At 39.4% G+C, this 135,947-nt stretch overlaps 3 protein-coding genes across 9 annotated transcripts; 1 reads left to right on the top strand and 2 right to left on the bottom strand.

Moving 5' to 3' along the window:
- Window positions 1-18,063: 18,063 nt before the first annotated feature.
- On the bottom strand, window positions 18,064-60,513 carry Plag1 (PLAG1 zinc finger). Of its 4 annotated transcripts, XM_063258480.1 has the most exons (5): window positions 60,313-60,513; window positions 35,065-35,170; window positions 27,608-27,705; window positions 24,747-25,105; window positions 18,064-24,234 (listed from the first exon to the last, which is right to left on the bottom strand). In XM_063258480.1, the coding sequence occupies exons 4-5, from the start codon at window positions 24,986-24,988 to the stop codon at window positions 22,977-22,979; spliced, it is 1,500 nt and encodes a 499-aa protein (XP_063114550.1). In that variant the 5' UTR covers window positions 24,989-25,105; window positions 27,608-27,705; window positions 35,065-35,170; window positions 60,313-60,513; the 3' UTR covers window positions 18,064-22,976. The 4 variants fall into 4 exon arrangements, with proteins under 4 accessions (XP_063114550.1, XP_063114552.1, XP_063114551.1 ...); XM_063258482.1 differs by lacking the exon at window positions 24,747-25,105; XM_063258481.1 differs by lacking the exon at window positions 35,065-35,170.
- A 359-nt stretch (window positions 60,514-60,872) lies between these two features.
- On the top strand, window positions 60,873-70,318 carry Chchd7 (coiled-coil-helix-coiled-coil-helix domain containing 7). The gene is made up of 5 exons (XM_063258478.1): window positions 60,873-61,028; window positions 63,689-63,756; window positions 65,120-65,218; window positions 66,021-66,162; window positions 68,325-70,318. Exons 2-4 carry the CDS (start codon window positions 63,703-63,705, stop codon window positions 66,123-66,125), a joined length of 258 nt encoding a protein of 85 aa, XP_063114548.1. The 5' UTR covers window positions 60,873-61,028; window positions 63,689-63,702; the 3' UTR covers window positions 66,126-66,162; window positions 68,325-70,318.
- Window positions 70,319-116,359: 46,041 nt separating this feature from the next.
- Window positions 116,360-130,432, bottom strand: LOC100734980 (short chain dehydrogenase/reductase family 16C member 5). 4 transcript variants are annotated; one of them, XM_013148474.3, is made up of 8 exons: window positions 130,274-130,432; window positions 129,121-129,335; window positions 128,333-128,679; window positions 126,296-126,427; window positions 124,380-124,479; window positions 121,849-121,993; window positions 120,654-120,779; window positions 116,360-117,729 (listed from the first exon to the last, which is right to left on the bottom strand). In XM_013148474.3, exons 2-8 carry the CDS (start codon window positions 129,260-129,262, stop codon window positions 117,636-117,638), a joined length of 1,086 nt encoding a protein of 361 aa, XP_013003928.1. In that variant the 5' UTR covers window positions 129,263-129,335; window positions 130,274-130,432; the 3' UTR covers window positions 116,360-117,635. The 4 variants fall into 4 exon arrangements, with proteins under 4 accessions (XP_013003928.1, XP_003466025.3, XP_013003929.1 ...); XM_003465977.5 differs by lacking the exon at window positions 130,274-130,432 and adding an exon at window positions 129,683-130,266; XM_013148475.3 differs by lacking the exon at window positions 130,274-130,432 and adding an exon at window positions 129,992-130,266.
- Window positions 130,433-135,947: the final 5,515 nt, after the last annotated feature.

The raw sequence follows: 135,947 nt of genomic DNA, 5'->3' as shown, positions 1-135,947 counted from the left end.
TAATTTAGTACATGGTGATAGGCATGGGTCTAGCTTTAGTTTCTGGCAAATGGAGAGCCAATTTTTCCAGCACAATTTATTAAAGAGACTGTCGTTCTCCCACTGAACCTGCTTGGCTCCTTTATCAAAGATAAGGTGGTTGAGTGTGTTTGTAGTTGTGGTTGTATCTTCTAATCTATTCCATTGATCTTCGTCTCTGTTTTGATTCCAGTACCATGTTGATTTTACTACTGCTGCTTTGTAGTATAACTTCAAGTCAGGGATTGTGATGCCTCCTGCCTTGTCTTTGCTGCTTAGAATTGCTTTTGCTATTCTAGGTCTCTTCTAGTTCCAGATGAATTTTAGGAGTGATTTCTCTAGATTTACAAGGTATGTTGATGGTATTTTTATTGGGATTGCATTGAATCTGTATAACAGTTTTGGGAGAATGGCCATTTTCACAATGTTTGTTCTTCCTATCCATGAGCAAGGGATGTCTTTCCATTTTCTGAGATCATCTTCAATTTCTTTTTCAGTGCATTATAATTTTCCCTGTAGAGGTCTTTCACTTCTTTCGTAAGAGTAATTCCTAAATATTTCATTTTTTTGCTTGCTAGTGTGAAGAGTGTGGCTTCTCTTATTTCCCTCTCTGTGATTTTGTTGTTAGTGTATGGGTGTGCTATTGATTTCTGAGTATTGATTTTGTATCCAGCTACATTACTGAATTTATTATATCTAAGAGTCTTTCGATGGAGTTTAGGGGGTCTTCTGTGTAGAGTATCATGTATCTGCAAACAATGAAATTTAACTTTTTCTTTTCCTAACTTTACCCCTTTTATTTCTCTTTCTTGTCTAATTGCTCTGGCTAGTACTTCCAGTACTATATTAAATAGGAGTGGTGATAAAGGACATCCTTGTCTTGTGCCTGATTTTAAAGTAAAGGCTTTCAATTTTTGGCCATTTAGTATGATGCTGGCTGTTGCTTTGTCATAAATGGCCTTTATTATATTGAGGTAAAGACCATCTATTCCAATTTTCTGTAAAGTTCTTAACATGAATGAATGTTGGACCTTATTGAAGGCTTTTTCTGCATCTATAGAAATGATCATGTGATTCTTACTTTTGGTTTTATTGATATGGTGGATTACATTTATTGATATATGTATGCTGAACCATCCTTGCATTACTGGGATGAATCCCACTTGGTCATGGTGTATAATCTTGATGATTTGCTGCATCCTATTTGCCAATATTTTATTGAGGATTTTTGCATCTGTGTTCATTAGGGACATCGATCTATAGTTCTCTTTTTTAGTTGGGTCTTTCTCAGGTTTTGGTACTAGAGTAATATTTGCTTCCAGGAATGACTTAGGAAGGATTGCTTCCCTTTCAATTTCATTGAATAGTTTGAGGAGTGTCGGCATTAGGTCTTCTTTGTATTTCTTGTAGAATTCTGCAGTGAATCCATCTGGGCTTGGGCTCTTCTTTGTAGGTAAGAACTTAATTACATTTTCAATTTCATTAACAGAGATTGGGTTATTCAGCAGCTTTACATCCTCTTGATCTAGCTTTGGTACTTCATATGTTTCTAAGAATCTGTGTATTTCTTCTGCGTTATCAAACCTTTGAGAGTAGAGGTTTTCGAAATAGGTGTTGATGATCTGTATTTCTGTAGAGTCTGTAGTGATTTCACCTTTTTAATTTCTTATTGCATGAATTTGAGCTTTTTCTTCCCTTTTTAAAATAAGGTTGGCTAGGGGCTTATCAATTTTATTTATTCTTTCAAAGAACCAACTCTTTGATTCGTTGATTCTTTGGATTATTTTCTTAGTCTCTATTCCATTGATTTCTGCTCTGATTTTTATACTTTCCTCTCTTCTTTTGGCTTTGGGCTTGACTTGCTCTTCTTTTTCTAGCTGTTTGAGGTGTAGCATCAGGTTATTTATTTGTATTCGTTCTGTTTTCCTGATGTGGGAACTCAGTGCAATAAATTTTCCTCTGAGGATAGCTTTCATTGCATCCCACAGATTCCGGTAAGTTGTATCTGCGTTTTCATTTTCTTATAGGTATTGTTTAATTTCTTCTTTAATTTCTTCCGTGACCCACTGATTACTCAAAAGTGTGTTATTCAGTTTCCATGTGTTTGCAGGATTTTTGCAGTATCTTTTATCATTAATTTCTAATTTTAGAGTACTATGATCCGATAACATGCAAGGGATGATTTCAACTATTTTGCATTTGTTTAAATATGTTCTGTGAGTTAATATATGGTTTATTTTAGAGAATGATCCATGTACTGCTGAGAAGAATGTGTATTCTGATGTTGTTGGGTGGAACATTCTGTACATGTCTATCAAATCCATTTGTTCACAGGTGTGATTCAGTTCTGTTATTTCTTTGCTCATTTTCTGTCTGGTTTATCTGTCCCTTGGTGTCAATGGTGTATTAAGGTCTCCTATTACAATTGTGTTACTGATAATTTGAGTTTTCATTTCTGTTAATAGTTGTTTTATATAACTGGGTGCTCTGGAGTTTGGTGCATATATATTTAAGATAGTTATCTCTTCCTCTTGGAGTTTTCCCCTAATGAGTATGTAGTGACCTTCTTTGTCCTTTATGGTCATTGTTGGTTTAAAGTTCACATTGTCTGCAAACAGAATGGCTACTTCTGCTTTTTTTTGGATTCCTGCTGCATGAAGTATTATTTTCCATCCTTTGACTTTCAGTCTGTGAGTATCCTTCTGGGTTAGATGGGTTTCCTGTAAACAGCATATGGTTGGATTTTGTTACTTGATCCATTCTGCTAGTCTGCTTCTTTTGATTGGTGCATTGAGACCATTTACATTAATGGTTATAACTGTTAAACGCTGGTTTATTGTTGACATGTTATCTCTCTGCTGTTGCACCTTTATCTTTCTATTCTGTTTAATTATCTGCTTTGCTTAGTGTTTTTTTTTCCTTTGTGTATCTAAACTGTCTTTCAATATTCTTTGCAGGGTTGGCTTGGTGTTCATGAAGTTCTTCAGCTGTTCTTTGTCATGGAAGTATTGTATTTCACCATCAATTTTGAATGATAGTTTTGTAGGGTACATCAGTCTAGGTTGGAAATCATTTTGCTTTAGGATCTGGAATACTTCACTCCATGCTCTTCTTGACTTTATTGTTTGTGCTGAGAAGTCTGCTGTGATTCTGATAGGTTTTCCTTTATATGTGATTTGTCTTTTCTCTCTGACAGCTTTTAATAATCTATTCTTGTGTTGGATTTCTGGGATGGTGATTATTATATGTCTGGGTGTAGTTTTATTTTGGTTGTGACTATTTGGAGTTCTGTATGATTCACTGATCCTGATGTCGGTTTCTGATTTCGTGCTTGGGAAATTTTCAGCTATTACTTCTCTAAATATCCTCTTGACATCCTTTATGTTGTCTCCTTCTTTTTCATTAATCCCTATCAATCTTAGTCTATTTTTCTTTGCATCATCTTGCAGTTGTTGAATTGTTATTTCCTGATTCCTTGTCATTTTTAAAAGATCTTTCCTTTCCTGTTCACTAGCTGCAATCCTGTCTTCAAGGTCTGAAATTCTATCTTCACTTTCATTGAGGCGGTTTTTACAACTTTCAGTGGAGTTTTTTATTTCCTGTATATCTCTGTGCATCTGCATTATGTATTCTGTTTGTTTCTTATATTGCTCATCTAGCGATTCATTTTGTTTAGTTCCTCCAATTTTTTAACTGTGTTTTCTTTAGATATATTCAGAATCTCTTTCATTTCTTTTATCATTTCTTCTTTTACCTGGGAGATTATTTCGAGTTTGAATTCCTTTAAAGCTTCCTGGAGTTGCTTGTTAATTTCAGTAGCTATTATGTCCAATATTTGAGGTGTATGGCATATATTTTCTTCTATATACATCGCTCCTAGGGTTTCTTGAGATGGGCTGGAGGTTTGAGGTTGTAATTTGGTCTTTTGTTTTGTCATTTTCCAATATTTCTGTGTTTCAAGTGTTATTTGAAAGCTTCCTCAGGGTCTGTTGGAAATCCACTTCTATGTTTGCAGCTCCTAGGACTCTGGCACCCAGTTCTCCCAAGCCACTGGGCCTATAGTACCAATGGCCCTCTTCTACCTGTTTAGAACTCCGTAGTTCCAGATAAGCTGGGCTCCAGGGACACTGTGCACCCACCTGCTTGCTGGAAGCTTCACAGTTCTCCAAGTGCAGCCAGAATGGGGAGGTGGATGTAGATGGCTCAAACCCACTTATGCACTTCATTGCACCCAGAAGGCTGGAGGGTCCCGAACCGTCTGGGCTTTGGGCAGAGTGCTCTGAGCACTTACCGCAGGCTGCAGGGCCTCTGGAACTGGTGATGATCGCCTGCTTGCTGAGATATCCACAGTCCTCTAGACACATGGGGAGGCGGATACAGGCGCCCCAGATCCACCCAGCCCTTCCTCTGCACCCAGATGGTGCAGTGCAGGAGTCCCAAATAGGCTGGGCTCCGGGGATAGTGTGTGCCCGCCTACTTGCTGGAAACTCCACAGTTCTCCAAGCGCAGCTGGAATGGGGAGGTGGATGTAGACGCCTCAAACCCACTTATCCACTTCACTGCGGCGGGAAGCCTGGAGGGTCCCGAACAGTTTGGGCTTGGTGCAGAGTGCACTGAGCACTTACCACAGCCCATGGGGCCTCTGGAACCTGGGATGCTTGCCTGCTTGCTGAGATATCCACAATCCTCCAGACACACAGGGTGGCAGATGCAGGCACCCCAGATCCACCCAGCCCTTCCTCTGCACCCAGATGGTGTGGTGCAGGAGTCCCAAATCTACACATTAAATTTTTAAAAGGTTTCTTTTGTTTACTTGTTTGGTTTTTGCTGTATAGACAAAGTGTCCTTTCCTGTGTGCCTCAGAACACTAATTAGAGGATTTTAAAATTTGTTTTCTAGTTCTTACTACCTTTGTTTCATCAGTCCTCTTTTCATTTTAACCATTGTTGTGGTTGTGGGGCTACAATCCATGACCTCAGCATGCCAGGCAATTACCCTCTCATCTAGCTATGTCCACCGTATGCCCACCCTATGCCCAGAAGGGGTGTCTGGTGGTCACTGACAAATATTTCATGTTTAAGAGTGATACATAAAGGATTGCTACAGTGGTACAATACTTTTTTCAGACCTACTTTTCCATAAAAACAACTACAGAGACTGGCGAAAAGTACAAAGAGAAAAAAAATTCCTAAAAACAACATGAATATCAGGTCTCTTCCCTGGTAAGCAGCGGTGGTGTGGCAGGCTGCGTCCCCTCCAGGGGGAGAATCAAGAGCAGCTCCTGAGATCCACATCATGTTGGAATTATGGACCCTGGGAAACCAAGCAAGCAGCCCGCCTCCCTGGTAAGCAGCTGTGGTGTGGCAGGCTGTGGCCCTTCCGGGGGGAGAACCACCAGAGACTTCTCAGATCCATGCCATGTTAAAACTTAGGGCCCTGGGATACCAAGCAAGCAGCTCCCCTCTGGTAAACAGCTGTGGTGTGGCAGGCTGCGGCCCCACCAGGGGGAGAACCACCAGTGTCTCCTGAGATCCACGCCATTTTGGAACTTAGGACACTGGGAAACCAAGCAACCAGCCTGCTTCCCTGCTAAGCAATAGTGAGCCTACTGGTACACGGGCTGAAAGTCAATTATCCCAGTTCCCCATCCCTCTTCTCTTGCCCCCCATTAGCAAGTGGGAACCAGAGATCTGAGCATCTCTTGGGAGGATGACCATAGCAAATAAGGGGAATTTCCTTCTATCATCTCTTTGAAGGCAAATATTTTTATTACTATTTTGCTTTATTCTGATTAATGGTACTGCTCTATTCAATATTCTGTTTTGATAAGTTCTATAATGTTCTGTATTTTATTTTATTTTGATATATGTGATTAAAAGTACAACTATTGAGAAGATAATGTGATACTGTGATACCTATTACTATTATCCGGGTACCCTGCTGTGAAGTTCTGTACCAATTTCACACACACAAAAATAAATAAAATAAGAAAAAAAAAGCAACATGAATGTGACCACACATGTATAATATGTACAGTAGCAACAAAACTATGTATGCACTTACTTTTGGTCCAGCCATGCAATTTCTAGAATTCACTCTCATCTCTATCGGGTGAGATCAGGTCCGTTCAGGGTGATGTGGCCAAAACCCTTATCTGTATCTAACAAGATGAGAGTGTGTGTGCACAACACTTAATTGAAGTATTATTTATAACTGCAAAATATGGGAAATGATGTAAGTACCCATAAGGAGAAGAGCTGTTAAATAAGCTATGCTATATTCATACAGAGTAACAGAGTAATATCTTTAAAATGAATAACAAAGCAGGGTTCTTACTCTGAACTGAAATGAAGTGGTAGCCAAGTGTCTTAGTTACTTTATGATCGTCGCTGTGACAAAAATACCTGATGCCCAAGTTGGGAAAGGAAAGGTTTATTTCTTACAGTTTTTGGAGGTTTCAGTCCACACTCAGTTGGCTCCAAGGCAGGCTGGCATGGCTGGGCTGCAGTTCATGGCGGCGGCAAACAGCAAACAGGAACTAACAAAGAGAAAGACACACCTTCTTCCTGCCATTACATCACATTTTGGCTCCACCCCTATGTGGGTGGAGCACTGACACCATCAATCCAAGCACTATACAATGAACCATCACAAATGAACAATGCAAACTTATGAGGCCTGGGGGACACAAACAAACCATGACACCAAGATACATCATTAAGTGAAAAAATGAAATATATATCAATATGTGTGTGTGTATATATATATATACATATATATATATATATGTATATATATATATCTTACACACCATATATACAAATAGAAGGGAGGTTAAAATGTGTATGTAACAGCTTATTTGTAAGGAAAAGGGGAAAATACAGTTAGAAATACTAGGTAAAAAACTAATGAGATTCTTACTAAAGATAATGGATAAAATCTCGGTAGAAAGCATGAAGGTATGAAAAAAGAAGTGATAAAGGAAGGAAATTTGATAAACTTCATATATTCTGAATTTTTGAACCATATTAATATCTCACATTGCAGCATAAGCAAGTTGACGAGTCAACACAGTCCACAGACTAGCTACCCTTTAAACAGATGATATGACTGTGCGGAAAGATGATGGACAGTAACTGTGAACACAGTGCTTTGACTCCATGTCCCCATATACAGTATAGGACTAAAGACCTGCAATCAGTACTGAGCTCTAGTCAATAGGGGTGGGTGATTATGAAGCTACTTTATGTGTCTTCCATCACTGGGCAAGTATAATGTTGTGGGTGAGAGCCAGATTCTCATTCTTGAAGGACAGAATTAATGTATGAGAGGGGAGAAGTTAGAGTGTATTGTGAACGGTTAGGCAGAACATTTTGAACTGATGGAAACACATACACACTTTTTCTATTATATTCATAAGAAATTTTCAGACCAATATTTCTGATGAACATAGACATAAAATCTCTAACACAATATTAATACATCAAATCAAAGGATAATACCATCCAGGAGTTGCACTGTACTCCAGTAATCCCAGCAACCAGGGACACTGAGATGGGAGGACTGCAAGTTCAAGCCCAACCTGGGCAATTTAGGAATACTTTGCCTCAAAATAAAAATAAAAAGGATAGTGATGCAGCTCAGTACAAAAGCCCCCCATTCAGTATTCTGTACTGGAAAAATAAAATTAAAAATGAAAAGGTAATACCATACCTCACAATCAAAGGATGTTCATGTTAGGAATGCAAGGTTGGTTCAACATTCAAAGTCAATCAATGTAATTCACCATATGAGGTGAAATACCAAATGACGGAAAATACGGAATCAATAATGCATAAAACATTCAGTAGAATTCAACATCTAAGCATGATTTAGAAAATATTCAGACATTCTAGGATAGCATGTTTCCTTAACCTACTACAGAATGGCTGTATAAAAAAGGTTATTTAAAAAGGTACATCTGTTTTAGAAGACAGTATGAAACTCTGCTATAAGGTTAGTCATAGATTAATCATATGACCTAGTCATCATGCAGAATTGTTCAAGGAAAAAGGAATAGTCCTTCATTCATATTGTAGATAAAGGTCATAAACAGTAAACTAAAGAAACACACACAAAAACTAGGAAAATTGCCTAAGATTTAACAGATTTCATAGCTTTTCCAGATGCAGGTAACAAACTAAGGCGAATAAAAATCACTTTCCAATTTACTATGCTCCCGGGGGCAACTAAAACTTAGATAAAACTCTCTTTTACTGATGTGAGAAAACCACATGGCTGCGTATGGAGGGGAAAACAGCTACAAAGTGAATGGAAGAAGTCCCAGAAAGGAGCCAGCCACAGAGCAGGAGGCGGACTCTGCGAATAACACTGTCCAGATTTGTGGCTGACTCCTGACCTACCATTCACTGGACTCCAAATAGCCACACTGAGGTCTAAAGAACCTCTGTGTCAGCTGCCACCCACCATAGTGCAGCCGAGATGAAAACAAACCAACCCTCGCTTTTTGGAGAAACATAACCAAATCACAGAGTTACTAGGAGTGACCAATATGGAACAAGGGCCCGTGAGCCACTAATAAGCACGAAGGTGAGCTGTGAAGGCTCAACTGCTGGAATGAGCAGAAGAGCACTTAAAAACTGCAGAAGGACTTACCAGTAAATGTGTTTGATGAGTGAACAAATACAGAGCTTCAGTAGCGAAAACAAAGTTATGTGAAAAAAGAATTTAAAAATACACGATCAGGATAAAAGTTGATGGCCCCTCAGAGTTAAGCAAAATAATAAGTGCTGAGCGAGGCTAGCCAATTACTGATGCCCTGGCGAGGGTGACGTTGGCGTACAAAAGGGGATGGGAAAAGGACCATTCTGTGAGGCACAGGGCAGGGAAGTAAAAGGGAGGGTCGTATGTTGTGGGGAATGACTCAGTGGGGGAAACAGTTATCCTTTTTTGTCTACAAAGAAAGAGGAGAGTCATTTGTGTTAAAAACTGGGGAAAAGAGGCTGTGGCTATCCGTGGAATGAAGTCATACTAAGGCACACAAAAATAAACAAGGGGAAGAAGTGAAATGATTAGTAATTCTACCAAGTTCACAAAAATAGCTGAAAGAAGAGAAACAACCATCAGAGTAAAAAATAAACAGGAAGGTAGAAGAATAAAATCACAGCAGTCTAAATGTGAGTGGAGTGAATAACCGATTAACAAATAAAGTGGAATATTAAACCACCAGGAAGTTATTACACATAAAATCAAAGTAGGTGAAGAAAGGTTGACATCACAGATACACAGGGCTGTTTTGGTTAGGACGGTGGCAGATACAGGTATCAGTGTAGACACAGAGTGTTCTTAAGAGAACCACAACACGAAAAGCTTGTAGGAAAAGTCGTGAGAATCTACAGGGAATGGATGATGTCTGTGCAATTCCAGCTCCTCAGCTGGGTCCAAGGACAGGAACACGGGAAGGTGCCCAGTAAAGCTGGGAAGGTTGGCAAGTACTGCCCAGCAGTATGGGCACCTTAAACAGCAGCTCCGCTTTGGACAGCAGCCGCAGCTTTGTTAAGGTATTGCTGATCCTTAAGGTCTTAATGCATGGAAGGAACATGAGTTCCCACCCTCCTTCTCCAGTCTGAGGCCAGAATAACTTTAGTGTCCAAGGCTAGTCCATAAAGGAAAAGAGAAACTGCATCCCAATCTTCTATATTCATATAAAGTCCAAGGTTTAAACAAAATATTAGCAAGTGGAACCCAGTAATGCCCTAATGACAGGCAGGGGTTACACGGGCATCCCAAGGTGTTTCCACTTAAGCCGGAAACATTTTTATCAGTCAAATAAAAAGCTCCGCAGGGACGCAGCCTCTGTGCCCGGAAGAGTCTTCCAGGAGTCACGGCCAGACGTGGTCGCCCTTGCACGGACGGAGCTCAGGCTGGCCGGTTCTGCACCGCGGGGAGCTGTCGCGGGCGCCTCGTCCACGGGGCCCCTCCCGGCCTGCAGAGTCCGGCGAGGACCTGGCCAGGTGCTGAGGAGCCCGGCCCTGTGGACCACCGGGCAGAGCCTCCGCCTGCACGCCTGCCCGCCCAAGGCCGCACCAGGGCGGCTGCAGACCTCGGCTCCACCCACCGCGCTCCCGCCAGGCCCCCTGGTCTAAGAGGATGCGCCCTGAGCCTGGTATTGCGGGGGTGATTTTTATTTTTATTATTTTTTCAGACTGTAAATTCCTTCAAAGAAATCGGTGCATAGAAGAGACGTTTAGATTCCTCCTTACTGCCTGCAAACATCTTAAATATGAAAACACTAGAATCATTTCAAGTTAACATCAGTGCCTATGGAGATTATTAATAATTTCTCAGAGATTTTTACACACTGCATTCAAAAAAAATATGAAATGACTAATAAGGATATTTTGAAAATACATAGAAGTATCAGTTTGATGGTGATAGAAATACACATTTAAGTCCAATAGAATGGAGAAAAATCAATTTGAATAATTATGCATATTTGGTTAAGTAAATAGATACAAACGTTCAAACAGATTCACAGCTTTCTTTGTGTTCCAGCACTAAAAATCTAGATGTAACTGGAAAGACAAACATCAAATCACATAGAAAAAAACTGAACAAGGGAGACTGACAGCCAGCTTTAGGAATCTGTAATATTAAAATATGTGAAATGGCCTCGGGTGTTCTTGGATTTAAAATTTTATTCGTATTATGTCACTTGTCTCAAAACTAACATCAAAATATACTGCAATTCCCAATTACGACAGTTATAGGAAAACAGTTTTTGGGGGAGTGTTGAATAAAATACTGTAAAGTTTTAGTTATGAACCAGTGATTATCAGACTAGCAAACAACAACAACAAAAGCTATAAAAAGAACAGCAGAAATTTGCCAGGTTAGTTAACAAAACCTACCCTAATGTCACTTTAAGCACGTGAACTGTATAATATGTTAATAGACAGACAGATCGATAGGACAGGATAGAGAATGTGGAATTATTCTCTGGTTTACCTGAGAGGTCCATACATATAACCAGTGTGGAAGCAGGTGGGGTGGAGGGTCAGAGGGAGGTACTCATAGAATGTTAGTCCCAAAATGCCAGCACAATCACCACTTTTTCTGGAAGAAACTAAAAATTTATCAGCATCTTGACAGCTGATATAAAAGCAGTAGATTGAAGTTTACGTATAAAAATTAAAAAATAAAAATCTAAACTTGGAAGCAAGGGAGATACAGATACCTTTCAGCCAAGAATTCTATTCCTGGGACTCTGTCCCATATAATAAAGCCTGGAAATCCATAGCCATAGAAAAAATGTAATCACAAATGAATATATAAAGTTTAAAACATTAAAAAATGGTGTCTGTGTTACCTTTTCATGCCAAAGGAATGGAAAAACAATGTTGCTTGAAAAAAATGTATAATGCAGAAAAGTTGGTTAATTTTTCTATTAAATAACAAAAAATCTTAGAAATAGACCAGAAACAAATATGAAAATAAACAAATATAAGCCATAGAAAACAAAGCCAAATGGCTGCCAAATAAATATATGAAGATGTTCAATTGTAAGAGTAAGTTAAATGCAAATTAAAGCAACAATAGAAATGGCATTTTTGTCAGAAAGGCAAAAAGTGAAAGGAAACCTAATGTCTGTGACTTACCAGAAGAAGATGGAGGACATTGTTTTTACATATTGCTATAGGAATGTTTCAGATGGGAATTGTTACAGCAACTGAACTGTAATGTTCTTGGAAAGCAGACATCTCTTAAAATTAAAATTTCATAACCTTCAACCCATAAATTCCACTTCTAAGAATGTATCCCAAAGATCAATTTAAAAGGGCCCCTGATCAAAGGTTTTTACTAAGGCACCCTTGTCAGTGGTGAAGAATTGGAAATGAAATGATCACCCATCCCAGCAAATTCTTTTGCATAGATTTGTAGTCAGCGATTAATGTTAATGTATAATATACAGTTGCTTTGTTGAGTTGCCCTAGTAACTTTTTAGGAAAAAAATTTCTGAATTTTTTTAAAGAAAAAACTTTGTAATGCTTGTATCCTGTCTCTCTAAATTCTTGAAACCCTAGTCCAGATGAGATGGCATTGGTGGTGGGGACTTTGGGAGATAATTAGGTCATGATGTGGAACCCTCGTGTACAGGATCAGTGTTTTCATAAAGAGAGGTTGGGGCAGTGGTCACATCTTTCATCCATGTAAGAATGCAGTGAGATTTTTGTAGTCTACAGCCCAGCAGGAAGCCCTCTCCAGAACCTGACTGTGCTGTTTCCTTGGTCCTGGGTTTTAACCTCCAGAACTGTAACCAAAAAAATTTCTTCTGCCCGTTAGTACCCCGTCTATGTACTTTGTTGTAGCAGCACAGGAGTACTAAGATTATACTTTTACGTTACATATTTAGCTGAAAAATTGCATCAATAGTAACACACATTCCTCTTGTGGTTCCAAATTGCTGGGATATTTCAAGATCTTACTAATAAGGAAAGTGATGATACAAATATCCACTTGGAAAAGTACACACATACAAATAGATATTCAGAGACACATAAGTTTGTGTGTTTACCTTTGAAAATTAGGAAGAAAAGCAAAACAATGTACATTGGTGTACTACATCTGGACAGTAATCTGGCAAAGTTTATTAGAACTTAAGAGGATTCAGGATATACTAAGTTCTACCAATATTTTTTGAATTATCCCACTACTTTCTTGGGGGGAGTTTATATTTGGGGTGTGTGTGCATGTGATCTTTTTTTTATCTTATGGAAGTTTCAGAATCAGTTGATACTGAGGAGCTATAATTTCCATTCACATAGCCTTCTGACATTCCACCCCTTGAATGTCTTGAAGGCTTGGCCATCCTGAGTTGGTCCTGGTCTTTCTCAGTGTTACAGTGGCATCAAACAGTTACGAGTTGGAAAACCGATACCCTCCCAAGATCTTTTTGCTTCAGCTTTGGGGGACTCGAGAGTGGAGTGGGGAGGAGGGCAGGTGGACTTCAGATGAGTGGGGTTGTTTTTCCTTTCCTGTTTATGCCCTGGTTTTCATTCATGACGCTGGTTGGCAGCAGCAGTGACCCATCATTAGTCATGAGAGAAAGCAGTGTACTGTGTCACTGGGCTAGGGTGTTCTGGAGGGTAGGTACGGTCAGTGCCGTTTTGGCTTGTACCAAATTCCATTTATAGTGGGTTCATTGGGACATACCCTATCTCAAGTCAGGAAGAATATGTTTTCTGGGAACATTCTTGGCAGGGGCAGGGCAATTCTTACTTTTTTCCTTGGGAACTCATCCCAACAGCATCAGCTCTACTGTATATGACAGAGGATGTTTTGTTCAATACTGTATTCCCTGTACTTGGAGTAAAGTCTGGGACAAAGCAAATTTCTAATAAATATCTGTAGAGTGAATGGCTGGATCTTGTCTGTCAAGAATTCGTATTTGAGCAAGTCCCGAGTCCTTCTGCCACCCTACCCAGTTCCCCAAACCTGAATTGTCTTTTCTAAAACCTGTAGGTGGTTTTTGATGCATACGGGATAGTCATCACTGCCTGCTCCTACTTCCTAACAGGAAGCATTTGGAAACCTCACTAGATTTTTTTAAAACGTTAAATTTCTCTAATACTATTTTTGCACTAAACTGCTTCCTACCCAAATTGAATTTTCTAACAAATTGCACTGGACATTGTTATGTAGATTCATGTGTGTCACCAGAGGTTTAGTGAACCTTCTTTTACCCTTCCTTTTCTGCATTCTGAATATATTTGCAGAATTTTGAGAAATACTGCATTAGGATCTATCTCTTATGAAAATACTCATTGTCTAGAAAATTATTGCTAACTTATATGTAACCAAAATTGTTAGTATCATTGTTCACTGCCTCTTTATGATCTTCAGTCTTCTGGAGATACACATGTTAATTCTGTTTTTGCTTCTCTGAATTATTTGTATTTTATATTATGAGTAAAACTTGCTCTTGGAATCATCTCATACCAGAATTCACCTCTTGCTTGAACATCTGTTTGACAACTGGATTTCATATAGCGCGACAGACTTCCACCTTTGGGTGTTTTGGGTCAGGCTGATGTCAGCTCTCCATCCCTTTGAAATTGGAGGTATCTGTGAACTATGGGTTTCTCCCTTTTATTCTCATAGTTCAGAGTTAAAGGCTGTATGTCTAGAGTTCGGAAGTACAAAGTTATAGGAATTAAAATCCTAAGGATATCTAGTTTTACTCTGCAATAGTCAACCAGTTTAGTGATTTTCTGCTGAAGAAATTATAATACAAGTTGCAGAATTTGCTTGCTCTCTTGCAGAAAGCAGGACAAAATGGTTTTAAGTACCTTTGCATATACCTTGAATGTATGAAATATTTTTCTGTAGAACAGAAACAACCCAATTTCCAGGTCAAGCATGGTGATGCAGGCCCATAATCCCAGCATATGGGAGGCTGAGGCAGGAGGATCGCTGTGTTCAAGGCTAGCCTGGGCTACAAAGTGAGTTCAAGGCCAGCCTGAACTGGAAAGTGAAATCCTGGCATAAAATACAAAAACCAAAAAGAAACAAAACTCAATCACTATTTTTTTTCTGTTTTCTAGGATCAAATTTGGAGGCAATAGGTCTTTTGAGAACTGTATCCTAATGGCTGTTTTTAAAGTTTTCTCTACATGCCCTTTATCCAAAAGGTGTGTACTTATTTCTGCCATGTGCTTAGAACTATTTACACTTACGTGCTTTAGGTGATCAAATATGTTGAGAAGATATTTTCAGAGACATTTATTACACTCAGTGGGTGAGACCAGAAGCTGCTTGATGGAAAGAAACTTTTAAGAAAAGGCTGGAGGATGGGTACGACTTCAACATGTGGACTCTGAGCAGGAGAAAGGAAAGAATTCTGAGGACGGAGAACAGGATAGGTACGGATAGACAAGGGGTGAAGACACGGATAGTATAGGTCTCATTTTAAGGACCAGGAAAGAAATCCACGAGACTAAAAGGGAAAGGAAGATATGGGCAGACATTGTTAGCAATAGAAGGAAATTTTCAGAGTCCTTCAAATCTCTCACTTGAAGCTCTGATGTCTAGCACTTTGGAATAAATATAGAAAAATGTGAAAGAATTTATGCCAGAAAAAATTATAGTAAGTAGCATTTTATCCCTGTAAAAGGTAATTTAACTTATAAATTAGGGACTGGGAAACTCATTTTCCTGACTTCAAATAAAATGATCTTCAAGATGTGTACTGGATTTGTGTTTGTTGCAATCACAGATCATCGCTCGTTTTTGGGGTGAGAAAGGCTGACATACCTTAAAACCTTTAAATAGGATACCGTGGCTGAGGTTAATTAACCTCCTTACACAGCTAGCATTCGTAGGGCATGGCAATCTGGTCACAGCAATCTGCTTAGGAAATGTCACCAGTGTGTGTGAACACCAACAGCAGATCTGTTTCATACTTTTAGAAACTGCAGTTTTCCAAGACTGCCAATTGCAGTGGCAGCACACTGAAAGTTAAGTCTCAAAAAAGGTTCAAGTTCTTAAATGACAAACAGAATACAAAAAAAAAAAAAAAAAAACTTTCAAAAATTTTAATACCAAGTGATGGGGGGATTTAGCTCCCAGCGTAAGCACCTGCCTGGGAGCCTGCAGTCGGGAGTTCAATCCCCGGTACCAAAAAAAACCCAAAAATCCTAATACCATAAGATACATTTTTAAAAAAATGTGTATCTTACATGAGAAACTTTTATTCTTTCCACCGTCCTCCCCTAAAAACTCGAGGACTTTGACTGTATTATAATGTGCCTATTTTCAAAAAGCTTCAATTTATAGAAATCCTTATTTTTGCATTTATAACAGACATTGGTTTTCAAGTATGCACGTATGCAGTAAAGCAAGGTTAGCTGTTTCTATTTAACCAAAGATTACCCACATAGAAAAGGTGATTCTGAGTCACATCATGGGATCGCCAGCAAGCAGTCTTGTTTTCTACTGCTTTTCTAAAGCAGGAAGAGACTGTAGATTTATGTGCTCTGTGATACCAGAATATCAGAGAAATGCTTCCGCGTCCTTCAAGGTAAAAACACCTGCCCTAGAGAACGATGACTGAAATGTTATATTAAGGCAGGGTTCTGCAGCAAACCAGAACCAGTAAGTTTTGTATACATTCAGAGATTTAAGGAACTGGGTGTGATGGTGGTGACTGTCAGGACCCAAACTGCCAGGCAGGGGACAGACAGTTGACGCTGCCAGAGTCTGAGGCTGCCTGGGTGCAGAGTTCTCTGTTACCCATGAGACTTCAGTCCTTGCTATAAGGGCTAAGTGACTGGCCTGGGGCCCCCCACAGCAGGAAGGATGGTGTGTTTTACCTCGGTCTACTGATTCAAGTATCACACACATCCAAAAGACGTTTTCATAGTTACGTCCGACTGACCAGGAACTAGGTATAGAGGCCCAGCCAAGTCCACAGAGAGGAGGAGCCCCTGCACTGGCCAAGAGCCAACATGTTCAGATATTAGTGATTACTAATCCTTGCGGAATAGAACACAATTGAACTTGTCACTTCCTTGTTTATACTGAAACTGCCCATATTTGACTATTTTGGCCTGCGGAAAGGAGAGCAATAAAGCTACCATTTTCATGGAGGTGCTTATCAGAAACAAACTTCTCTTACTGTCAGTTTCTTTGGAAAACCTCGAGAAGTCAGCACAAAGTGGCACACTTTTGACTAAGCAATATTTGTTAAATGTTCACTAATGAAAAATGATACAAAACTCAGGCTGTCTACAGACAGACTGGTTTTTCCCCCTTCCCAGCAAAATATCAGCATGAACTTTTCATTTAAAACTTTCCAAAAAAGCCTTTTAGCCCCACTGGGTCTATGACGCAATGCATAAACTACATCGCTAATTAATTTTCTATAAAGGACATTATACCTTAAATAAATTAATCTCATACATTAAGTAAATTAATCCCATACTTTTCCAGAATGTTCTACTCTTGAGTACTATAAAAAGCAAAAGCATTTTCCTTTTGTAAACTATTCTTGGAATATTTCATATGGATTTAAATAAAAACATATTTAGTGTTAATTCTATACATTAACATGGAAATACTTTTAGATTTGCTGGAATTAAGTGAAAAGAGGAACTACCAAGACTGACATCATTCTTCATTTTCTTTTCCCTCTGAAAGCAGTGGAGATGAAGGAAAAGGAAGCATCTATTGTACTGAGAGAAATACTACGGAATACACATCATTCCCACAATTGCTTCTGGGATAGCTACTAACAGAATTTTTAGATTTAATGTCCCTCTCTTAGAAGATGTCTTACCAGCTATTTGATAGATGAGTTTTAGCGGAAATGATAAATGTGTGATCGCCTTTGGTTCACATGAACGTCAAGAGTGCTTTTTTTAAAGCAAAATTTTAGGTAAGCAACCTAAGCGGGACTTGGGATAATTAAAAGGACAATTTATAATACTGACAGACAATAAGTATTAAAGGAATGCTAAACGCTAACTTTACCTCACTCTCAACAAGGAACATCCTGATAGCCTTTCTGAATTCTAAACAGGATTAAAATTATCATGTTTTGACTTTTTAAAAATTTACAATTGTTGTACTTCTTATAAAGAGACAAGTTTTAAAACAGTGTTGCCCAGAACCTTATATTTCAACAAAGAACTATCTTAGATCCAGCAAAAAGAATCTTATATTTATCAAATGAAAAATGAAAAAATTGTCACAAAGCATCACCTATGAAAATTTCATTAAGATCTATATTATCTAAAGTTGTTCTATAATTTTTTATTCAGGTATTTTGTGGAATTCACATCTTTTTCTTACAGCACACATAACACTGTAGGCCACGAGAGGCTGCAGCACTAGTATTGTTTAATTAGCAGCAAATTAATATTTTAAGTCTGGGCATCTGGACAATAAATAGCCTGTTCCTTTGGATGTGAATGTTTAAAATGTAGTATCACTGCAGCTTCAGAAATGGGATCGCTATTTTACAGAGCTTATACACACACACAAAAATATGATCTTTATCTATATTTTATACAAATACAACAGTAGTTTGTGAATACATTTTTAAGTACATGATATACATGATAAGCCACTTGATTTCCCAATATCACAGAATAGCAATTTTAAATGCAATAAAAATATACAAAATTCAGTCTGGAATGCAGGTTTTTTTTTTCTTTTCTATTATGACTCAAAACTTTACCATTAGAACATTTTTAGAGTACTAGTCCAAACACTTTTTCATTAGCTAAAAATACAATTTCAGCAGTCCAGCTTATGGTCAGGCATGATGCAATCCATTTTCTAATGGATCCCCAGTTTTTGTTAAATTCAAAGGGCTGTTAGTAATTTACAGCATGTTCTTCACTCCACACCCTATATAATAAGCCCACTTTCCGTTCTGAGTTACAGTCACCTTGTGGATAAAAGCTGGGTTTGTTCTGGTAACATTTGCATGTCCAAGATCTCCTTTTGCAAGTGCACACAAATACATTGTGGTGGTGTAAAAGTTTGTTAATGACATATTAAGTCACAGTATAAAAATATATTGTACACTTTTACACCTAATGTAGTCCTTTTCCTATGAATAAAAAAATACAACTGAACAAGACAGAGAAGTTTGTAGCACCATGGTGAAGAGTTGTGTCCCAGGTTACATTAGCAGCATGACCCAGTGCAACACTGCAGGAGTATTTCTGAGAAGATAGACATTCATTCTGGTTCAACTGTACCACTGAAGCTTATTCAATGAAGTGTTTACATTAGCAATAGTTCTGTGTCATTTCTAGAGCTATGTAACTTATCAAAAGATATGGCCTCTGATCCTCAGAAGGTGGATAATGTTGTGAAAAGGCCTGACGGTGATTTAAAGGTGCCATTAACAAGGTTATCTTGTTTTATATGATCCCAAAGGAGCTCTCTGTGGGCTTTTAGCATGAAAATACACAACACAACTTATGTAGATCTATGTAATCTAAACAGACTATCTGTGTTGCAGAAATGGCTGACACAGAGTGAGGAAAAACAAGACAAACCCACTCCAGCACTCAATTGTCAGAGCAAACAGTGCCACTGCTAATGCTGAATACTCAATATTTGAAAGACCTCCTCCAATGTCACATGGATCTCAGTAGGCTAGAAGCAACTTGGGTGAACTGGTATTTAACTTACGTACTGGGAAGACAGTGTGCTTTGAGACACGTAAACCTTGTAAAAAAATAAACCATTGTAAAACCGTATGAAAAGACACACACTGATTCTGTGCAATATAGCAAATTGATAAGAAAACACTGTAAAAATGTACCTGTTTAAAATACCATCTACCATTTTGTACACAAAGCATTATATATCAAAGGCCTACATATATATCATCTAATGGCACTTGAGACATTATAATAAGTCTTAAAATAAAAGGCATAACCTATAACAAAGTTTCTGTAAAGGTTTAGATTCATTTTGAAAGTGCTATATCTTGTAATATGTGTAGTATAGAGGCTGACCAAGCTCTATTTAAAAAAAAAATATATTGGCCTAAAGTATGTGTATTGCTCACTAGATGGATGATCCTGAAAATATGTACTCTATAACATTCATTATTAGCTTAATAAAGCAATCAGCTCTGGCTCATGTTTCAGTCAGTATATGGTTTTTAAAAACCTCTACTGTCCAATTTAACACAATATATCACTATATTCCACAAAGGACTAAGGAAAATAAAGCACAAGCAACAAATAGGCAAAAATACACAGCTTGAAAAAAACACGAATTGCAATTAAAAACTTGCACAAAGAGTAGTGTATGATCAGACAGGACAACTGCAACTTTACAAAAATGAACTTGGTAACAGGGTTTCAAAATGAAAGTTTTAACAGTGACCGATAACTATATGACACTTGTGTAAATCAGTGGGTAATATTGCTTACAGTGCCAAGATCTTTCCACATTCGTACTTCTCTGTTTGGTGATCTAGTCTGTATCCACATATGGAAGTCAAACTGAATGAGGTTCAATATCTTGTCTGAGGTCCAAATTCCATACTAAAATATTTTTATTTAAAGTTAATCTCTCTCTCTCTCTTGTTTTAAACCAAGCTAAGGCACTACCAGGAATTTCAAAGAGGATGATTCTGGCCACTGAAGAATGAAAACAGACAAAAACAAATAAAATTTTTCTAAGAAAAAAACACCCACCCAATTATGTGTTACATCCTTGCAAGAACACTGTGCAATTTAACAGATCTGCCTCATCTTTAACAGAAACTCTACCGAAAAGCGTTTAGTGACCACTGCAGTCAATTGAAAAATACAATTAAAATTTTAACTGAATTCTCTCTTCAAGTGTTAATTTCAAGTCTGTGTGGCAGCAACAGGCAAAACGGTGTGCACAGAATTAAGATCCCATAATCACAACTGTAACACGCGTGCCTTGGAAGGTGTGCCTCCATGTGATAGAGTTCCTTGCAGGGTGAGATACGTGGTGGCATCCCCATTTCCCAAATGCTTTACTTTATAAACTGTAACACTCCCTTTTTCTATTAGCAGTGAAATACAGCCTATGAAGGCCAACGTCTCGGTTTAGGCAAATTTTAGGATAAAGCAGTGCTTTCACACCCGCTATCTGTGATTGCTATTTAAAAGCAGGGTTTCTATACACTTGTGCTCTCTCACCAAATTTCTTTTTGTATTTTTAATGGTGATTAAAGCAATATTGAACACTAATCATTCAATTAGATTTAGGTAAGCAATCTGTTTCATAGAAACTAAAGGCAGCGGTAAGGAAGCAGAGCAAAAAGCCTACTTTCAGAGCAAATATGCTCCCAACCAAAAGCTTAGGAGCAGTTGGAAAAATTTAAAAATGCATCTCCTTATTAACATATATAATTTTAATGCCTTTGGAACACACTTTAATAAAATGTAATTTTTCATAATAAACTTTAAATACATAGGTATAAAAACTACTGCTCCTAGGATTAAAAAAAAAATAGGAGCATGATAAAATACCAGGAGCCAAAGCTCCTTCAGAGAGCAACTTTGATTCTATGAAGTGCGATATGTGTGTATATATATAATATATATAGTGAAACCCCCATTTACATTATTACAATTTACATTTCTCCACAAATTATACTATTCCCAAATATTTTAAATAATGTATTATACTCAGTAATCTGCACTCATTTTTGAAATTCTTGGTAAACATTGCAATCTGCAGAGATAATTGCCCTTTTAAAAGGGGAAGTTGTTCCCATCTAGGGCTAATGAGTGCTTAGAAATATTTTTCTTTTTTTAAAGAGATATATACTCTTCTATAACCCTCTCCCCGCTTACCTCTGCCCCTAAAGGACGAGGTCCCAAAATAAGGTGTTAACATGTGCTTACTAGATATGTTTCTTAGGTTGATGTCCCAAATGACCCTTTAAAAAACATAATTGGACCTTTGAGAAGCCTATGGTGGTTGCCTAAAGTGAAGACAGCCCACAACTATTCTACTCAGTGAAACGATATTCCTGATTGTTACTGTCACATTAATTAAGATGATAGTGCTTGTCTGACTATGCTTTGCTACCCTCGACAAATTCAACTTACAACGTTTCCCATTTTCCAGAGATGTGTAAAAGTGGGGTTTTACTGTATATATTTTTAGTTTGCTTAAATTCTTAAATTGTTTTAACTTCAACGTCTCCATCTGAAAACAGTAAAGAAAAGATGGATTTGCATGTACTAAGAAAAATATCGTGGGGCAAGGAATTTGTTTTTGTATTCTGCTTTTGGCTCTTAAAGAAACATAAATCATACTCAGCAGTAAGGGGCGTAGGTGATATGCTCTTACTTTACTCCTGACGAGTCTAATTTTCAACCTTGGCAATGGCAGACAGGATACTCACACACTTTCCAAGGTTTAACGTGTACTTAACATCTACCTTCCTGTTCAGTTAATCACACCTTACAAGGCTGAGACAGTCCACTCTGAGTTTAACACACTACTGTCTACAGTTCCGTAACAGCTGTAGAGTCTGGACTGTGGACCAACAGTCAAAAAACAAAACAAAACAAAACACAACACAACACTGCTGGTGCACCTGAGCCACCAACTGGCTGTGAAAGGCAGAAAAGATTAAGGACAGCTACCTACATATACTTTCCTTGAAGACCTGACATGCCACTAGCTATTAATATTATTAAATGGAAAGACAGCAAGTCAAGCAGGTTGAACTATAGCAAAAGAGTAATGAAGGGCCAACTGTTATGGAACACAGAGACATGTCACCGTCTTAGGATCTCTTTTTGCTACAAACAGTGGTACTCTGTGTTTTGGTTTTGTTTTCCTTACACATTCTGTATTTTAGGAAATATCTTCCAAGACAATAGTAAGACTTCAAAATATACTGACCTGAAATTATGGTATATCTAAGAAATATCTGTTATCTTTCCAAACTGTATTAATTCATTTAAAACACTTGATTACAATTTCATTGCTAGCAAAATGTTTAAAACTCTGTTATTCACATGGAATATACATAAAGATTTTTATGTTGTATTGCAAAAAGTTTTTAAAGAGCCAAATGTCAACAGGCAGAGCCACTGTTATTAGACAAAAATGGAATTTTTAGATCTAAAAGTAATTTGAACATGGGACTTGTATAACTTTATTAATAACAATGGCTTTCCTATATGAAATAAAACTTTTAGACTATGACAGTTGGCAGTGAATCAGGACAAAATACCCAGGTAAACATAACTGAACATGAATGGTTCCAAAGCTCATTTTAAAAGCTAGTTTCTATTTTGTACTGGCTTAATGAAAACTGGTATTATACAAAAGCAGAAACTTTTATACTGTCTTAAAAGTAGGCACTAAAATAAAATGGTCATCTAAGGCAGAGCTACACATATGTTTCTTTAATACAGCCACGTCCCACAATCCTACTGAAAAGCCTGGTGGAAACGTGGCAAGGTGGTGCTTGTGCTTAAACTACTGGTGAAAGCTGCTGAGAGTGAGTGCAGAGACCCAAGACCTATAGTGTTTGCAGGATCCTGAAGATCCTGTGTCTGTGTGGGGAGCTGAGAAACAGAAGAGTGTGCTTCGTCTTGGGAATAGTTCATTCCGAGGCTCCCCACTGACAGAGGGTTATAGGCAGGACCATTTAATGGTATGAAATTAAACAACTGAGAAAAATCCAATGCTGGTGTGTTGAGGGGGTCACTGATCGAGACAGAGCTTTTTGACAGGGAAAGGTCTCCTGCACCATCATCTAGGGACCCGCTCTGAGGATCCAACCCCAGCTTAGATGATGATGCTGGAGAATCCTGCGATGAAGAGGGTATGCCACCTTGTAACTCCATCAGGTAACTCTCAATTTCCCCCTTTAATGGCTGTTCTTTTTCAGGAATAGAAATTGCGTATGAGGTAGAACTGAATGGATATTTGAAAGAAAGGTGGTGAGAGGGATGAACAGCATCCATATCTATTGGGCATGTCATTCCCAAAGGTAAGGTTGTGATCATTTGGTGAGCAGATCCCGAGCTCTGCATGGACTGAAATGGAGTGTTATAGAGGTTCAGCTGCAAAGTGTTTGTGAATGGCTTTGATAACAGTTCACTGGAAGGTAAGGACATCACCGGAAGGAGCTCATCTTTTATAGGCACAGACACGTTGCAGGTAAATGGGTCTAGGAAATCCACGGGTTCAGTTTTAACCTTCAGAAGCTCTTGATTGTGACTCTTCTTCATGTGTCGAGTCAGGTGATCCTTCCGTCCGAACCTCTGTGCACAGTACTGACAGAGGAAGTCCTTTCTTCCCGTGTGCACCACCATGTGTCTCCGGACGTCCTTCCGGGTGTAGAACCTGCGGTCACAGTGCTCGCACTGGTGCTTCTTTTCTTTTACACCCCCGGATGACTTGCCTGCGTGGGATTTAAGGTGCTCCAGAAGCACTCCTGTGCTTTCGAAAGTCTGCAAACACACCTTGCAGGTGAGGTCGCCACTGGTGGCCGCATGCAAGGCCAAGTGTCGTTTAAACCCAAGCTTAGTATTATAGTTCTTGCCACACTCTTCACACTTAAACGTCTCTTTGTTAGGGTCATGTGTATGGAGGTGATTCTTCAGATGATCTTTCCGGTGAAACATTTTCTCACAATAATTACACTTGTGGGTTTTCTCAGGAGAGTGAGTAGCCATGTGCCTTTAAACACAGATATAGTCTGTAAGTAATTATCACAATGAAAATGGTCTAAACACTTCTAAAATGGGAGCTAGCTAATATGCTAACACAGAACTCCCTTACTAGTGGAAACCACATAACTTAAAATGTACCATGAGGACAGTCAGTACACCTACATCCTACAAAACTTGAGCCATTTAAATTGCCACTTCAGTTTTTGCTGATTCTTAGCTATCACTACAAAAGCAAATGAGCAAGACTGAATATACTCACGTAAATACACTTTGCTGCTTGTAATTTCTCTTTACAAACGGAAACTGTATTGTCATTAAGCATTTTATTTAAAAGCCGAAAGAGACTAACACATAATAGTATGTGATTAGAATATTAAAAACTAGCCAAGGTCTAATCTACTTAACATTTCCTCTCTGCAAATAGCTGAAAAATGTGTTTACAAATACATACGTTTACAATGGCTTCAAATGGCCAACATAAGAGAAAATATAATCTGAAAGACAAATAGAGTTTAATACCTTTGTAATTTGTACTTAGAAACAAAGGCCTTGGTGCAGTCTTGTTGTGTGCACTTGTAGGGCCTCTCTCCTGTGTGAGAGTAGGAGTGAACCTTTAATTTCTCAACACTGTTAAAGGCCTTGTCACACAGTTGGCAAGGGAAGTTTTTTCTTGGTTTGGTTTCGCCACGCTTACGTTTCCCTGAAGGGACTTTCTGGGTATCTCTTACTGCTGACAAATCACCAGGGATGACAGTGGCCATCGCAGCCTAAACCAGGCCTTCTTGTTGGACACTTGGGAACTGCCCAACTCCACTAAATGATAGAGCTTTAGGTGGCTTCTCAAGTTTCATGTGGTCGTAAAAGAAAGCAAAAAGGGACTGGAAAAAAAAATAAGAAACAACTAGTTTGTAACTAAACTTAATTTAAAAAAGTTTTAAAATTTGCTATGTGATGCTTTTGAATTAAAAAAGAAACTATAAAATGGATTCAGCTGGTCTAATGTAATATCTATAGGCTTCTTTATTATTTGTCAAAACACGTATTATCGCATTGCTCAGAATGAACAGTTCATACACATCCCGAAATTCCATCTGACAAACGTACTTAGGCATCGCAGTAATGACCGTGGGAACTCTTTGGAAGCATCAAAACATGGCTGTCATAGTGGCATTATTAAGCTTCAGTTTTCACAGAGGATTAGACAACACAAATCTGACTAAAAATGTAAAAATGTTGCAGGAAAATTATTTTAATTTGTCCATGTCAGATCTAGTTACACTCTGTGATAGGAACAAACTGATAAACAATGAATGCTGTTTTGAGTCCCTTAGACACCATGGAGTCTATAAAAGAAGTACTTTAAAGGCCAGACACTGGAGGCCTGAAAGAGGTGAATGTACCACCCAGAGTGACAATTTACACCAGCATCTGTTCTCCTCAGAGAGATTCGTGAGTCAAGAGCAAACGTCGTCTATCTTAACAAGCACACACGCCTAAACCTGTGAAACCTTTCGATGTTATATGAGGTAACGAGCATGGTTCCCTGTTGGTTGGGGAGATGCTGCTTAATTTTCCTCAATGTTTTTATATCATGAAGAACAGCTATGCTCGCTGGGCCCGCTGGGGTCAGCAGGTGAGCTGGAGTCCTCAAGCCTCCCAGCAGCTGAGGTCTGGGCTTTGACACACCTTTAACCTTGGTGCAGTGTGTCTGTTTGTGACTTCTGATACCACACAATGTCTGTGCAAGAATGCACCCTCACAGAGGTGCTCCGAAGGGTAGAGATTTGTCAGAGTTTCATTTACTGATGCTGTGAGGAGAATGAAATGTATACACTGTACAGCAAAGAGTATGTCTATTTAAATTTAAACAGAAAATTAAAGCTGAGTTAAAACCTATACAGACAGGAAATATCAACTCTTTCTCAGACTAAGGGAACAATCTCTCTGAAATCTGAATTGATAATATGAGTTAAATGATTCCTTAAAATTTCCTCAAGGCAATTTATAGAGTTACTTTTAAGACTGCAGAAATGATACTAACAGTAACCTCCCTTTAAAAAGATCTGATCTTTAAATTGAAAACTTGAGGGGGCTGGGGATTTAGCTCAGCGGCATAAGTGCCTGCCTTGCAAGCAGGCAGTCATGAGTTTGATCCCCGGTACCGATAAAAAGGAAAAAGACAAAAAAAAAAAAAAAAAAAAAGAAAACTTGAATGTGATTAAATGACTTATCAATTACTAACTGAATCTATATATTTAAAAAATAAAAACCAACCTTGTATTTTGTTCTGGCATTACACTGACACTGCCTTCACAAATTAAGGTACACTCACTTTCACAGATTTGTTATATTTTTATAGAAGCTCTGCAAAATTAAGTGTATGCTATAATAGGTCCCTTATATTTTAATGTAGATATTGTACCTATGTAGACAAAACACAGCTAAGACCCACTAATTTGACTAAAATAGTAGAAGCATGTAAGAAAAGCTAGTCAAGTATCTTCTTGATTAGGTAGATATAAGCAAGGTCTTCGTGTTGTTCAAAATATTTGAAAGTCCTCTGTGCAGTTTAAAAATGACATTTACACAATGCATCTGACATTAGCAATGCTAACACTGTATATTTCTTCTGGTTTTGGATTTTCTTGTGCTTTGAAAAAGAAAAAGGACTTACTCTTTTCCTTTTACAGTCTTGTTCATAAGATAGCTTCCCTGCCTCCCTTATAAACTTATGTAGCCATTCTGTCCATATTGTAAACTGTTATAAAGTATTCTGTATTGGCAGGAGAAAAAACTGATTTTCAATTATTTGATTCCTTAGTGTGATGCTTTCATGCATTTAATTAGAAGATCATTTTCAACTGTGAAGAAAAATGGGATGCCAAGTATATAAATCCTTGCATATAACTAAAAGCTGAAAATATCTCAAAGATTGGTGGTAACTGCCACTGTGTTACAAGATCCAACTGTAATGCGGAGAATCCTAATTGAAAAAAATTACTTCTGTATTACTGGGAAAAATGTATTAAAAGTGCATCATAAAACAATTTACAAACATTTGATATTAAAATTGACTATACTCAATATGGAGTAACAGATGAATTATTATCTTTAGATGTACATACTGAGCAATGAAGAACTGCACTAATTCCAAATATTACACTTTCCTAAGACCAGCTGAAATTTTATCATGGCTAATACCTTTTCATCTTAATAAATTACAGAACTCCAATTAGTTATTACAGGTGCATTTAAATCTATCGGATAAATAAAATGCTGTAAATGCAATATACAATAAAAGACCACATTCATAATATGTATATCAACTAGATACATTAAAGATGCATGCACAGAATTAGTGATTTTCGTTTGATGTTCACCTGATTATAGATGGAAAAGCCTCAGACTCTGATCTTAGCCAGTCCCATTAACTCTTCGTGGAAGAGAGTGGAATCCAATCTTTCCCATTTTGGCCAATCTATGGTTGGGGAGGAAAAAAAAAAAAACAATGGACTATACTCTAAGCAGAACTAGCATGTAAGTGACAGAAAATACAGGATGAAAGAATTGCAGTTTCATGGCACATGCTTACATTCCATACTCTGCTGACAATTCATGCATTTTTACCAGTTGCATATTTTTATTAGTTCTAAGCACATTTACATGATCAAATAAATGCAGAAATAAAAAAGTAAAACAGTATTACCTAGATAAATGGCATTTTGTGATGCTGAATGACTCCCCACTTGTTTCCCAAATTCAATTTAGATTTTTTAAAAAACCTCACTTGCCTACCAAAAGAAATGGATATTAGGATCACTATCTGTAAACGAAGCTAATCAAAATTTCACTAAGCAGGGGATGAACTCAGTTCCCTCTTGGAGCAGCATCGGTAATGGCACCTGTCTCACGTAGACAGCACTCCCACCACGCACACTTGGCAGGTGGGCTTCTAAACTCCACATTCTGTTATCTGCTAATTTATTTTTAATAATACTGTAAGGGTTGGTGAAGTGCAGCAACAATTGTGTACTGTTTAGATTTCAAAAACATTTAAAAACAAGAGAAATTAAATATAGGTTTGATTCTGGAGCAGGAGGTATCAGAAAAAAAGCATAACTTGGTTTACAAGATCACTGTTGAAAAATCTTAAAACAGCTTAAAGCACCTAACAGAAATGATTTTTAGTAGACTGTGAGCACACACAGAAAAAAATATTAATAATTTGTGATTGTGCTAATAAACATTTAAAAAGTCAAAAGACAGAAAGATCTAAAATAATCTGTTATAGAAAGTACAAAGCACACATTTGGAAGATGAACGTCTAGAAATCATTGTAAGAACTTGAGATGGGAATACAAATCAAACAGATAAAACACAACAACAAAAGGATATGTCAATGACAGATTAAGGAAAAATAACTTCACAGCTCAAACACCAATCTAATAATTTCCCTTAAAATAAAATTTTCAATCTTTCAGAATTTGATGACATATAAATAAAATGAGGACATTCAAGCATCATTATAAAACTTCTAGGGAAGATATGTGAAAACAGTGTTATTATCACAGTGTAAAAGACAAGAAAAATAAAAAGTTAGACCAATAAATCATTTTAAAAAGTTAAAAGCAAAAGCTCCATTCCTTTATAAAGCACAGGGCATGCAAAAGTGGAAGAACTGAATTCTGCACATCAAAATTGCAAAAACAGTGAAATTAATTTTGTGAATACTTACTTGCCCAGAGCACATAGTTTTGGAGGGGAGGTAAGAATATGCAAGACCGTTTTGTGTATTATGCTGTCTTAATAATGTGAGTGCAGTGTTTCCACCTTTGATACAGTCCCTCCCTGGAGTTCAGAGAACGTGAGGCGTGGACATATCTACCACCACTGCCATCTTAGATCAAAGGCAACAAAAGCTCAAAAATGTGACAGTATTTATGGTGTCGAAAAGGACCGCTGACACCTTTACACAATTTCACTTTTACTGCATTTTATGCCAAGAGTGGCTTAGCCAAGCCATCTGCAATTGGATAAATCCTGTCACTACACTGAAACGACTGGACAAGGGGACAATACCGGTTTTCTCCTTTAGAGCTTCTGGCTATGATCTCTAAGAAGAAATAAATTTTAAGACTTAAAAAGTTTAAAAGATGATTTATAAAGTAAATTTTATGTAATTTATTTTTCTTTTTTCAACCAATATAAATTTTATTGGCTTTCAAATACATTCTTAATTTTTATTTATAACTATTCAATGATATTTTTCAATAGAAATACTTTATTTTAATATAGTTTAAACTTATGAATCTTGTTTGGAGATATTCCAACACAGCCTATAAATTATCCATGCTATATACTATATATATATACAGTTTTAAATCAAATAATAATGCCAAAATTTTAAGTTATCTTAAAACCTAACTCCCAAATTATGGTTAATGTCTCTAAATTCAATCAATTTTGAATTCTTTTAAGTTGACAAATCATCAAAGAACTGTTAATTATTCCCAAAACAAAGGAAATAAGGTGTTAGTTAGAGTGAACTATTATTTGGACTATCTATAGTTATGGAATCCTAACTAAAATTTCAACTAACATGATTTGTATTTTTTTTTTTTTTTTGGTCTTTCTCCTTTTTTTATCGGTACCGGGGATCGAACTCACGACCGCCTGCTTGCAAGGCGCTTATGCCGCTGAGCTAAATCCTCAGCCCCTGTATGTTCTCTTTTATAGGACAAATAAAAACCTTTTAAAAGCATTGGGATTACAGTTGTGAAGTTTGCTATCAAACTTACACTTGTACTTTAAAAAAAAAAAGTTAAAGGGATTTTCGAAGGATGAAAATGCTTCTTTGCCTTGTTCTGAAGAATTGTGAAGAAGATAAAAAGCACATACACCCATTTTAACTGCTCTACAATAGACAGTGTTTCAGAAGACCCTCCAGGTTCTGCTGGCACTGCAGCAGGCACTGTTCCTGCCACAGGAATGGTGTTAGGGGAAACACTGCACGTTCATGTGCACACACATAGGTTTACCCTCCTGCGTTTTATGTTATTCTAAAACAGTGACTCACACAGAAAAATAACCAAAAATGAATGACACATCAGAAAAAGACCAGTTTCTATGAGATGCCATTTAAAAACAGATCTGCAGTTAAACTTTCTATATTTTAAATTATTATTATTATCATTTTGTTGAGAAAGTCTTGCTGTACCTTCCAAGCTGGCCTTGAACTCATGGTTTTGTAGCCTAGGCTAGTCTCCAATTTGTTGTAATCCTGCTGTCTCAGGCCTTCAGAGTGCTGGGATTACAGGCATTCACCACCTAACCAAGCTTAAATTCTACAATTTTGATAGTCACTTTGTTAACAGTTGTAAACTTTCACAACACTTACCTGCATCAAAAATTGTTTCATGTTTGAAAGTCAAAGAGATTCTGCTAAAGGCATAGCTAATCAATCATCAAGCTTTTTCTCCTTATGCTAGTCATAAAATATTAATAATCAATTCAGAATTGTCCACATCTGCTTAAAACATGTTTTCCATGGAGAGTAAATAAGGTAGACTACAAAAGGGAACTTACCAGTTGATAATGTTTTTTTTTTTTTAATCTTTTTTTTTCGTTTTTACCGGTACCAGGGATTGAACTCACGACTGCCTGCTTGCAAGGCAGGCGCTTATGCTGCTGAGCTAAATCCCCAGCCCCTAGTTGATAATGTTTTAAATTTACATGTATAAAACATTAATATGAGTTTTGAAAAATATGAAGGAATTAACAGGAAAACAAATGAAGAGATCAATTTTAAAGGACAACACATACTTGGAATATTTTTTAAAGACAACTTCAATGATTGTGTAACAATTTGGAAATGCTTGCTTTGGTCAATTACCGTAGACCTGTAAAATCACTTTCAGTAAAGAATAAAAATACTATCTGGCAATTACAGAAATCTAAGAGAGAGCAAACAGTAGACTCAGGCAGCAAAGAGCAGCACCTTCGCAGTTTTACTCACTGCAAAAGGCAGTAAAGTAACTGCTGAATGAATGAAAAAAAAAAAAAAAACAGGGCAGGTGTTCACAGGTCATACGATGACCTAGTTTGCTCAGCTGCAGCAGACGACACGGAACACACATATTCCAGTCAAAGACAGAAGAGTACAGATACAACTGGGTTCAACAACTTGAGGAACAGGAAGGTACTTTGTTGAAAATTAACCATTTGAAGTCTTAGATTAAAATAATAGCAATTCCTATATTTTGCTTCAGAAAATAAGGCTTCTCTAGAGGATTGCAGGATCAAATAGCCTAAGTAAAGATCAGCTAAATATCAAGCAGCTCGAGTAAATAACAGCAATCAAGCCTCTATCCTAGTGAAAATATCCAAAGTGAAAGCATGCACTCAGGACAGACCAGGACAGATGGAAACACAGGCCAGAGCTGCCAGAGTCCCAGAAGCAGGAAACACAGCAGAGAGACACACACAACTCATCCGAGTTAAAGCAGGTCCTCGAGTAACTCATTTACAACCAGAATCTGAAAAACTAGAGTGCTTATTTTCTTCCACCAAGTGTCAAGAAGATGCCTTTTTGAATTGTTATATTTAATATTTTCAACTGATTTTAAGTAATTCAAATATAGTTCTGGGACAATGTTTGAAATTTATCAAAAAGCTGCACTGATATTCAGAAATGTCTTTCAGTACAAAATAATAAAAAGAGAAGTGAAGGAAAATAATAGAGAAATGAAGGAAAACTTTCAATCTATTTGCTTTTAAAAGCCAATAGGAAAATGTCAGCAAATTTCAAAACTGACACTGCAATGTTGTGAGAACCCCGAAATCACTTCTCTCACTTTTCTGTACAGTTACCATGTTCCTTCGAGGCTATTATAGATAACCAGACAAAACAACCTGATGAAAACAGAACAGTAAAACAAATGTATTTCCTTGGTTATTTACTTTAAGGAGAAAAATGCCAAGTGGAATTGAAAAGGTTTTCTTTTTAAAAAGTTGTCTCTTTAACTTAGAAGCTAGCATGTTTTAAGTTGGTAACATTTTTACCAACTGTAAATTACATGCTGGGATGGGGGAGAAAAAGTGTCCCCCTAGGGCTGTAAGTTCTAATCAAAATAAGAAAACTAAAAAATACAGATGGGGGTACGGTGGGGTATTTTTGTTTTTTCACACGGGAAATGAGTTCTTGCAAAGAGGAAATGTGAGAGGAATTGTGCAGAGGGAGCGAACGAGGCAGCAAGAGAAAGGAAGAGCAAATAACTGAAACGAAAATAATTCAAGGCAAGATATTTAATCAGCAATTTATATTTAGAGGATTTCCTGGGTTTTTAAAAAGCAACTGGTATAAAATGTTTCCCAAATATTTAATGTGTAGCTAGCACTATGAAACAGCCCGCAGGTCATATATCCCAAATTGTGATGAGTTTTACCTTATTACCACTAACTCCTTAAGTTTGTGTGTCCCCAACTATAAAAATACCTACACTGAAGGACCCTAAGTAATCACTCATGTATGCTTATTTGCCTAACACTATTAAAAGCTCAAATACCGAATAACCAGGTTTCACGTTTGAATTCTCAGTCACCTCAATCTGTCTATAATTTCAAATGAAATGGTAGAAATCAGACACGAGGTAAGAAAAATGCTAAGGAAACAAGCTTTACTTTACTTAGTTTTAAAAGTTCATTTGGATAACTAGTTTTAAGGTGTCTCAAAGAAATGAGAGCTTTGAGAGAGTTCATGCTCTGTCCAAATGCTGCCTCCTGTGCTATTGCCCAAGGAGCACTAAAAATATGATTGAAAATACAATCAGCACTCAGCTAAGGCCCTGCGCATATCATCAAGCTGTGTTCCTAAAGTTACCCCATGCAGCTTTCCAGGATTAAAGCAACTTTAAAAACAGCCACTTCTATTGATTCCCACACAGTGGAAGGTAAACAGGACTGGTTCCAGCCAAGTGTCCAGTCAGAGGTGGCTGTTCCCTCTGTGGCCTCCAGAGGTCCCTGTGGACTTCCCTAGCCAGCACAGAACTGAACTGCACAGCAGAACTGGAGTCCCTTGCAGAGAATTTCAGAATGACAGTGTGCAGGCAGAGATGCTTCAGGGCTCCTGAAATCCCTGCAGGTTATATAGCAAGCTCAGGAGACAACACCCATAGAATCACATGGCCAGTGTGCTCAGGCAGAGGGGTGAAATGGGGGCCACACATCCGGCTGAGACTTCTGGCTTCTAAGTCCTTCAGAGCAGGCCGGGCTTCAGCAGGCTGGGAAGCTGGGGTCTCGAATATGCTACTCTGAGGTCTGGTGAGCATGGGGCCAGACCTGAGCATTTCTGCCTTAAAATGTTCTGTTCTAATAATGCCATAAATACATATAATGTAAAGCACATATAATCATTGATGGTAATTTAGTGTTTGGAAATAGATAATGAAGTTTCATGGGAAGGAAAAAGGAGAAAAATAAAATTCTAAATCTTTAAAAGGGAGTATTTTTCATATGAAATTATCTATGGGGCTATGTAGATGATGTTGAAAGTATTAGAAAATTTCTGACTGATTACAGATGTAGAAAAATCAAAAAAGGGAAAGTGTGTGCAGATTAGAGTTGCTCAGTAACATTTCCTCTGCCTTTTCTAGCTACTAAAAACAGCTTCATTAAAAAGTTTAAAAGCTACAATGTACAAGAAAAACTACAACTTACAACTCTAAAAAACTCATTAACATTCTTTTATTGTAGAAAATATTTATAGCACACAGATGGCTAAAATTTATGCTAACTTGATTTAAATGCTTAATCTCCATAGAATGTGCTTACTAACATAAAACTTTATCCACATTAATTTATACCTTCAATTTGATCATAAAGCTCTGTTTAAATATACTGTGAAGCCTATGGAGCCTTCAGACTAAATCTTCTTTTCACCAGGGTGATGGGCTCTGCTCAGGTCAGTGGAAAGTTTAGGAACCCGAGCCCATCCCCTGGCATGCCTACCTTTGCTTTTTTCATGTTGTAGCAGGTATTGAATCCAAGGCCTCTGCACTGAGCCTATATCCCTAGCCCTTTTGTTTTTATTTTGGGACAGGGTCTCAGTGTTGCTAAGTTGTCCAGCCTATGTTCAAACTTGTAACCCTCCTGGCTTCAGCCTCTTGAAGTGCTGGGATCCCAGGTTATATCCTACAGCCCAATTCACCTTTTTTTTTCATTTCCCCATTCTAGGGCTTGGGTCCTGGTCCTAAACCTGTGTTTGAGGTCCTGCAGACAGACTTACCTGCTGGTGCCAAACTCATGTGGGCCTGGATTTCCAGGATTGTGCCACTGAGCTGCCTCTATGGGCTGGGAAATCAAGGTGCTGTATCAGTCCTCCTCCCAAGGATGCTAGCAAACTGCTCTTGTCATGCTTGCCCCATCCAGGGAGCAGACCTAATCTTCCTCTTCACCTGCCCACAGTTAATCAGATCCATCACAGAAGACAGAGGAAGACATAGTGGCCACATGGCATAATCTACCACTATGAGCAAGACCCAGAGAAGGGAGGACTTAAGAGTCCATCTGCGGGCTCTCTGGTGAAGATAAACAAGCCTTTACGGCAACTGTATATTTTGTACATAGGGCACGGAAAACTGCTCTCAGCCTTGCATCAGATCGTAACTATTACTGAAGCCCACTTAACTGCAATCCATTCTGATGGACCTATGATTGTAAGTGGCATGCTTATTATGTGGCATGCTTTTCAAAGCTTTTAGCATTCTATCTTGAATGATTTAGGAACTGGAATAACTGACCACTTTGAAAGTCATGCCATATAATGATAAAAGCCACCTACCTGAGACCCCTGCTCCAAACTCTAACAAGGCAATCTTATTAATAGACCATCACAGAATGAAGCATTCTGGGTGCCAAATACCGCCAAAGCAGCACCAAGAGGCAACCTAAAAAGAAAAGAAGAATTAGTTTGAAATTTCAAGTCAGACCTACCCTAGTTAATGGCATATGAAACAAACTCTTTATCATCAGTTATTCATACTCATTGTATTTTATTGAAAAATCTATCTTAAATTCTGATAGAAATATTTACAGTACATTGAAATATGAAAAGTAAACATCGATATCTCCAGGTTCGTGTATTTCCCCCTTGCATCAACATTATCTAGATTATTCACATTTTATTCAGTAAACTATTACTCCAAGCTTACTGCCGTTCTCAAATTGGCTGCTTATCTTTTAATATTCTAAATACATCCACTATCTCTATGTAACACAGTTTTCAGAAAAAACTGAGTTGCCCATCTTGTTCTGAGAAATGACTGAGGAGAAATCCTGCCCCACGAGTGTTTTCCTTGGTTTCTCTCTTCCCACAGAAGGATGCAAACCACTGAGTACCCTAATGCAAAGGCAGGATAAAGATTCAGGGTCAGCTTTTAGCTTCATAATGTGACTAACATGTTACTAAGTGAATTCCCAGGGCCAGGTCCATCTTCAGCAACATACAAACAAAAACCACAATGAATTCTGTAGTATGACATATTTCAGCTACCCAAAGCATCCCTGATGGTATAGATTATGAAGTCTTACCTCTAGGTTTACAGTCAAGACAAAAAAGAAATCCCAGGAATTCTGTGCAGAAATCAAGAGTTTCATGTCCCTAAACCAGAGAGTCAATGCTCCATTGTACACAGCTGCCCTTTTACAAAGATAACTATCTGATACTGATATAATAAGTATTACCTATGGTATTAATGTGAGTTTCAGCTGCTACTAATGAACACTGACCCTGTTCCCTAGGAGTATGCAAGCTAGCTGTGGCTGAGAGTATGGCTTTGATCTCTCCCCTCATAAAAAAGAAATAAAACTGTTAAGTAAAATTTGCTATAATGTGGTAGTGGTGGTGATTAGTGTGAAAGATCAACATTTAAAAACAACAAAATAATATTATGTAGGATAAACAAGTACCATAAAAGGTTAAAAAATAAAAAGAATACTAGGGGTCTTGTGTGTGTTATTGCCCTTGAAAAATCTAAAATTAGGGAAGACCCAAAAAGCTGGGCATAGTGCACTCTGAAATCCCAGCTCTCTGAGCAGCCAAAGTAGAAGCTTGTGGCCCGTCTAAGCAGCTTAGCGAGACCATCTAAAAATAACAATTTTAGAAAGGGCTGGAGATGTAGCTCAATCGTAGATTGCTTGCCAGCGTCATTTGGTTCTGTCCTTAGTGCTTCTCCCCAAGAGTCCCCAGAAGGTAGGGTGTGTGTGTGGGTGTGTATCTGGAAAATGGGCCTGACAGAATTAATTACTGTGAGTCAGAACTGTAGATTATTGTGGTTTCTAAGATGACCCTTTGGTGTAGTGTCCTGTAATGTGTAGAGTTTTTAAAGATTCAAATGAATGAATCTTTTGAATCCTTTATGGTCTGAACATGTCACAGTAATGTACTTATGGTAAGAAAGGGGGCAGTTATAAAATGGCTGAGTGGATCAAAACCACTGAGAAATAAATACTTGGAGAGGTAAGGAGGAAGGAAGAAAGAATGCTTGTTCAAACGAGAGAAAGAATTCCAAAGCCAAGACCAAAACCGGAGAAAGTAACATTTCCTCCAAGAAAGGGCACTTAGAGTCTGGCCATTACAAACCCACTGGTCTCCCAGGAAGGGAAAGGAAGACAGTTGGATAGCTTACTTCCACAGACAGAATCCAACCAGATTCCTGATTAACTCGTCCTGGAACTAACACTACCAGAGATGAAAGCAGGTAATTAAAGGAGAAAAAGGGCAAAGAAGAAAAAGGTGACAAAACCCACAAACAGATAAAGCTGTAAAGGGGCACAGAATCACGCTAAAATTCTTGGAAAGCAGTCTCCATGTAGGCATGAAGACTCTCAATGTTAGGTAAGAGGAAACGAGAGACAGAGAGAAGAGAAACATGGGAACAGGAGACCTACTTAGGTGGTGAGCAGAAGACCTCCAGCAAAAGGATGCTTTCTTCCAAAGATCTTACACCTAAAAAAGCATGGAGGGTAGCTAAAGAGGAACTCAGGATCCCAGAGAAGTGGGGAAAATGGAACATTCTTGAAGAAACAGTGCAGAACAGGATTCAGAGAATGAGGGGAACTTTGGGGCACTGCAGACCCAGGAGGGAGGTATGTTTACCCATTTAAGAACAGAGATGTTCAAAGTATATTTTTTATTTATTTTTTTTGAGAAGGGTCTGCTTCATGATCAATTTTAAAATAATTTTTTTTTTTTTTTTTTTTTTTGTACTGGGGATCTAACTCACGACCTCATGCTTGCCAGGCAGGTATTTAAGCTACTGAGCTAAATTCCTAGCCCCTTAGAATAAAACTGATAGACCCATAAAAAGGGTGAAAGTATACATCTGTGTGTCTATATGACACACTAGCGATGTAGCTGTTAAAAATCATGCAGTTTAAGAACTGCATGTAAAAGGGCAATTAATATTAAATCACATGGGAAAGCATGTGTAACTTTAAAAATTTTAACATCAGGGCACACAATAAATGTGGACACTCATGACCCCAAATTTATAATGGATGCACTTGAAACTAGCCCTCTTCCCTGTTAGTATCCTTAGGGTTATACTAAAGTATAAAGACACAGGCTTTATATTTTACTGTATTATACAAATGTCTTTACTTTTATAAATAGAAAAGTTATCTTAGCAAAGTTAATGTTTTTCAACAAATGCTACTGGACAATATGATGTCCACACACTAAGAAAATGAACCTAGAGATGCATCTCACATCATATATAAAACTTTATGTACATCACAGGCTTAAATAGAAAATCTAAACTATAAAACTTCTAGAAGAAAAATACAGAAAATCTGAGTCATTCAAAAATTGATTGTTTATAGTACCAAAAGTACAACCCATAAGATAACAAACTGATAAATCAAATCTCATCAAAATTTAAAACTTTTCTTCAAAAGATACTGTTAAGAGAATGAAAAAACAAAACAAAACAAAACACACACACAATAGAAGACCAGCACAAAACTTTACAAAGTGTATATCTGATAAAGAATTTGTATCCAGAGTAAAGAACTTGGAAAACTCAACAATAAAAAAACAAAGATTTGAAAAATGAACAAATAACTGGAATACCCATTTTACCAATAAAAATATGGATGAAAAGATGGTCACTGGGCAAAGCATATTAATACCACAATGAGATCCCTTTGTGGTCCATAAGCATACCGATATCTACCCACTGGCATGACCAAAATTAAAAACACTACATATCTGACTATATAATGTGCTGATAATGATGTGATAGGAGCAGAATTCCTATTCGTCACTGATATGAAGGTTTGGAAAACAGTTGGGTGATTTCTTGAAAAGCTGAACACATGCCCACCACATGACACAGTCACGTCATATCAATGTATGCACTCAGAGATATGACAATATACACTGTCACAAAGACCTGCCCCTCAGTACTCACAGCAACTCTGTAATAGTCAAAACTAGATACAATGAAAATTTCCATTGTGCTTGAATGGATGAACAAGTTATAGATTCCTATAACCCGCTACTAATTAGTAAAAGGAAACAGTGTTGATGCATACAATAATGTAGATACACCTCAAAATCGCTGTTTAATGAAAGGAGTCTGGAAAGAAAAGAGGTATGTTAGATGATTTCATTTACATAAATGCCTAGGAAATTAAAAATACACCACAGTGACCGAAGCAGCTCCATGGTGATCTTGGGACAGGAGGCGGGCAAGGGAAGGATCATTCACAAGAGCATGAGCAACCGAGAATGACAGGTATCCTCACAATGTTGACCGTGGCGATGGTGTCAGAGATGTATAAATGTGTCCCGAGTGGGAATCTTGCAGGCTTCACATTGTGCAGTTTATAAAATATTAATTATACATAAGTAAAACTCAAAAAAATGGCCAAGTTTTCAGAGTGGAAAAAACTCCAACATTAATAAACATGGGAAACAAATCTACATATGAATTTACTAAAATGTGAAAAAACTGATAAGCTAAAATTCTTTATTAACAGAAATGATTCAAATTGACAAAAATCTCTTCCCCACACAGGAAAAAAACAAAAAAAGGAAAGAAAATGTGAGGTGTATCAGTTTAGGTGCTAGCTGCCTTCGGTCCTTGCTAAGCAGCACACGTAGCGAGGGGGGCAGTTTTAAGGCCACATTCTCAGCTGTCCAACTCGGAGGAAGCAGGGCAGTTCACCTGTTGGTTATGAACTTGTGTATCACACTGCACGGCTTAAGGGCTCCAGGAATACATTCTAACTGGAACTGAGAGCTGTGGATGCTAAGTACTTCTGGGACAAGTTCCACTTATCAAATACCAAAGGAAGTGCCCACTGAAGTGTCTGAATGCAACTTCTGTTACAATCTTTTTAAATGGAGACAATTTATAAAAGATAAGTTTGATATTCTGACTTTACAATGGTACAAAAGTACACTCAGGTAACCCTTTTATCAGTACAGTAACCAATGAACTACAAGCACACTCACTGTGTTACTCAGAAATAAGTGCTGCCCCAAAATGCCTGGTGTGGAATTTAAGCAAAGGAATATCCTCCCGTTTCATACCACAGGTTCAGGAAACAGACACAAAAGAGGAATATTTCATGTAAAAAAGACTGCATTCATACATAACGGAAGCTATCTGTGAAAAATGATTAGTTGAAGCAGTGTAGGCAGGTAAATTTTATGGTGGTCATGGTCACAGACAAACCCAAATTACAACTCAGATAAAACTGACAAATGTGAAGCCACAGTTGTTTTACAACTTATACTGAATAATAATTTGGGCAGTATGTGATTATTGACGATCCAGAGATAGACTGACTCCTGCTTGGGGCTTAACTGCGATTGGTAAAAGATTATAATGTACTTGCAAAGATGTTACAATTACCAAAAACCAGAAAAAAACAGTTACATATTAGAAAAAAATCTACTCCCTGAAACATATAGTAATAAGATCCCACATTTTGAATTCTACCAGTTTGCAATTAATTCCCTGCGCTCATCCTCCTGAAACTGAAGCAAGGGTGGACAGGACTGTGGAGAACAGAATCTCATCTCCCACAGCCAGGCTGGTGGAGGGAAAAGGTATGGAAGAAAGGGCCAGGGAGATGTGGGTCTAGTCCTGGAAAAAAAATGAGTATTCAAAATGACTCCTACCACAAAGAGGACTATTCTACCAGGCAGAATAGTGTTATAACAACGTATGGTATTTGACATTTAAAAATTATTATGCCTGTGTAGTTTTTCCACTCTTGCTTAGATGTTGCAGAAGAAATGTTTGTAAACTAGGTTGGATTGTTTCCTTTTGCTTGTAATAATTGTGCTGCTATTGATCACAAAGGAATGAATGACACACACACCTCAGTGCATACTTCCCCATGTACTCACTTGGCCAACACTGGACAAAAGTTTTGACTTTTCTGAACCTTGTCTTTTTTTTTTTTTTTTTTTTTTTGGTATGTGTGTCTTTTTCGAGACAGGGTCTTGCTATGCAGTTCAGGCTGGTCTTGAGTTTGCTTTGTAGCCCAGGCTGGTCTCAAACTCTCAACCGTCCTCCTGCCTCAGCCTCCCAAGAACTGGCTTGCACCTCATCTTTAACCATAAAGAAAATACATTTAATTTGTGACTAGGTAGCTAGAAAGTAGGAGAGAAGCCCACAAATAATCATGGCTGAGACAGAATTAGTTATTGCTGTATGATGACTGGTGGCCCTTTGTCTTGCTGAACTGAAACCCATTTGGACGATACACAACTATGGATGGATTTATACTAGAGAAGAGGGGTGATCGATTCTGGAGAAGAGAAAAGGCTTTGGAAGCTGCACAAACAGCAGAGAAACTCTGGATTCTGTCTGCAGTACAGTACCTTCAGCTGGTGTTGGTGAATTCCACGGAACATCAGCTCCATCAAAGCAGAGACCTGGTCTTTTAATGTCCATTTCTCTTTGTCCAACCTAGAATACGGATGCGACTGGGGGCAGGGGAGGCAGTGAAGTATCTGCCGAACGAACAGAAGGAAGAAGAGCAGTAGGCATGACAGGGAGCTTTCTATCCTACTGGCCAAGTGGATGAAAACATGGAAAAAAATAGTGGCCAAATGCAGTGAATAACTAGGAACGGACAGAAGGCTTTAAATTTGAAAATTCTCCTGGATTCCCTTGAGTATCCAGAAACCCTGACTTGTTGCCTGCTCAACAGAGAGGAAAATGCTGCAGCCACTGTGCCATCTTGTGGTCATGTCTAGAAAGTTCGTCCTCAATGACAGTCCCTCCCACTGCACAGAAGTGCTGGGGAGGAGCTGTTAAGAACAAACCTACAGACAACAAACCAGGATTATTCCATCACTATCAAGCAGTTTGCAGGAGGAATGCCAGAAGCATATTATTTATCACTACTGGTAACATAAACTAGCAGACAGAAAAATGCCACAAAAGCAGCACAGATAAGGTATAATGAAAATGCATAAAAGAAGATTCTTCACAGTGTGAAAGAGGAGAGTTTGTGAATCGCTGAACTAAACAGAGTGAAGAGGGTAAGAGGTGGAGCTGTGCACAGGCACGGTGGAGTGGACAGCCTACTGGAGAGCAGCAGCAGAGCGAGCGGCCCTGGGGACTGAGACAGGCAGTGACAACCAGGTTGGGGGGCCTTCCGAGACTGGAGCTGCTGGTGTCATCAGGAAGGTGTGGGAAGCACGGCTGTGCAATGGGACCAGGCGGGAAGCAGAGAGAGGGCCACTATCTTTCAGGTTGACAGCAGAAGGAACCGGTTACACTCTGCTGTCTTTATGGGCGCAGTCTCATCTAGACTTACAAGGTCAGGCAGACTGGCCCTGTGGTTCTGGGAAAGGACTTACCCATTTTCAACTTCAGCTTCCTCAGCTGTAATGTGAGATAATCAAGCCCCACTGAGCTGGGAGGAAAACAGGACACTGTTGGAAGAAGGCACAGCTCGGTGGGCAGCACTCATTTAACTCTAACCAGCAGCCACAGGGTGAAGACCTTGAACGGCAACCTGTTTGACAGCTGCCTGTCACAGAAGCAAAGGGAAGGGAATGTTTCAGAGGCAGCAATGAAGAGAAATAAACATTGCTTCCTTCTGACTTAGTTCCGTGCAGGTTTTTGATGACCATGGAAAAAATCTTTTTAGGGTTAGTGCTACGGGGAAAATCCAGGCACTAAGCACCCCTTGTTCTTGGAGAAACAATATCCACTGAAGGGGAAGGTATGGAAATGAGAGAGCTCATTTGAGAGAGTGTCACTGTGGGTTTTATTTTTCAAAGATGGCAGAAATGCTAACGGGACGGCTCAGGTGGAGAGGGGGAGGCCAGCAGATGTCTCTGCTGGGGACAGAACCCATGTGACATGCAGGGAGGCAGGATAAGGAGGCCTGTGCAGGTGCTCAACTAGACTGTGGCCAGCACAGGAACTGGGCACAGACAGGAATCAAGGGGGAGCTGATGGCTAAGCAGCTCACCAATGAAGAGGTGGAGATGGGAACTTTCTAGCAGAGGCAAGGGCAAACATGAGAAATACAGACCCGTGAGCTAGAGGACCCCAGCAGCTTGGTGTGGGGCAGAAGGGGGAGAAGGAAGGGACAGAATGTCCCAAAGCAGATCTGGAGGGTCACAGGGGGTCCAATCCTGACAGGGCCTGGGCTCACTACTCACATTTCCACATCGTCTAGTAACACCGCTGACCCTAGTAATCCGGAGACACAAACAAACAAGGGACAGGCGAAGACTTCTTCCAGGGTGTGTGCATGTGCTTTGGGCGGGGGAGGGGGTAGGGAGGCAGGTTAGAGGGTAGTTGATACAGTAGAATGGCCTGGCCAGCTTGGTGACTTCCAGCAAGCGCAAGACCAGCAAGAACACACAAGTAGGTGTGGTGAGAGAGCAGTATGGAGAGAGAGAAGCAGGACTTGACAGAAACCAGGGAACAAGCAAGGGCACAGGACCTGAGGCTACGCTCAGCACGGACCATTTTAGTGCGGTTCCAGGCAGTGATGGTCACCGCAAACCATTACAGAAAGCGTCTTCAGTAATGCGCTGGAATTTCAGAGCATCGTGAGTACAGCTTCTGAATAGTACGCACACTTTAGATTTTCAGACGACTTCCCTCGGACAGTTAAGTGCCAATTTCAATCTTTTTTTTTTAAAGCAAATTGTTGAGTAATGTGAATAGTTTCTCCCTTAATTTATCTGCTTCGTAAATCCTGATTCAGTTTGAAAATTATTGCTCTGCATCCACACAAACTTGTAATACTGCACACATAAAACAGCAACATCAGTGCTCTCAAACATGGGGAGAACTGGAAAGGAGGACATCAGTGCTGAACAAAGTAGCTGTTAAATTCCAAAGCTGTCACACACTTTATCATCAAGGTACACACTGTGTGCCGTTAGTGCCAGTAATTCAGGCAGAGTGATAACAAGTTCAGCTACCAGAGTTTTGGTGCAGAGAAAATTATCTGCCTTGGATCAAAGGCAAACCTGCTGGTGGAAACACAGTTGACTGCAAAAAGGGGAAAACTACGAAAGATAAATATAGAAAAGGGAAAGCAAAAAGCTCAGGCCATGGCAGCACTTCCTTAAGTGACTGGGCCACTCTGGGGAAGGTCAAGAAACGGATACTCCCATGTACTCCTGGTGACTGAAGTCTTTCCTGGAGGTCGAGATGGCCAAGTAAGTGCCAAGAAAAAGGGTGTGTGTGGGTAGGAAATTTATCATCACACATCTAAGAATTTAAAGACAATAACCTGAAATGTTCACAAAGACTTGTGCAAAAGGTCATTCATGAATGCATTAGTTAGACTGGAAACAGCCAACACGGACAACTAGAGGAAAGCAAAACAGACAACCGTGGTGCTCATTTGCAAGTTCCAACTTTTCAAGAATACGCAGAAGTAACACATGAGCAAACAGGAAATAACCTGCAGACACACAGGACTTGTAGAAAGATAAGACACAGAAAGGGGCATTCCCAATTCAGTCTGAAAGGAATAGTACACAGCTTTAAAGAAAGAGCTGGAAGAGTGTCTTTTTAGTACCTAAGGTAGAGAACCCTAACAATGCACCAGAAACAAATACCATACAGTTGTATTTCCTGTATTCACACTAGGGCCTTGTTAATGGCACTCAAGTCAGTATTTACATCCACATTAAATCTTTCCAAATTTCCTTTCCAGAAGACTAAAAGCACAGAACCTGAATCTACAGAACCAATGTTGAGAGCATGTAAAAAACACAACAGGGTTGCAATGAACAGAATGCTCCAGGACAAAAGCAAATCAAAACAGTAGCAGACTCCATTTCTTCAACAAACAAAGTTTAAGGAGAAAAAATGGAAAGGTGCAAATTTTGGGTTAAAATATAACAAAAGACATAGAGATACACCAACTAACTGTAGGTATAGGCCTTATCTGATTTGAATAATGCAAACTCATTTAACAAAAATTAAGAGGTAACAGTGGAAATTTAAATACTAGGTCTTTTGATGATATTAAGGAGTTACTGTATTTTGGGGTATAATACTTGTATTGTGATTATACCTTTAAAAAGAGTTTATACTTACTAGAAATACTAAAAAATATACAAATGATAGGAAATAACTTCACATAAAAATTATCCCCAGGAGAGGAGATACTTGTAGATAGGGACATGGCAGCTGTGGAAATTGGTTATGCAGATTCATTACTGCTTCCTCTACTTTCATGTATCTTTAAATTATACTCTAAGTTAAAAATTATTGTTAAAGACAGAAGTACCCCTGGTCTTACAGAGTAAATAAACCTACATATATATCCGTATCTAAAGATACATACGCTACAAGCCATGTGGGTGTCTATCAAAAACTGCTTGATAGTGGTGACAGAAATGATTTACATACAGTGTATGATGCTTACAACTTCTGGGAACTAAGAAATATACACAAGTATTTGTGAAACTTTGACCCTGCCACAAGACAACAGGCCAATCAACTATATTCTATGTTACCTGAGCCTAAAAGTGATTTCTTAACAATCTGAGACAGATGTATAAGCAATCTAGTAACTAATGATTTTAGTAGTCATGGCCTTCAATACATACATTATTGTTTAGCAGCAAATAATATTCTTGGAAAGGGCCTGAACTTTTAGCCTGTCGAGCAGTATTTACGATGTAATGACTAGGTGCTTTAACCTTTGTAATAAAGGTGGAGAACAAACTAGTAGAGCAAGGTTAAGGAGCTGTGTCAGGCTGTGGGGTGGATGTACAAGCCATGGCTGCACTACAGGGACAGAGACCAAAATCGTGGACTGGGTAGACCCGGTAGCAGGGAGAGCACCTGCAGGATTTGGAAGTGGCATATGTACCTCAGGAAGCCTTTGCCCAATGGGACCTTGGCCAGTGGCTCCAGCGAAGTAGCGAAGTGGGAGTCTGAACTGGTGCGGTCTAGGAAAGAAAGCAAAGTGGGGAATCGCCATAGGGGAAGGCAGACGGCCGGATGGAGGTGACCGAGCCCACTGAAGGCGGTGAACCATTACAGTCTAAGGATCATGAACGCCACCTCTCCCGGAACACAGTTTCATATTCGGTTTGATGGAGAAGGAGCTGATGAGCCGTGGGCAGGAGCACAGAGCTCCAGATCAAGAGAGGCAGAGGTGAGGGTACAAATAAGGGTGGAGGGTGGAAAGCCGACTTCTGACAGTACGTCTTCAAGGGGCTCCACTGGTTTAGTGGACATAGTGTAAAGATACCTAACAACTACTGGCGATTACAATTCAGTAACTTGTAATTACTGGCTAGAATTTCTTAGAACAGACGGGTTTGTTCAGAAAACAACAACTATGATGAGGATTTTCCCCCAAACCTCTCTCATTTTACATTTACTCATTTAAATTCCCCGTATATCATTTTTTCCCTTCTGTGAACCGCAGAAATAAGCCCAGCAGCATTTTAAAACCTTAGGAAGCTGTGTGTGTGGGGGGGGGAATCTAAAAGCATCACTGTGCCTTGGTCAGTGAGCAGAGACTAAGCCTCCATCATGCCAAGTTACTACTACTCCAGAGAAGGTGGTAGGAACCTGTGCTCCTCACAGAAACTAGCCAGCCTGAGACCAGTGGGGAGCGCGCAGGGAACAGGGGGCCAGAGGCTGGTGGAGGGTGACAGAACCCACAGCAGGGACTGGCAGAGGCTGAAAGTGAGCAGATAGACTCAAGAAGGCCCCAGGTGTACGTCGGAGAGCTGAGACAATGCTAAGCAGGCTGCCCTGCCTGAAGCCAGTTCAGCCTAACTCTAAGGACACGGGATTCTGAGCCCAGGGCTTTTGTTTTGTTTTTGGTGGGAAACGGGGGAAACGGGGGAAAGTACGAGCCAGGACGGAGCCAGTTACCCAAAGGGTGTGTGTGGTGAGGAGGTGGGACCCAAAGCCAGCAGCATGCAGCTTGTCTTTCAGTTGTTACAGCTCAGGGTGCTTTACTCTCTCAGAACTTCCTAAATGCTTATGGTGTGCAGGTGAGAGGTAACACGGAGACAAAACCAACTCTTAAAGGCAGGTCGGGGATTCAGTGTCATCACACAGGTACCAAGGAGGACTCTGGTAACACACGAACACTGCACACGCGCGCGCGCGCGCGCGTGTGTGTGTGTGTGTGTGTGTGTGTGTGCGCGCGTGCGTGCATGTAGGTACTCTGGGATGGTGGGAGCTGAGTGTTTTCCCCCCTCCTCAAAAGGGGAGAGAGTGCATCTCCTCTCACACACCAGTAGGAGAGTAACTCTGACTCAACCGTCTCTGGCCTCCCAAATACATGCCACTCTCTGCCTCTGGACTAGGTTTAGTGTCTCAGCACATCCTGGTGATGTCTGCCTTTGCTCTGGCTCCTCCTTAAGAAAGGGAAGGGGACATGGAGTGGTTGTGTACCTCTTTTCCTCTCTGGGTATGTGCAGCGTGTGTGTCTGCTCCTCTCGATATATCTTTCTGAAATATAAACATAATGTACACAGACCTGCAGAGAGGGATATAATCTAAGCCGGTGTGCTGTTCGCCCCCATTGTACTTAAGAAGTCTGTGTGAGCATCTCTCTAGGATTTCAGGTTTCCCCTGGCTCTTGGTGCTCCACACGTCTGCGTTCTCCTCCATCTTGTCTTTGGGGCACCTGCCCTTGCCTCTACAGTCCCACGCAAGGCTTGCTGGGAAGGTCAGCTTGCCTGCTTGGTGGGGGTCGGGGTCTGTCCATGCATATCGGGCAGAGCCTGGCCATGAAGGATGGAGGGCATAGGAGGGTGGGGAACAGCAGAGATAAGACAACCCTATCAGCCAACCTGGCTGTCTTTTGAGCTTCACAGTTAACAAGAGGCCAGCTGTGTCTAAGGTGCCAACTCAGCACGTCCTGCTGACCTCTCTGTGGGGCTCAGTGCTCCCCTGTGACACTTCCTTGGAAGAATGGCTCACCAGAGAGCTCCTAACTGCTGCTCCAGGCTTTCTAGCCTCCTTGCACCATGAGCCCCCTGAGATTACCCTTAACAACACAGCCCTCCTCCTCAGGCATTTCAAGTGTCCAGTTCTGAGAGAAAGCTGGGAGCTCAAGACCTTTGTCCTCCAGGGTCAGCCCAGCAGAATGCAGGACATGCACAGGACCAGGCAGTGCTCTGGAGCAGGTGAGAAGGGGCCCCAGTATGCTTGGCAGTGTCTCTGCAGCTGAGAGAGGCAGGGGAAGGCTCCCAAAGGTACAGGAGTAGGAGGAAAGAGGGAGCACGTGTGGGGAGGTCATTCATCCCACAGAGCTATGTCGTTCACGCTGCCACTGGCAGACAAGGGCAGGATGGAGAGGAGCCACAGCCAGAGCTAACAGCCAGCCTGTGAAGGGCAGCCTGCACTACTCAGGAGTTCCACCACACTTGGGGTGACAGTCCCCAACAAGGGCTGAAGATGTCTGGTCAGGTGGCTCTCTAGCTAGTTCCCTCTTTAGTTCTACTGCCTCCAGTGTGTGGGGTCCTGTGCCATGTCAAGAAGCGTCCCTCTGGGTTTTTCAAGGCTTGATCCGTCTCACTGCCCAGGCTTCTCCACACAGGTTCCTTTACCTGAGGTCTTCCCCGCTCACCATCGCTCAGCATTCCTCCTCCTCCTCAGACCTGAACGCTCTTCGCCCTTCTATTCCTTTTGACTATCTTCCTGCCATCTGCTAGAATCTGAAGGAGCTCTGTTTATGTCTGTTCCTTGCTCAACAGGGGTGGGCTGTGGCTTAGTGCCTGACTTCTGGTAGGTACTTGTACCATCTGCATCGCACACAGGATAAAAGATATCTTCATACACAGAAGTACAGATGACAGAGCAAAAAGAAAAAGGGATGTGGAGGACCAAGAGACAGGTGGAGATGGACTCTGTATCAGCACAAAGCCACAAGTCAAAGGAACCATACGAGAGAGCCGGTGATCAGGTGCTCAGGGAAAATACGCACGAAGAGGGGAAGCAGCGCAGGAAACCCTGAAAACTGAGAAATGCCAGAATGCTGGTGTGTAAGTAAGGTGGCAGGCAGGACAGCTGCCATCAAAGAAAACTGTAGAAGTGCCAGAGAACAGCAGAAGGTGGACAAGAGGGAGAGGCAGAGCTTGCAGAGCCACAGAATAATGCAGCACAGAGATAAAATGAAAAGGAGCCACTGGGTTTGCCACTGAGGGCGCGTGTGGGTACCCCCTCCATATGTATGCCCAAAATGTTACAGAGCCAGGGGAGAGGAAGCCAAAGGACTAAACCCAGACCACGCTCTCAGGCATCAGTAAGAAGGGGCAGGACGGAGGGAGGCAGAAGTCTCGGGTTCTGTTTTGCTTTTTGGAAGAAGAAGATTTGAATACACCTTGCAGTACAGGGAACGGAATAGGAAATTTCAGACCTGAGGCGTGGGCGTTATCTAAAGGGCCCAAGCAGAGCTGGAGGAGCCTGTGGCCTGAGCAGCCACAGGACAGGCCTGGCACAATCACGGGATGAAGCCATCCTGACAAGACTGACTTTCCCTGAGGTACCCCCAAAGGCTTGGGGGCAATCCAGAGGAGGCAAAGAAGATCCAGATGAGGAGCTGTCCAGGCTTTTTCGGAAATCAGGAAGACATCTGGTGAGAGCAGGGGAAAGGTGGCTTCAGACAAGGCTAGGTAATGAGAATTAACAGTGACATGAAGGAGCATCAGCAGCTGGGCATGGTGACACACGCCAGACATATCAGCACTTGGGAGGCTGAGCCAGGAGGGTCATGGCAAGTTCAAGGCTGGCCTAGGCTACATGGTGAGTTCAAAGTCAGCCTGGACTGTATAGAAAAACCCTGTCTCAAAAAAACAGTGAAACACACACACACACAAAACCCCAAACCAAAACAAAAAACAAAAAACCACACATCCAAAAAACAAAACAAAACAAAAAAATGAAAACACAATGAACATTAGAACTGAGTATGGAGGTACAGGTACAAGAGCATGATTATATTGCTAAAGATCTAGCTATCTCAGAGGGTCCTTCTCTCAACAAAGCCCTCCAGCGTGGGACTCCAGATCAGACACATGCAGGCCCGTCTCGCCTTCTCTGCTGTCTGTCTGCTCACTCCTGCGTCCCTGTCACTCGGCTGCAAGACAGAACTGCACATGTGCTGTGCATGCCGGTGGCTCAGCTGGCCGCCCCAGGCCAGCTCCTGTGTGAGTCTAATTCACTTTCCTTCTTGTCCATGTCCAGGTCAGCAGCGGCTGGACAACAGCGGGGTTAGACTTCTCCCTGTATGTCACGGGAGCCTGCCAATCTCAGAACCACAACAGAAGGTGGTTGTAGCACAGAGGCACTTGCAAATAAATGTCTAGAACTTGCTTGTGACAACAGAACAAAGGATAACATATAGTTACTCATTCTCAACACAGCACGGTTCTCTGAAATTGGGCAAAAGAAACTTGGGAGTCTGTATTCATATTTTAGCACTATAAAATCTTATGATTTTAGATAGTCTTTACAACTCTTAAGTAAGTTTAGTACACCCAGTAGTAAAGTTGCTATAAAAATTAAAGAGTCAGATAAAGCAGAAAGTTTTTAAAAATTTTCTTTGTCTCAAGGTAATAATACTCCCAGCCTGATTCAATATTTAATCACCTTTCCCATATTGATCAAGTTTTTAAAAAGTCTTCCAAGTGCTATTTATGTGTTGTGGGGGAGCCAAGAAGAGAGAAGGAAAGAAAAAAAGAAAGAAAGGAATTCCTAGTTCTCTAAACCTATGGAGAGAATTACACAAAGAATAACCCGGACTTAGGATTTTATCATTATTGGGGCAGTACCACGTGCTGTATTAAATTCTTTCAAACCTCCTGGGTGAGAGGATCATGTCTGCCCTAGAATCCTAACACCTAAAATGAAATAAACTAAATAATACTTTGAACTGCCACCATATAGAATTACATTGTTTATTGAACTAAAACCATTAAAAATTCAGGAAGAAAAGCTGATTCATTATTCTGAAATCATATGGCTTTGTAATCAATGTTTTAAAATAAGAAAAGTAATAAAACTGTGCCTACAATGCTTACTATAAAGTGTAGTTTTCTATCTTTAAAAACATCGTTTGACTTACAGATAATAAATTTCCCTTATTCTTCATGTATATTACAAATAGACCTATAGTACTTTCTAGCTTAAGTTTTATTCCTGAACATTTAATTTTTGCAACAAACATTATTTTATAACTATGTCTTCTCAATATGGACATAATTTAGGCTTACACTAATCAATTACTTTTTAATACTTAGCTTCTACTATCTCTCCATTCTAAAATCTTCTTTATAAAAAGTAACAGAATTCCAGCGTCAGACATCATTAATGCTTCTTGCATACACATTTTGTCTGTACTTTCTACCTCACAGACTGCTATGAAAATGAAATGAGATAATATAGGTAAAGGCAAGAGACTGTGAACTACTCAAAGTATTTTATGACTGAAGCAGAGGATTAATACTCAAAATATTTGGGGTGATATAATTCAAAAGTCATGTTGGCTAGTGATTCAGGGAATAATTTAACCAATCAACTTAAGTTTCTTTTTCTTTTAAGCAGAAACAATCTCTTTTTGTGCTCATTTTTGGTTTTAATTTTAGAAAAAACTTTTGAATAAAACAACTAAAATTTCTAGAAAATCTTGTAACATCTCTCCTCTTTAAAGGATCAGAATTTCTATGTCCTTAATTGAGCAAGTTCAAACTAGATTTAAAACAGCCCCATTCTTCTTTATTTTAGTGAAATGGCAGATGAAACAGGTAAAGGTAGTTACCCTCAAAAATTTTCCTAAATTTATTTTTGCAGTTGAATATCAATACTCCTGAACTGTGTAACTTAAAAACCCTAGGTTTAGTACATCACAAACAAGGAAGCAGAGTATATCATGGTATCTTTTATATTAACTTCCAGATGGATGCTTATTTTCCAGAATGGCTTTGAATGTTATCACTTGATGATAAAGCACAGAACGTACTACAGGCACAGCTACACACAGGGTGGCAGCACTGAGAACAGAACAGATCCACACAGCAAGAGCACTTGGAATGAATGTCCAATGGAGGCACACAAGGGTGCCTCAAGTCTGGTTAGAGAAAGGTTTTCAGCTAAACGGGTGTTTTGGTCTTAATTAAGAAATTCCTTAATTTTGGCAAGGCATCCTATGAATCAGTCTCAATCAGATCAACTGAACTCGTCTTACAGTAAAACTGCTTTCTCTTCCTTTTCCTGCACTCACCAAAAGAACGTGAGGAACTAAGTCGAGTTAAATGCAAGCCTCACATCAGACCCAGTGTGAAGTGCAGCAGCTGTATCCCTAGTACATATTCAAAAATGACCTAAGATAGTGAGTAAAAGTGAGTCAAGACAAAAATTTAATAACATGATCCCGGAAACAGGAATACTTAAAAACAACAACAAAAACAAAAAACCCCAATAAACTACTCACAGAACTGAGTTGTAAAGCAACTATTTGAATTGTTATAATGCCACAAAAGAAGGACTTTTAAGGAAAATATCTGTAATGTCACTTTTTAAAAAATCTTGAGAATCACTATAATAAGTGATTAAAAATTCAAAAACAGTAGTCACTTCTCATTCATCACCATTTTCTTTGAAAAATAATGAAAGCAACTGAATATAGTAAGATTTTGAAGTAAGTTTTGCCATTTGAAAGAACAATGATTTTATTAACTTGCAAATGATACATGTCTAGAACCTTCTACAGACCACCAGATTTTTACAGGTATTTACTTCATTTACAAACTTCTATTCTTTACAGTTTAGCAGTAAATCAAGTTATACAAGTAAACATTAGAACCTCATTCCATGCCTAATCAAATTTATTACTTGATAACTTACTATCATTTGATTTGGATAAACAATTATGGCAATATATTTTACATATAGCATGCTTTAAAATGTGCTATATGCCAAATGATTGCTGAAGAATATCTGTCTCAGACCTTTTTCTTAGAAGGTGAAACAAATCATATTAAAAATTAAACCTGATCCATATACTTTATAGTTGAGTCAGTTATTTACATGATAACTAGATCTGAAGATGCTCAGATATTATGAAAAAAAAAGCATAAAATGTTACTAACCCCCACTGGGTGTGACCCATACGCACAGGTACCATGCCTCTTGGAAATGTTTTCACCTCCTCCCCAAAAAGAACTAGTAGGGCTGCTTCTCCTAGTCTTGGTGTAACTAACCTACTTTATTAAATGTCTAATTCTGTTTCAATGCTGAAATTGTATGAATTTGAATAGTGATTTTCAAATAAAATATTACCAATATTGAAGAGAAACACAAGGTGGATTAAAATTTTACTCAAATTACCTCAAACAATAGTAAAATATGAAAAGCCATGAAAAACCTTTCCTTAGATCTAAAAAAGGATTTTAAAAGTACAAAGAAAACAAATTCACATCTGAGATGTAGCTTTTAAAGAAATATGCTGGCTATTTTAATATTCATTTTTAAGGCTATGATAAATCTTATCCAAACAGATAAACTCTCCCACAAATAGAAATTTATATAAATTTGATTTTGAAAGAATGCAATTAATTTTTCTTCTTTGGAATGGACTAATTAAAGAAATTATATTCAGGAAATGCAAAATGAATGTAAGAAAAGGAATTATATAAAATGGTTATTTTTCACTTCATTGCCTAAAGTTGATAAAGATAAAACCTACTTAGGGTATGATGAAAAGTTATATTAGTACCATGTAATTTTAGCATTAAGACAATACAAGAAAATAAAATCAAGTTATTTAGAAAACCTAGTAGATTAAAATTTAACTGGTGCTATTTTGAACCTGTATACTTAAACTATCTTAAGTCTTCTTCTAGGTTTAATTTCTTAAAATTCTCTTGATCAAAAATAATTCAGTCAGTGTTTACTAGTGTATCTTCAAGGAAGAAAAACTCATTATAACACTTTTAAATTTTAGCTTTTAGTAAAAAAGGTTAAATTTCTCATTCTCTAGTTGATTTCTAATCTGAGTCTCCAAAAATGTGTCTCAAAATTAAGGAATCTAAAATTTAACTGATTACAGAGATATGATTCTTTTTAAAAGTCAGATGTCAGCATTTTAGTTATAACATTTCAAAAATATTCTCATATTCACAAATGAAAAGATAGAAAATCATAATCAGCCTGCACACGTGCAACTCCAGTGATGGTTTGAGAAAATAATTCAAATATTTAATAACCAAAAGTTTAAACTGAGGCTCTCATTCTCAAAAAAAAAAAAAAAAAAAAGATTAGAATATAAGACTCTGCAATATCATATTATCCACAAGCTATGGAGGACTCCAACCATTTAAAGAAAAGATGCCTCCCATACTCAGAGCATTTTCTAATACTAAGGGTAATTTCACTCCGGAACATAACAATAACATGTTTTAGTTCTCCTTGGGAAAAAGCAAAAGCTAATTAATAAATGATAAAGAAAAATTCTTTCAATCACCAGCACACACCTAAAAACATTCCAGAAATTAAGAACTTTTTGGTAAATGTTCTTGTCTTAAGAAAAGCTTTTTAAATGTTAAGTCTATTTTAAAAATATTTAAATTGCCCTAACAAAGCCCACAGAACAAACTTAGAGGAAGGTTTTAAAATTTACTTCACCAACTTCAAGAAAAGTTTTAAGCATTCTAATACACAATGAAGAAAATATTTTAATAGTTTCTAAGATTCTCAGAACACTTCAGAAAAGTACACAATTAAAACAACCTTTAAAATCTTTTAAAAAATAGTAGAAAATAATCTTATTTAAAAAAAAATAACTCCAAATAATCATTACAAATTATTCTTACAATTTAATTTAGCTTAATCCAAATCTAAAGAAGAAAATGCTTTGGGGATCTATTTTTTACAGGTCACTCTGAATCCAGCAGTTTGTATTAAAAGTATTCTTATAGATCCCCTAATTATCACTTTCCTTTTCTAAAATTTACAACTTTTGCTTTATTCTGGTTATTCTGTATTCACATAAGTTGAATTTTAAATTTGCCATAATTGTTACTTTATTCTGAAATTGTTGTCTACCCACTTCTTTACCATCAATTTGAAACATTTTAGTTCACATTTTTGTTGTTGCTCTATGCTTTTTCATCATTTAAACTCTTATTTTTCAAGACATCAAAAAGACACTTTGGCTTTCTAAACCTTCAAATTTCTAGGTATTCTATGTTTTTAAATAAGGAAAAGATTTCACTTAAAAATAGCAAAGAAATACTTTATGCTAACTGCTTTTCCTATTAACCCAGGATACAATAGCATAAGTCCATCCATTCTGCACATGCATATAATTTCTTAGGTAGTCATCTCAAATTCCCAGCACACACTGTAGTTAGTTTTAGTATTACTGAGTACTATGACTGTTTACAAGACATCCAGGGAGTTTTAAACACTAACAATTTTAGTACCATATCACACCACTTCACTTTTTAAAAATAAGATAGCATTTTTATACTTTTTTGGTATTCTGATAATCAATTTTTAAAAAGAACAAAATCGTTAACACAGAAAGTATCAATGCACACACAAAACAAAAATACTCAAGTGCTTTTGTTTGCCCCACACTACCATGTCCTGATCAGTACCATCCTACCAAAAGAAGGCAGGGATAGGTACAAGGACCAAGCAGGATGCAAACCATGGGGCAGTGGGGCAGTTTAAAAGTATAAATCAAATTATAAGTCTGTAATAGCTTCTAGGTCTCTCATTCAGATATATTTTTCATAACTTCAAGTGTTAACAACTACACACTTTTATAAAAGTGGATGCTACTTTTCTAAAATAATTAAAATTTTTATTTAACTTCTTAAATCAAATTTAAAAATTAAATTTATAAAGGATATATAAAGGTTGCCCTGATATAAAGGAAAAACAGTAACATGGTGATTTCTGGTTCGCATTATTTCAAAAAATTTAGGCAATGAATAATATAAAAAGCAAAGATTAGTTACCTGTAAAGTGTTCTTATGGTAAAATGGAAAAGAATTCCCATATATGAATTCTAAAATCATAGTTACCTTTATAGTTCATCAATCAGATGTACCCTGTCCTCACATTTAACTTATTTGTAAATACTTTTTCAAGACTACCTAAACACTTACTAATTGATTAAACATGTTTCCTATACTAATTCCTGTTAAAGAAATTAAAGTTTCATCTTTGTTTTGTGGTAGTGATGATATACTTTTAAAGTTTTGATTGTTTTAGAAAAGGTGTTTATCAGGTTCTTGAAACATTTTAAAAATGGCTCAAGGGACAATTTATAACCCTTTTATAACCACTTAAAAATGTTCACTATCTTAGATTTTGCTGGACAGATTCAGTTTTCTCCTTCTGAAACTCTTCTCATTCAAGAAACTACAGAATCTAAGATGTTATTAATATAAAAGAACAAATTTATGTTTATTTCTTATGTATCTTTAAACATATCAAAAAGAACATGTACTCCAGACAGTGTAAGTGAAGTCATTCATTAGGAATTTTTGTGAATGTGTATTTCTGTGTGTATGTGACACATAAAATTTCACATTATTTTAATTTCCCAAAGAATGGGATTCTAAATAAAAGATACTAAAACATTTCTAGAAGGATGATTAGTTTGATTACATAGTTCAAGAGACAAATGAATACTGAAACAAAACTTCAAAGACAGGTATACAAAAATATTTTAATTGCCTGGTTTTTCAAATCTCAGTTAAGAGAGAAGCAAAACATTTAATTTAGAAAACAATTTAATCTTTAGAAAGATAAATTTCCACAATGCCAAACCAAACTGTATATAGTAACAATCAGGACTATATTAAAAATGAAGGAAAAGACCCCAGATTTTATTGATACTAAAACATGAAAAGTATTGTTAAAAAAATTTAAACTATATTGTTAAAAGCACATTCACTGATAAATTTAAGTGTAATATGTATGCTTATTAAAGTATTTTTGTTACAATAAATATATGGACATAGAATGTTATCAGTAGTACCCACACCTACAAATCATCTTCCACAATCTTTAAATTCTTTACAAAATTTTGAATAGCAGAATTAAGCATATAAATTTTAAATAAGAATCTCTAAGAGGTTTCTGTAATTCTAATTGAAATAAAAATTTGGACTATACAATATCCCTTGATTATTGGTATAATTTAATAGCTTCAAACAAAGGTTGTTCAACAATTAATATTTTGAAGGCATTAAAACCCTTTACTACAAACAATTCAAATTAGATATTATGCTGTACCTTACCAATATTGGACTGTCTAAGGAATTACAGATTTTATATTTCTGTAGTCTGAGTGCATTTTCTAATTCAGACAAGTAGCTAGTTGTGTAAAACCCCAAAATGAAGCTTTATAGCACACTAAGTAACAACAACAACAAAAAATCACAATATCAGCACTTTTATTTTAGGGTGACAACAAACCAGTCATGAGCTGAATCATCTCAACAACCTAAAAGCTCCAAGATCTAATATAACTGGAAGAAATACTTTCCCTTCACTTTTATAGACTGAATTACTGATACTAGCATCTCGTTTGTCAAAGTGGCAACTACTCAAGACCTCAAAGTCTCATTTATTTTAAATGTAAAACACAATTTTGATTATAGCCAGTAAAATTGTCTTGAGCCCCAAAACAATGAAAAAGTGAGATAAAACTCAAAAGTTTATCTATCAAGTACTGATGGCATTCTGAATCCTCTGGACAGAGGCTTATGTGAAGAGTGTTAGTCTTCTCAATTAATAGGTTAATCACTTTCTGATCAATTTTGATGGAACAGTGGTTCATGGTGTTATATTTTTAAATTAATTCTTGGAAAGTTGTAATTGTTCCCAAAATAAGCAACCACAAAATGATGGACCCCAATACTTCAGATGTAATGTTGTTATGGAGATATTCACAAAATGACACTGACAAGAGTTCAATTCTAAACACAAGTCACTATATCACAGACTATCAAGTTTATTTACACAATATGGCAAAAATCCCTCCACTCTACACAAGAAGCTTAACAATTTAGCTATAACTTTAATCCATTTCTATAAATTGTAAAAACAAAGGGAAATAGGGGTTTATTTCAGAAATACCATATATCTATGAAAAAGTAACACTAGTAATTTCTGTTCAAGATTAACCTTAATCCCACTGGAGAACAGCTAACAATTTATACAGCACATTTTACATTTTGAAAACACTACACATATCCAAAACAGAAGACAGCTGTGATCCTGATAAGTAACATAAATTCAAAAGATGCAAACTGACAGGTCTCAGGATTTTAAAGTATTTTCATTCCAAAGGCAAGACATTACAGTATACGAATAGGCTGGACTTTAAAAATGAATACACATGTAAAGTTTTCCATGGTCTTGGTGTATGTGTCCCCTCAAATGCCTACTGCTTATCCTGTAAAAGAATCTACACCACTCTGTTTTCAATTTCCAATTAGAAGTCTTCAATATACTTGAAGCCAAATTGATTATCAGGTATTTTACAGCTTTTACAAAATGGCTGTAAAATCCTATTATGGGCATACATTGCTCTTTGATCTCACTGCACAGAATTCATAACTGTTCAGTAATGCTATACCATTACACCACATACCTTAAAGTATTTCCATTTTTCCACAATTCCTCCCCACATCAGCTTCCAAAGCAAAGCAATATAACATGAAAAGTACCTGAGAGGGCTTACTACACAAAAGAACAGCTTGGATACAAACTAAGCCATACACATATCCATCTTCTGTTCAGCTTGTTTATCCCTCCTCTCCCTCCATCATTCCTAAAGGTGAGTGCACTGAGTAATGGAAAGAGAAGGCTCTTCCATCACCACACCCTCCCAGCACCTCTGCAGAGGTCCTCTGACAGTGAGTCTATGTAGGTGATGAAAACCACAAGAAAAAAGCAGCTGTCCCTTTAAAATGCCCTGCTCTGTCCTACATCCCACGTGGAACCAACATCAGCAGCACTTTCCCATTAACATCAATGTGATGCAAGAGGCATCATCCTTTTATATAGATAAAGCCAGAAAACCTCATCCTAACATTCCTTGGTGAGGATGAACAGGTGAAGCAAACGTGTCAGGAAGGAAGGAACCAAGCAACTCCCCACCCCTCCCCAAAAGGTACACCAGTCTCGCACTCCACTCGCTCTGGGCAGTAACACCTCTCTACCCCTCTTCGCAAGAGCCCAGTTTAAAGAAAGGAGGCAGCCACTAAAGCTCCCTGAAGCACAAATGCGACGAAAATGCGATCTAAAGCCGGAAAGGTTTATTCTTCCAATCACACATATTAACTCTATTAAGAAAATGGCATCACTTTCTTTCCACTAAAAAAAAAAAAAAAAAAAGCAGCAGCCCAAACCTCGCAAAGATCATTAAAAAGGAGTTATAAAATAGCAAATACAGTGTTTATCTTATCTCAGATCAGTCCACATTACCAATAAGTTCAGCAGTTTCTGCACTACCACCTCCCCCCTCCCTCCCCCTGCTTCTCTAGCATCGGATTTTCACGTTTTCTCATTGTCGGTTGAGTTATAAAAGGCTTTTGCTCTTCGAAAGTTTTAAAAAATAAATAAATATTAACTCCTTGGTCTCTGCAAAGTCAAAATGGACTTCAGGGGAAAGGCGGTTCATACTTTTACCTTTAGCGAGAAAAGGGGGAGCATCCCGGATTTTTAGGGATTTTTTGCGATTTTTAAAAAATTTTTATTTGGTTATATGCCTGAGTTCTCCCTCCATTTTGGTTGTTTATGATACTGACAACAAGCTGTCCCTGCTCTGTGCCGATCTCCTGCTTTCATTTAGCACCCCCTCCCCCTCCCCCCTCGCAGCCACACACCCCGGGCTCACACCTCCCCGCAGACCCGCACCCCGACCCCGACTCGCCCACCTGAGGAAAGGGCAAAAACAAATTCATTTCTCCAGAAAAGAAAAACCTCTTTTGAAAAAGGGGCAAAGTTACCCCAAGTCACTCAAAGTGCCCCCCAAATATTGCCGACTGCGGCTTTTCGACAGGCCCTTTGGGAAGCGACCTTCCTCCGGGATGTTTTGGTGGAAAATGCGGAGAGTTTACTCTCAAAACTGAATTTATATTAATTTTTCCCTTATTTTTCGGGTCTCTAATGTCTTCCGCTCTCGCTGCTGCCGCTGCCGCTGTCACAATATTCACAGCACCAGAGAGGAGGAGGAGGAGGAGGAGGAGGAGGAGGAAAACTTTTCAAACTTTCCAGACCCTGAATAAACGTGTTTTTTTTTTTCCCACCGACCTCACCTTCGGGTCCCCAGCCGCATCGCCCCCTGCCCTGTCAGAAGCGACTCTGGGAGTCCTCGCAGCCCCACCTCACTATTTTATTTTATTTTTATTATTATTTTTCTCTCTGGGGTCCTGAGCAGGGGCTGAGAGTAGCACAAACTTTTCCTCCTCCTGCCGCCGCCTCTGCTCCTCTGCCCCCTCGGCTAGTCCCATAATTTAAATAACCCTGATATTTCTCCCGCTAAACGCCTCTCCGCCACCCCGGACCCCGGGAGAACTCACCGCGGGGCTTTAACATCCTCCCTCCGGCCCGTCCGCCGCCTTTACACTGCCCGCGGAATTTCTAATAATTTTTTTCTCATATTTCGGGCTGGACGCGGCGGGCCTGGAAATTGTTTCCTTACGCCTCTTTCCAGCAGCCATTGTAGTGTATGCGCTGCCCCTGCAGCCCAACTTGCAGCTGCCGCTGCTCGCCGCCGCCGCCGCCGCCGACGTCGCGCCCACCGCCGCCTCCCCCGGCCTCCTCGGCCACCGCCCCCGCCTCCCTGCGGCCCGCCCCCGGCCCCCACCCACCTCTGGGCCCGCCCCCCTGAGCGCCCTCCGCCCCGGGACTGACCACTGGGCGCCGCTGCCGCCGGAGACCCGCACGTTCATTGGTCGAAGATGCTGCCCATCAAACCGAGGTGTTAAGAAGCAGGCCGCAGCGCTGGGGGCGCGGCGGGGCGGGAGTGGGGCGTTTCCGTGAGCATCTCCCCGCCCACTCCTCCCGCCTCTGCCCTCCTCCCGCTTGGCGGGGGCGGGGCGACACCCGCCCGCCCCCGCCGCGCAGAACCCTGCGCGCCTGTCAGTCTCGCAGCGGGGCACGCCGATTGGGCGGGCGGCCGCTGGGCCGCGGGGGCAGCACGTTGGGATGCGCGCTACTTAAAGTCCTGCTGCGTGAGCTATTGACGTGTTTGGAACTGGAGGCTGCCTGGGTGCTATAGAAGCGTCAGCTCGAGGTGAGTGGTCCCCCGCCCTAATCTCCGCGGCTGCTACAGGAAAGCTGGAAGAGAGGGGCATAACTGGGCCATCGCGGGGTCGGAGACCACTTCCACGGCTCCGATACTTCCCCGCCAAGTCTCACAGTGACGCGGACCTTTTCCTGTCTCTTCTCTCGCCACGCGGGTCTTTTTGGCCAGGATTAGCAAGCAAGGTGACCTCTGCGAGGTCCGGACACCTATCGTTTTCCTTACCCCTCCTGCTCTCCGGCATTTGAAGCGCGGTTGTAACTTCCTCCCCCTCCCCCGTCTCTTGTTTGCGGGGTTTTCCCGGTCCCCGGCCTGTTCCCCCCGCCCCCGCCCCGCCCCGCGGGCCAAGCTAGGTGTGTTCACCTGTGCCCGCCGTCGGAGAGCGGACGCTGACCTGCGGCACGCGCGGCCTTGAGTCTGCCTGCGTCCAGCTTTCCCTTCGGCCTCCCGGCTCTCTAGTGGGCACCCTCCACGCGCCTGGCCCTCTGCACTCGGCAGGGGTTAACGGCACAGTGTGTGTCTGCTTCCCAATTTAACACAGACCCAGCTTGGGCTCTGACTAGCCAGTGGGCCTGGCCGAGTTCCGCGAGGGCCCATTTCCCCTTCCTCTGCAGAGCTGCTTCTTGAAGAATGGGGCCGTGAGCAGCTGTATGAGAAATCAAGAACTGTGTTAACGGCGTTGCCTGTTAGAATTATTTTTCAGATGCGCCTTCCTTCAAAAAAAACTTATTTTTTTGTGATTTCTTTCTGCTAGTCCTTCTGCAAGCTTTGTAACTTTTGCCTGTTGCTATACTTTCAAAAGTAGATGTGGTCTCTAATGGAGCCCTCGGTCCTGTTCTTCAAGGCTGCTTGCTGTAAATTGACATTACCTGTTCTTTTCCTGTATATTAACAGGAAAAGATAATAGGAAGATAATAGGAATCATGCAAAGGAGGTGAGATTTGGAAATTCAAACTTAGAGTTGTATTTAGAATCTGGAAGGAAAATGAAATGCAAGTAGATTCGTGCAGCAAACGTGATCTCCATGTATGTGATGTTATCTAAGTATTAATTTTAAAGAATTTCTGACTGGGTGATAATAAAATACAGAATCAAATATTTTCATGTAAAGCGCGGAACTTCAATTCTGTGTCTGATCGTTGAGATTATTGTTGTCAGGATATGTGAACACCTCAGCAGAGTTCTGGGCTTTCACATCACAGGATAGATGTGACAAAGAAGACTGTAAGTTTACTTAGTGTTGTTGTTTCTGCAAAAGAATTATGCTGAAAGGATTGTGGTCCTGTGAGGAAGAAATGTAAAGATATAATTGAACAGCATCTTGAATGTCCTTTCTACCAAGGTGTTTCTGTTGGCTGGGTATTTTCATGTGGTGTTCAATAAAAGTTATAAAATGATCAGACATTACCAGAAGTTAAAGGATCCCACCCTTTGCAGAGATTAGTCTCCTTTAGCCAAATATCCTGATTCCATAATAGAAGAAATTGATCTGGGTGACTTGATCAATAATACCTCTTATCAGGGGCTCATGGGATTTGATTGTCCTGAATACACTTTATTTCTTTTAACATAATTGATAATTTTTCTGAGCTTGTCTTGGACAAGGAAGGTTGAAGCTTTTCATACAAAAATTTTGACCTCTGGCTATAGTGTCCAGTGCATTTTTTTATTCAGTTGATTTTTGTAAGTCAAATTACATTATTTGCTGGCTTCTTTTTTGATTTTTAGGTAGAAGAATGATTACACTGGAACAGGGCTTGGGATTATAAGCCCATCAACTCCTTAAATTTGGTTCAGAGCATTGTAAGGTGTAATGGGTAGTTTGTCAGTAATAATCTATTACATTGAAAGCAAAAAAAGAAAAGTCACTTGAAAATAATTGACCATTACTTTTAAATTTTCTCTTGTCTTTTCTATAGTATTTTTTTTTTAAGGTGAAAGACATACTGGTTGTAGTTGAACTTCATTTTGGAAAGCAATTGTCCTGGAATATGGTTGCTATAACTGTTACATAACTGGTTCTTAGGGAACTGATCATCTGTAGTCAATAAAACTTGTGATGATGCACTAAGATTTGAATTGGAACATGTCTGAGCCACATTAACATTCCTTGATTTCCTTTAACCCATGGAATTACCAGTTAAATCCAAGATGCTACTGGGAGTAAAAATTTTTAACTTTTTAAAAAGTTCTGGGGCTTCTCAAAATATCAGCTAAGTAATAATTTCTCTTTGTTATATTCATTATAGGGTAAGCACTGTGTTACTTTTGTTGGTAAATATTTTTGCTAGTCACCATATACTGTTACTGTTTATTTTGAGTTTTGGTCACTATTTTAAGAACAACTAGATTTTGTTAGTGTAGTTACAAAACCAGAGTAAACTAACAGAAATTATAGTTGAACTTTCGTATTGAACATTACAATCAAGTTTCAGTAGATGCATTTCAATATGGCCCTTGTGTTGAGGCACCCTAGCAACCCAAAGGGCAGCATAGCTAAGTCTATTAAAGTACAGAGAGTACGTAAAGTTTTTTGCCAGGTGATCATTATGCCAAAATTAAAGTTTTTATGTACTTGTAGGGTCAGTGAGCTTTTAAGTTTTATTTTCTGTTATCCACTGCCTAACGCATTTTGTTTTGTCTCCCTTCAGCAAGAAGATTTAGGATGCCTGTGGTGACAAAGAGACTGAGAGATCCTGACATAAACCCTTGTTTGTCGGTAGGGAAGTTTGCTTTGCATTTTCATTTTGGGGCATCTGTTTTCTGCAGGTTTTGAATAAAGTTCTATTTGTAAAAAATGCTTGATCAGCGTATTTTATTTCACAAGAGCATTTTCCGATGTTCATAATTTAGACAGAATTGTTTAGTTTTATTTTTAAAACATACATTGAGTTGTCACTGTACGACTAGACAAATATATGTAACACTTAGGAAAATCTTTAATCCAAACATTGAAAACTGGAAGGTACTACAGGTTTAAGTTACCACTGAAATTTGTAGTTTTAAGGGCAGTGATTTCATCATGTCCTTGAGACAACCTGGCTAAGAGTAATTAATAGGCCGATAATAAAATTAGCCTATTTGGAAGCCTGAAGATTTTCACAGAGCTATCTTGTAAACAGAGTTAAGTTTTTATTTGGGTTAATGTGGACGACTTCTAAACTTTTTTGTGGCTTGCCCTTGCATAGTGTTGGTGCTGTGAGCAGTTGTGCTCCCTAATCTTACATGCGTTTGTAAAAAATAAATACTCATTAAATATTTGGTGCAGAAATTCAGCTTTGTTCATATATTAAAGCCAGTTTTCAACAGCTTTAGTAAATAAATCTGTTAGATAGAACATGTTTCTGAGATCTGTGAAACAAATTACCTGCCTGCTTATTTAAGACTTTCTTACGCATAACGTCTCATAATCATGCCTTTCACTTTGAAGTTTGTTATCCAATCTGCTTTCAGTTCACACCGTTTAAATTTAATTCTCAAAGGGTACCTACCCTTTAAAACTAGCCCTGTGTTGCTCAGTTTGGTTTAAAGTGATATTAATAACTATTAAAATTGCTTACATAATATTGTACTTGTGTAACAGTGTAAATGATAGCCAAAAATGCATTAAGATGAGTGGTGTTAATTTAGGTTTCCTTGATGTAAACCACTTATTAGCAATTTACTTGGAATCTGTAAGCTAGCCAGCATTAAGATCAAACATCGAGTGAGCATGAGAATCGGGAAAGTCGACAGCTCTGGTGTGAGCTGGAATATGGTTTCTGGGCAGTAGTGATTTTGAAGTGTATTATGTCTTGCTTCACTTTCTGGATCAAATGATCACAGCCAGTGCTTTGGCTCATACTCCTTTGATCAGATACTCAGAAAACTGGCTGAGACTATGAAAAGGAAGATGTCTACCCCAACAGAATGAATTCTGGGGTAATTGCCAAGATTATTCAGTTTTTATTAGTCTACCTATTTGAACAAAAATAAACCATTTGACATAGCTTTAGGAGGAAAGCAGTTTCAGAAGGTTCTGTTTTTAGTCTTTTTTAGATACCATTCTGCCTTATAAATGATTACTCTCTTACATATTTAAGGAGTCTGATGCTTCTACCAGATGTATGGATGAAAATAACTATAACAGGGAGAGGTGTTCCAGTTACTTCTTGAAGTACAAAAACTGTCGGAGATTCTGGGTAAGCCTAGCCTGGTGAGCTCCCTGTTAAAACCTGCCTCCTGAAACTGGGGCCTGAGATCAGTACCCACAGTTCTTTCCTGGTGTAGGCTGTAAGGAAACAACTTTCCAGCCTTCATCGTACTGTGTCAGCCCTAAAGAATCCTTGAGAGAGTTTTCTTAGTTGTTTTCTACTACTCTAAGGTACAAGAAGGCAGTTTTAATATAAAGGAGTCTTTGTGGGTGTGTAAATACTTGTGGCCCTAAAACAATAATCTTGATGGATATTTATACATATGTATGCACATATATAGAGAGAGATCCCATATCCTCTGTCTATCCCATATCCTCTGTCTATCCCATAACGTAGATAGCAGAGATTCTTCAGTGTACTATGTGCTATCACACACCACTTTAGACTTCCATTTCTTGGCTTTTTCCTCACTACCATTCATGGTAGTTAAAATGGTCCAACTTTTTTCAAGGCAGTGATATGTGATTCGTTTCTCTGAACTCTGAATCTGCCACTTCTTTTCTCTTTGATAACTAGACTGAGAATGACTTTAGCACTTACGTAGCAGCTCTTGGTATCCGATATACATTCTTGTGCTCTTGTACTTTCCTTGCCCCAATTAACATGTATCTGTAGGAATACTCACTGCTCTTTAAATGTTAATAGTTTGAAATGTTTAGTCTCTCAGAACTAGATAATAGGTTTCTTAAGCTAAAGTTTTAGAATTTTTGACAAAGTAGCAAATTACTTACAAATGGTATATACTATTTAATAGTGGACTGATCTTGGTTTCTTTTATGCTTATACACAGAATTCTGTCATGGTGGAAAGAAGACAGAATGGAGTAAAGCCATTTATGCCTGCAGCAGCAGAAAGAGCTGAAATCTTGGGAGCAATGGGAAAGATGCCCTATTGACTGTTTGCATTAAAATTGATTATATAACTAGAAGCAGGTGAATATTTTTTATACGTGGTTAATCTTTTTAAAACTCGACTGGCTTCATCCAAACAGATTTTAAGTTTTACAGGGGATAGAATTCAGTTAGCTCTATATCCTTGATATTTGCCCTCCCTGCCATCATGGTGCTGAATCACTGCCATACTCTACTTAGAGGTCAGGGAAAATTGAAGGACTGTAAGAGTTGAGCTTCTCTGTGGGGTCATAAAAAGAAACGTGAACAGTCAAGACTTAATAGGGTAGACAGGAAGCACTTTCTATGGAAGGGAAGTGAGGTGAGCATCGGCATGGTAGGAAAGCGTGAACCACCTGATGTCTGAAGTGAGTGGAGCCCCGTATTCTGGGAGCTTGAAGCAGAAAGGTGACAAGTTCAGCCTGGGAAACTTTGACTTTGTGAGAGCCTGTCTCAAAACTTAAAAAAGGAAAAGGCTTGGGGCTGTGAGTAATGGAGAAGGCCTGGGAGTGAGTCCCCAGCACCAGCACCTGGAATGGTGAACTGTGGGTAAGGTGAGTGGTGTCATTAGTTTCTGGCCCTGGCGTCTCTGTGTCTACATCGCTCATTTATATTTGTTTGCTGATACACTTAGCAGGACTGAAATGCATGTGGAAAGATTGGCCAAAATAATGATGTGAAAAAGAATTGATGTCATTAAGTCAGGATTCTGAACTGAAAAGCCACAAATTCAGCATTACATGAACCTTTAGTCTTAAACCATGGAAATAAAAAAAAAATGAGTTCTGTTAGAAGCAGGATTTGTATTTGCAGGAGGAAAGAGATAAGAAACACTGGGTGATCAGGAAAATTCAGTACTAGGATGAGACTGGGGTTTAACTTCATTTATAATATCAAAATAATGATATTCAGCATGGTATGGTGGATCATACCAGTTTCCTTTTACCCACTACATTTTAAAATCAAGATTATTTGCATCTTTTAATAAGAGTTAATTATTTTAGAAAACCAATGAAAACAAATTCCTGTATCTTATCATTTGGTACTCTTGCCAAGAGCATTATTTTCCTGGTTGGTGATGATGAATCGAGACCAAAACCCAACTTAGGTATTTTTAAGTCTCATAATCTTGACTTTTTTATCTCATTTTTTTATTAGTACATGTTTGCAGTTCATAATGTTTACATTTCTTATGTAAAGATGGTACATGAACATAACACATCTTAATTCCTTTTTACATCTCCTTCATCTCCATCTTGATTTCCTTTACATTTTGAAAAAGATCCCTCTCCTTTCTTCCTGTTACCTATTTTTTTTATTTTTCTATTTATATTCTTGATTTCTCATATAAGAGAAATTATGCCATATTTAAGCTCGTATGTGTGATATATTTCACTTAACATAGTTTCAGGGTGCATCGAGTTTCCTACAAATGATTTAGATTTATCCTTATGGCAGAGTAGTAGTGGATTGTGTATATATACCATGTTTTCTGTACCCACGTTTCTATACCCACGTTTTCTTTGATGGATATAGGGCTGCTTCCAAGGTTTAGGTATTAGGAATTGTGCTGCTATAAACATGGGTACACACATACTACTGTAACAGTATGGTGTCTTTTAAGCCTTTTGGAACGATATCTAGGAGACTAGCTGGGTTAAGTGGAATTTCTGTGTGTGACTGTGAAGACTTTGAGGAGTCTTCAGAATGATTCCCATAGTGGTACTAGTTTACATTCTCACCAACAATATAGAAGGGTTCCTTTCCCCTGCAGCCTTGCTTGCATTTATGATTTGCTTTCTTGATGCTATCTGTTCTTTCTGGAGTAAGATGAACTCTGTTGTTTTGCAATTCTGTAATGGTCAGCAGTGTCAAACACTTTTCATATATTGCCTTTTCTACTTCTGAAAAGTATGTCCATTTCAGCTGCTGTTTATTGAATATGATTCTATTTGAATTAAAAATTATTTCAAAATTTCTTTGTATTGATTGCTGTAAAATGGCAGGTTATAATATGATCTGAATAGAAGTACTACATACTTGTGAGAAATATTTCAGTTATTTAAGGATGTGTAAGAGTTCAGAATTTTAGTGTCGTTGCTTTGAATGAATGTACATATCAGTACCCACATTCACTGGTGTAGCTCTTACTTTTCATTTATTAGTGTTACCACTTTGGTTTTTTTTTTTGCTAACCATTTCAGATACAGACATGGATGCCTTCCTTACCATTGGTGCCCTCCTGTGTGCAGATTCATTTCTTCCTTGATATGTATCCATAAGGTTGAATTTCTAGGTCTGTAGTAACTCTTCAAATTGTTGAGGATCTGACCCTTTCCTGAAGTAGCTGCCCTATTTGACAGTTCTACTAGCAGGGTATCAGAGTTCCAATTGGCCCACATCCTCATGATGACAGTCACACGAGTGGATCTGAACTGCTACCTGCTTTGGTTTACCTTGAGTTTCCCTGAAGCTTGATAAATAACTTGTTGAGCCACTTTTTAGTGAGAATTTTGGCTGTTTGTGCAATTTTGGAGAAATGTCTATTTAGATCCTTTGCCCATTTTAATTGGGTCTCATTGAATTGTACAATTTTTATGCATAATAGATATGATATAGGAGCTACGTGATATGCAAAAACTTTCTGTTAGTTGTATTTTCACATCACGGTCTACGGTACCAGGGACTAAACTCATGACCTTATGCTTGCCAGGCAGGCGCTTATGCTGCTGAGCTAAATCCCCAGCCCTTATGGTACACTTTTCAACCCAGAAGTTACTTCTGGTGAATGTGAAGCTAAACAGCATGACCTTTTAAGACGGTTGTTAATCTCTGCATCTCTTCAGAATGAAATAGCAATTTCAGAGGTTTTTTGTTTGTTTGTTTCATTTGTGCCATTTCTAGGAAAATATTACCTACTGTTAGATCACAGAAATTTATATGTGTTTTCTTCAAAGAGTTTTATCTCTCCTGTTTAGGTTTCTGATCATTATAAGTTAATTTTTTCATATCTTTTTTCCAGTTTTTGTAGCACTGTACATTGAAAAGGGCTATTCTCCCCACCCCCAACTGAATAATCTTAGTACTTTTGTTACAGATCAGTGGGTTGTACATAAGAGTATTTTTCTTCACTTTCAATTCCATTGATCTATATTTTAGTTATACTTGTCCCAGCACCACCCTGTCTTGGGGACTGTAGCTAGGGCATACCTTTTCAGTGACTGGTTTTTGTGTATGTTTTCTATGAAATGATTTAGTGACAAACTGTTTTAAGATTTTTGATCAGCAAACTCAATATATGTATGTATACTGGCTTCATGCTGGCAAAACTGTTGGGTTCTAAGTTCATTTTCATGATACTCTGTAATTCCTAGTTAGCTTCTTTATACCTCCCTTAATAATTTCAGTAAGGGACTCTGATTATACTACCTTAGAGAGACAGAGTCCCAAGCGTTTTACTCATCACTATTGTTAAATTTGTGATTATTGTGTTTCTCTTTCCAACATTCTACTTTGGGAGAAGTGAAGTTAATTAACTTGATAAATTAAGTTAGGATGTTAGTGGGTGCCGTGAGAAATTTGGCATCGGACAAGCCTTTGTTATTCACTGTCAAGTAACAAAAACACAAATTTTTTTTACCGTATTCATGTTCATCTCTTGTAGGAAGCATCTCATTACGCATTCTCACTGGGATGTACAGTGTGTCTGTAGTATGTAAAAGCAATCCTTTTGATAATCACTGTATTTATTTGTAAGTTCCTGGAAGACAAACAATATCATTCCTGCTTATACTCATAATGTCTGGTCTGAATCTAGTATGTTATAAATGATCAACAAATGTAAATGTGTGAGGAGTTGGTGGCTTTTAAAATTGGAAAAATGTGCAGATTGAACAATGCAGAGCAGTGGATGGTATACAGTAAGTCTTCCCTGGAAGCACTCAGTGTCGGGAGCTTTTGGATCTTCCACGATTGTGTGTATTTGCTTTCACCTAAGGAGCATCATAGTACATGATGTGTGGCTATGGCACTTTGCTTTTTTCTCTAACCGATGCAGTTTGGAATAATTTTTTTGTAACCAGGATTATAGAGTTACTCCATTTCTGACAGGAATTGTTTTTCCACTGTACAGTATACCATCACTGAACAGATCTATGGCTGGACCTACTGAAATAAAGTCACAACAATTATTACTGAACCTGGGTCTTTGTCCTGCATGTTTTTATCAGTAATGTAAATTTCTGAGTGCGACCCTTAGGTTAAAGGCTTCTGTATTTAAAATTTTGTATGTGTTCACCAATAGGTTTGCCCTCCACGGAGAAGAGCATCAGTTTATACTCCCAGAAAGTAGACAGTGGTTCTTTCTGGACCCCTTGAGTCCAACTATTTTGAAATGCTTTCATTTTTACCAAGCTGAAGAGTCAAAAATTGAGCAAGTGTGTGTGTTTCCTTTGTTCAGTTTTACTTTTAGATTATTGGTGTAAATAGTGGGAGAGACCATTTTTATATTAAGGAAATTGCCTCTGTTGTATGTGTAGTATTCTATATTTACCAGTTTATCCTTTAATTTTTTTGACTTTTAAAACTTTCTGCCATGTGTTATTAAGTTACATCAGTCTTTCTTTTTGTGTTTTCTGTGTGTCAAGAACATTAAAAAGTCCAAGTCCAAGCACTGTTATTACAGTTTAGTTCTGCTCAACAAACATTTGTGAAGTGAGCGTCCTGTGCAAACGCTAGGCTAACAGTGGAGGAGATGGGTAAGTCAGCACCCGGCTCTCAGACAACTTCGCTGTGTTGGCGAAGACACTGCAATAGCAGCACTGTAGGATAAGAGGACACCTCTAAAGGGGGAAGTAGCTTTGTTAAGCTAACAGGTCATGCACGTGCCATATCTGCAGAGCTCTTACTGATTGAAAGCAGAGTATGCAAAGGGGGTAGCAAGGAAAATTAGGATGAAGGTAGACTAAGAACACTAACAGCTGCTCTTGGTACTTTGGACCGAACTCTAGCCATAAGAGAAAGCTAGGAGGGTTTTGAGATGCAGAGGGTTTAATCCAGTGTTCCAGAAATTACTCTGGACAGGGTATTAGAATATTTCCAGATCCTTGCAACTTTCCTATTTTCCCCCATTAACTTTTGTCTCGCTCCAGTTTCTTCTTATGGCATCCAGGAGCATCTTTCTAAAATGTGAATGCAGTGATTGTTCTGCTTAAAATTCAAAGACCTGCCACCTTCTCAGGCTAATGCCTGGATCCCCCACCCTCACGCTCTGGTTTACAGAGACTTCTGAGACCTGGCCTGTTAAGGGGATGGGTTGGAGGTTTGTTCTTTTTGGACCAACAAACCCAGCCATCCTCCATAGCCTTAGTTTTCAGAGGAGAGACGAAAGTATCCCTTTCATATACAGCATCTTTCCAGCACACTTCCCATCCCCATGGGCACCCTGTTTTCTGATTTTGGATAGCCGTACCCTGCCTGCTGCAGGCACCCTATGCATTCAGGCTCAGTTCACAGAAATTGTTTCTGAAGCCTTGCCAGCATCCTGGGTAGGGTTCATGACATCCCTTCATTTTATTTAGTCTGCAACAGTCTCATCAGCGGCAATCACTGTGTGATGGGTAGATGGGTATCGGACTAAATGTGGAAAGATTAAGCAAATGAAGCCTCTGTAATGCACTTTTTCTCTCATTTTTATTTTTCAGAGGAAGAATATAAAAGTAAAAACACAGTTTAACCATCAAATGCTTTATTCCAAAAGAGAAGCGAACAGAGGTAGAACTGTTTTGCTTTTCAGTTACAAACAAGAATGGTTTCCATTGACAAGTTTCAGTCTTGGGAGCGGTTTCTCCTGTCGTTGGCTGTGTCTTGCATTGACAGCCTGCAACTTACAGTGGGTTTGTGAGGTTTGCAGCCAGGCTGCCTGGCGCAGTCAGCCCCCAGAAGCCTGAAGGATTTCTCACAGAGCAGCTGGGCTTTTCCAACGACTGGATGGTGCAGTACTTGAGGAAATGTCAACTGTGCTTCAGAACACCTGCTCTTCTCCAGGGAGAATTAAAGTACATTTAAAAGTCTGTTCGCTTACTAAAAGTCCAGTCTACAGCAGTCACTTAAGTGTGCCTTCAGTTTTTTCTGTTCTTTTTAATGACCACCTTGTTTAATGACCACCAATAAATAGGCTCTGGATCACCTCGGATGCTTTTTTCAGCCCAGGGAGTCTTCCTACACAAATGAGAAGAATGCAAGTGATTTTGCAGCAATGTACCTTGGTGGGGAGAGGGAAATGGAGCAAGTTACCTGGAAGGCCAAGCAGGGACGGAGGGAGGAGATGAGATGCTCAGGGGAACAGTGCTTCAGCCGAGCACAGGGCAGGGATGGTAGAGTCACCATCCTGGTGGGTGCAGACACGTAGTGGAAACAAGGTCCTGATGTCAGGACCCGAACTAAAAAGTCTTGCCTAATACACTTAAGTAAAACACAACAGACTGTGGAAAGGGTTTTGCATTGGAATTCCGGCCCTGCTGCTTATGCCTAGATGTCTGGAGTGAACAGCACCACTGCAACCTACTGGTTATTGTGGACCTCAAGGAAAGTTATCCATGTGTTGTGCAAATAGACACTATTACTTTTGTTTTGTACCAGGGATTGAACTCACAACCTTGTTCTTACCAGGCAAGCATTTGAGCCACTGAGCTAAATCCCCAGCCCAACACTTAATATTTGAAATGTGTATCTGTATGTGGGTACTAGGTTTGTCATAAGTGAAAGCCTTAATGAGTCCTTGGTTAACCCTGGTAAAGCCCTAATAACAGCTCCTCCAACCATCTTCCTTCATGTCTGCACTTGTTTTCCCTAAAGAAATCATAAAAACAAAAATTCTCCCGTCTCTACAGATTACTTCATTCTTTTTATAGTTAGTCTACAATTTGGTTCAGAGTATTCTGTCATAATTTTCTTCTCAGGCACCCCTGTAGCTATTCCAGTTCTTGCCTGTCTAAGGTGTCCAGTAGGTAAGAACAAGTGCCAAAAGTTTCACTTGGAAGCAGTGGGGAGAGTCTGTAAGGAATTGGACATATTTACCAAGTCACTGAGAAGAAACAGTATCATCCAGGGCTGGACCCTTCTCACTATTGGCCAACAGGAGGTGTCTTTTCTCTTCAAAAGCAGTGTTTTTTTCTCTTCAGAGCCAGTTCTAGCATTGTCTCATTTCTGTCACTTGCATGGTAATCCTAGCTCACCTAGTGCTTGAAGTAACTTCAACCTCACACAAAGCTGCTCCTTTCTCCTTCCCTGGTCCTTATCACTGAGTACAGGGCTCCTTAACTCTGCAGTGTTTTGTTGCTTAGCTTTGCCCCTGTACTGTATACAGAAGTTCTATCCAGACGGATATGGGAGGAAGAGCGGAAGAAAGGAAAGTTAAAGGGATCAAGATGTGTTTTATATACATGTACCAATTTCCCACAATAAATACATTTACTATGTGTCAGAAACATACTAATAAAAATTCTCAAAAGTCCTTAGGACTGTGTATATTATTTAATCATATTTTTGAAAATGAAATCAAGTGCATAAAATAGGCAAACCCATAGAGATAAAAAGTGAATGTGAGATTGGAAAATAGGAAATGTTTCTTTTTGAGGTGGTAAAAATGTTACGGAATTTGATAGTGGTATGGTGTGCACTATGAATAAAATGTGGCAGTATACCCTATTAAATGATCACTTTCCCCGCCTACACTGCAAAGTCGGAGACCATTATGGTACTTCACAATTACACCACCCTTTGGAGTTGAAGCGATGATCAGAAACATGATTATATTTAAGATGCAATGTAACCCTGTGAAGTCAGGTTCTTCCTGGTTTGCAGATGCAAGACTGAGACCTGTGTGGTTCAAAGGCCCTGCCTGGTGCCTGCATTACCATGTTGCTCTTGTGGTTCTCCTGGTAAACCTGCCTCTTTAGTGTCTTTCGCTTCCTATGCAGCTCCTGACTGTTACTCAGATTACCATTCATGGCACGTTCTAGTACTTACTGTGTTTGTAAACAGATGAAGGCTTCAGATGAGACTGGAAAAGTGAGTGAGAACTTGAATACTCTAGGAGAAAGTTACAGATTAACTAATGCCATTCACAGAATAACCAATCGTCTTGCAAACCTTTTCATCCCAAATGATTGGTTCCATGTCTACTGTCAACCTTGTCCTCTTCTCTGCTGTTGGAGTCACACTAGTGAGGCAATGCTAGTTAGAGATGACGGTGTTCCACGTCATGAAATCGCAAGGAAGAACAAGGGTGAAGGCCAGAGACACTGCAGAGCGGACCCCTCCCTCACTCCACAAGTGGGTTGCTTTTCTTATTTCTTTGCTAAGGAGTTCCTGTACACATATATGGGCTTCTTAAATACCTGGGAGTTGTGGGTGGGGGTAGGGGCATTTTAAGCTCACAATACATACACTTGGCAAGGGAAATGTCATCTCATCTCTTTTTTTTCCCTCCCTATACATTTCTTCAAATGTATGTCACCTTGTGGAACAGCATTCCAATCCTTTGACGACTTCTGTATATCATTCCACTTTTGAAGACTCTCATTCTCAATCATAATAGACTACATCTCCTTATGTCTCAGGAAAACCAACTCCGCCCCCATAAAAATAAGCCTACATTGGCTAATTCTCCTATAATCCTGCTAACATCTCCAGCCCTGTGCATGGGACACTGAACCTAGAACAAAAGTGTCATCTTGACTAGCGTTGGGGTGAGTTACTTCTATCTTTTTGTCTAATCTGTTACTTATTTCTTTTTAATTTTGATGTTGGGGGGTGGGGGAGAGGCTGTGAAAAGCTGAGGGAAGAAGAGACAGTGTGAGAAGGAAGTGTGTCAGTGGTGGAAATGTGGTCTCTGCTGTTTCATTGGTTAGATTTATAATCTTGTTTTACTTCTTTCTGCTTGAGGGCTTTGCACAAATTCCTTCAACTTAAAAGTCTCAAGTTTTGCAACTGGAAAATGCTAACTTCTGAGACTGGTTTCACATAGAGTAAAATGATGTCTGCAGAAAGCCTAACATGGCACCAATAAAATATGTTGAATATTCTTGTTCCCTAGTTCTGCTTTTTGAGGCAAAGGAAGAATAAAAAGTGCTCATGAAATCACTGTTCAAGTAATAGGGTTTAAAACTGGAATGTCAGAGATCTTGTCTTTTGTTTTTTATTTGCTGGAATAGATAGATGTTATCTACATTCATGTCATTGAGCTCCCAAATAGCATCCTAGACTTGAGTAAGAATTCCTTAGTTCTGAGTGATAACAAGACTAATTATAATCATCTTAGTATCTGAGTAAGGCAGAGGGCTAACTGGGTAAGATGATTTGGCAGTTCATGAATCTTTGAGAAAATAATAACTCACAAAGATAGGGTATAATGGTAAATAGTTTGAGTAGAGACCTTCTCAAAACATTTGAGGATTTGAGCTTCTTAATAGTTATCTAAATAGGAAAGGAGCTTACTTAGAATGTGCAACCCAAAGAGAGAACACATTATATACTGAAATGGAGCAATCCAGCAGTGTGAGGGTGGGGGAAATAAGTGAATGCGTGTAGACTGAAGTGAAGAGAGAAAAATGACACAGAGAAAGTCTAATGTAAAATTTCACCGAAGTATTACACCCTGCTGAGGAGGACAGCAAGCAAGGGAAAGAGTTATAAGTCACAGGGTATTCACAATGACCTGACCATTAAGTGCCCATTATTCAGTGCTTATGCATTTGTGTGATAAACATGTATTGAGTACCTGTATGTGCTATGCTGTCCTTGGGACTTGAAATTCATTACTGAACAAAATCAACAGAGATCTTTGCCTATATTAGATGGATATGGTAGTGGAGAGACAGACAATTCACAATAGACCCAATAGATGAACTAGACAGCGTGTGAGAACATTGCAAGTGTTTTAAAGAAAAGACCCTTAAGGGAGGGTGAGAAGGCTGAAGCTGAGCCTGGACAGCTAGGGGCCTGGAGTAAGGGACACTGGGTGTGCAGGGGACATACGAGGGTGTCTTAAGTATTTTTTTTTTTTTTTTGTCTTTTTCCTTTTTATCGGAACTGGGGATTGAACCCACGACTGCCAGCTTGCAAGGCAGGTGCTTATGCGCTGAGCTAAATCCCTGTGTCTTAAGGATTGTAAGAGTCTAGGGAGCAAAGCTCATTTCCCTCTGGCATTTTGGGGACCCCACTCATATGGCTGATACTGCTTCTTGCTATTGTGTCTGACATTGCATTTCTAACTAGCATCTCCTGGATTTCACAAGGGAAAGGGGATCATGGGAATGTCTGTGCGGGCCTTCGAAGACACTGGAAGTCACCTTTATTGAAGTAATGAAAATGAACCGCTGGAGAGTACTCTCAGATGTTTCCAGGGCGCAGGCAGCGGAGGGCACCAGATGCCAGGCAGTGGGTAAATGCAGTGGATTTTGAAACAGCCCACATCAGGGCACAAGTAGGTATAATGTCACAAGTCAAGTCTGTGCATAAAGTTCAAAAACATTCTCAAGTGTGAATTGATAGAATGCTAACCATCTTTGAAGGAAAATTAGGGACTTCTAAGGTCTTTATATAGTTAGCTATCCGCTGATGTGATATCAATTTCCGACAAGATTTTTCTCTACGACATTATGCTTCCTATTCATTGTCAACTTTGAGCCTGTAGTCAGAGGCTAAGATAAAATAATCTCAATATTCGTTTGAGTTGGAATAGCATAGTCTCCAGGAGAAAGAAAAAAGACTCCTCCCCTTACTTTTTAGGAACCGTGCTCTCCATTGCCCTGCCTGCTGGAGGTCATGTTATACTAATTTCAGTGTTTAGGAGAACTTTACTTCCAAGAGACACAAGCATACCAAACAAGCCCGTGCCAACACACAGAGTGCCCATGTCCACCACAGGCAAATTTGTCAGCCTCTTGTCCGCTGGTGTTAGGTTTATGCCATATTGGAGTGCAGCTCTCAAATCTCACCCCTGGACTAGATAACCAGTTCAGGGGAAGTGGAGGAGCCCTGTGGCAAATTCAGAGAACTCCTCAGGGCACCCTCAGTATGATCTTTGCCTCTCATAAGCACTGGACACATCAGAAGACATGACAGGAGTTTCCTGAACTACTAGTTAAATAGTGTCTCCCTTTGGATGCCCCAAGTTGGTGGTTGGAAGCTTAAAAAAAATCAGACAATACAGCCATCCCTCTGTATCCACGGGCAACTGGTTTCAGAACCTCTTTACAAACACCAAAATCCGCAGATGCTCAGCTCCCTTATATAAAACGGCGCAGTGGCAGCATTTAACTTGTCGGTAAAGCTCTGTAGACTTTAAACCATCTCTAAGTGACTTTCAGAACTTGTTTATGGACTACTGGTAAGATACTGTACACGTTCAGTATGGATGTGTGGTTTTAAAAATATTTTCTGTCTGTGGTTGCTAGAATTTGTGATTCAGAACCTGCTGATACAGAGGCGCGAAGGCGCATCACTTCTCAGATATGCTGCAGGCGGTGCTGTCTGAATGAATGGTATGAATAAGACCGAGTCTCCTCCGTACTCTGAAACACTGGGTGGCATTTGCCCTAGAGAGCCCACTCAGACAAGACCTCCTTCAAGCAAAATATTTCACAGTATTCCACCTGAATTAAAACAACGGACAGAACTGAAAAATATAATATGAATTATACATAGCCGAAAGGAAGAAAGAGTCTATGTGTATCTTATCACTAACAGGCAACTATAAAATACATAAATGGAAAATAGGTACAGGACTTTGTTTTTGCAATTAGTTTTTAAGTGTGGTGGATTCTTTTGCAGCAGATATTCTGGGCACGAGAGGGGATTAAATAGGAGATGTAAAAACCAAGTGTAAGACAGAACAAAGTATGAACAGCCAGGGGCATAGGAAACACGTTTATTTTTAATTTAAATCCAAACATTTTTACAGACACTGTCAAGGTTTGCTGGCTTGTCTCTGCAACTCTGCTACAAGTTTCAATTGTTTCATGAGATAGAAATGAGAAAATGTTTCATGCAATTGTGTTTTTCTCTTTTGGTTTTCCTTGCTTTTGGTTCAAAAAGTTAAAATAAAAAAGCTTACCCTGTGGTTCGTTCTAAATAAATTCAGTTCAGCATCCAGGTAGTATTGCTCAATCAGCCAATGTAAGTACTTATTTTTAAAAGTGTATTTTTGACTTTAAACACTTAAATCCATTGTGGTTCATCATGTCAATATATGTCTTGGCAAATGCACAGCTCCGTGGGTGCCTCTAAAATCCCTCCAGGCAGGCTGAGAAAGACTCCGGCTCCAGAGGCAGCCCCTGTGCAGGCTCAGCGGGTGGAGGTGCACCCCACACACCTAGGGCACATTCTGCAGCTAGGCCCTTCGGGAGGTGCCACATTCACGCCTCTTGGGTAAATGGATCAACTGACCAGCTAGGCTGTTTTTCAGTAAGCACACGAAATTCACAAACCACAATTTCTGTGGGTGAGTGAGCTCAGACTCAGAAATAAGACTACCTTAAATTGGTACAACTGCTTCAATTAAAAGTCAGCCCTATATTTTCTCATCTGTACTTCTGAAGAAATTTTGCAAGACGAGGCAGGGCACATTAAGCTTTCTATTTTCACCAATGAGGAAAGCTAAGATTAAAAAACTATTTGGCAATGGCCCAAGGGCCACAATTTTTCTCCCCAAGAAAGTAGGAACATTTAATATCTACTTCATTTTGTTTTGTTTTAACTTCCAGTTGACTGTGTTTCTATTACATAGCATACCTCCAAGAATGAATTGACTTCAAGGAAGTATTTTAACTTTCATGATATTAGACCAGTAAAAACTTCACATATTAAATGTATGTGGGAAAATTGTTTTTATTTTTATACCAATTATTAAAATAGCACAAGGCTTTAGGCAGAGCAAATGAAACAGCTAAGGTGGGGGATAAACATTTTCCCATGCAGAATATTACTGGACACTCTTGGTTCACCCCAGAGCTTTCTTTCAAAGGTCCTTGCTCCATTCAGAGAAGATGGGCATTTGTAATAAGCTCCAGTCAGAAATGGGAAGCTTATTTCTGCCAGGAACATGTTTAGAATTTTTATGCCGCAGTTAATAATTACAAGTTGTCTCCCACACAGAGCAGCTGTATAACCACTACTGCTGCTCTTGCTGGTACTACATTAGCATTAATAATAACAATAGCTAATATTTTTTAAATGCTTAGTGTACACCAAGCACTGTGCCACATGGTTTCTGTGGATACACTGCTTTTCCTTGTCCTCATCCTTATTGGATGGGAGAGAATCCTTTAATTCAAAGCTTAAAAAGTTTGTCCCAGTCTCATCATCAGTGTGGGATGAAATCAGAATTTTAACTCTGGCAGTGTAATTTCAGAGCTGTAAAGCCTAAATGTTATGTGACTTTGCCTTCTGCCCTTGTCCACTGTGCTGCTATAATAGAATGGCATAGACTGGCCAGTTTGGTTTGATGACCCTTGTGGAGGGTGGGGAATCCAAAATTGAGGGGCTGTATCCTGTGATAGCCATTGTGATGCAAAATAACGTGACAGAAAGCATCACATGGGGAATCACATGGGGAGGAGAGGGGAGGAGAGGAGAGGAGGAGGAGGAGGAGAGACAGAAAGAGAGAGAGAGAGAGAGAGAGAGAGAGAGAGGGGCTTTTATCAGGAACCCACTTGCATGATAACAGACCCATTCCTGGCATGATGATCTGAACCCACTCACAGGAACAGAACCTTCATGATCCGATCGCCTCTTACTGCCTCTTACTGTTTGCACTTCTCAACATTGTTGCACTGAGGTTTAAGATTCTAACACATGAACCTTCACAGACACATTCAAAATCTTTACAGCAGCACTTACAATAATCATTGCCGAAATGTGTCAATGGCTTGCTATCAAACCTGTTACAAAGCATGTTTTCCCAGGTGAACTAAAGGAAATCTGAAGAATGCAGTGACTTACCCACATTCATATGAGTAGCAAATTAAAGAACAGGGATCCTCATTCAGATGGTTTGATTCCCCACAAAGGGAAGTTAATTCTCAGAGTTCGACCTCCCCTCCAAGTGCAGGATCTGACAGCTTGAATTACAGGTCTTGATTTTCTAGGGGGGAAAAAAAAGCCTTAGACCTTACACTATTTCCAATGCACACATCCAGGTCAGGTATTCTTAAACCTTTAAGCTGATGAGAAAATACTCCTGTTACATCAAAATTTATGAATGACGAAGAGCTTGAATGCCCTGACAAAGTCTAGAGTCCTAACACAACTTGGAAAGACATAGCAGGGTAGAAGAGTCCTTGTCTCAGGAAGCTACTTTCTTATTTGTTGTGAAGATACTTTGCACCTGGTTAAAATGTCTTGCCTTGTTTTCCTAATCAAATCTGGCAAGGAGACCTGTGACAGCAGGTTCCACTGATCTTTCTCTGGATCCTATGGCTTTGGGGAGAGTATCCTTTACACAGGGCACCGGGAACTGTGAAAACTTTCTTTCCGTTAGCTTTGCAGGAGTAACCATGAGGAGCTGGAGATGGTTCACTGCAGTGCTGGACAGCTGTGCTGAAATGTTTATTCTGCTCCACGGTACGGTCAAGTGGAGACCACTGTACCTATAAGAAAAGAAGAATCGGTCTATAGATAAAACGAAGGGAATTACTTTGCATCTTGGGAATACTCCTTAGCTCTGTTTCTCCATTCAAAAAAATTAGAGAAGACATATATTCAGTGTTCACGTAAGGATTGGTTTTTTTTTTCCTTCGGCATACTACTTAGAATTTAGAACATATACATGATATCACAATGGCAACGGCTTTCCAATTTTCCAAACTACACTTGATGGAGATAATAAACCCTTGGAGGACAACGAAGCTCTGCTTTCTATCACCATGGCAAAGAACTCTCAAAAGGTTGTGGCAGAAGAGCTTTTGTGACTGTATACCCCAGACTCACTTTTAGAAAAGGTTTGCTTCCACCAGGAAGTGGAAAATGCCTGGCTTTGACCCCTTCCCACAGCAGGGAAAAGACTTCAGCACGCCGTGACTTACCTCAAACTGAAAGGCGGTCCAGAAGCTTAGGCAGGGATGAAAGGTGTTAGTGAAGGTTAGGGTTAGGGTTAGGGTTAGGGTTAGGGTTAGGGTTAGGCAGTTTCAAGCAGAGCACAGGGAGCAGCCCCTCACTGCCGGTTAGGAGTGTTTTGTGGATGTGCTGCCTGGTGGGGAGACACACAGACACATTCCCGGAATTTCTGTGTGTTCTGTGTGATCTTTGTCAAGTTACTCACCTAGCCTGGTTCTCACTCTCCTCCGGCTGGACTTTTGTTTGTCAACCGTTGCCCGAGATGCTTTGCTCTCCGGTCTAGACTTGTAGACCACACTTTCAGAAGCATTGGTCTAGAAGCCTAAGAAAACCCTGCATTACAAAATCCCCTGCATTTACTTCTATGCTACTGGAAACATGAAGGAACGAAAGCTTACTCACTGGTAGAAATGGTTCAGAGATACTAACCGCAGTAAGCGTAGCTGCTTTGAATCACCGGCCACTGTTTTATTAAGTCATTTACCATTTTCTGAGACTTCTGGTTGGTAATTGACCAGATATCTTTCCCAGTTTGTGTGGGGAAGTCTTCTGCTGCCTTCTGTATCCAAATCCTAAAATAAGTCAGTGTCTTTCATCATCATCACCCTTACATTCTATTACATTTCAAAGCTTTTCTGCTCTGGATTCTTTGTTATCTGATCACTTTTAATGATCTTGGCTACAGAATCGTAGCCTTTCAGAAGTAAAGGCAATTTTAGAAATGATTTAGTCCTATGGATTTTAGTTATTTTAATATTGAGGACAGGAAACATGATGTCATTTATCAAAGGTCAATAGCTAGTTATTGGAAAATTCACACCAGCAAATGCCCAACCCTTGACCGGCAGATTTCCCTAAACTCAAGACTACAGTGAGACCCAAAAGGTTCTGGGTAATTGGGCTGATTTGAGAGACTACACACAGTTTCTGTGGTGCAGGGATACCTAAGGAGCCACAGTGTTAAGGGGTGGGGGATAATGACTCAGTTGAGGGCATTTGCTTTCTTTTTAAGTGAGTTGTAGGTATGAGTTAGAGGAATTTACCTAAACTAAAAATGTTTGAGTCTTTTTAAGTGCTAAGATAGCCAAGAAGGTATTTTTTGCCAAAATCTACACCATAAGTTTTTCAAGGTGAATGTACACAAAGCTGATAGTATTTACTAAAAAGCAGTGACGTATGTATTTTTATTGTGATTCATGTGTTCATTCACTTGCCTTTAGCAGGTGTTTGTTGAGCCCCCACTAAATGACAAGCATAGAAGATATTCTCTATTTCCCTCGCTCTCTCTCATCTCTGTCTCTCTCCCCTCTTACACATACGAATATACATATTTTCTGAACCACTAGAGTGTACATTACCCTTTAGTCCTAAATGTATGTTTTCCAAGAATCAGGAAATTCACTAACATAACCATGTACAGTGACCAAAATCAAGAAACTTTGCTTGGATATATAGTTATTATCCAATACAGAAACTTTATCTGAATTTTGTTAGCTGTTTGAGAAATGTTCCATACAGCAACTTATGTTTTCGGACTCAGTAGTTTTCAGTAACTTTAGTTCCCCTTCCTCTAGATCAGTCCCTTACTCTTACTTCTCATGACATTTTGAAGCCTATGAGACATTTAGTTACAGAATTTCCCTCCACTTGGTTTTATTTGTGATTTTCTCATCCCCCGATTTTGGTCCTTTTATTTTTTTGTAGGAGCATTCCTCGGGTCTTGTGTTCTCTGTGAATTGGATATGGAGGCACCTGGTGAGGTCTGTCAGTACTGCTGATAAAGTTAGACTGTGTATTTTAAATGGTAGATACATTTGCCTTTCTCAAATCAAAGTAGCATCACTATTAAAAATTGTTTTGAAATGCTTGTTTAAATTAGCAGGCACTAACATGGACCCTACATTAAAAGCTTAGCAATAGCAGCAGAGAAAAGCTGTGTGTGCAGTACTGAACCCCGGTGCACGTTACAGTACAGTGTAAAGGCTGAGCTGCGAAAATTCAGTGTGAGTGCAGATGTAAGCAAGACTGCTTTGTGATTTTACTTCTGTACATGCATATGTTCTAGGGAGTTACTTGGATATTCGTGTTTCTCTAATCTCTTGGCTAAAATTTACGAATCAAACATAAGTTCTAACATTTGGGGACACTGCGTATACTTTTCTTTTCTTTTCTTTTTTTTTTTTTTTGTCTTTTCCCTCTTTATCAGTACCGGGGATTGAACTCAGGACTGCCTGCTTGCAAGGCAGGCGCTTATACCGCTGAGCTAAATCCCCAGCCCCTATTGCATATACTTTTGAGCTCTTTGGAGTAACTCAGTCCCCAATTAAAAATGAATGAATTCAAAATGATACAATACTATTTTAATCTGTAACAGATTACATGTTATTCTTATTTGTAGCTATATAGGAACATAATCCTTTAAATCAGTGATAAAATTTCAAAAACTGTGGGTTTTTGGGTAAAATGTGTTTTATTTGTACAAAATCCATTATAGGCTGATAAGTATCTTAAAACTGATCCTGAAAAATGTTAATGGACTCATGCTTAAGTTTTTTGCAAAAAAAAAAAAATTGAATTTCAGAGGCATCTTTGCTTTTGAATTGATCTTGTTAAGATGTGATTTGCCTTGGGAAAAGATTTTTTTTAATAACATTTTTAGTTGTAGGTGAGGCACTATGGGCTTAGAAAGAACAGACAAAATGCTTGCTGTGGACCTTACAATTCTTTCCTTCAATGTAAAATGATTCTCTTTTAGGAAGAAGGTCCTCTACATATCCCAGCACAGGAGGGTGGAGTGAGGAAAGTAGCTTGAAATAGAATTTCAAGAATCACCATTACTTACAACTTACAGGGTACAGTGGAGGGAGTCCGCCTGGGATAATTTCTGTTTCCCAGGTGAGAACTAATTAGCACTGGGAACTGCGGTGCTCACGCAGACTGATAACCCTGTGCGGCTCAAAGGTGGAAATGCTGGCGGCTCCATGCTGCCATCTGGTGGGCAACTGCTGCACTGCACCTCCCGCGAGCCCGGACCGCCTGCCCTCAGGCCTTAGGGGCTCACGTGGCCCCCAGAAAGCAGGGAAGCTGGGGCTTCAGACCACGCCAGAGGGCTTTCTCTTTTCTTTTGGTGCTTCCCCCATTGTCTCCCCCTCCCCTAAGGTACTTCAGTTCTTTCTGTATTCTTTCCTTTTCCCAACAATAGAACAAGAACAAGGATTAGCATCTATCAGGCCTTTCTAGCTACCAGCTCCCAAAGCACTGTGTGCATCTTATTTTGTGTGACCCTGGGGGGGGGGGGGGAACATGTGGGAGAGATAATGGTTACTTCACAGACAGATGAGAAAACACAGTTAGCGAAGGTTGATTCCATGCTGGATTACTGGCCCGTCTGGGTAAAGCCTGAGCTCTTTTTCTTTTATTCTTTTTTTTTAGTACTTGAGATTGAACCCAGGGCTTTCCAACATCCCCAGTCCACATGAAGAAGAAGAAGAGAGGAGGAAGAGGAGGAGGAGGAGGAGGAGGAAGAGGAGGGAGGACGGAGGAGGAGAAGGGAGGACGGAGGAGGAGGAGGAAGAGGAGGGAGGATAGAGGAGGAGAAGGGAGGACGGAGGAGGAGGAGGAGATGATGATGATGATGATGATGATGATGATGATGATGATGATTTATCTTGAGACAGGGTCTTGCCAAGTCTTTAAATTGCCCGAGCTGCACCACCAAATTTTGACTAGTCCTATTTTTAATGGTGAAGTGAAGGATTTAAAGATTCCAAGCAAAATATGCCAAGCATTAGTGAGCAGGTTTCAAAAACATGCTGGCTCTATATAAGGGCTAAGTATCAGTGCCCCTTAAAGTCCATCTCCAAGTAAGATGTGCTTCCGAGGTGATGAATCCACAGAGAACTGAGTGAACTGTGAAAGTCGAGTGGATAGTCTACACCAAAATTAATGATTGCTAGTTGAGGATGTTTAATAGATTCCAAAAAAGTTAAATATTCTTTTTATTGTACACCTGGGTTGAATATAACTTGCCTAATTTGGAGAATTTAGAACTCTGTTTTAAGATGCAGGTACTTTTTAGAATATTCCATAAACGTATCTTGCATAAAAGCCATCCATCTCACCTAACAACGATGTCCTGGTTTTTTTCTTTGGATGCTGGAGAACAAACTTGTGGCCTCATGTATGCTGAGCACGAGCTCTGCCACTGAGCCACACCTTTAGCCTGCAAGTGCTAATTCTTATTAAACTTTCAGACATGACGCTGTACTAACAATTATATTTCTTTCTGATCTGCTTTATAAACAAGCAACATATTGTACTTAAAATGTAGGCGTTAAATTTGTGACAAGTGCTAGATGTTCAGAAATACTGTGTACAACCTACAGGTCCAGCAATGCTTGGAGATATACAGAAGACATCATGGGAAGAACTTTCTTCAACAGCCTTACTGTATTTACAAATTATTTTCAGCTTCAAGCTTTAGAGTAAGAAGAGAGTGTAGTGGCAAAGTAAATGCGGGTAAGTTGGTTTTGGTTGGATTGTTTGGTAATGTGCTACTGTCCATGCCCACTCTTGTGAGGAACAGAGGCCAGTGATGCGGACGGAAGATCACAGCCTCTGCACTGCAGTAAGCCGCTGAGCATGGTTGACAAGACGGTGCAGGCCACACCTGAGTCCGAGGAGCCCATGGGAATGGAAAGCATTATCTTCACTGGTGCAAGCGGTGGTGAGAGCATTTTGGAGGAGAGTGGAAAAAGTAGAGGCTTTGGGGTAGCAGCTTTCCCCCACAGCCCTTCAATTCCTCTAACAGAAAGGCTGGGAAGTGCCAGCGCTCACCCCACTCTGCTGCAGCGTGGACCTGGAATGTCCTTGAACCACTGTGTGTTGAAGGTTTGTTCTCAGTTTAGCATAATTGGAAAGTGGCAGGAAACTTTGAGAGCTGGGGCCTAGTGGGATGGCTTGGGTCACCGGGGCATTCATTCTATAGAAGAGGGCAGTGGGATGCTGGTCTTTTCTTGTCTTTTGCATCTAAGTCACGAGGTAAATGGGCTTCCTGTACTATATGCCCTAGCCAGGATGTTCTGCTCTTCTACAGGCCCAAAAACAATGGGCTAAATGACTGTGGACTGAAACAAACTCTTACGGCTTATATATAGATGTCCCCCAGGAGCCTCATAGATCGCAGATGGGGCTTTTCAGAGCGGACTGGATCTAGGGTGTGTGATGCTGGATCGAGAGCGCCTCACTCCGGGTATGAGTGCTACTCACCCAGAAGACAGGTAGCCTGGGTGGAAAATAAGGGACGGAAAGGTGGCTGCTGCTGCTTCCCTGCTTCGGTCAGCCTGGCAAGAGCTGGTTTTCCTCTGCTGAGCCTCTCTGTCATGTGCCCTGCCAATTATGAAATGAAACCCCTACAAACTAATAACCCTTTCCTCATTTAACTTGGTGTTGAGTATTTTGTCTCAGCAACGAGAAAAGTAACTAAGACATAAACATTTACTCTTTATAACTATATATCTCTCAGATATTTATTATAGTAGGGAAAGCTGATTAGCATCCCTGTATAGATTAGTTTGCCAGAAAAGTTTGCTTGGTGATGTGGAGATAGCCGATGAGATATAAATGGAGCCTATTAGCTTAGGACACCAGTAATGCTTTTAGAAAGATGGTGTTTGCCCGAATGATTCTTTTAGCCTTTTGACTTTTGTCTTTTATTTTCTCTCTTCCTGATTGGAATCAGCCCCAGATACCTCTTGCTAGATTTCTTATTGAATGGGAGTAAACAAACACCTCTTCTGATTGACCGTTTCAGGAGGAATTTCTGTTATCTGCTCTGAATGCATTCCTACCTGGCAAAAGCTCTGTGCAGTGTGTTAGCTGAGGAGCTCTGGGTGCTGTTGGGAGCTCTCTGAAACCAAGACTCAAGGTAAAGAGGTGATGATCAGACCTACTTATCTTCCAAGGGATAAGCAGTAACTTGAGATTATACTATACTTGGTATTATCTGGCCCAGTAAAGCTCAGATGGACATCAGTCACTTGGGTGGGTGACCAGAATGTCCGTACCCACCCCTTCCCCAAAATGTCCTTGCTCTTTCCATGTAGGCTTGCTCTTCCTACATAACCTGCCTCCCTACTGAATCAGTATCAGCTAAGCAGCTCTTCTTGTGATCTTATTGGCTGATTATAGCTTGATCCACGGTGCACTCACCTCGGGGTTTTATGCGCACCTGTGACTTTTCTCTACGAAGTATTCTTAGAGAAATGGTCCCTGTAACAACTCACTTTTGGGACCCTTCCTTTCAGGAGCCAGCTCTCAGTAAGTCTTTCCTATTCTTAACCCTTCTCATTCCTTGGAATTCATCCTTCAATTTGGGGGGACATGAATTTAGTGTACCTAGAAGTGTGGGAGTTATATTTCTCCTGTATAAGAGTTGTGCTCATAAACTTTAATAGTACATACTAGGGGTAGAATTTCTAAATCTCCGCTGGCAGAGTAGGGGGGCCAACTGGAGATTTATTTTATTTTTTTAAATTTTTATTTTATTTTTAAAAAGCGGTAAAACTAAACAGAACAAAACGGAACAAAGCAGACCAGAAGAAACCAATGTAAGTGCCAGAGGTTTCAAAACAAGACAACAGGAAGGCTACAGCAGCTACCGTAATGTCTCATTTTCTTCTAAATGGTTATCTATATCTTTACCCACAATGAATTCATACAAAACAAAATACTCTGAAACTGATCAGAACAGGGTAATGAAGGCATTATAGGCCTTCAAAACCAGACAATAGGGAAGTCAACAATGGCTGCCATAATGTCTCTCATTCTCTTCAAAACAGTTGTCCATACTTTCATGTGTGTTGAAATTAAACAATACAAAACAGACTAAAGCCACTCTGAATGAAGAATAGAAGCATTACTGGATTCCATAGCAAGATGATAGGAAATCAGCAGTGGGTACCATAATGTCTGTTTTTCTTCAAAATAGCTGTTCATTTCATCATGCATAATATAATCGACTCTCGTAACTGTTTAGGAGAAGTTCTAAGCATGTATAAGCCTCTACATGCTTTCTGCCAAACTGGAGATTTACACTTCGAGTTTCTTTGTTGTAATTTCTTTGTACTCATCACCAGGTAGAAACTTGAATTTATTAGTGTTCATATTCACAGATTTCAGTATATCAACTTGACCTCTCTTTATCTCTCTCTTTTTTAACCAAAAAAGCAAGATTTATGTGTTAGGTGTATGTTTGATAAACTTCCTTCGTAAAGTGCCAGTTAGAAAATATTTCAGGATCTGTAGGCTTTTTAGTCTTTGTGTAAGCAACTCACAGGTAACATTGTCCTATGAACGCAGCTATGGAGAATATGTAAATACTTAAGTGTGGTTATGTTCCAGTAACAGGTGGCAGGCTCAGTCTGCACTGAGAACTACTCTAGTAATTCTGCTCTAGATGATAAGGTGGACCAAAAAGAGAAGTTCTTCCTTTTAAAATATTTAATATATATATATATATATGTATATATATATATATATATATATTCTTTAAATCACGTTGACATTGTTCATCTGTATAGCAAAATTCATTTATCACCATAAAATTTTTCTTAGAGTTTTGCCCCATAGATGTTGGATAATATCACTCAGATTCTCTGGGCCATCTGTCTTTTAAAGCCATGATACTCCCATAGCAGAGTATCTGAATGTGTGTCCCATAGATCACTGGTTCCATGGGAAGGGGAATGTTAGTGGTAAATAAACCACTAGATTTAAAAAGTTAAATCAATTTCTTTTTCATACTGTACACCATGTATCCAGTCATCCAAGTAGAGTTTGTGGGCTATTTAGTATTTGTTTCTTTCCCACATCTGATCCATCTCCAAATCCTATTTATTTTATTTCCTAAATATTTCTTCACAATCCTCTCTTCACTCTGTTCTACCAGATACATCTTCAAAATCAATCTCTCCCACCCCCAAACTCCACCCACCAGAATCCTAAGTTAAGAATGCGAATCTAACCACAGTGTTCCCCTGTCTGGCTCTGTCAACGATTCCTCACTGGCTAGGGTACGTTTGCTAACCGGTGTTCCTTGGGATGTTAAATGTGTAGCAGGAAACTCTGTGTAAAATGTTGGCTAAAACCACGTAACAGAGTTCTTCACCGATCAGCATCTTGAGGTGAAGTACATGTGCTGGTGGTTGCTAGATGCAGGATTCCCTAAACCCAAGTGTACAAGAGACATCCTTTTTCACAAGGCACGGGGGGAGGGGCATTGTTTCAGTGCACTTGCACTTTGAGAAACACTACTTTATTGATATTGCAAAGAGTTCAGATCAAGGAGGGTTTATTCCACTGTACATCGCCACTAAGAACTGGAGCCTCTTCTCTGATGCTGCCCATAAGGATTTTTCTTGGCCGGACAGACTGTTGTACCCGTAGATATCAGCCTCAGCAAAGTGGTGAAAAAATTCGATTTTACAGTCAAAGAGATTGGCTTTGGAATCTCAATTTATTACATGCGTGACCTTGGGTGGGTTCCTTCAGTTTCTTTGAATCCCCTGCTATTTATTATTAAATTCAATATAATATCATGAGCTCACCTATATGCAGAATCTGAAAGAGTTGCCTTCCTAGGAGGAGAGAGTAGCATGATCATTACAGAGGCTGGGAGGGTGGATGATAAAAGAATGGGAAAATCGCTACTCAGATGGTACAAAGTTTCAGTGGAAAGGAGGAATAGGTTTTGAGGTCCACTGCGCAGCAGTAACTGTAGTCAATAATGATGTATTGTACATTTCAAAATAACTAAGTGAATTTCAAATGTTTCACCACAAAATATAATCAAGTGAACTGTTGATACATTAATTAGCAAAATTTTATTCACACTGTGTACATGTATCAAAACATCAAATTGTTTTTTCTTAAATTTTATTTAAAAGGAAAAAGAGAAAAAACAAAACAAAACAAAGCGGTGTAAGGGTACAAGTAATACAGAACTACAAAAAAAAAAAACAGTAAGAAATCACCAGTTAATAGATTACATATTATCATCTTAGAGATAGTTGCTCAAATCACAGTATCAAAGCATACAAAGTGGACATTCAAACAGGGAGACTGCAAACAGTTGTGTTCAATGATCCAACCAAAAACATTAATATGGTCAGCTATTTAACACCCCTAAACACACTTGCTGTTGTATCCTTTAGAGCACTTTTTTTCCCTCTCTTTTTTACAACAAAATTTACACATTTTGGGTTTTATTACTCCTTAGTTCTTATTACTTTTTTTCTTTTTGGGAGAGAATAAAGTCAAATATGGCAAAACGAAGTTGTCACTCAAAACCAAGGAAAGACATACCACATGATGTAAAACAGAGTACAAGGTTATCAACAATGGTTATCAACAATGTCTCTTGTTTCCTTAAAAAGAATTGTCTATCTCATTAGATATTATAAAGTTGAACAAAACAGTAGAGAACAAGACCAATAAAACTTAAGCATTGTAAACATTACAGGACTTCCAAAGGAGACAATAGTCAAACCAGAATGGGTATCTTAGTGACTCTTATTGCCTTCAGAGTAGTTGCTTATACTCCTAAACTTGATACTATCATACAGAATGGAACAGAGTCTAATCAGTCAAAACAAGATAGTGGGAGTATTACAGGACTTCAAAACAAGTTAATAGGAAATAAAAAAAAGTTACTATTATATATCCTGCTAATTTTTAAAATTTTTCCCCTTAATAAAAAACACCATAAAAATAACTAAATAATTTTTTTAATGAATAAGGGAGAGATTGAGAGAAAACAGGACATAACAACATAACAATACAGGTCAAAGCATGACTGTTTCAGCAACCTAGTGCTTCACCACCAAATAACCCGACTTAATAGTAGTTACCATAGTGTCTGTCTTTTTCCTTGACATATTTGAATAAAACTTCATATACTATAGCTTCAAATATTTCCATATCAAGAAGCCCAGAATAAAGCCTTTCCAATTAATAAGTGAAAACTTTATAAGGCTTCAAGGCCACATAATGGGGAATCATGATTACCACATATTTTTATATATTTGAATCATTACTTACATTAGGGAAACTATTCGGTATTCACACATGCGAGATTGATTTATTTCACTTACGAGTATGGTCTCAAGCTGAGCCCATTTATTGATAAATATCTCAATGTGATCCTTCTTTATAGCTTGCTAATGTGAAGAGTGTAGTTTCTCTTATTTCCCTCTCTGTGATTTTGTTGTTTGTGTATAAGAATGCTATTGATTTCTGAGTATTGATTTTGTATCCAGCCACATTACTGAATTTATTTATTGTATCTAAGAGTCTTTCAATGGAGCTTAGGGGGTCTTCTATGTAGAGTATCATGTCATCTGCAAACAATGACAACTTAACTTCTTCTTTTCCTATCTTTACCCCTTTTATTTCTCTTTCTTGCCTAATTGCTCTGGCTAGTACTTCCAGTACTATATTAAATAGGAGTGGTGATAAAGGACATCCTTGTCTTGTGCCTGATTTTAAAGTAAAGGCTTTCAATTTTTGGCCATTTAGTATGATGCTGGCTGTTGGTTTGTCATAAATGGCCTTTATTATATTGAGGTAAAGACCATCTATTCCAATTTTCTGTAAAGTTCTTATCATGAATAAATGTTGGACCTTATTGAAGGCTTTTTCTGCATCTATAGAAATGATCATGTGATTCTTACTTTTGGCTTTATTGATATGGTGGATTACATTTATTGATTTACATATGTTGAACCATCCTTACATTCCTAGGATGAATCCCACTTGGTCACGGTGTATAATCTTCTTGATGATTTGCTGCATCCTATTTGCCAATATTTTATTGAGGATTTTTGCATCTGTGTTCATTAAGGAGATCGGTCTATAGTTCTCTTTTTTAGTTGGGTCTTTCTCAGCTTTTGGTACTAGAGTGATATTTGCTTCCAGGAATGACTTAGGAAGGATTGCTTCCCTTTCAATTTCATTGAATAGTTTGAGGAGTGTCTTCTTTGTATTTCTTGTAGAATTCTGCAGTGAATCCATCTGGGCCTGGGCTTTTCTTTGCAGGTAAGGACTTAATCACATTTTTAATTTCATTAACAGAGATTAGGTTATTCAACAGTTTTACGTCCTCTTGATTTAGCTTTGGTACTTCATATGTTTCTAAGAATCTGTCTATTTCTTCTGTGTTATCAAACTTTTGAGAGTAGAGATTTTCAAAACAGGTGTTGATGATCTTCTGTATTTCTATTGGGTCTGTAGTGACTTCACCTTTTTCATTTCTTATTGCATGAATTTGAGCTTTTTCTTCCCTTTTTAAAATAAGGTTGGCCAGGGGCTTATCTATTTTATTTATTCTTTCAAAGAACCAACTCTTTGATTCGTTGATTTTTTGGATTGTTTTCTTAGTCTCTATTGCATTGATTTCTGCTCTGATTTTTATAATTTCCTCTCTTCTTTTGGCTTTGGGCTTGACTTGCTCTTTTTTTTTCTAGCTGTTTGAGGTGTAGCATCAAGTTATTTATTTGTATTCATTCTGTTTTCCTGATGTGGGAACTCAGTGCAATAAATTTTCCTCTGAGGACGGCTTTCATTGCATCCCACAAATTCTGGTAAGTTGTATCTGCATTTTCATTTTCTTTTAGGTATTGTTTAATTTCTTCTGTGGCCCACTGATTACTCAGGAGTGTGTTATTCAGTTTCCATGTGTTTGTGGGATTTTTGCAGTATCTTTTATCATTAATTTCTAATTTCAGAGCACTATGATCTGATAACATGCAAGGGATGATTTCAACTCTTTTGCATTTATTTAAATATGTTCTGTGAGCTAATATATGGTCTGGTTTAGAGAATGATCCATGTACTGCTGAGAAGAATGTGTATTCTGATGTTGTTGGGTGGAACATTCTGTATATGTCTATCAAATCCATTTGTTCGCAGGTGTGATTCAGTTCTGTTATTTCTTTGCTCATTTTCTGTCTGGTTGATCTGTCCCTTGGTGTCAATGGCATATTAAAGTCTCCTGTTACAATTGTGTTACTGATAATTTGAGTTTTCATTTCTATTAATAGTTGTTTTATATAACTGGGTGCTCTGGAGTTTGGTGCATATATATTTAAGGTTGTTATCTCTTCCTCTTGGAGTTTTCCCCTAATGAGTATGTAGTGACCTTCTTTGTCCTTTATGGTCATTGTTGGTTTAAAGTTCACGTTGTCTGCAAACAGAATGGTTACTCCTGCTTTTTTTTGGATTCCTGCTACATGAAGTATTGTTTTCCATCCTTTGACTTTCAGTCTGTGAGTATCCTCCTGGGTTAGATGGGTTTCCTGTAAACAGCATATGGTTTCTTGATCCATTCTGCTAGTCTGTTTCTTTTGATTGGTGCATTGAGACCATTTACATTAATGGTTATTACTGTTAAATGCTGGTTAATTGTAGGAATCTTATCTCTCTGCTGTTGCATCTTTATCTTTCTGTTCGGTTTAATTATCTGCTTTGCTTAGTGTTTTTTTTCCTTTGTGTATCTAAACTGTCTTTCAATATTTTTTGCAGGGTTGGTTTGGTGTTCATGAAGTTCTTCAGCTGTTCTTTGTCATGGAAGTATCGTATTTCACCATCAATTTTGAATGATAGTTTTGCAGGATACATCAGTCTAGTTTGGAAATCATTTTGCTTTAGGATCTGGAATACTTCACTCCATGCTCTTCTTGACTTTATTGTTTGTGCTGAGAAGTCTGCTGTGATTCTGATAGGTTTTCCTTTATAAGTGATCTGTCTTTTCTCTCTGACAGCTTTTAATAATCTATTTTTGTGTTGGATTTCTGGGATGGTGATTATTATATGTCTGGGTGTAGTTTTATTTTGTTTATGACTATTTGGAGTTCTATATGCTTCACTGATCCTGATGTCGGTTTCTGATCTCATGCTTGGGAATTTTTCAGCTATTACCTCTCTAAATATCCTCTTGACATCCTTTATGTTGTCTCCTTCTTTTTCATTAATCCCTATCATTCTTATGTTATTTTTCTTTACATCGTCTTGCAGTTGTTGAATTGTTGTTTCCTGATTCCTTGTTATTTTTAAAAGATCTTTCCTTTCCAGTTCACTAGCTGCAATCCTGTCTTCAAGGTCTGAAATTCTATCTTCACTTTCATTAAGGCGGTTTTTACAACTTTCAGTGGAGTTTTTTATTTCCTGTATATCTCTGTGCATCTGCATTATGTATTCTGTTTGTTTCTTATATTGCTCATCTAGGGATTCTATCTTTTTGTTTAGTTCCTCCAATTTTTAAACTGTGTTTTCTTTAGATATATTCAGAATGTCTTTTATTTCTGTTATCATTTCTTCTTTTACCTGGGAGATTATTTCGAGTTTTAATTTCTTTAAAGCTTCCTGGAGTTGCTTGTTAATTTCAGTAGCTATTGTGTCCGATATTTGAGGCGAATGGCATATATTTTCTTCTACATACATTGCTCCTATGGTTACTTGAGATGGGCTGGAAGTTTGAGGTTGTAATTTGGTCCTTCGTTGTGTCATTTCCCTATATTTCTGTTTTTCAGGTGTTATTTGAAAGCTTCCTCAGGGTCTGTTGGAAATCCCCTTCTATGTTTGCAGCTCCTGAGACTCTGGCACCCCGTTACCCCAAGCCACTGGGCCTGCAGAACCAATGGCCCTCTTCTGCCTGTTTAGAACTCCATAGTTCCAGATAAGCTGGGCTTCAGTGACACTGTGCGCCCACCTGCTTGTTGGAAGCTCCACAGTTCTCCAAGTGCCGCCAGAATGGGGAGGCGGATGTAGAGGCCTCAAACCCACTTCTCCACTTCACTGCACCCGGAAGCCTGGAGGGTCCCGAACAGTCTGGGCTTTGGGCAAAGTGCGCTGGGCACTTACATCAGGCCGCGGGGCCTCTGGAACCTGCGATCCTCCCCTGCTTGCTGAGGTATCCACAGTTCTCCAGACACACGGGGAGGCGGATGCAGGCGCCCCCAAAACATCAAATTGTTTACTCTATAAATTGTGACAACATCATGATTTTAAATTAAAAGTCATACTGATTAAAATTAGAAGTTCCCCAATAATGAAGAAGTCCCCTATAATCACTTATGATTAAGTGATTCAGTGGCATAGAGACTGCATACAGACAGTGCTCGATAAATGCTCTTTCCTCATATGTTTGGACTTTTAAGAGGGACTCAGCGAGGGTGTCACAAAGCAAGCTCTGTGTGTTTGGTTCAACTCCCTGTCTGAGTACCAGGTAAGTCTCTTGAGAACAGGGAAGTAGTGCTCATTCTGTACCCATCGGAATTAGAGAGTATGTTTTGCGAGGCATTCTGATTTTTTTTTCCCTGCCTAGACTGAAAACCTATTGGTCTGAGATGGTGATTTTATCTGCTTCACCACATCCAACACAAAGCTGGTCGTGCTTTTTGGACAAAAGTTCTAAGATTGCATTTAATTGAACATTGCTTGCATTTTGCTTTATAAATCTCTGAACTTCATATTTGGGTGAAAAATTCTTCTTTTCCCATAAATGTATCAACCAAACAAGCAGTAATTTTGTTTTAGAGAGAATAATAATGAAGCTGTGTTACCCACTGTTTTATTTTTTAAAAATTTTAAATTGTTTAGAACAAGAAGATTATAAATTTTAAGGAAAATATGAACAGAATGTGATATATTTATTATCAGACATGAGTATTGATTGGTATGTTAAACTTTTAAAATGTAAATGCTTTAAAAGTTATAAAAATAATAATATATGCGGGGTACAGAGCAGAAAACTAGGACAAGACGTAGGAATAATTTTAAAATGGGAAATCTCTGAATTTGCTCAGCGCTGTTAAGCTCCATTTTCTCAGTAGGTGGCGCCCTTCTCCTACTTTTAAAGCTTTTGTTTACACTAAGGTGTAAAGGGTTGATAATTCATTGCAACTGTTAGTAAATTGTCTTTGGGTCTTTGCTCAATACTTTCAGCCCTACACTACCCAAAGTACTTTTCGTACAGAATGGACTTCAGGCTTAAACCAATGTTTTAGCTACAGTAAAGAAAATTATTTCCTGAATTTGCAGTGTTTGATTTGTCTCTTGATGCCTTGCAGTCACAGTTCCCCAAATTCTCCTCTTTTCAACATGCTGACTTCGCTCTATGCTCTTACTGTAGGTAGACACATCTACCATTAAGAAGACTGAGCTATTCACTAATCCGTCTGTCCATCTATCGATCCATCCTTCCACCTATCTAGTCGTTAGCGACTGTAATCACTAACAATGTATTGTACATTTCAAAATAGCTAAGTAAATTTCAAGTGTTTTGCTCAGTACCTATTATATGCCAGGCTCGGCTAAACTCAAAGGTTGCGAAGATGCATGAGTTATGGCTCTTGCCTTTAGAAGGCTCAAGTGGTATTTGGAGACAATGGATACATAATTACACTCTGTAAAAATCACGTTTATTATAAAATTAGAGCGTGAAGTGAGTATTAAGGGGAGCCCCTGAGAGAGTAGACCAAGCCCCGTCTGTGGGAGAGAAGGTTCCCCGGGATTAAATGACTTTCAGTAACTCATCAGCGAGGAACAGATTTATTCAGGGCTGAGTTGCATTCCAGATAAAGAGAACTAAGGCAAAAGAGAGAGGAGAGATTCCTGAGAGACGTATAGGAGCTTTTCAGAGCAATTCATTCTCAAATACTGCCAGCAGTTCTCAGTTCTGGCCATACTTACATTCATTTGGGAATCTTCTAAAATACTATGCTCTGGGTTTAACTGCCATAGTTTTAATTTTTCATAATTTTCCTGGGCACTGGTGTTTTTTTTAAAAAAAATTCTTCCCAAGGAATCCAATAAAAACTATCTGACCTAATAAATAATTCAGTACACTTTCAGGATAGAAATTACTTGTTTCTATATACACTATCAATAAAAAAATTTAAAAATAAAAACATGAAATAGAATAAAAATAATAAAGTACTTAGGATTATGGTTAACAGAAGCATGTAAAACTTCAGTGAAAGTTGCAAAATAATGCTGGAAATTAAAGATTAATGTTTGTTAAATTACTAAATTTTGGCTTAATTGTTACACAGCAAAAGAAAACTAACATTCTAAGTTTTTGTTGGTTAGAATGTTCTAGAATTATCCATTCTATTTAGCTTAACTGTTTAGAGGTGCTAAGTTCTTGATGATTTTTGTTTGCTTACCAATCAGTTATTGATTGGGGCATGTTAAAATCTCCTGTGTAATTACAAATTTGTGTATTATTATTTTTAATTTTGTCAATTATAGCTTTATATGTTAGCTTAATATACTTTGAGGACACATCATTAAGTAAGTATATGTTAGTACATCAAACATTTTATCATCTTGTAGTGACCATTTTTAATTAAGAGGCAAGTTGCCTCTTTTGCTATGTGGTTTCCCAGTGGTATAGTTCATATTTAAAAGGATAAATGATAGGTTATTTCCCCCTCAGTATTAGTTCTCAAGATAATAACTTAACCATCATTCCATTAAAAATGATCCATTTGGTTAAGGGAATATATTACTGCAAACTCATGGGTTTAAAAATAGGGCATATTGATGAATTTGATATTTTTGAGGTTCCTGTTGTCCAACACTTGATCAGTAGGAACTTCTTCAGATTGGTCTGAAGTCCTTTGACACCTTCTTTGCTCTGTTATATAATAAATTCCCGCCAATACCGCTTCTATATTCCATGTCACAGTCTCAGTTTCTTTTAGCAGAAATGACATTTTGAGATTACATTCTAGGGACTTGGAATATTCATTGGTAATGGTTCATTGGTAATGGGCCTCCCCAACTGATATGGAGGACTAGTATACACACACACACACACACACACACACACACACATACACACTCACATTCAGACTAGAATATACCTTTTGTAGCATTTTTTTCTATATCATCTGTCTTCACATAAAGAATCCTGGTTCTAAGTGACCCAAGGACTATAGAATCAGAATATCCAACAATTGCTAACTTACTGTTAAAGCATCCCACCTCACATTATAGAATAATGATACTAATACTGCCCTCATCAATACATTTACTCAGAAGAGTAAATAGGTTGCCAACATGCTCCCTTCATTTCTCTGCCACTTTAGAACTGTGTTTAGATTGACCAAAGTGGTATCACAGATCGTATTTCTCCCTCTCTCCTTTCTTTACCCCTAGTTTTATTCAGATCACATGGGTAACGCTTACAATCAGTATGGACGTTGATGTCTGAAGGGGGCTGGCCAACTACAGATGCTGGGGGAAACCTGTCCACACAAACCCCCTCAATTCTGACACCAACTGAAAGTTTGGAAGGACCCCCAATCACACTCATTTTTATGACCGCTACATGGATTCCAAGACCCCACAGACAGCTATCATACTCTTCTGTATGTTTTAGTGGAGGGAAGGGATGTAGATTGAATAAGCTAAGAAGAGAAACACATGGGGCAGAGCCCGAGGGAGTAATGGAGAGGAGCTCCTATGGGGGCTCTCTCCTTAGTGTCCACGTGCAACACTCTCCTAGCTCTGATGGGCGACAGTATGCACAGTTTAGTTCTATCTGGGCTGCACCACGTGGCAGGGACTGACTGACTGTCCTTGTGACTGGGCTGCAGGTCAGCTGGTTCCATGTGACTCAAAGCTCCACTGTAATCACACTGTTGTTTTCTGTGGAGTGGCCAGTCCCTGCCCTGAAGCACACTGCTGGATATTCTGTGTGATCCCGTGCTCCCAGCCAAGCAAAAACACTCTCATCAGGCCAGAGGAGACTAGCGGTGAAGGAAGGCCATGCAAAGGCCGGGCACCTTGGGGTAACAGGTTTTACTGCTCTTGTGCAGCTCTGCTAGAGTAAAGCCCACAGGAAGGGCTCAGGAAGAGAATTGGCAGGATGACGGCATTTTTGTCTGTGCATTTTAGATCAGATGTTCTTCCAGTAAAAATCCTTGACCTACATTTTCTTCAGCATCTTAAATGTGTTTTTTTTGATTTTTCCCTGCATTGCTCTAGAAGAGTTTGGAGGTAACTTTTTTTTAACCTCAGTTACTTGATATTTTTGTCTAGATATTCAAACAATTTTTTCTTTTTCCTTAAGATAGTTTTTGGTGTCAAGTTGTTCTGGATACATATTGAGAGCAATGTGATGGGTTGTTTTAATTTATATTTCTGAATCTATTACATATTTCAGGAGTTTTCTAGAATTTTAGTTTTAAGTATTTTGTTTTTGCTTCTCTTCTTCGGAGGCCCCCACAGTGTAACATGACACATTTTCTTTGCCTGTCCTCAGTGTTGGTTTCCATGTCTCTCAAATTCTTTTTCATTTATTTACTTTTTAAATTGAAGTATAATTAACATACTATATTATTCATAGTTATCACATGTGGTTCCCCTTATATTTACAACATTGTGTTAATATTGCCACAGTCTATTTGGAACATTTTACTTGATTTTTTTTTTTTTTAATCAGTACCAGGGATCAAACTCACGACCGCGGACTTGCCAGGCAGGCACTTATGCCACTGAGCTAAATCCCCAGCCTATTTTGGAACATTTTAATAGCCTCAAAGAACCAATACCCATCATGAACCATCTCCCAGTACCCTCAGCTCTCCAAGTTTTTGGCAGCCAATAATCTTTTCTGTCTGCTTTACTGTTCGTGTAAGTGGAAGAAGATAATACATGGTCATTTGTGACTGGGTTCTTTTACCTAGTATGTTTCTAGGGTAAATTTTTCATGACACATACTTCACTTTTTATTGATGGGTAATGTTCCCTCGTATGGCTATGCTCCATTTCATTTATCTGTTCAACAGCTGATGGGCAGTTGTGTCATTTCTATGGTTTTGTTGATTATGAATATGCTGTTATCAACAGTTACTAAAATCTTTTATTTAGGTTTGATTTTTACAATTTTATAACTTTCTTTCAAATTTACCTTTCTTTTAAGAAATATCGTGGTGCTGATTTGCCTTTATATTCCTTCCAGTTGAGCCTTCACTTCTGAAACACGCTGTGCTTACCTGCTGCTTCTGTTCCGAGGTGTATCTACTTGTTTCCGAGTTTAGTTTTAGTCTCTAGGTTATGTTTCTTTTATATGCTATTATTTAAATTATATTTTGGGATAATTTTAAAATGGAAAGTAATATGTGACCTGCTCTATGTGTTAAAGAGTGCAGTTTTGATATGGTTCTCTTTTTCTTAAAGTAACTTTTCATTAGATTTAAACTTGGTAGAGAAATTCTTGGTGCACTTTTTAAATGGGGAAGGTGATGTTCAAGGTAACTTTTCTAAAGCCACAACTTTATCTCCATGTATATATATATATATATATTTCCAGCCCTCTCTCTCACTCTTTGTCTGCCTGTCTGTCTCTGTCTTTGTTTTTGTCGTTGTCTTTGTCTCTGTCTCTCTCTCTGTCTCTCTGTCTCTCTCTCTCTCTGTCTCTCTCTCTCTATTTCTTGTAGAGTTTAAAAATGGTGGCCAGTTTTCTGCATGATCCTGGTCCTTTCCTCTCTCGCCCCTTCTACCGGAGCTTTCTCTTTCTTTTATTTTCTAGTGTTTTTCTTCAGCATCATTTTGATTCCACCAAGAAAATTTCTTCTAATGGTAGAGCCCTATTCTTAAAATAAGCGCTTATCCATTTGTGGAACTGTTGGTGATTTGGCTTCTCCAGCCGTTTCGTCTCCACCGTAGACACTGACCTTCCATAGGTGTGGACTGGCCCCTTCTTGGTGTTATCAAGTTGGCCCAGCACATTTTACTGTGTTACAGTTAGCTATTTGGCGTTGTTTGTCCTAACATCTGTTAGACATTCATTGTCTCTCTATTCTCCATATTCTTCTGTTACCAGGTGTGTGTGTGTGTGTGTGTGTGTGTGTGTGTGTGTGTGTGTGTGCATGCATGCGTGCATGTGTGTGTGTGTGTATCTGTGTGTGTGCATGCGTGTGTGTGTGCAGGCATGCATTGTGTGTGTGTGTGTGTGTGTGTGAGAGAGAGAGAGAGAGAGAGAGAGAGAGAGAGAGAGAGAGAAACTCTCAGGTTTGCAACACATCTCATTTTTTAGTTGAGTTAACTTGTCTAAGTTAAGACAGAGCTTCACTTTTTCTAGTTTGACATCTTATCTCCTCTCGGGGGAACGGTCTTTACTCACAGTTATGATTAGACTGTCAGTTACTGCCCAATAATCCCTCACAATTTATGACCCCAACTCAGGCACTTAGCGAGACGAGCATTTATTTGCGCACTTCTTGCCTACAGGTCTATAAGTCAGCTGAGAAGGCTTTGCCTTCAGGTGCTGGTTGGCTTAGTAACATGTCTTTTGAGTTCTCTGCTTAGATCATTCCCACTGAAACTCTTCTGTCCAAAGCAAGAAACATGAACAAGTGCAATGCCAGCAAAGCATGGAAATATACTCTTCCCCAAAGGGGAGGAAGCGTTGAGTGAATATGTACTGGCTAGTCATTGTAGCCTCAGAGTACGAGTGCTCATTAGTAAGTACTATTTGAAGAGTTGCCTTTTAAACAAAAATCTTGTTCCAATTATAACAAAGAACCCTAAGAAATCACAAACCATTATTCTTTCAAAAGTATTCTTGCTTTCCACATTTAACACATTCTTAATAAAATAAGCGCCGAGATGGTTGAGTGGTAAGCAGAGAAAGAGCCCCTCTGAGAGTTGCTGTCCAGAAGCTGGAATACAGCATCAGAGGAAGACAAGGAGGGGGAAGTGGGTCCCCTGGACCCTGGAAGAATCTGAAGCACACCCTGAAGCCCACAAAGCAATGAAGGGAGAAACTTCAATGAAGAAGAAAGAGGGAAGCCCACAAAGAGAAAGAAGAGCAGAACTTCAGCGAGGAGGAAGGAGGTACCTGTGGTGCCTCTTCCCTGAGACGGGACTCACTGTGGAGGCAAGTGGTCCAAACCTGCAGTCACATGGTGACGCCTGGCAACCCTGGAGGCTTCCATGGACAGACACAGAAACGGAAGGGAGCGGCAGATGTGAAAAACTGCACCAGCCGGTGGTGAGCGCTGAGGCCTCTGTAACATCCTGCATGAGAGAACAGTTGGCTGGGAGCCATCTACGAGAGGGGGCAGCTGAGCTCAGAACTCAGAGCAGCTCCCAGCTGGCCTCAGACCCTGGAGGTGCTTGGAAGGTGGTGAGGCCAGCGAGTCTGGTCTTGGATGGCAAGTGCAGGCTCACTGAGATTATCTACTGCCTGGTCAAAAAGCTACTGCTGGCTTTGTTGGCTTGTGTGGATAGATTGGCACGGACTGGGACTCTGTCTCTACATGTTGTCTACCAGCTACAGCAGAGACAAACCTAGAAGTGGACTCTTCTCTTCCTTTTCTTTTTCTTTCTCTCCCTCCTTTTTGTTGTTGTGGAAATAGCACAGAAGATTATCTATCTATCTATCTATCTATCTATCTATCTATCTATCTATCTGTTCACAGACATCATGGCAGAAAACTTCCCTCGTACAGAAAAAGAATTTGACAAACAGAACTCCAGTTAGTCACAGTAAAAAAAAGTTTATAGCCAGGTATATCATAGTAAAGATTTCAGAAATTCAACACAAGAATAGAATCTTAAAAGCTATTAGGGAAAAGAAACCACATATAAAGGAAAGCCCATCAGAATCAGTTAACTGCTCAGCACAAATCCTCAAGTCAAGGAGAACTTGGAGTGAAACATTTTGAGTTCTAAAGGAAAACAGTCTGCAACCCAGATTGATGTACCCCATAAATCTAGATTTCAAAATTGATGGAGAAATAAGATACTTCCATGACAAAGAACAATATGAGGAAATTTCAGCCACCAAACTAGCACTCTGACATGTTTTGAAGGACATTCTAGAAAGAGCTAATGAGAATTACAACTCCATGATCCTCAACAGAAGGAACTGACCAGGCAAGTGAAACAGCTAAACAGAGGGAAGGGATAAAGGGGGAGCTACCAACAGAAAAATAACATGATAAGGATAAGTCAGTATATACCAGTTATAACCATCAATGCTAATCTCTAATGATCTCAATTCACCAGTCAAAAGGAACAGACTGGCAGAGTGGATCATAAAAGAAAAATACTTAATTCAAAAAGAAATTCATAGAGTGAAAGGCAAAGGATGGAAAACAATATTCCATGCAACAGGAACCCAGAAAAAAAGGAGGTAACCAAGTAGATATCAAGGCAAGACTTATTAAGAGAGACAAAGAAGGTCATTTCATCTTTGTAAAGAGAACAATCCAAGAGGAAGAGACAATAGCCATAAATATATATGCAGCAAACACCAGTGCACCCAACTATATAAAACAAATATTAACTGGCATGAAAAATCAAGTAATAATTGTAATGGGAGACTTTGGTACCCGACGGTCACAAATTGACAGATCAACTAGACAAAAAGTAAACAGAGAAATATCAGAGCTGAAACACACCTGTGAACAAATGCACTTAGGTGTCTATCAGAGACCCTTACCATGACACCAGCTACCAGGGGTGCCTGCAGTGAGTCCCTGATTTCCTGGCTCACGTTATGGTGCATGGTACAAAGAAAGAACAAGAGACAAAACAGAGGTGCAGGCAGGGATCTGGGATGACCAGCTGTTTATGGGGGACAAAAGACCACATGACACCCAGAACCCTGGCATGTATTCATTGGGGAAAATAGTGAGGGGACTGTAGTCAGATGTACTAGATAAGCAGTGAGGCATCCAAAGCTGGTGCAGAGGGAGCAAAGCATTCTGGTGGACATAAATGGGGGAGTGAGAAGATTGTGGTATTCCCAGGCATCTCACCACCTTCGGCAGATCTTATCTTGCTCCATGAGTGTCCCAGGAGTCATTAGCTCTAGAGATTCCAACTCTGACTGAAAAGCTGCAGCACAGAATCTCTCCATTCCGATCTGGTTGACAGGGCAGGACAGGACAAGCTTGGACGTCCCCTAGACTCAATTTATATTTCATGGTCCCCAACAGATGTTGGCAGAGTATTCCACCAAACAACATTAGGAGATACATTTTTCTCAGCTGTTTATGGGACAGCCTTCAAAATAAGCCACACGCTGGGTCACAGAACAGGCCTAAGTAAATGCAAAGGCATTAAAAGTATTCCACGTAAAAAAAATTATTCCATGTATATTATCAGATCACAGTGCAGTGAAATTGGAAACCAATGGCAAAGGAAATCACAAAACTACACAAACACATGGAAATTAAATATCACTGAACAATCACTGGGTCACACATGAAAGTAAAGAGGAAATTAGTCAGCTTCGACAGTCAAATGATAATGCCAATACAACATGCCAGAACTTATGGAACACAATGAAAGCAGTTTTACAAGGGAAATTTGTGGTAGTGAACTCTTACATGAGGAAAACAGACCAAGCTCAAATGAACAACTTCATGCTGAACTTCACACTTCTGGATAAAGAAGAGTAAGTCAAGCTCAAAGCTGTACAAGGAAGGAAATTACAAACATTAGAGCAGAAATTAATGCAATAAAAACAGGAAAATGATATAAAGAATCATTGAATTGAAGAGTTGGTTCCTTGGCAGATTTAAGTTGATAACCACTTAGCCAAACTTAAAAAAAAAAAAAAAAGAAAGAAAGAGAGAAAGACTCACATTTTGCATTAGGAAGGAAAAGGGTGAAATCATATTGGACTGTGCAGAAATCCAAAAGGTCATCAATATATATATTTCAAGAACCTTTATTTTATGGAAACACAGAAGAAATGTATGAGCCAAAGTTGAATCAGGAAGATGTAAAGGTTCTAAATAACTCAGTGTCAGCCAAGGAGATTGAAGGTGTAATTAAAAACTTAGCAACAAAGAAAAGCCCACATCTTGATGGATTCACTGATGAATTTGTAAGAAAATTAGAGAAGATCTAATGCCACTACTCCTCACACTCTTAGATGAAACTGAAAGAGGAGCAGTGCTTCCAAAGTCATTCCTGGAAGCAAACAACCAGAAAAGAGGACTATAGTCCTATCTCCCTAATATTTTTTTAAATTTTTTAAAATTTTTATTTAAAGAAAGAAAAAACAAAACAGAAAAAGGGTAGAAATAATACATAATTTCAAAGAAAAAACAAAACAGTAAGAAATCAGTAGTTGATAATTACATATTGTCCTCTTAAAATAGTTGTTCAAGTTACAAAAGTGAAGCATACCAAGTGGTCATTCAAACAGCAAGACTGCCATCGGTTCTGTTCAACTGTCCAACAAAAACTTAGTAATATGGTTGTCAATCCTATACGTTTAAACATACATGCAGTTATCCATACCTTCATATATGTTAAGATTAAACAAAACAAAGCAGACTAAAATCTCTCTGAACAAAGAATAATAGTATTGCTGGATTTTACATCATGACACTATGGGATCAGCACTGGGTACCGTAGTGTCTCTTTTTCTTCAAAGTAGTTGTTCATTTCATCATTCATTATAAGATCAGTTCTCGTAAACTGTTTATAGGTTCTACGCATGCATGAGTCTCCACATGTATTTCTATCCTTTCTATATTAGAGGGAGAAAGAAAACAAAGCAAGATAAAACATATTCCTATAAAAACATGAAACAAAAAGTCATAAAATCATAGTACAAGGTGATCTACAATAGTTACTGTGTTGTCTCTTGTTATCTTCAATTGAATTGTCTATATCATCAGGCATAGTATAATTGAATATAGCAGTACATAACAATATTAATAAAAACAAAACCTTATAGATAGTACACAACTTCAAAAACAGGTAATAATCAAACCAGAATGGGTACCATAGTGAATCTTGTCATCTTCAGTGTTGTTGCCTATACTCTCAGACAAGATACTATCAATCATAACAGTTTTGAATAAAATCTGTCAATATCAAACAACAATCTAACAAATCAGATTCAACTAAGATCAGTTACGGTAAAATAGTATAAGTTATATAGGGCTTCTGATTAAGTTAATAGGAAACTAAGGATGATTACCATACTATATCCTGCTGTTTTGGGGATACTGTCTGTGTCCTCAAATCCAGTGCATGTAGACAAACTGGAACAGAATATAAATCTATCTAAACAGAGCGGTGTGAGTAATGTGGGTTTTAAATCCTGATACACTATTAATAATATCTTCTGCTATCCTTTTTTAGACTATTCCTCCCCTTTTCACTCCACAGGGTGCACTGTGCAGTTCTGGGTCCCACCAACTCCCTCAGTTTTTAGATTGGGGGGGGCAACCTGCTATTTACCTAAGTGGTTCCGAACCTTCTCTCTCCTGGACTTGATCTCAGGTTGTAGTCCTTTACCTACAAAACCTGTCTTCCCAACCTATCTGCAGGTGCTGGTCGAGTTGTCCCTGTTACTCTCTGGTTCCCTGTCACATAGAGCATTGTTTTCTCAAATTTGATTTTCAGTCCATGAATCCTTTTTCAGGTTAATTATATTTCCTATATAGAGCATCTCAGTGGACCCAAGCTCCTGATCTACTCTGCCTCTTTTTTTTTTTAGTGTATCAAGACCATCTATATTAGAGATTATAGCCAACCTTCTCTGCTTCATTTCTGTTGTGCTCTTTTTCTGCCATTAGTTTTCTGCTTTTGTCCTTCATTCCAGTTTCTGCCCCATTCATTGGGGCCTCTCTGCCACTGTTCCTGAAATCCTGGTACTTTATCCTCTCTCTAGAATGTTCTTCAGTATTCTCTGTAGAGTTGGATTGGTGGTCATGAATTTCCTCAGTTCCTCTTTGTCTTGGAAGCATCTTGTTTCTCCATTAATTTCTAGAGACAGTTTTTCAAGGTACATCAATCTGGGTTGGAGGTTATTTTCTTTCAGGGCTTGGGATACTTCACTCCGAGCTCATCTTGATTTGATGGTCTGTGTTGAGAAGTCTGCTATGACTTTGAGGGGCTTTCCGATCTGTTTCTTTTCTCTGATGGCTTTTAATATTCTGTTCTTATATTGAATTTCTGGGATCTTGATTATTATATGTCTGAGTGTAGCTCTGTTTTGGTTGTAGGTAGCTGGAGTTCTGTATGCCTCATACATCTGAATATCATTTCCTTTTCCTACGTTTGGGAAGTTTTCCTTAATTATTTCTGTGAATAGTCTTTGTATTTCCTTTGTTTTTACCCCTGATTCTTTATTCATATTCTTTATTCTTAAGTTATAGATCCTCTTGTCATCTTCTACCCTTTGTATTGTTACTGCCTGTTTCCTTATTGTTTTTAAGAGACCTTTCTTTTCATGATCACACATTGCAAACCTGCCTTCAAGTTTTGATAGACAATCTTTAGTTTCTTTCAAGCAGTTTTGCCAGCATTCAATGGAGATTTTAATTTCCTGGTAATCTCTTTGAATGTGCTTCATGTATTCTAGGTTTTCTTTATATTCTTCATCAAATGTTTCTCTCCTTTTTTGATGTTCCTCCATTCTCCTTTCTGTCTTTGTCTTCTTGAAGGATGTTTAGCATTTGTTTTATCAATCCAATTATAACTTGCTTTATTTGATTAAATATTTGACTTTTGAGCTTGTCCATAAGGTCCCAAAGATATCTCTTTATGTCTGCTGATGCTATGTCTGATATTGCATGTTTGCTGCCCTCAATCTCTTTTGTATTTACCTCTCCTGGATCAATGTTCTCAGGGATAGGGGCTGGGGACTTGTTCTTGTTTCTTTCTCTTATCATGTTTTTGGTTTCTTCGATACAGGTGTGTAAAGGAGGTCCCAGCCCCTTTCCTTGTCAGTTATGGTTCTTCTGAAGCACTCTGGCTAGGGATTTCTGCCCTCTCCTGTTTGCTGTTGGTTATTGAGGTGCAAACAGGGGAGGCATATGCCCTCCCCTCTGGGTCAGTTAACCTGCGGGGGCCTTCACTGCGTTAGTGTGTTCCACAAGTATGGAATTGGTTTGGGGTGACTTATTGGGTCCTGGCCAGCGGCGTGACTCAAGCCAAGCAGATCCTACCAATCTGGTCTGGGAAGGGAACAATCAACTGAAGTCATCACTGTTCCTTCGTCCTGCCAGTCTTGCCTGATTCCAACATGTTGTTCAGTTGGTCGCCCCTTTCCTGTGGGAAGGTGTTATTCCCAGCATTCACTGCAGGTCAATGCAGGTCTCTTGTAGGCTCTGTTCTCTGTTGGGCTCGTTGCCCTCCAACTTCAGCACGACCACAGTTCCAGCAAGTCACAGCGGCAGGAGTTTGGGCAGCTCTGGCGAGAGCACTGTGGCCACTAATCTTAGCTACTTCAGTGGTAGCCCCGGGACTGCATGTTTGGCCAAGTCTTTTCCCTTTAGTTTCTTCCTGGGTCGAGAGGATCCATCTCTCTCTATCTGGACCTCTCCAAGATGTTTTATTCCAGCATCTGAGGTGTCTGTCTCAGGAAGCCTCTGTATTCTGGTGCTTACCTATCTTGCATCTTAACTTCTCCTCTTATGTGATTTTTAAACATCCCAAAATGGCATTGCATGGCTTGAGGGTCTCCGAGGATCCTTTGCAGTCTGCAGCAAAAATAAGTCACAGAAACTGGAGGTGTGGTCAGCTCCAGGCTCTCAGCTAAGTTATTTTTGACCAAGGGGCAGAACTTTTGCTGGAGGAAAGACAGCCTTTTAACAAATTGTCCTGGGAAAACTAGCTACCTGTACGACAAATGTTGAACCTAGATTCATATCTCTTCATGTACTAAACTAAAATTAAGGTAGATCAAAGATCTACACATTAGAGTAAAACCACAATCTACTGGAAGGTAAAAATAGAAACTTTTGAAATCACAGATGTCGGCAAAGACTTTTTGAATAGATCCCAAGAAATAATACTAAGAATCAACAAATGGAGTCACATTGACTTAGAAAGCTTCTACTCAGCAGAGGAAACTGAGTGACGAGACAACTGTAGCAAATGAGAAAAAGAATTTTCCAGCTACTCTTCAGACAAACGACTAATGTCTGGATTACATAAAGAACTCAAACAAATTAGTCTATCCAAATTAACAGCCCAATTAAAAATGGGCATCTGAAATGAATAGACACTTCTCAGATAAAAAAATACAAACAGTCAATAATTACATGAAAAGATGTTCAACATTTCTGGTCATCAGAGAATACAAGTTAAGACAATACTGAGATTCCAGAAAGAATAGATACCATCAAGAAATCAATCAACAGTGAACGATGGCAAGGCTGTGGGGAGAAAAGAACCCTTCTCTATTGTTGGTGGGACTGTAAACTGATACAAGCACTTTGAAAATCAGTATGGAGATTCCTCAAAAAGCTGAACCTAGGGGTTCCCTTTGGCCCAGATGTGCCTCTTCTAGGTATCTTCCCAAAAGAATTAAAGACCTCATACCTCAGTGATGGATGCACACCCATGTTTACAGCAGCACAACTGACAATGGATAAATCTCAGGAACAGCCTGGATGGCACCAACATACGCATGGATAAAAGCTGTGGGGTTTATACACAATGGAATAACACACCCTAAAAGGAATAAAATTGAGTCATTTGTAGGAAAGTGAATATACCTTGAGACCATAAGAGTAAATGAAATAACTCAGATATACAACCCAAACGTTTCATGATTTCTCTTATGTGAAACATTCAATATGCATATAAAGTACAAAATAAAAGACAGATAATAGGAAAAATGAGAAAGAGAAACAGGTATTTTAATATAATGCAGACAAAGTATCTTTTTAAAAAATTTTATTTAAGGAGAAAAAAACAGAAAAAGGGTACAAGTTATACAGAATTCAGAAAAAAATAAACAGTAGGAAATCACTAGTTAATAGATGACATATCGTCATCTTAGAAATAATTGTTCAAGTTGCAAAATTAAAGCATATAAAGTGGACATTCAAACAGTGAGATTGCAAACAGTTCTGTTCAATGATCCAACAAAACTCAGGAATATGGTTGTCTATCTTATACACTTAAATATACATGCAGTTATATCCTTTAGAGCACTTTCTTTTCCTCTCTTTTGTACAATGACAATTACACATTTTTGGTTTTATTACTCCCACAGTTCTTATTACTTTTTTTTTTGAAGAGAATAAAACCAAATGTGACATAACAAAACAGAGTCAGTCAAATCAAAAGGATGGACATAATACATACTGTAAAAACAAAATACAAGGTGGTCAACATTGGTTACCATAATGTCTCTTGCTATCTTAAAAAGAATTGCCTATATCATCAGTTATAGTAAAATTGAACAAAACCAATAAAACCAAAACTTTGGAGACATTGCAGGACTTCAAAAAGAGATAATAGTCAAACCAGAATGGGCGTGATAATGAATCTTATTGTCTTCACAGTTATTGCCTATACTCTCAAACTTGGTAGTATCAAGCAAAACAGAATAGAGGAAAATCAGTCAAAACAAGATGGTGAGAGCAATACAGGGTTTCAAATCAAGTTAATAGGAAATCAAAGTGGGTTACTATAATACATCCTGCTATTTTTTATTTTTCCCTTAATTAAAAAGATAAAAATAAAAAAGTAAATAATAAAAAAGGAGATTGAGATAAAAGAGGACATAACAACAAAACAGCACACATCAAAACAGAATCATTTAAACAAAATAGTGTTTCACCACCAGATATCCCGACATAAAAGTATTTACCATAGTGTCTCTTTCCTTGAAATCTTTGAGTATAATTTCATATACTGTAGCATCAAACATATCAAGACAATGTAAAACCATTCAAGAGAATGACAGTATTACAGGGTATTTAGAACCAACTAACCAAAAATGAACAGTGGTTTTTGTACAGACAAAGTATCTAAAAGCATACTTTGACTTCGGACATGTTTTATATGTTCATTGGCCTACTAGCCTGGTTTTCACTTGCCTATATGACAACTGACTTTATAAGGTAAATAAATGAATCTGATTCTGGGAATAGAGTGGGGGATGGACGTGTGCATACCCATGTTTACAGCAGCATGTTTACTGGAAGTTTGTTATGTACATGTACCAGTGACCTACAGTGAATGTTATTATGTACTGCAAACATGTACTGTCAAAAGAAAAAAAAAAAGAAGCTCACTCCATGTAACAGTTGTATGAGAAACTGCAACCATTCAGAGATATGGGAAAAGAGTCTCAGAAAGTTCAAATTACTTGGCCAAAGCTGCATAACTAAACTGATTTGAATCCATATCTGTGTCTTCGGACAACCTGTAGCCAACATGATTTCCCATTTTCCCACTCTCAGAAATCGCCACAGTTATGAGAGGGAGTCATCTAGTAAAACCTACTGTCCCTAGTCACCCTTGCATCTGACTACTACTGAGGGAACACTTGTGGGACAGCTTCTAAAAATATTCTGAAAAGGCACACTGGGGCCTTAGTCTCTTTCCTATATCTGAAGCCTGGAAGAAAGCTGTCAGGTGTGCTGTCTTGATCATAGTGATGGTGGCTACGCTCTTGCGATGGTAAAGTGAAGTGTTGGCAGAAACCTCTTTGGGGAACTTCACAAAGCAGAACCAACCAAAGGGACCTAGGAGACATAGCTTTTCCACCTCTGGACTCCCACCTGTCAAGGGTACATTTTAAAATTAATTAATTAATTTTATGGTACTGAGGATTAAAATCAGGGCCTTCATGCTGAGCTAAACCCACATCCTCCTTTTTATAAAATTTTAGATTGGACAGAGTGTCATTAAGTTGCTTAATTGTCTAGGCTGAGCTCAAACTCGTGATCTTTCTGCCTCCCAGAGTCGCAGGATTATAAAGCTTTGCCTCTATGCTTGGATCACATAGCTCATACATCACTGTAATAGCTGAACGTAATTAATATAATTCAAAACTCAGTATCTTGGACGGCATGCTACATGTAAAAGAACAGAACTAGATGGAAGAACTAAGTACAAGTTGTTAGGTACAAGATGGCAAATGCTCAGATTCTTACAGATTAGATTTCTGGAGTTAATTCTTTGGCAGTATAAACATTGGTTTGAAACGATCTTCTATTGTGTAACATATATCATCTGCTGAGTACAACTGTAGCTTGAGGGGGAAGGGTGTGTTGTTTTTTGGATGTTCTGCTACTTTAATTAGAAGTCAGAGAAGTGAGTAAAGCATGGAGAATATTGTGTATGGGCAGAGTCCTAAGGAAATGCAGCTCTGTCCCAGGTGGTCCCTCTTACCTGCAAGCTCATTTGCCTGATTGGGTGGCAAAATGGAACCTCTAGAAATGCGGATTCTGGAAAATAACCTTCGAGAAGTAAAGCTATAGTCCCAAATCCTTTTTCCAGTTAAGGAATATCCGCCAGCCAGGAAATCTTGCATACATCAAATGATGGGAGCAGTCATCTCCTGCAGTAGACTGATGGATTATCTGCGGAAGAGGAGACAGAGAGGAACAAAGTGACAGAGCAAGAGAGGTCAGGTGCCAGGAACAAAGCACACTCTTAAGGCTGGAGCTGTATCTAGGCAAGATCTTTGACTTATTTAGTTTAATGATTGAGAAGAAGAAACAAAGCTACCTCCAGATGATTTAAACATCGCAGAGCAAGGCACTTCTGCTCTCTTTAAGCTCTGTTGCACTGCGGTTGCCAATAACCACCAGTAGAGCAGGCAAGCTTTGATACAGAGAAGCCAGTCAGGAGCAGTTGCAATGGCAGAGAACAGACGTTACCAGCCTGAAATACGGCAACAGCAGCAGAGATGGTAGGGGAAATATGCTCATCAGATTGAGAGAGACAGTAGACTGGATTTACTACTAATCAGATAGAGTTGTGAGAGACAAAGTAAAAGCAAACATAGAGCATTGCACCTGGGTCTGGCTTGGACAGAGGAATAATAAGAGTCCCCAGAGGGGTCTACAAAGTGAGAAATCCCAGGACTGAACCTAGGAGATCAGCGAAAAGTTAAGGTGTCAGCAGTGGAAGAGGCCAGGGGCTAGAAGGGGCCCTCAGGACCAAGGGCTGAGAGATTGATTGTGTTTACTGTGGGAAGTAGAATACAATGAGGAATGAAACTCCTGAAGATCTTTTCATAAGACTCACTGTGAAACGTAGACGGGAAACCACACAGCGTGGGCGTCAAGGCATGGTGAAGAGTAGGCGCTGGTGAGGCTGCACTGTAAGTGATGTGGTTAATGGAGACAAGAGGCAGCCGCTGGCATATCGGGGGCAATTTTGCAAAGTCTCTTTATTTTTAATTTCACAATATTTTTAGTATTTCTATAGGATTCAGAGGAATAGTTCTTTGTGAAGAATTGAGAAGTGGCGGAGAAAAACCAGTGAAGCATTTCAGGCAGTGAGGGTCACTGATTGCAGGGTCAGCATTGAGCAGGTTCATTGCCTCCACTAAAGCTGAGGTGGGGGAGGGGAAGAGGAGGGCAGAGGGAGGGAGGTGGAGAGAGAGAGGGAGAGGGAGAGAATATGGGAGGAGTAGAAATGAATGCCTTTGCAAGTATTGGTTTGTGCAGTGAACACATTTACCTTTAATCTTATTTTCTAGGCTTAGAGAGAAAATGACACCCTTGAGAAATGGTAGGTGACAGTACTTTAGTAGATTTAAGAGCAAAGAAAGTCTGCAAGGCCACCAGGGGAAAGGAGACAAAGCCAAGGCAAGACACACAAAACGAGATGACATGTCTACCTAGCTTCACAGGCAAGGCCAGAAGGATTTCACTTCTATGCTTTGTGAGATCCACGAAGATGGGGCACATCAAGTCCGAGGTGCTGAGGCAGAAACAATAGGGAGACGAGTTGTCTGATACCAACACAGGTCCCATTGCTCTGGTTGGTGCCAAGCAGAGTGAAAATATCCAGGTCTATCACTCAGTGAGGTCAAAACATAACAGTGAATGTTTAATTTTTTTTCCAAAAACATGGCATTAAAAGGTACATTGCCCTTGATCCTTTTCAGGATACTCCCACCTGCTCCAAATACCTTATTCAATTGTTTTGTCACTTTCTGAAGCAGTTCTGAATTCCTCCTTGCTGATTGTTTTTAGTTGTGCTGCTATGGTTGTCTCAGTACTCTGAATCAATTCAAAACATTTACCTCTCCTGGTCATTTTGATGTTAGGGAAGAGCCAGAAATTACACAGGGCCACGGCCAGTGAATAAGGTGGTAAGCGGTGTTTTTATAAGCTGCCTTTCCAACGGAAGGCACGCACTGGCAGCATGTGCTGTGGTTTTGCTCATGTTTTACAAGGACACTCATGAAAGGACTTTCAGAAGTGCTTCAGAAAGGGGCAAGGATAATGGGGTAAGTGTGTTCAAAGTGAGAAGTATTTTGAAAGCACTTAAAAGCAATGTGTTCTTTAATATAATACAATTTGTAAAATTTCAAACATTCACTGTACATTTTGATCATGCCTTGTACCCTGCACGGGACAAGGTCAAAGATTTGCTATTTCCAGCCTCACAAGCAACCTCCTCAAGGGAGGAACCCCGATAACCTACTTCTTACTGGGGTGTTCCCAAAATAGTAATAAGGTTACAGGTAATAAAAACAATAATCTGGGCAAAAGACTCTCGTCAAAGGCCCATTTGTGGTTTGTGCTCTGGTAGCAATGGATGTTTGTTTGGTAGCCAGAAAGGGAAGTGAGCTGGAGATACCTGGATGGGCCCCAGACAGACCCCCTGTCTAAAAATGCCGATGGTGCCTGGACTACTGTATGTTCATTCCACAGAGTGGCTCTGCTTGGGGTGTCATCAGTTTAAGTTTAGTGGCCCTAATTTTCAGTCATGTCTCGCAGAGATTGGAATTTGGTTTTTCCAAGCATTGCTGCCTCCAACATCCCAAAAGCCTTTGTTAGACCAACTGTGGTCCTCTGACTGCCAGGACTCTGAGTGGGGTCAGATTTTTCCTTTTCTATTTTGGTGTCTGTTACAGACTGATGTGTGTTTTTCTCCAGGCCCACTCACATATTGAAGTTCTGATGTCCAATGGGATAGTACTGTAGGTAGGGTCTCCAGGAGGTACTTAGGATTAGACCAAGGAATGAAGGGGGTCCTCAGAGGGGATTAGAGTCCTTATAAGGTACAGTGCTCTCTGTGTCTCCCCACCCCTCCTGGTAAAAGGCCGTATGAGGGTACTGTGAGAGCTCCCTATAAGCTAGAAAAAAGGTGCTTACCAGAAAATAAATCAGCTGGCACCTTGATCTTGGATTTCCAGCTTCTGGAATTGTGAGAAATACATTTGTTGCTTAAGCTACCCAGTCTGGTTTTTTTTTTTTTTAATGATAGCTTAAACTTGGACAGCATCACAGTGTAAAATCAGTCAGAAAATTAAATTTTCTGTGAAAATTCACATTTTCACCCAGCCAAACTCCTCATAGGCAAAAACCTCCTTAGTTTATGAGTAGCTCGGGGAGACCAGATGCCAGTTATATACCTTAAAGTGCAGAGGGCTCAGAGCCAGTCTTGTAGCCCTCCCTTTCTTCAGATTTGTTTGGGTGCTGGGCTCTTTGATGGTGGCTTCATTAGGACTCAATTTTAGCTGGAAACAGGCAGGAGGCACATGCTGAGAGCAATTGCTCCCCGGAGCCATTAAATCGCCTTATTATTTATTACTCTCTAGAATCCTCTAATTTACATGTGATCTCTTCTCATAGGATTGCCTTGAGTGAATCTGAATCTGCTTAGACAATTTTATGGGTATTGTAAAACCACAATTGAATTTCAGACCTTTGTAGTAGCCCAGCTGAGATGTACTCCAATTAGAAATAATTGCTGTTAATGCTGTTTCGAGGTGGTGGATGCCCACTCTGCCCCCAGACCTTTGTTCTGCTAAATCTCCTCAGAGTCTCTTCTTTATTCTTCAACTAAATAGACAGCTCTCAGGATGTACACTCTTGGAATTGTAATACAACAGCAATATTGTGCCTGTCTTTTAATTAACCTTGTTAGCCAAGGATTTGGAACGTCGCTTGGTGAGTGTGAGGGCCTTTGATCCTCGTGGAATACATCGACAGATGAGTGGATACCTTTCTGTGAAATGCAGTGCCTGCCTCTGGCATCCATTAAATACCTTTCATTCTTTCAGTCATTCATGATGTGATGTTCTTGTTTCATGGAATAACATTTGTGAAGTGTTTAGCTTGGTGCCAGGCAAAATAAATATGAGCTATCATTATTATTATCATAAAAGTTTTTTATTTCAAAGGCAGTAGAGGAACAGAATCCTCAAAAACACACAGGCCACTCAAGATGAATCCATCCACAGTGTATTCCACCCTCCACACTGGCGGAGACCCTTGTCTGTCTAAGAAACTTTTGCCCTTAAGATATTAAAGTCCTGAATCAAAATCCTGAAAGAGTTTTTTTGGATCTTACGGAGTCTTCTGAGGTACCTCTCCTTCCATCCTGCTCCCCAAGTGGGGAGCGGACAAAAAGACTGGTGTTCTCCTTGGAGGCAGGTGTCCCACCGGCCTGGAAGAGTTCCAGGGGTACTAGTAATTAACTCAGGTTTTAGCTGTGCTTCTATAGTTAATGTCCAAAGCATGAAAGCAGTTTGCGCGTTGATTAAACTGTAAGAGACAACAGCTCTGAGGTCTGCACTGATGAATTCACACATGTACGAGCGCTCATTCTGGGAAGAAATGAATCAACACAAATCCCAGCTTGAACTTGTAAGTTCAATACTTAAATCTAACCGTATGAATATGGCTTTTGGATCAACTGGTAGCAGTAAATGAAGTCAGCAGAATTTCATTTTCAGAAGAAGTGGCAACCATTCTTTGATTTCTTGCAGTGTTTTGATCTGAGATTACTGCCCATGAGTGCCCTTCAGGACACGTTCATACAAGTCACCAGAGAATGGTAACTCATAGACCTTCAGCTAGACAAGTGCCAAGCAGTCTGAGGATTCAGGACATTGGATGGTAAGTGTGAAACTGTTTTGGAAAGGAAGGCCGTGGGCATTGGCCTTTTCTATACTTGATGGTCTGGGTTTAGAATGGGCAAAGCTGAGAACAAGGGGTTGCAGAATCCAGAGCTCCTGTGTGCCCTGGAGGAAGGGCATTTCATCTGGACACTCATAATGCTGTCCCCAGGCCGCAAAAGCAACCAGGGCCACCTGGTCCATGGGATCCACCTTCACAGTGGCCAAAGCTGGAGTAGTCCATCAGAGAAACTTGTATTTTTCTCACTTCTTTTGCAAATGGAAATGACAAAATTGGGTGTCACTATTTTTTGAAACAAAGAAACAACAACAACAATAAGAAAATCCCCAAACTCAACATAAAAAGGAGAGAGCAATGTCATTTTCAGATACTGGTTGAAAATTCTAGTCCAGGTAGCAGAGTAGAAATATCACTTGTCTTCAAATAGACAAAAAAACTTGTCTTCTTTAGACTAATCATAATGTTGTTCTAGGTATCAGATGCTATCAGGCACAGGGTTGATCTTTAGGTTTTCTTCTTTTGCCCAATGAAGCCATTCATTATGTTAAAGACGCCCAAATAGTCACCAATAAGCAGTCCTGTCTTGACTGGCAGGAAACTAAACAGAATACAAAACAGAAGTAATTTTTGTGGTTATTATTTGTGAAAGCATCTTTACCAGCTTAGCTGAAATTTGTCACTTCTTGTCATAGGTGAAGTCATTTACTTAGGCACATACTATGCAGCCTCAGCGCCATCTACCTCAGGAGGCTGGGCTCTCCACTATGTAGGGTTTGCCTGCTCAGGGTTTCTAGACCTTTCCTGGTTTTACTTATACTGTCCAGTTCACTTCTCATCTCAGTTTCCAAAGCACCACTCTCCTATGTAATGACTAAAAGGAATCAGGGAAGTCCAGTGCTTGTGGCACAGGCTTTGGTGGTAGAAGCATCTGGCTGGGTTCAGAAAATGGAATCTTAGCATGGATTTTTTTATTTAAAGAGAACAAAACAAAACAAAACAGTAAAAGGGTACAAGTAATACAAAATTTCAAAAAAATAAACAGTAAGCAATCACTAGTTAATAGATTACATATTGTCATCTTAGAAACAGGTGTTCAAATTATAAAATTAAAGCATACAAAGTGGATATTCAAACAGTGAGATTGCAAACAGTTCTGTTCAATGATCCAACAAAAACTTAGTAATATGGTTATCTATCTTATACACTTAAATATACATGCAGTTATGTCCTTTAGAGCACTTTCTTTTACTCTCTTTTGTACAATAACAATTACACATTTTTGATTTTATTACTCCCACAGTTCTTATTACTTTTTTTTGAAGAGAATAAAACCAAATGTGACAAAACAAAACGGAGTCAGTCAAAACAAAAGGATGGATATAGTACATGCTGTAAAAATAGAATACCAGGTGATCAACAATGGTTACCATAATGCTTCTTGCTATCTTTTTTTTTTTTTTTTTTTTTTTTTGTCTTTTTCGTTTTTATCAGTACCGGGGATCGAACTCACGACTGCCTGCTTGCAAGGCAGGCACTTATGCCGCTGAGCTAAATCCCCAGCCCCAAGAGTTGCCTATATCATCAGGTATAATAAAATTGAACAAAACAGTACAGAACAAAACCAATAAAACCTAAACATTGGAGACCTTACAGGAGGACTTCAAAAGAAGATAATAGTCAAACCAGAATGAGCATCATAGTGAATCTTATTCCCTTCAAAGTAGTTGCCTATACCCTTAAACTTGATACTATCAAACAAAACAGAATAGAGTAAAATCAGTCAAAACAAGATGGTGAGAGCAATACAGGGGTTCAAATCCTATTAACTTGAGAAGTGTTCTCTTATAACCTCTATTCTGAGATTGCCTTTTCTGATTTTATACTTCTTGATAGCACTTATGACCTCTATGTTATCTTTTCTTTTACGTTTTTGTGTTTCTTACTTCTCACAAGAGAATTTTCATGATGACACAAATTTCCCTGCAGAGAATTTTCATGACAATATAGATTTCCATGTGTGTTGTTGTTTGCTGTACCCCTAACTCCTTGGATGATGCATGGCACCCACAGAGTGCTCCCTAAATGTAGTTGAGTACATGTTTGGAAAAAGGTTTGATGTGAGTCCCTTTAAGGAGCCTCTCTGTGTTTCCTCTAGTCTTCTCAGGGCAATCTAGCCTTCTCAAAACATGGCCCAGAACTAATATGCATACATTAAAAGCATATATATCTTCACAGTTGTTTAGAGGCAAAAAATTAAGTATCATGTTATCTATCAGAGATGGCTTTGCTATACTGCAATCTGCTATTAGACAAGACAATATCCACTGTGCTGTAAATGTACATGCTGTCTAGTACACAGTACATAGTACATTACACTAATCTGTAGTCTCACAAACATTGTCCTTACATTGTAAATGAAGAAACTGAAGCCTGGAGGATACAGGTCATGCTAAGATTCACAGACTTGGTAAACAGTGGGATCATAATCCTTGGATTTCAAATTGCTTTTCAAAGATCCTCTGCCCTGCCTCATACAGGCTCTGCTGGCCATCTCTCTTGTGTGACATGAAGTTTGGAGAAAGTGACACAGTGGTGGCAAATCTATGGCACGTATGCCATAATGGGGTGTTTGTTGTTATTGAAAGCTCTAAAAGTTTCACCATTACTGGTATAGGATGTAAGAATGGGTTTTGGCTCATTGCACAAAGTAGATACAATTCATTAATGAGAAAAATTTCCCAATGTAAGATAAACACATAGTGAAGAAGAAGCATAATACCCTGTTTAAATAATTGAAGAATGGCCACTACAAAGAATGGAACTGCACAGAGAGCTTGTGAACAAAGATAGAGCTGACAAGAAACATTACTCACTTCAGCTCAGCAGAGGATGGTCAACAGTGGAATGTACTTCCATGCAAGGAGAAACTCTTGTGAGGTGATTACTTTATAATACACACAAGTGAGAGCATCTCTCTTTAAAAAGTCATTTCCATCTGTTTCTAGAGAATTTAATAAACCCACCTCCTTCTGGGAAGAAAATAACACTAAGAGTAAGGCAGGGTCCATCCTTTTTCCTGGACTCAAGCAGGCCCTACAACTGTGCCGGTTTGGAGTTAAGTCAACAAAAGGGTCCAGTGATGGGTTCACTAGCACAGGGAATATTTTGCTTTTTAACATAGGAAGAAAATGTTCAAATGGGAAGGAGAACAAGGGAAGGGGGAAGGGAAAAAGAAAAAGGAGAGTAGAAAAAAAGAGAAACAAAGCTTTTGTAAATGGGAAGGAGAAGAAGTGTTAAAGGGAGAAGAGGGTAATGGGGGAAATAAAGACTCAAGATAGATCATGGTCAGGTACAAATTCCCTGTGATTAACGTGATCATCCTGTGTATCAAGAGCATAACAACAAAATTCATTAAAAATTCACTACTTTAAGAGATACATTTTTAGGTGGCTCCTCCTGTTGGGACTTAGAGTAAACTACTGACCGGCGTATTACAGAAGGAACAGAATCTGATATCATTACCTTTTTAAAAACATCATGAAGTATAAAGACTTAGGCACATACAGGTATAGCTGTTCCTGCTGGATAGCATCTACTATCTTTTGGGCTACATATTCTGGTTCCAGAATTGGCAGCACAGTGGGGCTACTACAAAATAAACAACAAAGGAAAACATCAATTAACATTTAGCTCAGCAGCATAAGTGCCTGCCTTGCAAGAGCATGGTCATGAGTTCGATTCCCAGTACCGATAAAAAAATTAAAAAAAAAAACAAAGGTCAATAAAATAATCCCATCAAGCCAGGGATAACAAGACGGAAAGACAGTAACATTTATGTTTTTACCCTTAAGATTTTATGTACTTGTAACGTTTACTCCCTGGTAAGAACATAACCAGAATCTGAAATGAAAAATGGTGATTCTAATGAATTTGGTGATGTTATGATAAACATCAAGGTGAAATCGTGTTAAACAGATGTCTAATGTTTTAAAGCAACTCCCTAAAAACAAATTGCCTGCTGTCTCCATTGGATGCAGCATAGGGATCTGAGCCTCCTATGGATAGGTATAGCTCTCTCCTCCCAGCCCACGCTAACATAATGGCCTTAGGAGGCAGGGTCTTTGGAAAGTCTTTAGGCTTGAGAGTGGAGGTCTTGTGAATGGCTATTCGTGCCCTGATAAGAAAAGCCATGCAAGAGACATACTGCTCTCACTCCCACTCCCAAAGCCGAGAGAGAGTACAACAAGAAGGCAGAAAATGCAAACCAAAACACGGCTCTTCCAGACTCTGGGGCTTACACTTCGCCTCTAAAACTGTGAGAAAGAATCTGTGGTGTTTAAGCCACCTACTCTATGGTGTTCTGATATAGCAGCCCAGAGTGACTCAGTTTTCCTTCAGTGATTTCCAGTCTTGCAGGAAGGAAACAGGTCTGAACAGGGCTGGGTGGTGGAAAGGATTTGGAGCCAGGACAACCCACAGATGCATAAGCACATCCAGGGCCACAGAGCAACTACCAAGTAGTAGTAACTGCCCTAGAAACCATTTCCATTCCACTCAGGATCTAAAACACACGCAAGGAAACGATTTCAAAAGCATTTTAAAGTCAGGCTGAATGTTAGAAAAACACGTTCTAAAGAATTTTTAAAAACAGAACAAGATCAGAGAGATAAGTAATCATTTTAACAATGATTTTTTTTAAGTGAAAAGACATACTTACCTACTAGTACAGCCCTCAAACATTCCAGTTTTTATGAGAAATGGACACACAATTGTAGTTTTGATTCCCTTTTGTTTTTGGGCAAATGTTTCCATGAATATAGATTCAGCAAATCCATTGGCTGCAAATTTACTTGCACAATAATCTGAAAGAAACAACCCTCATGTATACAGACATGCCTTCTTTCTTGCATTTTGCTACACTGTTTTGCAGATGCTGAGACTTGTGCCAACTGAATCCTGATGGAAGCACACAGAATGAAGGTCATGCTAATGGCTTCAGATGGAAATGAGGACTATTTGGGAACAGGACTAGAGACCATTCATGTTGGATTCTGGCAAAAGAACTTGTCTACATTTTGTTCATGCCTTGAGATTTTGTAACTTAAAGGTGACAAACCAGTACATCAAAAGGATAGAACTTTAAGGCAATACAGCATTCACATTACTACATGGGGACTGTTTGATTTTTAAGCCAGATTTACAATGAGAATTGAGAGCAAAGGGAAAAATTTGGAATTTGACCAAAAAAGGAACACCTTTAAAGTTGTGATAAAGGAGCACATGGTTGCTCAGGAGATTACTGCACTGAAAAGAAGCCAAGGGTGCAGTGATATAAGCCTGTACTTTGAGCTACTTGGGCATTTGACTCTGGGCAACTTAGTAAGACTCTATTTAAAAAAAAAGTATAATGCCCTGGATATGATCCCCAGTACTGTACTTAAAATAAAAAAGTAGAGTACTTTGCATCAGCACAATAAGAAAGATGCTCCAGGGATGTCTCAGGAATCAACAAGATGTCACCTACAGCAATCTCAAATACTTTTGGTTGAGGAGAAAGCCCTGGGGAGCCCTGGGGGCAAATAGATAATTATTTCCTCTGAATATATTTATCCCAAGTTCAATCATCCAAGCACTCAGAGACAACTGCAATCATGGTTCAAGTGGGCCCAGGTATAGCTTAGGGCAACATCAGACTTGGCAAAGCCCCTGCAATCTTTGTTTTTCTGGCATGCAGGATGAAAAAGGTAGGGGGTCAGAAAGAGTTACACTGAAATTCCAGAGGAAAACCTGGGTAGCCAGACAGCATGTGGCGAGAGCGAATTTGTTGTAAACGGTCCTTGACAGGGCGGTGTGTGAAGCTGTTACAGTAAGTGAGAGTTGCATGGAAGTTAACAGTGCCAGTCCAGCTGCTGAGGGAAACCACATGCAGTGAGCAGAACTACCCAAGAGAGGCTATGTGGCTGCCGCCAGCAAAACCACGGGGTCACACAGAGGCGCTCAAGCCCTTGGTGCCTCCTGTGTTCCTACTACATGATTTTGGATTTAATGTTTGGGCTCTTGATTTTTGATCTGATTCCTTGTAGTTTTACAACTTTTCTTTTTGGAATGGGAATATTTGGGAGGAAAAGGTAGAGAAGTTTCTAGGATTATCTGAGTTATCTAGGGTAAATGTTGTTCACTGAATCCTTGATCCTCAAGATTCAGATGAGCAGAAAGAGCCCAAGACCTACAGAATCCACAGGGAGCTGAGACATACACTGTGAGGAATATAAAAGACACTTGTTTCCTAAGTGAGCCTGGGATGGGTCAGTCTCAGATGCAAGTTTAACAGCTGCAATATATGTCTATATTATCTCAAAGAACTTAGAGTTATCAGACACGTCACAGAGAGATAATAATAACCCCTAGTGAATTCAAAGAAAGACAGAGTGAAGGATGTCTAGGGCCCACAAACTATAGCGTGAGAATATTTGGGAGGCTAATGGTCCTGAAAATCCTTCTTTTGTGAATCCTGCACCATGACACTTAGTTCAAAAGTGCCTGATCAGCACACTGTTCTTTTTATTACCTAAGGATTACAGTTATGTTTCTGTTACATGAGTTTCAAAGAGCTGCACAAGCTGGGCCCCAGGGTGGTTGTTCCAGGGTCCCGTGGTAGGAAAGGTCAAAATGTTTGCTCCTCCCAAAGTCAGCTCTTGAGTTGGCCCTCTCTGGTCAAAGGTCTCTGTGTGTCTCTACTCCTGCCCACTAGTATCATCAGGTCAGCTGGGTGCTGCAAAGGAGGTAACAATGACCACCACTTCTTGCTGGCTGCCAACCAGTAAAAGACCAAAAAGTTAATTTTAATTTTCTTTAGATGAATACATGGTTTTAAAACTCATAGCCGAGGAGACTACTCAATGAAAATTTTCCAATAAGGCAAGGTAGCCCTCAATACCATTTTGGTAACAGTGGAGGGTCAATCTAATCACTGTACACAAAAGAATATTCACATGAAGTTGGACTGCACCCTTGGGAATCATTAAGTCTTACGCAATCTCCTGGGAGAATGCACATTCCAACGTCCTGTAAGTATAAGTGACAGGCAGTTCTGTAGCACCATGAAGCTGTCAACCTCTTGTCTTACTGACCACACTTCTTGGTTTATTACTATTATTAGAGCATAAGGTCAATGCGGACTTTTAGAGTTTTGATATAAGTTAAGGTTATTAGGAATCATTCAGTTGTAAAATGCTATATTTCTCTTACCTGCAAGTCCATTTACTCCAATTAATCCAGCTGAACTTGAAATGCAAACCAAATGTCCATGGTTATTAGCAATCATGGCAGGTAAAAAGGCTTTATAAGTCTAAGAAGAATGAAGAAAAAATTTTCACATTAAATAGTAGATTATATTCTTTTATCTAAGCTGTTCATATGATTATTATGATTAAATTTTATGTCTCATAAAAGTCACCCAAAATCAATAGGATGAAGGTGACGAGGAAAAAACAGGTGGGAAAAATATATAAAAAAGGGGATTGTGATCTTTGCCTTCATTTTAACCGTATATAACAGTTATATACATGTATTATACAACTGTATATACATATGCATTATATATAAGTATTGTATGTGTAATATATTAATTATGCATAAGTATAATTATACATAAGTATGATTATGCATAAGTATTACACATACATTCACACACAGTTAATTATATAATTCTTCATTCTAAACACACACATACTCATTCATGTGTGTATGTTATGAAGAGGAGGGACATAGGGACATTTGGGATAAGAGATATTATTTGTAGCAGTCGTTCCTACAGTAACAGGATGACCACTGAGTTCTGAATCTTTTCATTTCTCTCCTGAAAACATTACAGAACACCAAGAACACCATCAGTACCACTACACATTCGTTGGAAGCCGGGGCAGAAAATCTACAACTCCGAATCACATTTGAAAGCTGTTAAAGAGGAGTTGGGCAAGGTGGGAAGAGAAAAAAGGAGCCCGAAATCTCCAGCTGATACTCTGGATGAGTCTCGACCAGGAAATGGAGAGCAGTGCACAGGGTTGTAACCAAATGAACCAGAAGCTGGGCGTGGCAGGTGTGGAAGATCAGAGATAGCCAGTCTCATTTATCAAAGGACAGCAACGCGTGACCACTGGAGTAAGGGCATCGCTTGGTGAGTCAGGGCTGTGACCATGAATGCTACGACTGAGAGAACTTCTCCTTTCCCCAGTGAGGTACCAAGTAAGGGCTTGCGTCACCTCAAATAGAACTGGTAATACTTGCTAATTAATAACCCTCCTGCCCACTTTTGAAAGCATCTGTGCTTAGGCCAACTGTAAAGTTAGCCTGGTTATGTCTAAGTACAGTTTCCTGCTATGCAGCCCTAAACAAATCTTTTACGTTCTGTGTTCCTTTAAACATCTCGTTTAACTTTCTTAAGGATTATAGTCATCCTTCAATACTCTGGGGATGATTAGTTCTAGGAGCCCCCCACAATTATCAAAACTCCAGGATTCTCAAATCCCTGATATATATTGATGTAGTATCTGCATATAACCTATGCATATCCCCTCACATTCTTTAAATAGTTTCTAGATGTACTGAACACAAAATACACGCTATGTAAACAGTTGTTAAAATGTATTATTTAGGGATAGTGATAAGGAAAAATGCTTGTCCACATTCAGTATAGACACAAGTATTTTTCTGAATATTCTGACATGATTGGTTGAATTCACGGACGTGGAATCCACAGAAATAGAAGGCTGACTATGGATGTGAGTTGCCTGGGATCTCAATATTGCAGCAATCAGTAAATAACAGTATAGTGCAAAAACAGTTTTTTCTCTATAGCATTCCCTGAAAAGAGATTCTTGGAGCTACAGATTAAGTTGGATCAAAACAGGACAACTGGGTGGACCAGGACAAGTCCAAAATTAAAGTATTAAGGCTGGGAACATAACTCAGTAGCGTGCTTGCCTTAGCAAGCACGAACCCCTGATTTCAGTCACTAGCAACACATACATACACACAGATACCTACACACACACACACACAATTAAATCTGTGCCCTATTTAGAAACTGGCAATATAAAAAAGCAAAAGAACAGTACTTCAGAATGCTAGAATAATTTTATATTAAGAGAAGAAAAAATAATTACCCATAAATGTGCTTTACAATTCACATCAAAAGACTTTTCTATAAGCTCATCTGGGCAATCAAGAAAGCTTCTGCCTGTTACAATTCCAGCATTGTTGATTAGGATGGAAACATCTCCAACTTCTTTTTTAACCTGAGTGAAAAATAAGAATGATACCACCATGGTGACATTTTCTTACATGATGTAGGTTTTATTTCCTGAAGGTTATATATATATATATATATATATATATATATATATATAATATCATCTTATTATGTTTCTTTTGCAGAGTCTGGTTTACTAGAGATCCAATTCTGATGTCTTTTCACAGTTAAGATTGCATTTATACTCTGACTAGTAACTTTGTTCTATGCTCTATAATAGTAGCACGTCATTTTAATCAGTGCAATGGCACATAAGAATAGCTTTCTTATAACCAAATTATACATTGGCCAAGATCATGGAGATGGGGCAGAGTAGGGAATAAATGGAGAAAGATGATCTGTGAGTCATTTTTCTTGCCGCAATACTGGATGCTGTAGGTGTTTAATCACTTTCACTTATGAAATAAAACTTCTAGGTAGAGCATTAGAGTCTTTCCTTCTATTGAAACTTCAGAGTATAATCTCAGCTTTTATGTGAGAAGTGGGCACAGACTTTTCCAGGATTAATGACAGGCTCTGAATTGTGTGACTGTAATTTAGAGCTCACAGCAGTGGCCCTGATGTAGAGGTCTCTCCCTGTGCCTTGGTGGAGGTTCACGGCAGGGCTGCTGTGTGTGTGAGTGTGTGTGCGTGCGTGAGCCTTTGCCACTCTGGGTGGTACAAGGTGTGTTGGTGCAGTAGGGCGTAAGTGAACACCTGTCACTGAGGCCATGAGAAGCTGCCGTCTTCTCATCTGCTGTTTTCCAAGACCTGGGTCCCAGCATCAGGGTTCTATGTTTTGGGCATTTACTCCAGCCAAGTGACTCGGTAGCTTAGGAAATATTTAAGATGAAGTAGACACTAAGGGAACTTGATGTTTTATGTTAGAGTTTTCAAATAAAAGCATCAGAAATAATCTGAAAGTTTGATTTGGCATGTGGTTAAAATATTTTATCAAATCCAACTTGAACAGTAGTCAAAGGTACAAACAACATTTTTTCCTGCCATTCCTGAGGCAAAAGCAGAAATCAGAAAAAGACTTAGGCTGGAAGACAGTACTAGTGTTAGAGGCTGGTGTTCTAACTCAGGATCAGGATGGAAAAGCCAGAGCTTACACCAAAGAGAAATAGACTATGTGTGCTGATTTACTACTGCTGAGAAATACCAACACAGTAAAACGCTCATGCTTGGGATTGAGAATAAACTTGTTGGCCTTATGCTTGTTTTAGAAGGGCCCAGAGGTCACAGCTAAGGGAGAATGCAACCAATTCTAGTTCTAAGTGAGGCAACAGTGTATTTAGCTCTGTATTACAACTCTTGCAGAACTCACATGTGGGCTGTGTCCATCTTTTGGCTAGGCACACTCTATTCATGCTTAAAACAAAACAAACACCTGCTGGGCTGTGTCTGAGTCTAATGTAAACTGTCAAGGAGACTGACATGGATTATCCAAATATGAGGTTTTACAACCGCCAACTCATAGGACTGATGGCAGTAGAAAGAGTTCTGCTTCCACCAGTGATCATGTAGTCTATAGTCTCAGGCAATAGAATTCAGTAATCAACTTTATACAAATTTTCATATAAGTAAATTCAAGAGCTTAACTGTGGGTGCAAATCTTAGCTCACTGGCACACTAGCTCTGTCACTCTGGGAAGAATAGCTTCCCTTGAGCTCTTTCTGTACTTTTCGCATGCTTCCCGGTTGCCTCCTCTGCTCTACTGTTTCTAGCTCAAAGCCAGACCAAACAGGGAGCCAACTCCCGAACAATACATTTTAAATTAAAGGAACATTAGAGACAGGCAAGGGGGTTTTAAGAAATGCAAGTGAACAATAAAACTGATGTGATAAATGCCCAAGTATTTACAGAAGGCTTTGCTGCCCATAAAATATGATGAGTTCCCAAGATTCACCTGCTCAGCCACTCTATAGACTTCTTCCTTTCGGCTGCAGTCGCAGGTATAGGCGTGCACCCTGGTGGTGCCGGTTTCCTGAGCCATCCTGCGCGTCTCCTCATTGGCCTCTGTATTGACATCCCAGAGAACAAGCACGGATCCCAGGCGGACAAAATGCAAGGCGAGGAGCCTCCCAAGTCCACCCCCAGAGCCCGTTATAAGGACGATTTCGCCAGCAACACTCTTCCGTGGCTTTGGAATTACAGAAAACATCAGACTCATCGAACCACTAAAAAGTAATTTTCCTAAGAAAACAAGCAATCCCATTGTGGTTTTCAGGTAGGAAGACATGTTCTGGCTGACACCTAAAAAGCAAGACAGTTGCTTAGTACGTGGAGCTCCACTTTTTGACATAGTGAAAGTAACGGAGAAACCTGATTTAAACACTGTTCCTGGTAACAGCTTTTGAACCACTCCAGGGGCAGGATTACCCAGTCACCCTGGGAAGCCTCCAGCAACGTTCCTTCCACTGGGAAATCCACACCAGCTGACTCAGTCAGGCCTCCATGCCCCCTTTTAGCCTTACCACTGTTTGACTCAATGCCAGAAGACAAAGGTCTACGCAGTGGTCTTCAGCACAGTGGTGACTGAAGCCTCATCATTGACCTGGGTGCCAAGAAAACTCAATGCCAGGGCCTTCTAGACTTCAGTGTGAGCGATGCTATATGCTGTGAGACCTAAAGCAAATCTATGGTTTATCTGTGTCTTAGCGAATGCTCCCTGCTCTCAAGTACTTCAGAGCTTACCTTGAAGTTGCCTCCTCCACCTGAGGCTCAGGAGGGATGTTTGTTGCTCACAGCCATAGGCAGTGGTGACCAGGTATTCAGCTTTGGGCTGGAATTCATCTCTCACTGACTTTCTTTGCAACTTTGGTAAAATCTGTTTCATCTTTTGTGCCCAGTTTCTTTCTTTCCAAAGGTGGAGATCTATGCGTCTGCACCTATACGTACCACACAGGGAGCTGAAGAAGCAAAAGAGAATACAAATGGCATATTAAGGAGCGTTATTAGCTCATTACTGGTCCACAGGAAACAGCTGAATGAATCGCAGCCCTATGAGCAGGCATGGTCCCACCAGGTGCAGTGGGGGGACTCAATTCGCTGCATTTCAGTGCTATTAGGTTGCACATCACCGCCCCTTCTACCCCCCAGGCTCTATAAGGTGGCACGACCCATATAGCAGATGCCTTGCTACAACAGTGCCAAGCACATAAAGATGGTAAAATAATTACAAATGGCAAAACAAATTCTCCTTGCTCTACCAACGAAAGCCAGGCACAGTAAATACTGCAGATAAAAGCAAACGTACATTTCCAACTTAATGTAATGATGCATCCTTGGGAAACTCCCAGTGCTTAAATCTAATCAGGCTGTGGAGGGTCTTCGGTGTTTTCAAGCCACAGCACACTCTGAACACTGGCTGAGTTATCTTTAGGCACTGTGCATAGGCACACTGATTCCCAGGCCTGGGGGGCGAAGGGGGTGTCAGGCAGACAAGCTCCCAGCCACAGCTTCTGCTGAAAGGGGCGAATAGGTGGCAAAGACGAGCAGCAGTGAAAGCACTGAATAGCAGAAAGCAGAGCCGGAGCCTGGGCAAAAGACACAGAGAAGCTACCACCGTGGATGGCGGCTGGCCGGTCATCCCGGTTGCGCGCGCGCGCGTGTGTGCGCGCGTGGCGGGGAGTGGTCCCCCCCTGCGGGAGCTGGGGCTTGGGGAAGCTTCCACCAAGAGCACGCGGCTGGCGGGTCGCTGCCTCCGGCTTGGTCCCTTTATCCGGATCCGGACGCCACAACCCGCCCTCGCCGCGTTTAATCCGCAAGACCCAGGCAGAGGCTCCCAGCCGGCTCGCGCACTTCCTCCGAGCGCAGCCTGCTGGACAGGCGGTCCTGGTAACTTAACTGGGATAGGTTCCCCTGCGCTCCCCTGAGAAGCTGGCCTTGTGCGTCCCAGGAATCCGCGTTCACGGCTCCCAGCTCGGTGAGGTCCAGGCGTTTATCCCGGAACCCACAGAGCACAAGTCCAAGGGCGGGACCGCAGCTCCGGCAGGGGTGGGGCCGCCCGCATCCGGGGAGGGGCAGCGGTGCACCCCTGCGCGACCTCTGGGCCAGCGTCCTTTTTCCTTTCGGGGGTGGGGAGTGGATTTAGAAGTTGAAAATTCGATGCTCGCACTCGAATTTCCTTGATGTTTAAAATTTCCGGTGCTCAAGACACCCTGGATTATTAAATCAGAATTTTTCTGTTGGAAGTCCTGCCTCCCACCGGGCCAACCCCATAGACTTGCGAAGCATCTGTTTGAACTTCACACAGATGAGACTCTCAGGGTCTGAGTCCTCCGCCTGGGATTCAAAGTCAACAGCTTCTTGGCCCTTGTCAGTAATGTCTGTGGGCATGAGTTTGGGAGTCGCCCTCGAGGTGGGCTGGAACTGGTTTGAGAAGTTACTCCCCTGGTCGAGACCAAGGAGACATTTATTCTGTGGAGGAGGAACTGAGAAATAAAAATGGAGTAAGAGTCCACTTTGCACTCTGACTTGTTTATTGAACATCTATTTTTTGGTGTCGATTCAGAAGATACAGCAATGATATGTACCAATGAATCAGAAAAAAAATGACAGGTATCTACTTATAAAATCGGTGAGTGTAAGTCACCACTGGAATGCTTATAACAGAGGGTGGAGTTTAGTGGGTGGCACAAGGAATAGTCACGACAATAAATTAAATCATAGGGTGTTGAAGGGAAGCAAGGTTTGAGAATGGTTGTGAAATTCACTTGAGGGCCAGGTGCAGCCTTAGCCAATCATACCTGGGACAGGTTTAGAAGGAGAAACTGCCTGTCTTTATTTGGGGAAAAAGAAATACAGGTTTTATAACCCTGGAAAAATAGGCGCAGAGAAATGCTGTGAGTGTTTTGCAGCTCTTGGGTTCCTGGGCCAGCCATGAAGATTGAAGTTCTGTGGGAGCATCATTGGTGGGGGACGTGTTGTGCCCTGGTGTCAGGTCAGCTCTCCTGACCCAAGCGCGTGTGCTGTGCAGTGGGGGGCCCCAGGAAACATCAGGGCTTCCAAGCAGCCTTGGGAGACACTTGTGCACTCTTGCACCATGAGGATGAGAGATAAGCACCTCAGGTAACTCTGAGGTCCTCGGAAGAGGGACGCTTAACCGGACTCAGAGGGAGCTGGATTGTAAGGGACTTTCACTGCTGAAATGGAATAGGCCAAGGTCAGAAGCGAGCAACACCTCTGGAAAACAGAGCGGATGAAGCCACAGAGAAGTGGGCTAATGGAGACCAGGTCGTGCAGCCTGCGAGAGTTCACACGGGTAGATTTCAGAAAACACCAGCCTTCCATTGTCTCTAAAGCTTTTCTGAACCCCCACTCTGCTTTCTGGTCAGAAGTTGGGGGCAAGCTTTGAGAAGCAATTCCTGAGCATCACCAGCAATCTCATCTACACCGAATATGGCTGAAGACAGTGGAGGGCACACAGCTAATTAGTTAAAGGAGTCAGAGGCCCTGCTGTGGTGCGGAAGGTCTGGCTTACACTTGCTGTGAGGGAGGGAGACACAGAAGTGGGCACCACCTTGAAAGCTGACAGAGGACTTTTAAAGGCAGACATGGACTGTTCCTGTGCAAAATGTTGAAGAGTTAGTTAAGAGTAAGCATGAAGAAACAGTCTTAACTACATCTGCACCTTAGACCTCGTTACCAAAGAGTTGAGTAAGAAGTTCATTGCCTTTCAGACTGACACACATTTTGAGAAAGGAGTGTCTTTATGTGAGGTGGTGAGCATTATATAATTCTGGATAAGCTATATATAGCTTATCAGGAGCTAGAATGGTATATGTCCCTTGACCTGGTACTACCCATGAGACTTTTATCTTTCCTAGAGAATCAAGTGCTGTTTGTTTTCCGCAGGAAGAGAAACAGGTCCTGGGAGTCAGGAGTACAAAAGAGGCATCATGCCAGAGAATCATGTCACATATTACTTTTTCAGGAAATAGTGTAGCAACAAAGAGCACGGATCATAACTTCTAAAAAGTATGTACAGATGGGAGTGCTCTGTAGCTATTTGTATAAAACTATATTTTTCAAGGCTTTGGAAAATAGACCTTAATTTTATGAGTTTTAAAAATGTAAAACTAAATATATACTATGATCTAAATTTTTAATAAGATTTTATTTAGAGGCATTAAAACAGCAAGAGTTGTAGGGAGCGGTTTTGAATAGCTGCTGCTGCCCTGCCCCTCCTGCCTGAGGGCATTTTGTGTATCAGCCTACATTTCCCATGATCCTCCCCTTGCCTGCAATGCACATGACAAGCAAACTTGCTGTTTCAGCCTGCCTACATTACCCATAATCCTCTCCTGCTTACATCATATAACCGAATGTGACGATGACCTATCAGATTAAGCCTTCTTCCTGCCTATGGCCCGCCCCCACCCTATATAAGTTGTAGCCATTTTGATAATAAACGAGACTCGATTGGAATCTCATCCTGTCTCCATCTCTCTTTTCTCTTGTCCTGCCCCCATCCCCGATCCCCTCTCCAGGTTGAGACCCATAGATTGGTCCGCAGGCCGGATCAAAGAGTGATTCACCATCTTAACATTTTAAATTTTATTAGTGATTAATGGAATTTGATTGTTTTTAAATTTTTCCCTGGGCCTTTTTTGCATTTTCCAAAGTTTGCATTCTGTATGTTTTTATTCATAATAAAAATGTTACTGAGGACACACATATCCAGGTATTTCCATTGCTGATGGTGGAATAAGCGTACATATACATGTCCTAGTTTCTTTCAAAAATTTCATTGAAATTAAAGAGAAGAGCCAAAAATGTAAATAAAGACATAATAGTGCTAAAGAGAAGAAAGAAAGCAAGAGGGAACCCACTGAAGAAAGCAAGAGAAACCACCTATAAGGGCTGACTAAAGGTTGATAAGCAGATGGATCTCATTTCCAGAAATCAGATCGAAAGATAGTGTAAGCTAAAACACACTCAGCAAGTATTACAAACATGAGTCATCCTTCCTAACAGAAACCCAAAGAAACTCTAACACCATGAACACAAGGAGCAGAAATAGGACACTGGACACCTAGATGGACTAAAGAATGTTAAAATAAGAAACAAAATAAATTATTGAGATAAAATGTAGGAAAATTGTTTTGTTACTGGGAAAAGCAAGACAAAAATTCAGCATAAATTTTTGCTATGACAAAAATAAAATGTATGTGCTCATGTACGTCAACAATAATAAGCGAAGTCAAATGACAGATGAGACCAAAATTTTTTTCCATAATGAACTGACCAATGCTAGTTAACCATACTATATAATATTTCTGTAAACCAGTCTGATTAAGAAGAGGAAAATGGATAAATTAATGAGCAATTTGCAAACACATACAATAATTGGAAACATTTTTTTGTGTGTCAAAGTTTTGATTAATCTCTTAGATAATTCAGTGCTTCAATTTGCGATCCTCTCACCTCAGACTCGCCAGTACTGGGATTACAGGCATTAATAACCAATCCCAGCTCAATATTCACATATTTAAAGGTTATTAAGAAATTCAGGATTTTTTCCCACATTCTTCAATGTGAGAGTGTAAACTGCTGTGACCTTTGTGGGTAATTAAGTGGGCAGTGGATATCATGTCTTTTGACTGTTACTTCACGTCTAGGAATCTATATGAAATATTGATACACAGAAATAATTTTCACTGAAGCATGTTTGTAACAGCAAAACAAGAAATTGCCTAAATTCATATTTATCCCATTAATCATGTAATTGTAGAGTCATGTAGTAGAATTGTATGAAACTGACAGAAACAATAAAGCTCATACTGTATTTACTGGTAAAGACAGATTACCAGGTAATATTAAGTGAAGAAAAAGTACAGAATTATTTCATTGAAGTTAATTTTACAATTGCATTGTTTGGGTTATTTTTCTAGGTGTACCTCTGTGTGTGCATGCACATGTATAATACAGTTGGAAACTCATAGAGGATTGGATCTGGAAGGATTATGCACTAAATTATTCAGACTGGTTACTCTGGAGGGAACAGAATTGTGTGAAGAGCAAAGGATGGATTCTCATGTTATGTTTATGTTTCTGCACTATTTGACTTTTACACATGTCATTCGTTATTTCATGATACTAAAAAATGACACATGAAAAATTTCTGCCTTAAAAAGACATTTTAAGAGCATATTGTCTTTGCGAACTACTTTGGAAGATGGTAGAAGTCCATTCGTCAGATTCAAAATATATCAGTTTTATCCAAAGTTAGCATTTTGGTTAAAGGAGATTACCAAATTCTCAGAGAAGACCAGCATTAGGGCGAACACAGATTTGCTTGCTCTAAGATAGGAAGAAAGTCATGTTCCCTGGACCAGAGGTAGGAACAGAGAACTCTGACTTAACAAAAATAAGTAATACCAGTGGACAATTAAAGAAGTATAGGAGCCAGGGCATAGTTATCCTGCTAACTTTTTTCGAGAGGAAAGTAGTCACATACAAAAGAAAAAAAGAAAGCTAAGTCTCAAAGAAGACCCTGATAGAACTGCACAGAATTGGGATTCCCTGTGCACCATATTTCTCAGGAGAGCCTGGCACAGAGCCAAGCACTGTACCTTTCACCAAAAAAGACAAAAACGTAGGTTGTTATATATTAGGTTTTGCTGTTATTTCAAAATTGTTACCATTGCTCACAAACAACTTTTTCTGAATGATTTGCAGTGTCAATCGTGTGGTAATGAACTTGTGTAGACTTGGCCTAGATTGTTGTGCCAAGATTGCTCACATCATGTCAGAAGCCGAGCCAGAGACACCAGTGTCTCATGGCCTAGGTAAGCTTTGACCTCTTTTCATGTTGTCATTATTTCATCAGATTTCTTTTCCCTTTGGGTTCTTTAGTTTGGAAAGAATAGTACTAGTGAAATGGTATTTGGATTAAGTACTAGTATTAACTGTAGAGAAGATATTGATGGGTATTTGATCAGAGTAAAGAGCAAGGCAGTGTATCAAGTGTTACTGAGGTGTAATTTACATGATACAAAATTTACCTGTTTTATTTAATTTTTGAGAGAGGCCCTTACTATATATTCCAGGCAAACCAGAAGTTTAAATTGCTTTGCATTTATTTAAGTGTGTCTGCAACCAAGTATATGGTCTAATTTGGAAAATATCCTATGCATAGCTTGGAAGAATGTATGTTCTGATATTGTGGGGTGGAACACTCTGTAGACATCTACTTAGTCCATTTGTTCACAGGTTTGATTCAGTTCTGATATTTCTTTTTTTAGCTTTTTGTCTAGTTGACTTATTTGCACCAGTGGGGTATTAAGGTTCCCATTACAATTGTGTTAGTGTTTGTTTGGTGTTTCGTGTACATTGATATTTGTTTCATATAGTTGAGTGCACTGGTATTTGGTGTATATATATTTATGATCGTTATCGCTTGTCTTGGAGGTTTTCTTAAGTATATATTAAATTTCTTTGTCTCTTTTCCTCAGTCTTGGCCTTAGGTTCACTTTGTGTGTAATTAGAATAGCTATTCCTGCTTTTGGGCTCCCATC

Source organism: Cavia porcellus, unplaced genomic scaffold, assembly GCF_034190915.1.
Source record: "Cavia porcellus strain 051 isolate PalLab524CR breed Dunkin Hartley unplaced genomic scaffold, mCavPor4.1 scaffold_11, whole genome shotgun sequence".
In the NCBI taxonomy this organism is placed as follows: Eukaryota; Metazoa; Chordata; class Mammalia; order Rodentia; family Caviidae; genus Cavia; species Cavia porcellus.
Note: the sequence above shows the minus strand (reverse complement) of the source record. Positions and strands in the feature narration are given on the sequence as shown.

Bases quoted from the DNA above. Each gene is read 5' to 3' on its own strand.
- Plag1 (XM_063258480.1), bottom strand. From the start codon at position 24,988: ATGGCCACTGTCATCCCTGGTGATTTGTCAGCAGTAAGAGATACCCAG. The intron at 24,235-24,746 runs GTATTAAACTCT...CTGTGTTTAAAG, and splicing joins TCTAAGTACAAATTACAAAG to GCACATGGCTACTCACTCTC.
- Chchd7 (XM_063258478.1), top strand. From the start codon at position 63,703: ATGCCTGTGGTGACAAAGAGACTGAGAGATCCTGACATAAACCCTTGT. The intron at 63,757-65,119 runs GTAGGGAAGTTT...TACATATTTAAG, and splicing joins ACATAAACCCTTGTTTGTCG to GAGTCTGATGCTTCTACCAG. The intron at 65,219-66,020 runs GTAAGCCTAGCC...GCTTATACACAG, and splicing joins AAAACTGTCGGAGATTCTGG to AATTCTGTCATGGTGGAAAG.
- LOC100734980 (XM_003465977.5), bottom strand. From the start codon at position 129,708: ATGCATCATTACATTAAGTTGGAAAT. The intron at 128,680-129,120 runs GTAAGCTCTGAA...CTTGCTTTTTAG, and splicing joins GTGGAGGAGGCAACTTCAAG to GTGTCAGCCAGAACATGTCT. The intron at 121,994-124,379 runs GTAAGAGAAATA...TGTTTCTTTCAG, and splicing joins TGGAGTAAATGGACTTGCAG to ATTATTGTGCAAGTAAATTT.